Below are 144,179 nucleotides of genomic sequence, written 5' to 3' on the forward strand. Positions count from 1 at the left end.
CGAAAGAAGAATTAAGACAAAGTCTAACCATAGCATTAAACTGGTGGATCCAAATCAACCCCTTGCGAAGCAACGCATAAACTAGGGTTTAAGCTTGTGTCACTCTATTAACCCATCATCTACTTATTACTTCCCAATGCCTTCCTCTAGGCCCAAATAGTGGTGAAGTTTCATGTAGTCGAAGTTCACATAACACCACTAGAGGAAAGACAACATGCAACGCATCAAAATATCGAACGAATACCACATTCACATGACTACTTATAGCAAGACTTATCCCATGTCCTCCGGAACAAACGTAACTAGTCACAAAGCATAATTATGTTCATGATCAGAGAGGTCTTGAATAGCATTAAGGATCTGAACATATGATCTTCCATCGAGTAAACCAACTAGCATCAACTACAAGGAGTAATTAACACTACTAGCAACCTTACAAGTACCAATCAGAGTCACAAGACGGAGATTGGGTGCAAGAGATGAACTAGGGTTTGGAGATGAGATGGTGCTGATCAAGATGTTGATGGAGATGAGTCCCCTCCGATGAGAGGAGTGTTGGTGATGATGATGGCGACGATTTCCCCCTCCGGGAGGGAAGTTTCCCCGGCAGGACGGCCCTGCCGGAGCTCTAGATTGGTTTTGCTCAAGTTCCGTGTCACGCCCACGATGCGACCCTATCTTAAATTTGGCACGAGGACCTCGTCAGGGATAGAGTGCTGCCGAAATTTTCCGTGAATTCTTGCTTCCTTCTCTTATCATTCCTCATCTCTTTGCGACCTTCAAGGATCGTTGGTTTCACTCGTTTGTCAAAGAAGCGACTAAGTTTTTACCTCTTGTTCTTCTCATCCTCTCCCCCTTTCATTCTTGGATCTCGGGGCGAGATCTTCTTGTAGTGTAGGAGAGTTGTGACAGCCCGATGCCGACGCCCCGAAGATTCTCCCTTCTTTTCCGTTTCCGTCGTGTGATTAGTTTTATTTGTTGCATCGTCATTTAGTTTGAATCATCGCATCATGCATGGCATAATGTCAACTGTGATTTGTCGGTGTTGCTTGTTGCTCCGTGTTGATGCTTGTGAGTGCTTGTGAGTGTGGCGTTGTTCATTGGCGTGACGAGAGTGGGTGCAACAGAGCCGCTTCAAACCCTGTTGCACCGAGGACGTAAACCTTCTCCCCTCTCTGTCTATCTTATTTCGTTTTTGTGGGTTTTGCTAAAGATCAGTTTTAACCCCGTCAAGGGTTCGTTTTCTTCTTCTCATTAAAAAAATCATTTTATTAAATGTGGGGGCAACCCTTAGGTTTTATTTTATTTTATTTCTCCTTTTGTTTCATTTTTAAACCCTCTCATTTCCTTTTCTCTTTAAAAGGGCTTTTATTTTATTCTTTAAATACAAGAGGTTTTATTTTAATTCTCAAAAGGGTTTCATTTTTATTTGTTTAAAAATGCCCAAGCTATTTTATAGTTGGGGTATATATTTTTTCAAAAGGGAGCCAAAAGCATATTTCTATTTTGTTAAAAACCTTTTTCATTTTTTGTTGGTCTTTGCTGTTTTTAAAAGGGGAAGAAAACCCCCCCAAATATGTAGAGGGAGCTGCCAAGGCAAGGCCCAGCTGGCCAGGCCCAACAGGCTCCCCCTGCCCTAGCGCCAGGAGCCCGAGCTCCCCCCCAATCCCTCGTTCTCCTCCCCTGACCAGCGCCGTCACCCCTCGTCCTCCCGTGCTTCTCCCCATGCCCGATCCCTCTGCGTCCTTCGATCCCGCTCGCCGCCCGGTGCCCTGCAGCCGCGTGCTCCTCCCCCTGCTGTCGCCGAGCTCCCTCGCCTGCGCCTTCCCGAGCTCCGCGCGCCGCCCCCTCGGTCCGCCTGCCTGCGCGCCGCCTCGGCCGTGCCCCGTGCTGCCGTTCCCTGCGTCACCTCCCTGGACCCAGGCCGCCAACCCCGCCTCCAGGTCGCCGCCCGACAGCCGCACGCTTGGCCGCTCCATGGCCTTGCCTCGCCCCGACCTCGTCACCTCCCCGCGCCACCAGCGGCTTGACGCGCCCGCCTGCAGTACCCAGGTCGCCGTGCCCGTGCCCGAGCTGGCCTCCGGGCGCCGCGCGAGGGCCCCTAGACCTCGACCTCGTCCGGCCCTCGCCTCGAGCATGCCTCGCCCCGACCGCCTCCATCTCGCCGAGCAGCCCCGCCGCCAGCAGCTCTCCCGCCGATGTGCCGCGCCCGCCTCCCCGCGTCCCTCGTCGTGCCGCGGCCTCCCTGCTCTGTTCCGGAGGCTGGCCCGAGGACCTCCGTCGTTGCCGCCTCGTTGCTGGCATGATGTGCGCCGAGCTGCTGCTGCTCTGCTGTTGTCGAGGTTGCTGTTGCATGATGTTGCTGCCTCGCTTCGTCTTGCTGTGGCTGTGCTGTGCCGAGCCGCGCTCTTGCTTTGCTGCCTGCTGCTGCACCATGTTGTTTGCCGCTGCGATGCGTTTGCCGTCGTTGCTGCACCATGCGGCTAGGGGGGGCCCGCGCCTGGTGGGCTTGTGGGGTCACAGCTCCACTTCCTCCGTTGATTCTTGCGCCAATATTTTTTATATATTCCACAAAAATTCTCCGTAAATTTTCAGGTCATTCCAAGAACTTTTATTTCTGCGCAAAAAACAACACCATGGCAATTCTGCTGAAAACAACTTTAGTCGGGGTTAGTTCCATTCAAATCATGCAAATTAGAGTCCAAAACAAGGGCAAAAGAGTTTGGAAAAGTAGATACGATGGAGAGGTATCAACTCCCCCAAGCTTAAAACCTTGCTTGTCCTCAAGCAATTTAGTTGACAAACTGAACGAGACAAAAGAAAAACTTTTAGGAACTCTATTGATCACAATAGACAAAAGAAATACGATGCCAATATTTTTTGCAACTATATCTAACTCATAACCAGAATTTCAGCAAGATCACAAGCAAACCACAAAAGCAAATGACATCTAGGTCTCACGGTAAACTCATATCAATGGTATAATCAACTAGCGAGCAAATAATAATAAGTCTCAAACATCAACACTTCAATCAAAACAATCATGAAGCAGTACGAATAGATGGTATCTCGCTAGCTCTTTCTGAGACCGCAAAACATAAATACAGAGCACCTTCAAAGACCAAGGGCTGACTAAACATTGTAGTTCATGGCAAAGAAGATCCAGTCACAGTCATACTCATCACAGTTAAAAGAAAAGCATAAAAATGACAGAGGTGCTCTCTAATTGGTGCTTTTATAAGGAGAGGATGACTCAACAGGGACATAAATAGAAGGGCCTTCGCAGAGGGAAGCATTGATTTGCAGAGGTGCCACAGCTCAAGCTCTGAAAACAGAGATAATAATTTTGGGTGGCATGCTTTCATTGTCAACGCAATGACCAAGATATATCACCATCTTCCACGCTACACATGCTATAGGCGGTTCCCAAACAGAAAAGTAAAGTTTTGACTCCCCCACCACCGATCAATCACACTCCACGACTAGCCGAATACTCGGGTGTCGTCCATACCAACATCAATCCAGGGGGAGTTTTGTTTGCAATTATCTTATCGATTTGAGCATGGAACTGGGCATTCCAATTACCGGCCCCTTTCTCGTGAATGATAGTGAATAAACACATATCGAGGATAACACGCCTAGCATGGAAGATACTGATAGCCCCCTGTCACCACATGAGCGGTTCGGGCATGCAAAACAGATTATTTCTTAAAGGTTTAGAGGGTGGCACATGCAAATTTACATGGAACGGCAGGTAGATACCGCATATAGGTAGGTATGGTGGACTCATATGGAAGAACTTTGGGTTTATGGAAGTGGATGCACAAGCAGTATTCCCGCTTAGTACAAGTGAAGGCTCGCAAAAGACTGGGAAGCGACCAACTATAGAGCGACACCAGTCATCAAAATGCGTTGAGATTAACCAACAATGAGTGCAAGCATGAGTAGGACATAAATCACCATGAACATGAATATCATAGAGGCTATGTTGATTTTGTTTCAACTACATGCGTGAACATGTGCCAAGTCAAGCGAGTTGAATCATTCAAAGGAGGATACCATCCTACCATACTACATCATAGTCATCTCAAAATTCATGTTGGCATCCAAGACAAACCATTATAAGCTCCTAGCTAATTAAGCATGGCATCAGAAACTATGATCTCTAAGTTGTCATTGCAAACATGTTCCTCTCACAACAAAGTTGAATCAGGATCAATAAGCTAGTCATATTTACAAAAAACAAAATAGATCGAGTTCATACCAGCTTTTCCAGGCTCAGTCACTTCATCATATATCGTCATTATTGCCTTTCACTTGCACGATCGAATGATGTGAACAATAATAAGAGTGCTCATGCATTGGACTAAGCTGGAATCTGCAGGCAAACACAAAGGAGAAGACAAAGTAATATGGCTCTTTAACAGATAAACAGATATGCATGCGAGAGCCACTAAACATTTTAATCATGGTCTTCTACCTTGACCCAAAGATAAAAGAAAACTATTTACACGGGAAAGCTCCCAACAAGCAAAAGAAGAAAAGGAAAATCTTTTTGGGTTTTTCTCAAACTAGACAAACACACGAAAAGAAAACGAGAAAAAAAATAAACTAGCATGGATGATACAGTGGCAAAGTGTGAACACCGACTAACAAAGTGAAAGCGTAAGCAAGAATATAAAGTCGGTGAGAAACACGTACTCCCCCAAGCTTAGGCTTTTGGCCTAAGTTGGTTGATACGTCTCCAACGTATCTACTTTTCCAAACTCTTTTGCCCTTGTTTTGGACTATAATTTGCATGATTTGAATGGAACTAACCTGGACTGATGATGTTTTCAGCAGAATTGCCTTGGTGTTATTTTTGTGCAGAAATCAAAGTTCTCCAAACATCCTGAAAATTTACGGGGAGCGGTTTTGGAAAATATCAAAAATATCTGCGCCAAGTTCCACCTCAAGGGGTGGGCCAGTGGGCCACAAGCCCCTGCTCCGCCACCACCCCCCTGGTGGCGGTGGGCAGGCTTGTGGGGCCCACAGGCACCTGCCGCCCCCAACTCCAGCTCTCTAAGAAAAGTTTTCATCGCGTTTTCGATATGGAGGCGCCGCCACCTCCTGTTCTTCATCTGGAGGGCAGATCTGGAGTCCGTCTTGGGCTCCGGAGAGGGGAAATCGTCGCCATCGTCATCATCAACCTTCCTCCCTCTCCAATTCCATGAAGCTCTTCGTCGTTCGTGAGTAATATATTCGTAGGCTCGCTGGGCGATGATGAGTAGGATGAGATCTATCATGTAATCGAGTTAGTTTTGATGGGGATTGATCCCTAGTATCCACTATGTTCTGAGATTTGATGTTGCTACTACTTTGCCATGCTTAATGCTTGTCACTAGGGCCCAAGTGCCATGATTTCAGATCTGAAATTATTATGTTGCCACCAATATATGTGTGTTTTAGATCCGATCTTGCAAGTTGTAGTTACCTACTATGTGTTACGATCCGGCAACCCCGGAGTGACAATAACCGGAACCACTCCCGGTGATGACCATAGTTTGAGGAGTTCATGTGTTCACTAAGTGCTAATGCGTTGGTCCGGTTCATTATTAAAAGGAGAACCTTAATATCCCGTAGTTTCCTTTTGGACCCCGCTGCCATAGGAGGGATGGACAATAGATGTCATGCAAGTTGTTTTCCCTAAGCACGTATGACGACACACGGAATGCATGCCTACATCACATTGACGAACAGGAGCTAGCCATTTATCTCTCCGTGTTATAGTTGTTGCATGATTAATATCATCCAAACAAATCACCGACCCATTGCCTACGAGTTTGTCCTACTACTGTTGTTACTTGTTTTGCTCGTTACACTACCGTTACTCGTTACTTTGTTGTTACTACTGTGCTTGCAGATACTAATCTTTCAGGTGTGGTTGAATCCGACAAATTCAGCTGCTAATACTCGAGAGTATACTCTCACCTCCTGACTGGCTTACCTACAAATTTGGGTCAAATACTCTACCCTCGAAAACTGCTGCGAACCCACGCGCTGGTGGGCCATCAACAACATTCTTCTAGTCTCATTACTGGGGAGTGCTTTCAGCATTCTTCTGGTGCCATTGCAGGAGAAGGTTCGTTGTCATAAGCATTCGTCTAGCTAACACTAGAGATTGCAGGATCAACACTTCTCTGGCACCATTGCTAGGGAAGCACGGCTGACGTCATTGGTCTACTCCCAAGGAGGGAAATAACCAGCTTTGGGGTACTCCGGAGTGTACAGAGGGTGCCACTGCTGTGTGAGCTCCTCTGGCTCCCACTGATAAACTGGTGTCTGGTACTCGACTGGTGACTCGGGCAAGGGCACCTGTGGTTGGGCTATGCCCCAATATGCGTACATGTCCGAGGGCATAATAATGTACCTGCCTGCATGAATATTGAACAAAGAAGGAGTAGGCAAAGTAATAGTCTCACGAGTACCCTGACTAAATACCAGGTTATAGATCATCCTTCTATTTATATCTCTATCAAGAAAGTCATGGCGAACCATGCTATCATAGTCTAGATATCTCTCAGGAAGAAGAATCTCTTCTTCTTCGTCCAGTCTAATAGGTATCTCAAAGTGTCTGGCAAGACAGGTAGCATAGATACCTCCATAGACAACGCCTTTAGACCGGTTCGTGTTCAACCGTTGAGCTACTATAGCGCCCAAGCTATAGGTTTTATCATTATAAAGGGCTTCACGCAAGACCGCGAGATCTGGGGAGCTAAGGGACCCAGCCTTCCCACGGCCAATCAAACATTTTTCCGATGAATAATGAGAAGTACCGAAGCACAGGAAAATGTATGCTAGCAGCTCTAGCGCAAGACACTCCTCTCTCCTCTCCTACAGCAATAGTATCGATGAAAGCCTCCAAGTCCCGTGGAAGAGGTTCATGAATATCCCCAACATAAGGTAATTTGCAAACATTGCAAAAATCCTGAAGTGACATGCGCTGGGGGATATCATATAATTTGAACTCAACCATAGGAGGATTCTTCCTTGGATAGAAGTTAAAGCTTTGCACGAAAATATTAGTGAGGAGGAGGTATTGCAGACGCTTATCTTCAACGAAGGCGGTAAGGCCTGCGTTCTCCACCATGTAATAAAAGTCCTCATAAAGTCCGGTGGCGCGTAAGAACACATCGCTTGGCCACTTGCACGCTCGAACTTCTGCAACTCGAGGGACCGGATAGTTGGGTTTCTTCTCCTCATTCCCATCATCCTTGGGGTCACGGCTTGAAGAGCCTCTTAAGAACCTCCTCATCTTTTCCCATTTCTACCTCCAAAAATTTCTGAAATTTTTAGTGACTCTAAGGAAAAGTGAACAAGGCTCAACGAAACTCATAGCAACTACTCCAACATGTGCCTAGAGGCCATATTACGCATCAAAACTACTTGGGACCAGCAAAAACTAGCATGCAAAACTCAAGAACAAGGTCACCAAGGCAGCAAAAATACGCGATGTATAAGGCACTAGAGCAAAAACTAATTGGACCAATGGAGGAGTCACTTACCAAGGAGCAATTTCCCCAAAACAGCTTGGTGAATGGTGCTTTGCACAAGGAGATTGAAAATCCCAGCAAGAAGATAAGGAACACGGGTTTCAGCTGCGAAACAATTTTTTCTGGAGGTAGGAGAAGCAGATAGGAGCTAGAATGAGTGGAGGGTGTGCACGTGGGCCCCACCAGCCTGGTAGGCGCGGCCAGGGGGTGCTCGCGCCTCCAGGGCTTGTGGCCCACTGGTGCATTCCCGTGACTAGCTCTCCGTCTCAGTATTTTACAAAAATTCCAGAAAAAATCAAACTTGATTTTCAGGACGTTCGGAGAACTTTTATTTTCGGGGTATTTTTCTATGGGACGCTAAAAGCAGAAAACAGGGAAAACTAAACTAAATCTATCATTTTTCTTCTAAGCAACCAAAGGTGAGAGCTTGGAACAGAGGTTTGTGACTCCTCAATTCATCCATCTCATGGTCGTCGAAAGAAATCCGTCAATGAGGTTGATCAAGTCTCCTTGACAAACTTTTTTCAATCGCAAGAGAAGACAGAGAATTTTCGAATAGTCACTAGGTTACCTCAATGGGGATGTGAATATCCCCAACAAGCAAATCATACTTCATCTTAACAGGAGGAATAGGGCATTCAAAGCTCCCAATAAGAATCGATGAAGTTTTTTCGATAGCATTGATGCAATGTACTCGATATTGTTTCTTCGGAAAGTGCACCGTATGCTCATTACCATTGACATGGAAAGTGACATTGCCTTTGTTGCAATCTATAACAGCCCCTGCAGTGTTTAAAAAGGGTCTTCCGAGGATGACCGCCATAGCATCATCCTCGGGAATATCCAGAATAACAAAGTCTGTTAAGATAGTAACGTTAGCAACCACAACAGGCACATCCTCACAAATGCCGATAGGGAAAGCAATTGATTTGTCGGCCATTTGCAGAGAGATTTCAGTCGGTGTCAACTTATCCAGTTCAAGTCTATGATAAAGAGAGAGAGGCATGACACTAACACTGGCTCGATAGCATTGATGCAATGTACTCGATATTGTTTCTTCGGAAAGTGCACCGTATGCTCATTACCGTTGGCATGGAAAGTGACATTGCCTTTATTGCAATCTATAACAGCCCCTGCGGTGTTTAAAAAGGGTCTTCCGAGGATGACAGCCATGGCATCGTCCTCGGGAATATCCAAGATAATAAAGTCTGTTAAGATAGTGACGTTAGCAACCACAACAGGCACGTCCTCGCAAATGACGATAGGGAAAGCAGTTGATTTGTCGGCATTTGTAGAGAGATTTTAGTGGGTGTCAACTTATCCAGTTCAAGTCTACGATAAAGAGAGAGAGAGGCATAACACTAACACCGGCTCCAAGGTCGAATAACACAGTTCTAACGTAGTTGCCTTTAATGGAGCAAGGTATAGTGGGCACTCCGGGGTCACCTAGTTTCTTAGGAGTTCCACCTTTGAAGGTATAGTTAGCAAGCATGGTGGAAATCTCAACCTCAGGTATCCTCCTCTTATTAGTCACAATATCCTTCATGTACTTAGCATACGGAGACATTTTGAGCATATCTGTCAAACGCATTTGCAGAAAGACAGGTCTAACCATTTCAACTAATCGCTCAAAATCCTCATCATCTTTTTTCTTGGATGGTTTGGGAGGAAAGGGCATGGCTTTCTAAACCCATGGTTCCCTTTCTTTACCATGCTTCCTACCAGCGAAATCATTCTTATCATATCTCCTATTCTTAGGGTGTGGGTTATCAAGATCAACAGGTTCAATCTTCACATCCTTATCATTGCTAGGTTGAGCATCATCATGAACATCACTATTGATATTATAATTAGGCTCATGTTCATCACCAGATTGTGTTTCGGCGTCAGAGACAAAGACATCGTTTGGACTCTCAGGTGTAGCAGCAACAGGGTTGCTAGCGTGCAAATACCTATCATCTTTCTTCTTCTTCCTAGGATGACTAGGTGCATGAGTGCTAATTCCTTGAGAATCTTGTTCCATTCTCTTAGGATGACCCTCAGGATACAAAGGTGCCTGGGTCATTCTACCGCCTCTAGTGACGACTCTGACAGAGTTGTCATTCAACTCATTTAGCAAGTCATTATGAGCTTTAAGTACTTGTTCTACCTGAGTAGTAACCATAGAGGCATGTTTACGCAAGAGCTTAAGATCATTGACATTTATGTCCACACAAGCACTTAAATGACTAAGCATACGAGCATTCTGTTCCAATTGTCTGCTAACATAATCATTGAAACTCTGTTGTTTGGCAACAAAGTTACCAAATTTATCTAGGCATAAGCTAGCAGGTTTATCAAAAGGAATATCACTCTCATTGAATCTACCAAGAGAATTTAATTCTACTACCTGTATCGGGTTATCAAGACCATTGATCTCTTCGATAGGTGGTAGATTTTTGACATCTTCAGATTTAATGCCTTTCTCTTCCATAGATTTCTTAGCTTCTTGCATATCTTCAGGACTGAGGAATGGAATACCTCTTTTCTTCGGAGTTGGCTTAGGAGGTGGTTCGGGAATAGTCCAAGCATTCTCATTGCACAAGATGTTATTCAGTAGGATCTCAGCTTGTTCTACGGTTCGTTCCCTAAAAACACAACCATCACAACTATCTAGGTGGTCTCTAGAAACATCGATAAGTCCATTATAGAAGATATCAAGTATGTCATTCTTCTCAAGAGGGTGATCACGCAAAAGCATTCAGTAGCTGGACAAGCCTCCCCCAAGCTTGTGGGAGACTCTCTTCTTCAACTTGCACAAAGTTATATATTTCCTGCAAGGCAGCTTGCTTCTTATGGGTAGGGAAATATTTTTCAGAGAAGTAGTAGATCATATCCTGGGGGCTACGGACACAACCAGGAGCTAGAGAAGTGAACCAGGTCTTAGCATCATCCTTTAGCGAGAAAGGAAACAACTTGAGGATATAATAGTGGTGGATCTTTTCCACACTAGTGAATAGGGTGGCTATATCGTGCAGTTTGGTAAGATGGGCTACAACCATTTCAGACTCATAACCGTGAAAAGGATTAGATTCGACCAGAGTGATTAACTCAGGGTCGACGGAAAATTCATACGATGGTCATCTCCGGGAGTGGTTCCGGCTATTGTCACTCCGGGGTTGCCGGGTCATAACACATAGTAGGTGACTACAACTTGCAAGAAAGGATCTAAAACACACACATATTCGCGACAACATAATAGGTTCAGATCTGAAATCATGGCACTCGGGCCCTAGTGACAAGCATTAAGCATGGTAAAGTAGTAGCAACATCAATCTCAGAACATAGTGGATACTAGGGATCAATCCCCGTCAAAACTAACTCGATTACATGATAGATCGCATCCAACTCATCACCGCCCAGCAAGCCTACGATGAGATTACTCACGAACGATGTAGAGCATCATGGAATTGGCGATGGAGGAAGGTTGATGACGATGGCGACGATCTCCCCTCTCCGGAGCCCAAAACGGACTCCAGATCTGCCCTCCAGATGGACTTCATCTTGTCACGAGGAATAGAGCATTCAAAGCTCCCAATATGAATCGATGAATTTTTTTTGATAGCATTGATGCAATGTACTCGATATTGTTTCTTCGGAAAGTGCACCGTATGCTCATTACCGTTGGCATGGAAAGTGACATTGCCTTTATTGCAATCTATAACAGCCCCTGCGGTGTTTAAAAAGGGTCTTCCGAGGATGACAGCCATGGCATCGTCCTCGGGAATATCCAAGATAATAAAGTCTGTTAAGATAGTGACGTTAGCAACCACAACAGGCACGTCCTCGCAAATGACGATAGGGAAAGCAGTTGATTTGTCGGCATTTGTAGAGAGATTTTAGTGGGTGTCAACTTATCCAGTTCAAGTCTACGATAAAGAGAGAGAGAGGCATAACACTAACACCGGCTCCAAGGTCGAATAACACAGTTCTAACATAGTTGCCTTTAATGGAGCAAGGTATAGTGGGCACACCGGGATCGCCTAGTTTCTTAGGAGTTCCACCCTTGAAGGTATAATTGGCGAGCATGGTGGAAATCTCAACCTCAGGTATCCTCCTCTTATTAGTCACAATATCTTTCATGTACTTAGCATACAGAGATATCTTGAGCATATCTGTCAAATGCATTTGCAGAAAGACAGGTCTGATCATTTCAACGAATCGCTCAAAATCCTCATCATCCTTTTTCTTGGATGGTTTGGAAGGAAAGGGCATGGGTTCCTGAACCCATGGTTCCCTTCTTTACCGTGCTTCCTAGCAGCGAAGTCGTTCTTATCGTATCTCTTTGTCTTAGGCTGTGGGTTATCAAGGTCAACACTAGGTTCAATCTCCACATCCTTTTCATTGCTAGGTTGAGCATCAACATGAACATCACTAATGATATCATCATTAGGCTCATGTTCATCACCAGATTGTGTTTCATCATCGAAGGCGGAGACAACGTTTGGACTCTCAGGTGTAGCAGCAACAGGGTTGCTAGTGTGCAGGTTCCTATCATCTTTCTTCTTCTTTCTAGGAGATGACTAGGTGCATCAGTGCTAACTCCTTGAGAATCTTGTTCAACTCTCTTCGGATGACCCTCAGGATACAAAGGTTCCTGGGTCATTCTAGCGCCTCTAGTAACGACTCTGACAGAATTGTCATTCAACTCATTGAGCAAGTCATTTTGAGCTTTAAGTACTTGTTCTACTTGGGTAGTAACCATAGAAGCATGTTTACTCAGAAGCTTAAGATCGTTGACGTTTCTGTCCACACAAGCACTTAAATGACTAAGCATACGAGCATTCTGTTCCAATTGTCTGCTAACATAATCATTGAAACTCTGTTGTTTGGCAACAAAGTTATCAAATTCATCCATGCATAGGCTAGCAAGTTTATCAAAAGGAATATCACTCTCATCAAACCTACGTAGAGAATTTACTTGTACTACCTGTATCGGGTTATCAAGACCATGGATCTCTTCGATAGGTGGTAGATTTTTGACATCTTCAGATTTAATGCCTTTCTCTCTCATAGATTTCTTGGCTTCTTGCATATCTTCGGGACTGAGGAATAGAATACCTCTTTTCTTCGGAGTATGCTTAGGAGGTGGTTCGGGAATAGTCCAAGCATTCTCATTGCACAAGATATTATTCAATAGAATCTCAGCTTGTTCTATGGTTCGTTCCCTAAAAACACTACCGGCACAACTATCTTGGTGGTCTTTAGAAGCATCACTAAGTCCATTATAGAAGATATCAAGTATTTCATTCTTCTCAAGAGGGTGATCAGGCAAAGCATTCAGTAGCTGGATGAGCCTCCCCCAAGCTTGTGGGAGACTCTTTTCCTCAGCTTGAGCAAAGTTGTATATTTCCTGCAAGGCAACTTGCTTCTTATGGGAAGGGAAATATTTTTCAGAGAAGTAGTAGACCATTTCCTGGGGGTTACGCACACAACCAGGAGAAAGAGAAGTGAACCAGGTCTTAGCCTCATCCTTTAGCGAGAGAGGAAACAGCTTGAGGATATAGTAGTGGCGGATCTTTTCCTCACTAGTGAATAGGGTGGCTATATCGTACAGTTTGGTAAGATTGGCTACAACCGTTTTAGAGTTATAACCGTGAAAAGGATCAGATTCGACTAGAGTGATTAACTCAGGGTCGACAAAGAATTCATAATCCTTATCGGTCACAAAGATAGGCGAAGTAGCAAACTTTGGGTCGTATTTCATCCTAGCGTTCAGAGATTTTTCTTTCCACTTGAGCAGTAATTTCTCAACATCATAGCTATCCTTACACGCAAGAAAATCCTCAACTATCTCTCCCTCCATAACATAATGCTCAGGCGTATCAGGCAATTCATATCTAGGAGAGGTAGCTCTATCAGGCAAAATAGCAGGTTCTACTTCAATAGTATCAGAAGTTTCAGAAGTATCATTACATATAGCAGCAACTCTAGCAATTTGTGCATCAAGGAATGCACCAAGTGGCAAAGCAGTATCAAGCATAGCATCATCATAAGCATCATGGGCAGCAGAAGTAGCATCATCAAGCACATGCGACATATCAAGATTTCTAGCAGGAGGTGGTGTCGCAAACTTACTCATAACTGAAGGTGAATCAAGAGCAGAGCTAGATGGCAGTTCCTTACCTATCCTCATAGTTGAGGGCAAGACTTTAGTTCTTGGATCTTTCGGATTCCTCATAGTGATCGGCAGACGTAAATCCCAAGTGACTCAGAGAATATAGCTGTGCTTCCCCGGCAATGGCGCCAGAAAATAGTCTTGATAACACACAAGTATAGGGGATTGCAACCGTTTTTGAGGGTAGAGTATTCAACCCAAATTTATTGATTCGACTCAAGGGGAAGCCAAATAATATTCTCAAGTATTAGCAATTGAGTTGTCAATTCAGCCACACCTGAAAGATTTAGTATCTGCGGCAAAGTATCAGTAGCAAGGTAGTATGATAGCAGCGGTAGCAACAGTAACTAGTAGGAGCAAAGTGAGAGTAGTAGCAATAGAGTAACAACAGTAGCAATAGAGTAATAGTAGCAGCAGTGACAGCAGTAGCGGCAAAGTAACAAAGCAAGGACCAGTAATAAAAGACTTGTAGGCATTGGATCAGTGATGGATGATTATGCCGGATGCTATTCATCATGTAACAGTTATAACACGGAGATATATGTAACTAGCTCCCGTTCGTCAATGTAATGTAGGATGTATTCTGTATGTAGTCATACGTGCTTAGGGAAAAGAACTTGCATGACATCTATTGTTCATCCCTCCTGTGGCAGCGGGGTCCTAATGGAAACTACGGGATATTAAGGTTCTCCTTTTAGTAAAGAACCGGACCAACGCATTAACACTTGGTGAATACATGAACTCCTCATACTATGGTCATCTCCGGGAGTGGTTCCGGCTATTGTCACTCCGGGGTTGCCGGGTCATAACACATAGTAGGTGACTACAACTTGCAAGATAGGATCAAGAACACACATATATTGGCGACAATATAATAGTGACAAGCATTAAGCATGGCAAAGTAGTAGCAACATCAATCTCAGAACATAGTGGATACTAGGGATCAATCCCCGACAAAACTAACTCGATTACATGATAGATCAAATCCAACCCATCACCGTCCAACAAGCCTACGGTGAGATTACTCACGAACGGTGAAGAGCATCATGGAAATGGCGATGAAGGAAGGTTGATGATGACGATGGCGACGATTTCCCCTCTCCGGAGCCTAGAACGGACTCCAGGTCTGCCCTCCAAAGGAAGAATAGGAGGTAGCGGCGCCTCCGTATCGTAAAATGCGATGAACTCTTATCCTTGATTTTTTTCCGGACGAAAGAGGCTAAATAGAGCTGAGATTGGAGGCGGTGGAGCAACGTGGCCCCCACAAGCCTGCTAGGCGCGGCCAGGGGGTCCTGTGCCTGGTGGGCTTGTGGGCTCACAGCTCCACTTCCTCCGTTGATTCTTGCGCCAGTATTTTTATATATTCCACAAAAATTCTCCGTAAATTTTCAAGTCATTCCGAGAACTTTTATTTCCGTGCAAAAACAACACCATGGCAATTCTGCTGAAAACAGCGTTAGTCCGGGTTAGTTCCATTCAAATCATGCAAATTAGAGTCCAAAACAAGGGCAAAAGAGTTTGGAAAAGTAGATACGACGGAGACGTATCAGTATTCCACAAGAAAACAGAGTCCGGGAGACACACGAGGTGCTCACGAGCCCCCAGGTGCGCCCAGGGGGTGGGGCGCGCCTCGCAGGCTTGTCACCTCCTCGTGCGCTTTCCGGACTACTTTAAATTTTTCTATTTTTCTAAATATTCCAAAAAGGAGAAAAATTGCTATTGGAAAAGTTTTGGAGTCGGTTTACTTACCGTATCACATACCTCTTCGTTTTTGGAGTCTGAAACAAGCTGGTAAATATCCCTTATGTACTCCTCCAGAGTTATGGTATGAATAATATTGCTTTCAACATTTATGGGAGTACCTGAGATATAGTGCTTAATTCTTTGCCCATTTACAACTCTCGGAAAATTACCTTCCACGTTGTTGATTTTTATGGCACCGGAACGATTTACTTCCTCAACAATGTAAGTACCTTCCCATTTAGAGAGAAGTTTGCCTGCAAAAAATCTTAAACGAGAATTGTATAGCAAGACATAATCACCTACATTGAACTCACGTTTTTGTATCCTTTTGTCATGCCACCTCTTAACTTTTTCTTTAAACAACTTGGCATTTTCATATGCCTGAGTTCTCCATTCATCAAGTGAGCTAATGTCAAATAACCTCTTCTCACCAGCAAGTTTGAAATCAAAGTTGAGCTCTTTGATTGCCCAATAAGCCTTATGCTCTAGCTCAAGACGTAAATGACATGCTTTACCGTAAACCATTTTATACGGAGACATGCCCATGGGATTCTTATAAGCAGTTCTATAAGCCCACAGTGCATCATCAAGTTTCTTAGACCAATTCTTTCTAGACCTATTAACAGTCTTTTGCAAAATTAATTTAATTTGTCTATTACTTAACTCTACTTGACCACTAGACTTAGGATGATAAGGAGATGCAATTATGTGGTTGACATCATACTTAGTTATTTTACGGAAAGCACTGTGAATAAAATGTGAACCACCATCATTCGTTAAATATCTACGGACTCCAAATCTAGGAAAAATAACTTCTTTAAGCATCCTAATAGAGGTGTTATGATCAGCACTACTAGTTGGGATAGCTTCTACCCACTTAGTAACGTAATCAACAGCAACTAGAATATGAGTATACCCGTTGGACTTTGGAAAAGGTCCCATATAATCAAAACCCCAAACATCAAATGGTTCAATAACAAGTGAATAACTCATAGGCATTTCCTGACGTTTACTGATATTACCTATTCTTTGAGATTCATCACAAGACAATACAAACTTACGAGCATCCTTGAAGAGAGTAGGCCAATAAAAACCATATTGCAATACCTTGTGTGCAGTTCTAACTCCCGCATGGTGTCCTCTGTAAACCTCGGAGTGACACTTCTGTAGGATTTGTCCCTGTTCATGCTCAGGTACACAACGTCTAGTAACACAATCTACTCCTTCTTTGTAAAGATGAGGATCATCCCAAAAGTAATGTCTCAAATCATAAAAGAACTTTTTCTTTTGTTGGTATGTGAAACTAGGTGGTATATATTTAGCAACAATATAATTAGCATAATCAGCATACCATGGTGTACTACATGAAGCATTGATGACATTCTCTAACCTAGACAAGTTATCTGCTACGGGGTTCTCAGCAACCTTCCTATCAACAATATGCAAATCAAATTCTTGTAGCAAGAGAACCCATCTTATAAGTCTAGGTTTAGCATCTTTCTTTTCCATGAGATATTTAATAGCAGCATGATCAGTGTGAATAATAACTTCGGAATCAACAATATAAGATTTGAACTTATCACATGCAAACACAACTGCTAAAAATTCCTTTTCAGTAGTAGCATAGTTTCTTTGGGCACTGTCTAGAGTTTTACTAGCATAATGAATAACATTTAATTTATTATCAAATCTTTGTCCTAGAACAGCACCAACATCATAATCGCTAGCATCACACATAATTTCAAAAGGTAGGTTCCAATCAGGTGGTTGAACAACAGGTGCAGTTATCAAGGCCTTCTTAAGTATTTCAAATGCTTCTTCACAATCATCATCAAAAACAAAAGGAATATATTTTTGCAAGAGATTGGTGAGAGGCCTAGAAATCTTAGAGAAGTCTTTAATGAACCTTCTATAGAAACCAGCATGACCAAGGAAACTTCTTATACCTTTAATGTCTGTAGGGCATGGCATTTTCTTGATCGCATCAGCTTTAGCCTTATCGACTTCAATACCTCTTTCACAAATTTTATGTCCTAAGACGATGCCTTCATTAACCATAAAGTGGCACTTCTCCCAATTCAAGACAAGGTTAGTATCTTTACATCTCTGCAAAACTCGATCAAGGTTTCTCAAGCAATCATCAAAAGAAGATCCGTAAGCGGAGAAATCATCCATGAAAACCTCAACAATCTATTCACAAAAGTCAGAGAATATAGCCATCATACATCTTTGAAAGGTAGCAGGTGCATTACATAAACCAAAAGGCATACGTCTATAAGAAAAGGTACCAAAAGGGCAAGTAAAAGTGGTTTTCTCCTGATCAGATTGTGCAACAGGTATTTGGGAGAAACCAGAATAACCATCTAGAAAGCAAAAGTGTGTATGTTTAGACAATCTTTCTAGCATTTGATCAATAAAAGGTAAAGGGTAATGATATTTATTAGTAGCTTTATTTAATTTCCTAAAATCAATTACCATCCTATAGCCAGTAACAATTCTCTGTGGGATAAATTCATATTTATCATTAGGGACAATGGTAATACCTCCCTTCTTAGGGACACAATGCACCGGACTTACCCAATCACTATGAGCAACATGATAGATAATACATGCTTCCAGGAGCTTTAGTATTTCTTTTCTTACCACCTCTTTCATCTTAGGATTAAATCTTCGTTGATGATCGACAACTGGTTTGGAATCAGGATCAATTTTAATTTTATGCTGGCATAGAGTGGGACTAATGCCTTTAAGATCATCAAGAGTATATCCAATAGCAGCACGATGCTTGCTCAGGGTTTTCAATAATTTCTTTTCTTCATGCTCTGAAAGGTTAGCACTAATAATAACAGGATATATCTCTTTTTCATCAAGATAAGCATACTTAAGAGTATCAGGTAATTGTTTAAGCTCAAACACAGGATCACCCTTTGGTGGAGGTGGATCTCCAAGTAATTCAACAGGAAAATTATTCTTAAGGATAGGACGTTGTTCAAAGATAACTCTATCTATCTCATTCCTTTCATCCGTATGCATATCATTTTCATGTTCAAGCAAGTATTGCTCCAAAGGGTCAGTAGGAGGCACAGCAATAGAAGCAAGAGCAATAATTTCATCCTTACTAGACAATTCTTTTTCATGAGGTTGTCTACCAAACTTAGAAAAATTAAATTCATGTGACACACCTTCAAAGCCAACAGTAACAGTTTGTTTCTGACAATCAATATGAGCATTAACAGTATTGAGTAAAGGTCTACCAAATATGATGGGACAAAAGCTATCTTGTGTGGTAGCAAGAACGAGAAAATCAGTAGGATACTTAGTTTTACCACACAAGATTTCAACATATCTAACAATGCCCACAGGGCAGATAGTATCTCTATTAGCAAGTTTAATAGTAACATCAATAAATTCCATCTCGACAGGTGCAATCTCATCTTTAATTTCATTATATAAAGATTGAGGTATTGCACTAACACTAGCAACCATGTCACATAAACCATGATAACAATGATCTCCTATCTTAACACAAACAACATGCATGCCAACAACAGGTTTATGTTTGTCTCTAGCATGAGGTTTAGCAATTCTAGCAGCATCTTCAGAGAATTGAATAACATGCCCTTCAACATTATCGGCCAAGAGATCATTAAAAATAGCAATGCTAGGTTCAACTTTAATTTGCTCAGGGGGTGTAGGTGTTCTAATGTAGCCCTTACGTATCACAGTTGAAGCTTTAGCATGATCCTTTATTCTAACACGGAAAGGTGGTTTCTCAATGTAAGCACTAGGAACAATAGAATCATTATAAGCAATAACTTTCTCTTCAACTGGATTGGGTTTTACTACATTGACTTCTATGGGAGGATGATATTTAAACCACTTCTCCTTAGGGAGATTAATATGAGCAGCAAATGATTAACATAATGAAGCTACTATCTCATAGTCAAGTCCATGTTTAGCGCTAAAATCACGAAAAGTATTTGTTTCAGCAAAGGATTTAACGCAATCAAACTTAAGATTCATACCTGACTCCTTACCTTCATCAAACTCCCAATCTTCAGAGTTGCGTTTAATTATTTCCAATAAATCCCATTTGAAGTCAATATCTCTCTTCATAAAAGAACCGGTACAAAGAGTGTCAAGCATGGTGCGATTATCATGACAAAGCCGAGCATAGAAGTTCTGAATAATAATTTCTCTCGAGAGCTCATGGTTGGGGAATGAATATAACATTGACTTAAGCCTCCACCAAGCTTGAGCGATACATTCTCTATCACGAGGCCAAAAATTATAGATATAATTCCGATCACGATGTACCAAATGCATAGGATAAAACTTTTGATGAAATTCCAATTTAAATCGGTTGTAGTTCCATGATCCAGTATCATCACATAGCCTATACCATGTGAATGCTTTATCCCTCAAAGATAAGGGAAAGACCTTCTTCTTGACCTCATCCTCGGGCAAACCTGCAAGCTTAAATAAACCACAAACTTCATCTACATAGATTAGATGCAAGTTGGGATGTGATGTTCCATCTCCTTTAAAAGGATTAGCCAACAGTTTCTCTAGCATACCCGAAGGAATTTCATAATAAATATTTTCAGTAGGTGCAGTAGGTTGAGGAGAAACTCTTTGTGCTTCCGGTCGAGGTGAAGATACCCCGAACAAGCCCCTCAAAGGATTAGTTTCCATAGTGACAAGTGACAATAAATTTCAGCACACTATATAAATATTTCCTTACCAAATTCCACTCACCAAAGGCGCTTCACTCCCCGGCAACGGCGCCAGAAAAGAGTCTTGATGACCCACAAGTGTAGGGGATCTATCATAGTCCTTTCAATAAGTAAGAGTGTCGAACCCAACGAGGAGCAGAAGGAAATGACAAGTGGTTTTCAGCAAGGTATTCTCTGCAAGCACTGAAATTATCGGTAACAGATAGTTGTCGGATAAGATAATTCATAACGGGTAACAAGTAACAATAGTAACAAAGGTGAAGCAAAATGGCCCAATTCCTTTTGTAGCAAGGGACAATCCTGGACAAACTCTTATATAAGGTAAAGCGCTCCCGAGGACACATGGGAATTTCTGTCAAGCTAGTTTTCATCATGTTCATATGATTCGCGTTCGCTACTTTGATAGTTTGATATGTGGGTGGACCGGTGCTTGGGTGTTGTCCTTACTTGGACAAACATCCCACTTATGATTAACCCCTCTCGCAAGCATCCACAACTACGAAAGAAGAATTAAGACAAAGTCTAACCATAGCATTAAACTGGTGGATCCAAATCAGCCCCTTGCGAAGCAACGCATAAACTAGGGTTTAAGCTTCTGTCACTCTAGCAACCCATCATCTACTTATTACTTACCAATGCCTTCCTCTAGGCCCAAATAGTGGTGAAGTGTCATGTAGTCGACGTTCACATAACACAACTAGAGGAAAGACAACATACAACGCATCAAAATATGGAACGAATACCAAATTCACATGACTACTTATAACAAGACTTATCCCATGTCCTCAGGAACAAACGTAACTACTCACAAAGCATAATTATTTTCATGATCAGAGAGGTGTTGAATAGCATTAAGGATCTAAATATATGATCTTCCATCGAGTAAACCAACTAGCATCAACTACAAGGAGTAATTAACACTTCTAGCAACCTTACAAGTACCAATCGGAGTCGCAAGACGGAGATTGGGTACAAGAGATGAACTAGGGTTTGGAGATGAGATGGTGCTGATGAAGATGTTGATGCAGATGAGTCCCCTCTGATGAGAGGAATGTTGGGGATGACGATGGCGATGATTTCCCCCTCCGGGAGGGAAGTTTCCCCGACAGGACGGCCCTGCCGGAGCTCTAGATTGGTTTTGCTCAAGTTCCGCGTCGTGGCGGCGGCATTTCTTCCCGAAAGCTCTCTCTTAATTTTTTCTGGGACGAAACCCTCCATATAGCAGAAGATGGGATCCGGAGGGGTAATAGGGGGCCCACGAGCCCCCCAGACTTGCCTAGGGGGGTGGGGCGCACCTGGCAGGCTCGTGACCTCCTGGTGGCTCCCCTCCAGTATTTTTTTATATTCCAAAATAATTGCTCGCTGATTTTCACGGCTTTTGGAGTTGTGCAGAATAGGTATCTCAAACTTGCTCCTTCTTCAAGTAAACCTTATAAAATAAGAGAGAAAAGGCATAAGTATTGTACCATAATGTGTAATAACAGCCCATAATGGGATAAATATCAATATAAAAGCATGATGCAAAATGGACGTATCACCGGTGCACCCTTGAGGGCTTGGCCCTCAAGGCAAGCCTCCTCCCCCTCCCTCCTATATATAGTGGTGTTTTAGGGCTGATTTGAGACAACTTTTTCCACGTGCAACTCAACCCTAGACCACATAGTTTACCTCTAGATCGGATTTCGGCGGAGCTCGGGCGGAGCCCTGCATGAGTAGATCATCACCACCACCGGAGCGTCGTCACGCTGCCGGAGAACTCATCTACTTCTCTGTCTTGCTTGCTGGATCAAGAAGGCCGAGATCATCGTCGAGCTGTACGTGTGCTGAACGCGGAGGTGTCGTCCGTTCGGCCCTAGATCGGAACGGATTGTGGGACGGTTCGTGGGGCGAATCAAGCGACGTGAAGACGTTCCACTACATCAATCGTGTTCCTTAATGCTTCCTGCTGTGCGATCTACAAGGGTACGTAGATCCAAATCTCCTCTCATAGATGGACATCACCATGATAGGTCTTCGTGTGCGTAGGAAAATTTTTGTTTCCCATGCAACGTTCCCCAACAGTGGCATCATGAGCTAGGTTCATGCGTATATATTATCTCGAGTAGAACACAAAAGGTTTTGTGGACGGTGATGTTGGATTTTCTGCCTTCCTTAGTATTTTCTCGATTCGGCGGTATTGTTGGATCGAAGCGGCCTGGACCGACATAGCTCGTACGCTTACGAGAGACTGGTTTCATTGATTGACATGCAACCTCGTTGCTTAAAGATGACTGGCGGGTGTCGGTTGCTCCAACTTATGTTGAATTGGTTTTGACCGAGGCGGTCCATGGACAGGTTAAATAGCAATATGCACATCTCCGTTGTGGTTTTTGTGTAAGTAAGATGTGATCATACTAGATACCCATAACAGCCACGTAAAACATGCAACAACAAATTAGAGGACGTCTAACTTGTTTTTGCAGGGTATGCTTGTGATATGATATGGCCAATGACGTGATGTGATATATTGGATCTATGAGATGATCATGTTGTAATAGTTAATATCGACTTGCACGTCGATGCTACGGCAACCGATAGGAGCCATAGGGTTGTCTTTAAACTAATGTTTGTGTTTGTAGATGCGTTTACTATATTGCTAGGTCGTAGCTTTAGTAGTAATAGCATAGATAACACGACAACCTCGATGGCGACACGTTGATGGAGATCATGGTGTGGCGCCAGTAACAAGAAGATCGTGCCGGTGCTTTGGTGATGGAGATCAAGAAGCACAAGATGATGGCCATATCATGTCACTTATGAATTGCATGTGATGTTAATCCTTTTAGGCACCTTATTTTTCTTAGAACGACGGTAGCATTATAAGGAGATCTCTCACTAAAATTTCAAGACGAAATTGTGTTCTCCCTGACTGTGCACCAATCCGACAGTTCACTGTTTCGAGACACCACGTGATGATCGGGTGTGATAGACTCAACGTTCACATATAGCGGGTGCAAAACAGTTGCACACGCGGAACACTCGGGTTAAACTTGATGAGCCTAGCATGTGCAGACATGGCATCGGAACACATGAGACCGAAAGGTCGAGTATGAATCGTATAGTTGATATGATTAGCATAGGGATGCTTACCACTGAAACTATTCTCAACTCACGTGATGATCGGGCTTGAGTTAGTGAATTTGGATCATGTACCACTCAAATGACTAGAGAGATGTACTTTTTGAGTGGGAGTTCTTATGTAATATGATTAATTGAACTAATTATCATGAACATAGTCAAAAGGTCTTTGCGAATTATGATGTAGCTTGCGCTATAGCTCTACTGTTTTTATATGTTCCTAGAGAAAGTTTAGTTGAAAGATGATAGTAGCAACTTTGCGGACCGAGTCCGTAAAACTGAGGATTGTCCTCATTGCTGCGCAGAAGGCTTATGTCCTTAATGCACCACTCGGTGTGCTGCACCTCAAGCGTTGTCTGTGGATGTTGCGAACATCTGACATACACGTTTTTTATGACTACGTGATAGTTCAGTGCTTAATACTTAATGGCTTAGAAGCAAGGCACCAAAGACGTTTTGAAACGTCGCGGAACATAAGAGATGTTCTAAGAGATGAAATTTAGATTTCACGCTCATGCCCATGTTGAGAGGTATGCGACCTCTGAGAAGATTCTTTGTCTACAAAGTAAAGGAGAAAAGCTTAAATCGTTGAGCATGTTCTCAGATTGTCTGAGTACAACAATCGCTTGAAGCAAGTGGGAGTTAATCTTCCAGATGAGATAGTGATGGTACTTCAAAGTCACAGCCACTAAGCTGCTAGAACTTCATGATGAACTATAAACATATCGAGGATAGATATGATGATCCTTGAATGATTCTCAATGTTTGACACCGCGAAAGTAGAAATCAAGAAGGAGCATCAATTGTTGATGGTTAGTAAAACCACTAGTTTCTAGAAGGGCAAGGGCTAGAAGGGATACTTCATGAAACGGCAAACCAGTTGCTGCTCTAATTAAGAAACCCAAGATTGAACCCAAACCCGAGACTAAGTGCTTCTGTAATGAGGGGAACGGTCACTGAGGTGGAGCTACCCTAGATGCTTGGTAGATAAGAAGGCTGGCAGAGTCGACAGAAGTATATTTGATATACATGATATTGATGTGTACTTTAATAGTACTCCTAGTAGCACGAGGGTATTGGATACTGGTTCGGTTGGTAAGTGATTAGTAACACGAAATGAAGCTACGGAATAAACGGAGACTAGCTAAAGGCGAGGTGACGATAAGTGTTGGAAGTGTTTCCAAGGTTGATGTGATCAAACATCGCACGCTCCCTCTACCATCGGGATTGGTGTTAAACCTAAATAATTGTTATTTGGTGTTTTCGTTGAGCATGAACATGATTAGATCGTGTTTATTGCAATATGATTATTCATTTAAAGAGAATAATGGTTATTCTATTTGCTTGAATAATTACCTTCAAAGGTTTATTGAATCTCGATCGTAGTGCTACATATGTACATAATATTGGTGCCAAAAGATACAAAGTAATAATGATAGTACCACTTACTTGTGGCACTGCCACTTGAGTCATGTTGGTGTAAAATGCATGAAGAAGCTCCATGCTGATGGATCTTTGTACTCACTCATTTTTGAAATGTTTGAGACATGCAAACCATACCTGTTGTTATAAACGCATGAAGAAACTCCATGGAGATGGATCGTTTGGACTCACTTGATTTTGAATCACTTGAGACATGCAAAATCATACCACATGGAACAAGAAAGTAACTTGTTGGATACAATACATTTTTTATGTGTGCAGTCCAATGAGTGCTGATGCAAGCAGTGGATATCGTTATGTTCTTACTTCACTGACGTCTTGAGTAGATACAGGAGTATTTACTTGATGAATCACAAGTCTGAAATATTGAAAGGTTCAACGCTATTTCGGAGTGAAGATCGTCGTGACAAGAGGATAAACTGTCTATGATATGATCATAGAGATGAATATCTGAGTTGCGAGTTTTTGGTACACAGTTAAGACAATGTGGAAATTGTTTCTAGTTCATGCGACCTAGAACACCATAGTGTGATGGCATGTCCGAACGTCATAACCGCGCCCTATTTGATATGGTGCATACTATAATGTCTCTTATCGAATTACGACTATCGTTTATGGGATATGCATTAGAGAAAACCGCATTCACTTTAAATAGGGCACCGCGTATTTCCATTGAGATGACACAGTATAGATTATGGTTTGGAGAAACCTAAGTTGTCATTTCTTGAAAGTTTGGGGCTGCAACGCTTATGTGAAAAAGTTTCAGTCTGATAAGCTCGAACCCAAAGCGGATAAATGCATCTTCATAGGATATCCAAAACAGTTGGATACATCTCCTATCTCAGATCCGGAAGCAAAGTGTTTATTTCTAGAAACAGGTCCTTTCTCGAGGAAAGGTTTCGCTTGAAAGAATTGAGTGGGAGGGTGGTGGAACTTGATAAGGTTATTAAACAGTCACTTCAACCAGTGTGTAGCAAGGCGCACGAAGTTGTTCCTGTGGCGCCTACACCAATTGAAGTGGAAGCTGATGATGGTGATCATTAGAGCTTTGGATCAAGTTACTACAAACCTCGTAGGTCGACAAGGTCCCGTACTACTACAGAGTGGTACGGTAACCCTGTCTTGGAGGTCATGTTGTTGAACAACAATGAACCTACGAGCTATGGAGAAGCGATGGTGGGCCTGGATTCCGACAAATGGCTGGAGGCCATGAAATCTGAGAGAGCATCCATGTATGAAAACAAAGTGTAGAATTTGGGAGAACTACTTGATGGTCGTAGGACTATTAAGTAAAGATGGATCTTTAAAAGGAAGACAGACGATGATGGTGACTATTCACCATTAAGAAAAGCTCGGCTTGTCGCAAAGATGTTTCCGACAAGATCAAAGAGTTGACTATGATGAGACTTTCTCACTCGTAGCGATGCTAAAAGTCTGTTGGAATTATGTTAGTAGTTGCTGCATTATTTATGAAATATTGCACATAGGATGTCAAAACATTGTTTCCTCGACACATTCCTTGAGGAAAGGTTGTATGTGATACAACCAGAAGGTTTTGTCGATCCTAAGGATACTAACAAGTATGCAAGCTCCAGCGATCCTTCTACGGACTGGTGCAAGCATCTCGGAGCTGGAATATACACTTTGATAAGATGATCAAAGCTTTTGGGTTTGTACAAGGTTTATGAGAAACTTGTATTTCCAAAGAAGTGAGTGGGAGCACTATAGAATTTCTGATAAGTATATGTGGTTGACATATTGTTGATCGGAAGTAATGTAGAATTTCTGTGAAGCATAAAAGGTTGTTTGAAAGGAGATTTTCAAAGAAAGACCTCGATGGAGCTACTTGAACATTGAGCATCAAGATCTATGGAGATAGATCAAAATGCTACACACAACTTTCAAATGAAATGCATGCCTTGATAAGTTTTTGAAGGAGTTCAACATAGATCAGCAAAGAAGGAGTTCTTGGATGTGTTGTAAGGTGTGAATTTGAGGAAGACTCAAAAGCTCGACCATGACAGAAGAAAGAGAAAGGATGAAGGTCATCCTCTATGCCTTAGCCGTAGACTCTAAAGTATGCCATGTTGTGTGTCGCACCTAAAGTGTGCCTTGCCATGAGTCTGTCAAGGGGTACAAAGAGTGATCTAGGATTGAATCACTAAAACAGCGGTCAAAGTTATCCTTAGTAACTAATGGACTAAGGTATTTTTCTTGATTATGGAGGTGATTAAAGAGTTCGTCGTAAAGGGTTACGACGATGCAAGCTTTGACACTAATCCGAATAACTATGAGTAGTGAAAACGGATTCGTAGAGTAGAGTAGATATTTGGAGTGTTTCCGAATAGCACATAGTAGCAGCATCTATAAGATCACATAAAGATTTGTAAAGCACATACGGATCTGAAAGTTTCAGAACCATTGAATAAAACCTTTCTCACGAGCAAGATGTGATCAAACCCCAGAACTATATGGGTGTTGGATTCGTTAAAATCACATGGTGATGCAAACTAGATTATTGACTCTAGTGCAAGTGGGAGACTGTTGGAAATATTCCCTAGAGGCAATAATAAATCAGTTATTATTATATTTCTTTGTTCATGATAATCGTTTGTTATCCATGCTATAATTGTATTGAATTAAGACATAGATACATGTGTGGATACATAGACAAAACAATGTCCCTAGCAAGCCTCTAGTTGGCTAGTGAGTTGATCAAGGATAGTCAAGGTTTTCTGACTATGTGCAAGTGTTGTCACTTGATAACTGGATCACATCATTAGGAGAATCATGTGATGGACTAGACCCAAACTATGAACGTAGCATATTGATCGTGTAATTTTATTGCTACTATTTTCTGCGTGTCAAGTATTTATTCCTATGACCATGATATCATATAACTCACTAGCACCGGAGGAATACCTTGTGTGGATCAAACGTCACAACGTAACTGGGTGACTATAAAGGTACTCTACATATATCTCCGAAGGTTTCCGTTGAGTTAGTATGGATCAAGACTGGGATTTGTCACTCCGTGTGACGGGGAGGTATCTAGGGGCCCACTCGGTAATACAACATCACAAACAAGCCTTGCAAGCAATGTGACTAAGTGTAAGTCACGGGATCTTGTATTACAGGACGAGTAAAGAGACTTGCCGGTAACGAGATTGAAATAGGTATGCGGATACCGACGATCTAATCTCGGGCAAGTAACATACCGAAGGACAAAGGGAATGACATACGGGATTATATGAATCCTTGGCACTGAGGTTCAACCGATAAGATGTTTGGAGAATATGTAGGATCCAATATGGGCATCGAGGTCCCGCTATTGGATATTGACCGAGGAGTACCTCGGGGCATGTCTACATAGTTCTCGAACCCGAAGGGTATGCACACTTAAGGTTCGATGATGTTTTAGTATAGTTGAGTTATATGTGTGGTTATCGAATGTTGTTCGGAGTCCTAGATGAGATCACAAACGTCACGAGGGTTTCCGGAATGGTCCGGAAACGAAGATTGATATATAGGATGGTTTCATTTGGTTACTGGAAAATTTCGGGCAATTCCGGCAGTGTACCGGGAGTGATGAATGGGTTCCGGGAGTTCACCAGGAGGAGCCCACCCACCCGGGGGGAGCCCAATGGCTTTAGGGTGGCGCACCAGTCATTAGTGGGCTGGTGGGACAGCCCAAGAAGGCCTTGGCGCCAAGAAGAGAAAAAAACAAAGAGAAAAGGAAAAAATGAAAGGGGAGGTGGGAAGGAAGAGGAGGACTCCTCGTTCCCAAACCTAATTGGAGTAGGAATCCTCCTCTCCTCCTTGCTCGGCGCACCCTTGAGGGATTGGCCCTCAAGGCAAGCCTCCTCCCCCTCCCTCCTATATATAGTGGTGTTTTAGGGCTGGTTTGAGACAACTTTTGCCACGTGCAACTCAACCCTAGACCACATAGTTTTACTCTAGATCGGATTTCTGCGGAGCTCGGGCGGAGACCTGCAGGAGTAGATCATCACCACCACCGGAGCGCCATTACACTACCGGAGAACTCATCTACTTCTCCGTCTTTCTTGCTCGATCAAGAAGGCCGAGATCATCGTCGAGTTGTACGTGTGCTGAACGTGGAGGTGTCGTTCGTTCGACACTAGATCGTAGAGGATCGTGGGACGGATCGCGGTACGGTTCATGGGACGGTTCATGGGGCGGATCGAGGGACATGAAGACGTTCCACTACATCAACCACGTTTCTTAACGCTTCCTGTTGCGTGATCTACAAGGGTACGTAGATCCAAATCTCCTCTCGTACATGGACATCACCATGATAGGTCTTCGTGTGCGTAGGAAATTTGTTGATTACCATGCCACGTTCCCCAACATATACTATCGACCTATTTCACAAATAAAAGTAGATAACAACAATTTCCAACGCAAGCAATTCAAATGTTGATAGTCATACATCTATAGAGTTGGCATGGACAAATTTGTTACATTGAATTGTTGTTTATGCAGGAGATATTTTCTGCAACACTAGTATAAAGTATAATTAAGGCTCTAGCAAATTGATCTAAAGAAGAAAAAGATTGAGGAGGCATATGTTACCCATTAGCCAACTTTCTTGCACTAGCACCTTCTGAGATCCTAGTGTTTTGGCGACCATGCTAATAATAAGAAGCAAAATAACCAGGAATACTTGAAGAAGTAAGTTGAATATTAACATGGTGAATGAGAATGTACGATGTGTGTAAAGGAAACCTGTAACTATGGGTTTTGTTATGTTGATGCTCAATTTCCTGGTCTTAATGTGTAAACAACAAATCATTATAGAATTCAGAAACTTACCGATGGTGTTAGTATTGAAATGGATTCAGTGCTACCAACAGATCGTGACTCGGAATATACCAATGCACGCAAAGAAGCTACGCGTTGGATGTGAGTAACTGTAGCTACACATGGTACTCCATTACTCCATCCCAGCTGCTCATGAATGGGGCGCTAACTATCATTAGAGTTAATTTTAAGTTACATGGGAGCGAGGCAAACACAAAACACTTGAGATCCAAGAACCATTGCATTGTCCCTCTCGCCATTATTTGGAACTCAGCCATAGGGCTAAGAAGACTAGATATAGAAGAGTTAACTCACAAGAGAATGGCCCTTATATTTCATAAAATGAAGTAGGTTGCACAAAAAAAGATATTGTGAGAGTTCATTCTATTGTCGATCAACATTGAACTTCCTTTGGAAATCTTCTCATGGTCTTTGACATTGTTTCCGAGTTCCAAAAAAGTGAACGAAGTTATCTGCACTACCATTTAATTTCCTTGTTGGATAGTTTCATTGTGGAACCAAGTTTTTTTGTTGAGTGACAAAAGATAAATAGTCAGATAAGAAACAATAGTAACCAACATTAATATTTCAAAAAGTACGATCAATAACATTGGAGCTTACATTCGTTGGGTCCCTAACAGAATATAAGTGATCATACCTTATCAGTAGCAGGGCATATGCCTGATGCTCGCAACTCCTTATCATTCAAAATAATTTGCTTGCTCTGTAGTGGAAGGGAAAATGTAAGTATCTTCAATATAATACAAACCAGAATATATCCACACATGAATATATTAGTACTTTATTTTGTTGTCCAACCAAGCTCTGGACTATGATGAGCACCATATACTCTTCGTCGATCATCTTTATTAAATAGGTTTGATTTACTATTACACTTAACGATGCATACTCTTTTTTTTAGTTTTTCTTTATTATATATCCTCACTCAACGTATTCATCACTTCACTATTCAACAAGCAATTTACCTATTTCACTTATATCTACTACACGAGAAAACCAAAATAATTGAAAATCAATTAAATCAAACTAGCCTGTAGTTGCCCTAGTGTTGACTTCTATTTTTGTAAGTGAGCACACTATACGGCTAATAGTGGCTCCTCAGAAAAATTGTAGATTCAGTCAATCAGATTTTCTTTTAGACTAAAAGAGTGTTTTACGGAAACCAGACGGAAATAAGCTTGAAAGACAAGAAATAAAGTATATGGAGGAAACAAAGCACCACATGATTTTCCAATTTAATCTTAGTGCATGCACCGTGTGAATCAATATCTGCATATATCAAACGATACTAGCATCTAGTTGGGTAGTATTGATTCTATCAATGTCACTAATCACTCTACATGGCTAATAGTTACCGTGCCACTCAAAATCGCCAGATTCAGCAAACCATTTTTTTGTTTTTTGCATAACTGGGATAATGTTTTCCAAAAGCTATGGATAAGCTTGAGGCCCAAAAATGAAGTATGTAGCAAACAAAGCATCGACTCCTTTGTCCAATTTAACCTCAATGCATTCACGATGTGAATCAGTATGTGCATGTGCTCTGTCAGATCAAACCTTGTATAAGCAAAACTAAAACATAACTAGTTAAATACCCATGTGTTGCCACAGGTCAATATAGAGATGGTAGAGACATTAGTGAAATGATAATACCTTTTATAAACACAAATGTCAAGCAATACATGCATCCAGTTTACTCTTTGTCCTCACTCATGCGCACCCGGGATCTTCCCGGTCTGTCGCCCATCCTAGAACTACTCCAAGCTGAGCACGCTTAATCTGAGAGTTCTGTTCGAATTGATATGAGTAGTCTATCATCCCTAATAAGCCAGGCTATCACATACACCACCACTCAGAGGAACCGACGTCCTCGTCAGGCCATAGGAGTGTTCCCTCTTGGTACAAACGTCTGTGCATCCAGTCTAGTACATGTACCATGACGTGTTCCACGACGGGCCACAAACGTCATGAACAACATGACCGCACACCTGTCCGCAAACATCCGTGTAACCGCGAGGGTCAGCTCTGATACCAAACTTGTAACGCCCCGGACACACCCGTCGGCAGTCGTTACTCCTGGCAGGATCTAGACTGGCCCCACATATCAATACTAGTGTTTTCTGCGCACTTTGTCCTCACTCATGCGCACCCGGGATCAACTTCTCGGTCGGTCATCCATCCTAGAACTACTCCAAGCTGAGCACGCTTAACCTGAGAGTTCTGTTCGAATGGGCTCCCGGAAAAGAAGGAATTCCTTATTGATATGAGTAGTCTATCATCCCTAATAAGCCAGGCTATCACAAACATCTCCTTCACCCAATGGCGAAGCTAGGATTGGGCCAAGGCCCGAGCCCTAGGCTTGCTAGGGTGCTAAATAGTGCCCGAGATGCTACAGTCACCAAAGAATTTCTGTCTAATGCACCGGGCCCAGGCCCTCGGCATGGGTCTTGTCTCCACCGCTGCCTTCGCCCTCATGCCGTTAGAGGACAAGCTAGTGTCTTTCTACTACAATCCTTACCTAAAATGGCATTTCAAGACAAATATAATATTAGTAAAAAATAAGATTTGTACTTAATATCATTGAAAACCTACCAGCAAAACCATAAATAAGTAATGAAAAATAAGAAGAAATTAATATCCATAACTAGATCGTACAATTTACATGATAAATGAAATACATGTTATAACTAAATTATAATGTTGCTTCAATGAAAAACATGAATAATAGACCAGGGCAAGTACATCTAGCTTGTTATCATGAGTTGCCACGCTACTGACTCGTTCCTCGTCAACAATGCATGTGAGACATTTCTACTTGTCACATCAAAAGCATACCATAGTCTGAATCTATCGATGCCGACACACCAGATTTGGAACTCCGAAGTGTGTAAGATGTTTCTTTGGCTACCATTGGCACACCATTGGCTCTTTTGTCCGAGAAGTAGTGCACGACCACTAGTAGAAAAGAGGGCATTGAGCCAACCACATTGGACCCGGATTGGATATAAACCGGTTCTAAAGGGTCTAACCGCTGGGCCCCCTCCGTGCAGCAAATGGCCGCAAGGCCTTTAGAACCGGTTTGTAACACAAACCGGTCCTAAAGGTTTTTGGACCGTTTGCTGGAGGGAGGGGGGCCGAGTGGACAGACCCTTTAGAACCGGTTTGTATCACAAACCGGTGCTAAAGGTTTTCTCATTTTTGTAGCAACTGCGGGGCCCCGCTGTCAGACCCTATAGCACCGGTTTTTAACAAAAACCGGTCCTAAAGCCCTCCTCTCCTTCCTCCCCGAGCACCCCTATATTCCACCCCGAGCTCAGCTCCATTTTTTCCAGCTCGAGCTCAACTCCATTTTTGCTCTCTCCTTCCTCTTGGGAGCTCTAATCCATCCCCATTTTCCTCCACCATTTGTCAAGATTGTTGGCACCCATCGGTCCTACGGTTAGCATCAACATTCCCTCTTCCGGCATTGCAAGTTTTGCTCGTTTTCTTGCTCATTTCATTTTTGTTGTGCTAGCTAGGTGTTTGATGAAATGCCTAAGCTAGAGAGAGTTCATCATTTGTTATGTATACATATGCAATTTGAGCTCAAATTTAATTATGATTTGTGGTTTTTTTAGTGTCGCGCGCCTTGTCCCCTTCTCACCGCCGTCGATCGCCTCGTCACCGACACAACCTTGGTGAGCCTATTGTTTTTATTTACCAAAACAAATTTTGATTTGTATGATTTACATATTTACTTGTATATAATTTTCTTATTGTGTAAGATTTTTTTTATATGTATAGCGCCATGGTTTTGATATCCGTCCCCGTTGGCCCTCGTCCAGTTATGATTCGGATGTGGTATATTATCTTTTATAACTACATATTTTCATTTCCTGATTATATGACAATTAATTACGCCGACCAACTTGACATAGATATTTTTATCTAGGAGGTAGTGGAACCGGAAATGCCAATCGACCCTATTGTTGAGAAGTTACACTTAGTTGAACAAGAAAATGTTGGCCTGAAAGAAAGATTGAAAAAAACTGAAGAAAGGTTGGAAAAAACTGAAAGAGAGAAGATGACCTTGGAAAAGGTTCTTGCCGGTGTCGTCGATGGTCACAAGAGCGAGATGGACGCAATGCGCCTAAAGATTAGAAAGATTAGAAAATATGCAATTAGTAAAGAGGCTTGGTATCATTATGCCGTCGGGTCAATTGTTACCTTTGTTGCGATTTTGATCACATTTTTTGTTGTTTTTAAATGCATTAATTAGAGAGAGTTTTTATGGTTGGTTTCAGTGTGTATTTTTATGAGAACTATATATGTATGGTCACTACGCTACTTTGGTTTTAACGTGTGATGAACTTTTTGTATTAATTAATTAATTTAGTCATGATGATTTAGCATAATGGTTTTTGATAAATTTGTATAATGCAGATGAACCGGCAATGGATGTACAGTGATCGACATCGTCCCGAATTCCTTAATGGCATGCATAGTTTTCTCAATGTGGCTGAGAAAAACAGGCAGAATGGATTTATTTTTTGTCCATGTAAAAAATGCCAGAATAAGAGGAATTTCCCTAACTCAAGAACCATACACACCCACCTGTTGCAAGAAGGCTTCATGCCCAGTTATTTTTGTTGGACCAAGCACGGAGAAAGAGGGGTTGTAATGGAAGACAATGAAGAAGAAGAGGATAATGATAACTATCCTATGTTCGGTGAACATAGTGATACTGAAATGGGGGAAGACGAGCCTGAACTTGAGGACATTGTTGATGAGTCTGATGATGATCTTCGTCAGGTCATTCGTGAAGAACAGATAAACTGCGGAAGTGAAAACGAGAGGTTGAAGTTGGAGCGCATGTTAGAAGATCACAAAAAATTGTTGTACCCAAATTGCAAAGATGGCCAGAAAAAGCTGGGCACCACCCTGGAATTGCTGCAATGGAAGGCAGAGAATGGAATATCTGACAAGGGATTTGAAAAGCTGCTGAAAATAATGAAGAAGATGCTTCCAAGAGATAACGTGCTGCCCTGCAGTACGTACGAAGCAAAGAAGGTTGTCTGCCCTCTAGGATTGGAAGTGCATAAGATACATGCATGCATCAATGACTGCATCCTCTACCGCGGTCAGCACGAGAATTTAAATGCCTGCCCGGTATGCGGTGCATTTCGGTATAAGATCAGGCAAGATGACCCTGGTGATGTTGAGGGCGACGATCGCCCCAGGAAGAGGGTTCCTGCCAAGGTGATGTGGCATGCTCCTATAATACCACGGTTGAAACGTTTGTTCCGAAACAAAGAGGATGCCAAGTTGCTGCGATGGCACAAAGAAGACCGTAAGGAAGACGATATGCTGAGACAACCCGCTAATGGGTCGCAGTGGAGAAACATCGACGATAAGTACGAGGACTTTGCACGTGACCCAAGAAACTTAAGGTTTGGTCTAAGTACAGATGGCCTGAATCCGTTTGGGGAGCAGAGTAGCAGTCATAGCACCTGGCCCGTGACTCTATGTATCTATAACCTTCCTCCTTGGTTATGCATGAAGCGTAAGTTCATTATGATGCCAGTGCTTATCCCAGGCCCGTCGCAACCCGGCAACAACATTGATGTGTACCTGAGGCCACTGGTTGATGAACTTTTAGAGTTGTGGGCTGATGAAGGTGTACGTGTGTGGGACGAGTACAAACAGGAGGAATTTGACCTACGAGGGTTGTTGTTTGTAACCATCAATGATTGGCCCGCTCTTAGTAACATCTCAGGACAGTCAAACAAGGGATACAGCGCATGCACATACTGTTTAGGCGAGACTGAAAGTATACATATAGGCAAGAATGTGTACCCGGGGCATCGTCGATTTCTTCCACACAGGCATCCCGTCAGAAAGAAAGGAAAGCATTTCAAAGGCGAGGCAGATACACGGAGGAAGCCAACCCTCCCAAAAGGTACTGATATATATGACATGGTCAAAGATATAAAAGTAATCTTTGGTAAGTGTCCTGGCGCACAATCTGTTCCGAATGACGCCGACAACCACGTAGCCATGTGGAAGAAGAAATCTATATTCTGGGAACTACCCTATTGGAAATTCCTAGAGGTTCGCTCTGCGATCGACGTGATGCACGTGACGAAAAATATTTGCGTGAACCTGCTAAACTTATTGGGCGTGCATGGGAAGAAGTCGAGAGATACACCAAAAGCACGGCCGCACCACCAACGTATGCACGAACGAGACGACCTGATGAATCCAGGGAATTTCAAAGGTCCTGCCAGCTACGCTCTTACCAAGGAAGAGAAGGAGATCTTTTTCCAAGTCCTGAGCAGTATCAAGGTCCCGTCTGGCTACTCATCGAACATAAAAGGAATACTAAACCTGGAAGAGAAAAAGTTCGAAAACCTAAAGTCTCATGACTGCCACGTGATCATGACCCAGTTACTTCCGATTGCATTGAGGGGGCTTCTGCCAGAAAACGTGCGAGTACCCATTGTGAAGCTATGTGCATTCCTCAACGCAATTTCTCAGAAGGCAATCGATCCAGCAACTCTACCAAGTTTACAGAAGGACGTGGTCCAATGTCTTGTCAGCTTCGAGTTGGTGTTCCCACCAACCTTCTTCAATATTATGACGCACCTCATAGTTCACCTAGTCCAAGAGATTTCCGTTCTTGGTCCTGTATTCTTACACAATATGTTCCCCTTTGAGAGGTTCACGGGAGTCTTGAAGAATTATGTTAAAAACCGTGCTAGGCCAGAAGGAAGCATGGTCAAGGGCTATGGAACAGAGGAGGTCATTGAGTTTTGTGTTGACTTTATTCCTGACCTGAACCCGATCGGTGTTCCTCAGTCGCGCCATGAGGGGAGACTGCGTGGAAAAGGCATGCTAGGAAAGAAATCAACAACATGTATGGACGAGCAATCTTTCACTCAAGCACACTACACAGTTCTAGTTAATTCCAGCTTGGCGGCTCCATATATCCAGGAACACAAGGATATTTTACGCTCAGAATACCTGGAGCAACCTGAAGATTTCATTGCTAAAGAACACGCGAAGACTTTCGGCGGTTGGTTGCAAAGACGTCTCATTAAGGACAACATTGTTGAAGATGAGCTATACTTGTTGGCCAAGCAACCATCTTCGACTGTATTGACCTTTAAAGGGTACGAGATAAATGGTAACACATTTTACACGGCAGACCAAGATAAAAAGAGCACCAACCAAAACAGTGGCGTCCGGTTTGATGCAAAAGACGACAACGGGCAAAGGGTCACATACTATGGTTACATAGAGCATATATGGGAACTTGACTACGGACCTTCCTTTAAGGTCCCTTTGTTCTGGTGCAAATGGTTCAACCTGTCAGGCGTGAAGGTAGACCCGAAGTACGGAATGACAACAGTGGATCAGAAGAATCTTGGGTACGGCAATGATCAATTCGTCCTAGCCAATGATGTGGCTCAGGTTTTATATGTGAAGGACATGTCTAGCAGACCGAGAAAAAGAAATGATAAGGAAGCGAATACATCAGACGATGAGCCAAGGCGCCACATAGTTCTTTCAGGGAAAAGAAACATCGTGGGAGTCGAGGACAAGACAGACATGTCAGAAGATTACAATAAATTTGATGAAATTCCTCCCTTCAAAGTCAAAGATGATCCAAGCATCCCGTTAAATGATGAAGATACTCCATGGTTACGGCGCAATTAGAAGAAAGGCAAGAAGAAAAATAGATAGGGGGTGTTGTTGGTGATGTGTAGTAATGTATTAAACCTTTTATGTAATTGTGTTGACCATTTTGACAAATATCAAAAATTTGACCAGTTTCCACTAAATTTGACCATTTTGATAAATATCATTTTTATTTTTTAAGTGTTAAAATGACATTTAGACAATTTGTAAATAAATGTAAAAGAAAACAGAAAAGGGAAACAAAAAAGAAAAATAAAAGAAGAAACGGGAAAAAGAAAAAGGAAACAAAAAAATATCTATATTTTCAAATTAGTTTGATAAATATCTTATTTTTTATTTTTTTATTGTTTTAAATGACATTTAGACAATTTTTACACAAAATATCAGAAAATATAAATATGTTTTTATAAATATTTGATTTTACAAAAACTTTTTGAGTCTACTTTGATTTTATAAATAAATGTAAAAGAAAACAGAAAAGGGAAACAAAAAAGAAAAATAAAAGAAGAACTAGGAAAAAGAAAAAGGAAACAAAAAATATCTTTATATTTTCAAATTAGTTTGATAAATATCTTATTTTTTATTTTTTATTGTTTTAAATGACATTTAGACAATTTTTACACAAAATATCAGAAAATATAAATATGTATTTATAAATATTTGATTTTACAAAAGCTTTTTGAGTCTACTTTGATTTTATAAATAAATGTAAAAGAAAACAGAAAAGGGAAACAAAAAAGAAAAATAAAAGAAGAAACAGGAAAAAGAAAAAGGAAACAAAAAGAAAAAGAAAACAGGAAACAAAAAAAAGGAAAAAAGAAAAAGGAAAAAAACCTTTAGGACCGGTTTGTAACAACAACCGGTCCTAAAGGTGGGTTCGCTTCGCGCCCAATTTTTGGACCTTTAGCACCGGTTTCTATTAACAACCGGTGCTAAAGACCCTTTAGCACCGGTTGTTAACACAAACCGGTGCTAAAGGCTCTAGACCTCTCCGGTGCCATCTTCTCGCCTTCCCGCGCGTCTTCTCTCCTCGCCGCCTCTCTCCTCGCCTTCTCTCCTCGCGCGCCGACTCGACCTCCTCGCCGCCTCCTCGCCGCCCCACGCCGTCGCCTCCTCGCCACCTCCTCGCGGCCTCCTTGCGACGCCTCCTCGCCGCCTCCTCGCGCGCCGACTCCTCGCGCGCGGCCTCCTCGCGACGCCTCCTCGCCGCCTCCTCGCGACGCCTCCTCGCCGCCACCTCGCGCGCCGCCTCCTCGCGGCCTCCTCGCGATGCCTCCTCGCCGCCTCCTCGCCGCCGTCACCTCCTCGCCGCCTCCTCGCCGCCCCACGCCGCCTCCTCGCCGCCCCACTTCATCTTCTTCTCCCACGGTATATCCATATTTGTTGTAGTTCCTATTTTCGTATATCCTATTTTTGTATATCCATATTGTTGTATATCAAATTGTTGTATCATATTTTTCATATATCATATATCCATATTGTTGTATCATATATCCTATTTTCGTATATCCATATTGTTGTATATCATATATCAATATTGTTGTATATCCTATTTTAGAGCCTTATCATATTGTTGTATATCCATATTGTTGTAGTTCCTATTTTTACACTTAGACTTTATTCTTAGCGTTTTATCGATGGAGATCGCAAAGTCCTATGATTGTATAAATGAGGTGACTCCGACGATTCCGACGATTCCGTAAAACCCTAAACCGACGATACCGACGATTCCGTAAAACTTTCCGACGATTTCGATTCCATAAAACTTTCCGACGATTCCATAACTGCGGGGAAAGTTTCCGACGATTCCGTAAAACTTCCCGACGATTCCGTAAAACTTTCCGACGATTACGACTCCGACGATTCCGTAAAACTTTTCCGTAAACTTTCCGGTTCCGTAAAACTTTTCCGTAAATAATTTTGCTAAGTTAAATTCTTGTTACTAGCAGGTGTTGAGCTATGGATCCCCAAGAACCACATGATCAGCACGCCGATCAGCTCGCGGGAATGGGTGAGGCGGAGAAGGAAAGATACATGTGCCAGATGATTTTTGAAGATGCAACGGCCATATATCATGATGACGACGGTGGACATGCGTTTAGCAATCAATTTTTGAACGACTCTGGTGACGGAGCAGAGAATATAGAAGATGTAGTAGATGCAGAAGTGCCCTCCGGAACAAACTCTGCCAATGTATATCTCAAGTCACTGTTGACGCAACAATTAATTTGTATTGCACTTACTAACGAATCATTATTTTCCCGTTTAGGCGCCCTCTGGAACAGCTAGCGCAAGTACTGAGACAAAGTGGAAACGAGGCCCGGCCGCAAGGTTGAAAGATACTGCAAGGTACTCGATCGATAAAGTTGCTGCTGATGGCAAACCACTGGAACCCCCAGAAACTTATCGCAAATTTGTAAATCAGTGCGGAGTTGTTGTAAGAGACCTGGTCCCGATCAACTTAATAGAATGGAATAAGCCGAAGACCGGGGCCAACGTTGGAGCTACTTATGTCGATGACAGATTGAAAAGAGTGCTTTGCGACACGGTCTGGCTAAATTTCAGCGTAGCGGAAGATAAGAAGAAGAAAGTTGAGGAGTGGGCTTTGAAGAAGATGGCCACACAATTCCAGAGGTGGAAGAAAGACTTGTGGAAGAAATATAAGGACGAAGATCCAGTTTTCACTGGGCACCTAGTGAAGATAAGAGACGCTTGGCCTGATTTTAAGGCGTACAAGAAATCGGGTGCCTTTACATCCCGATCAGCCACAAATACGGAGAATGCGAAGAAGAAGAAATATCACCATATTTTGGGGTCAGGTGGCTACATGACTTCCCTGCCTAGGTGGCGACGCCATGAAGATGCGCTTCTGAAAAGAAATATCATTCCACAGACACATGACTGGCCCGATAGGTCCAAGTTCTGGTTGTTCGCGCATGGGGCAACGTTGGACGCTGAGACTGGGATGATTGTTGTGGAGGGACCATGGTCGGAAAAAATAACACAAGTCGTATCAGATCTAGAGAAGGCAATAGAAGCTGTTCAAAAAGGAACTTTTGTTCCCGACAGAGAGAACGACGAGTTGACGAAGGCACTCGGGAACCCCGAAAAGTGGGGACGAACACGAGGCTTTGGAGCCACTACCCCGTGGAACCAAGGGTTTCCGGCGGACCTTGGCACTTACAGAAGCCGTGGTAGAAGCAAGAGGAAGGCGCTGGAACGGATATCGACATTAGAAGAAAAGGTGGCGTTTCTCTTGAAGAAAGGGGGACACCCTGTACCTGACACTGAAGAGGAGGAAGAAGATCCTGCACCTGACGCTGATCAGCAGCAATTAGAAGACGATCCTGTAGCAGATGTCGTCCCATCTCAGCATAGAAGCAGCGTGGGTTCCATGCAGCTGCAGCTAGAAGACGGTCCTGCAGTCGAACCGTCGGCGCCTCACTACCCCGTGGATGATGTCACGGAGAAGACAAACTGTGAGATACATATGCCAATGGGGAACATATCCTTCATGGTCGCGTCAGGCTATGCTTTACCGAATCAACCTGGAGCAACCTACCATAGTGGTCAGATTCCAGCATCCCATGCTCGTGTCGGGTTGTCAACAATTACGGCGGGATGCCAGTCAATTGAGCTTGATATTCCTGGAGGTGAAGGCGAGAAGACACTGGGAGAAATGGAGCTTGGTATCATCTTGTGGAAGAAGAAACACATCGTGTTTCCTAACGCGGCGCCAAGGCCTCTGACTCCTCCAGGTACAAATGCACCACCTCCAACAATTACTGAATGTTGCACCACATGTGAGCCTATTTTTAATAGTTTTTTCACTTTCGTACAGAGAATGCACGACCTCCAAGTCCACCCCCCAACGCACCTCCAAGTCCACCCCATAACAAAGATAGGGAGCCCGAGGCCGAGAGTCCATCGCCCGTGCACTCCAGTGAGCCGACGGATGCGCCCACTACGGGTACGGCAAAGCGGAAGCTGCAGTTCAGAAGAAAAGGGACTCCTCCCAAGAAGAGAGAAAGGAAACCCAATAAAGTCAAGACTCCCCCGAAGTTACCAGGCCTGATGACTCCGGAGGAACTAGACGAGGCCGTGAAAGCCAAAAACAAAGCATGGTTCGCACGGTTTCCCCTGAAGCCCCCTCCAGACATCTGGAAGGAAACTCTGAAAAACGTACCAAAGTGGAAAATTGAGCGCACCATCGACAACTTATATTATCCTGAACCGCCGCCACCGCTGCCCCTTTCAGACTATGAACGGTTCATTGAAAAGATGCACACCGCACAGATGAAGCAGGCGGAGCAGATGAAGCAGGCGGAGCAGACGAAATACGGGAAACAAGTTCCCCAGCTCGGACAACAAGAAGCACAGTCAATTGGCCCGCTCAAGGTGTTATCTGACCAGGCTTCACTGTCCGGTCCACGCATGGGCGACGTAGGTTACGTTATTGCTGATGTGGTATGTAAATATAAGCCCGAGCACCCTCTGGTCGAAAATCCTAGTGCTCTAACAACCCAACTATGGAATTTACATGTTTGGTACTTGGAGGCCGCAAGGAAAAAGAGAGACTGTATCATGGCGGCAGTTCAGGATCAACACTACTTCGGAGAGTACGGTGTGGAGGTTGGGTTCGATGATTTTTTCCATATGTACAATCAACTTGCCCTCGACAAAGCTATCGTCAGCTGCTACTGTTTGTAAGTGATTTATTTGTGTAATTTAATTATTTAGTTAAGCTCGCGTTCATTGCCCGTATAATTATCACTCACGAGACATTCTTTTTGTACGCTACTATGCAGAATGAAGATTCGTGAATGCAGGCTGGCAGGAATCTGGGACTTTGGGTTCATTGACCCGTATTCGTTTCATCAAGAGACAATAGAAAAGTTCAACAAGGATACACCGGATGATTTGCTAAGGTTTTTGAAGCGACAAAGTACCAAAAAAGAAATACTTTGGCCCTACGGATTCAAGTGAGTGTTACTGTCTTGTACACATTCCATTTTGCTTACCTGATGTTAAGTGTAATTGATGAGTATGCATGATTGCGTGTGTACACGTGCGCAGGTCCCACTTCATATTGTTCATCATTAGAATCGATCAAGGACAAGTTGAAGTCTGGGACCCGTTAACCTGGGACGCTGACACATGGAAGAGCGTGCGTCAGATGCTTCAAAGGTATATATATATCGGCCTCTTTCGTTCATCGGCCTCCTTTTCGTTCATTTCCTGATATCAAGTAAGTAAAATTAACTCTTGTATTCATTTTTCTTTGTCGGCCAGGGTTTGGCAAATGTTCATCAAGGAAGAACCCGGTACATGGGCAGACAAGCTCCACTTTCAGATTAACAAAGTAAGTAGTACTACGTACCCTGGTTTCAATACCATTACCATTCTCTTGATTATTATTAATTTGACTGAATTATGTTCTCGTATATAGGGCGTCCCGCAACAACCACAGGGCACTGATTATTGTGGATACTACATTGCGAGTACATTCACAGGATTATCAATGAGAAATCCCGTACTTCCAGAAATCTAGAGGTACGTAACCGGATCTTCACAACTTTATTTATGTTGCCATCAATTATGTTTAGTTTCGTTCATAACTTAATTGTTTTCATCTACTTCTTTTAAAGCTGCAACGAAAGCGGGCGATGCTCAGACCAATCCAACGTTGCAAGGCAGTTGCAGAGGAATTGGCAGGCTTTCTCCTCACGCAAGTCATAGATGAAGGCGGAGAATTTTTCCATCCTATGAACCAATAGCCAGCTCCCTTCTCTATGCAAGTATACAGCTATAGGAAACGAACTTAAAATTATGTAATGATAATCGGTCCAGTACTTCGTATTACATGTATATATGTACTTTTACTTGGTGCATCAACATTTAACCGCAAACACGGAATCGGAAACACTTAACCGCAAACACGGAATCGGTGTTTCCCGATACGTGTTTCCGATTCCGTGTTCGTAAAAAACGGAACACGGACACACGGAATCGGAAACACGGAATCGGACACACGTAAACGGAAATACGGAACCGGAAACACGTAAACGAAAACCCTGAAAATACGGAACACGGAAACACCAAAATACGGAATCGGAAACCCTGAAAAGAAAAGGAAAAAAAGAAAAAAAAGCATTAGGACCGGTTGGTGTTACCAACCGGTTCTAAAGGTCCTCCGCCTGCGCGCACTCTTCGGCGCCCACGTGGAGGCCTTTAGAACCGGTTTGTAAGAGACCGGTGCTAAAGGGGGGGCCTTTAGTCCCAGATACGTAGCACCGGATGTGTATCCGGGTCCAAAGGCCCTTACCAACCGGTTCTAATACCCCTTTCTCCATTAGTGGACATAGAGAATAGAAGTTCACAAGAGGGCCATATACTTGTACGTTGCCTAATATCAAATTCAGAACTGAATCATATTTTCATTCCACTGATTACGTAGAGAGGCAAAACAAGATATGAGTATCACTTGCGAATACATCTAGAAATAAAGCATCAACCTATATAATAGATAACTTTTAAAAAGCTCAACTTTCACACACAAGAAAACACTTAATGTAGAAATGACGGAAAAATAATCAAAGAAGAATCCTAAAATGAGTATAAGTTTTTTCAATAAATAAGGACCTTTTACTTTCTCTAAATAAAGGTAATGTTTATTAGGTTGCATGAACCTCAAAAGCTAGACCATAGTTAAGATTTTTAGATAGGCAGCTGCATAATCTAAAGATCAAATGATTTCCTTGAAGGGAAGGGGGAGGGGGTCACTAATTTAGACGTCAAGGAGTGAGCAATGAGAAATGTACCAAGAAACATACTATTCAGCCGACTCCAAGAATAAGAAGAGATGAAGCTTTATTGGAAAACCCGTACTACTACTCTAAATTGTCACCAAATTTCAGCATTTTGTTTGTCTTCACTTCTAAAATTTCTTCTCTGCCCCTTGGATATGTCATTCATGAACAATAAAAAGTAAGAACACATAAATAGCTCTGAACACAGTAGAAGCCAATCTTCGATTTTAGAAATTAAAACAGGAAATAATTGGTATAAGAGTTTATCTTCTTAATTCAGTGACGAAAGGAGAAAACTTGCATGAGAGCAGTGTTTGTTTAGTAGTCAGAATAAGTAAAGAAATGCAATTTCTTAGTATTGAAATAGACCACTATCATAAAAACATGTAATGTGTCAACAACTAGTTGTGTTTTTATATGTCCGTCATCAACTCACCATTACAAGATGATGGTGGACAACAAACAAAACTTAGGCACAACCATACATCATTCATCCATCAGGATATGTAAGTAAGCAAGAAACAAATGTTGCATATATTTTTCATTCAAGACTTCTGCTTAAATGCTATAGATATATAAACAAATTATTTGTTAACATGAATAGAAAAAATCCACAACCAAGTCATAGTATCTCATTATCATCCATAATGATAATGATAGCAAGAGTAGAATAGACATAGGTAAGCAAATAAAAAGACGGGGATTTTTTCTTGCCAGCTAGCCCTCTTGTTCAAATGGGTCGCTTGATAGATGTGTCATCGATGATGCTTCAAACAAAAAAAAGTTGACCTAGATAAATTAGATCACCTGAAGAAAAGGTTGTGATTATAAGAGGATCAGCTCGTAGACGAAGAAGTCATACAGTCCAAAACAACACTCTTCGCCGCTGGAGTGCGAATAGGCGTGCTATCGGAAACCAGCTAGGAAGGTCCTTGCCTCCTGCCATGTGGCGAGGTCATGGAGACGAGCCTGCAGCTACATCTTTATGTACACACGAGCGTGGCCGTGTAGAAACTTATAATATGGCATATTTAGCATCGATTGCCATCTATTACCTACAACGTAAAACACTGTTCAGAATATTAGTAAATAAAACTTTCTAGTTGTGTATGTCAAACAACCTGCAGCATAAAACACCATTAAAATATTAGTAAGTAATCAGTGATGCGCTCCAGTCAGAGTAGAGAGAATATATTTAAGGGAGGAACTTACTCTTGGAAATATGCCCTAGAGGTAATGATAAAATAGTTATGATTATATTTCCTGTTTCAAGATAATCGTTTATTATCCATGCTATAATTGTATTGAATGAAAGCATAAATACATGTGTGGATATATAGACAAAACAATGTCCCTAGTAAGCCTCTTGTTGACTAGCCAGTTGATCAAGGATGGTTAAGGTTTTCTGACCATATGCAAGTGTTGTCACTTGATGACTGGATCAGATCATTTGGAGAATGATGTGATCGACAAGACCCAAGTTATAAATGTAGCATGTGATCGTGTCATTTTGTTGCTATTGTTTTCTGCATGTCAAGTATTCATTCCTATGACCATGAGATCATGTAACTCACTGACACCGGAAGAATACCTTGTGTGTATCAAACGTCACAATGTTATTGGGTGACTATAAAGGTGCTCTACGGGTACCTCCGAAGGTGTCCGTTCAGTTAGCATGGATCAAGACTGGGAATTTGTCACTCCGTGTGACGAAGAGGTATCTCGGGGCCCACTCGGTAATACAACATCACATCTAAGGCTTGCAAGCAATGTGACTAAAGTGTTAGTCAGGGGCTCTTGTATTACGGAACGAGTAAACAGACTTGCCGGTAACGAGATTGAAATAGGTATAGGGATACCAACAATCAAATCTCGGGCAAGTAACATACCGAAGGACAGGGAATGTTATACAGGATTATATGAATCCTTGGCACAGAGGTTCAACCGATAAGATCTTTGTAGAATATGTAGGATCCAATATGGACATTCAGATCCCGCTATTGGATATTGGTCGGGGAGTGTCTTAGGTCATGTCTACATAGTTCTTCAATCCGCAGGGTCTGCACACTTAAGGTTCGGTGACGTTTCGGTATCGTTGAGTTATAGGTGTTGGTGACCGAAGGTTGTTCGGAGTCCCGGATGAGATCACGGACGTCACGAGGGTTTCCAGAATGGTCTGAAAATGAAGATTGATATATAGGATGGTTTGATTCAGTCACCGGAAAGATTTCGGGCATTATCGGCAGTGTACCGGGAGTGACGAATGGGTTCCGGGTTTTCACCGGGAGGGGCCCACCCACCCGGGAGTGATGCCAATAGTCATAGGGTGGATCACCGGCCCTTACTGGGATGGTGAGGCCAGCCCAAGTGGGCTATGGCGCTAGAAGAGAAAACCAAAAAAAAGAGGGAGGTGGGAAGGGAGAGGAGGACTCCTCCTTACCCAAACCGAATTGGAGTTGGAGTCCTCCTCTCCACTTCGGCCGGCGCCCTAGGGGCTCCCTTTAGCCCCAAGGCTAGCCCATCCCCTCCTCCTATATATACTAGAGGTTTTAGGGGTTTTGAGACACAACCTTGCCACGTGCAACTCAAACCTATAGCTCGTAGTTCTACCTCTAGATCGGATTTCTGCGGAGCTCGGGGCGAAGCCCTGTGATACGTCTCCAACGTATCTATAATTTTTGATCGTTCCATGCTATTATATTATCAACTTTGGATGTTTTGTATGCATGAATATGCTATTTTATATTATTTTTGGGACTAACCAATTGACCTAGAGCCTAGTGCCAGTTTATGTTTTTTCCTTGTTTTTGACCTTTTGCACATAGGAATATCAAACGGAGTCCAAACGGAATAAAACTTTCACCGTGATTTTTTATGGAAAATATCAAAAATACTAGAAGAAAAAGATACCATAGAGGAGTCCCTAGGAAGCCATGAGCCAGGGAGGCGCACCCACCCCCCTGGGCGCGCCTGGGGGACTCGTGACTCCCTCGTGGGTCCCTTGACGTGTTCTCGATGCCATCTGCTCTTATAAATATAGAAACCTCTAGAAATAAACCTAGATCAGGAGTTCCGCCGCCGCAAGCCTCTGTAGCCTCCAAAAACCAATTGGGAGCCCGTTCTAGCACCCTGCCGAAGGGGGAATCTATCTCTGGTGGCCATCTTCATCATCCCGGCGATCTCCATGACGAGGAGGGAGTAGTTCTCCCTCGGTGCTGAGGGTATGTACCAGTAGCTATGTGTTTGATCTCTCTCTCTCGTGTTCTTGAGATGTCTTGATCTCGATGTACCGCGGGCTTTGCTACTATAGTTGGATCTTATGATGTTCTTCCCCCTCTCCCTTCTTGTAATGAATTGAGTTTTTCCTTTGAGTTATCTTATCGGATTGAGTGTTTAAGAACACTTGATGTATGTCTTGCACGTGTCTATTTGTGGTGACAATGGGATATTCATGTGAGTACTTGATGTATCTTTTGGTGATCAACTTGCGGGTTTCGTAACATTGGGAACCTATGCATATGGGTTGGCACACGTTTTGACTCTCCGGTGGAAACTTCGGGGCACTCTTTGAAGTTCTATGTGTTGGTTGAATAGATGATTCTGAGATTGTGTGATGTATATCGTATAATCATGCCCACGGATACTTGAGGTGACAATGGAGTATCTAGGTGACATTAGGGTCTTGGTTGATGTGTGTCTTAAGGTGTTATTCTAGTACGAACTCTATGATGGATCGAACGGAAAGAATAGCTTTGTGTTATTTTACTACGGACTCTTGAATAGATTGTTCAGAAAGAATAACTTTGTGGTGGTTTCGTACTCGATAATAATCTCTTCGTTTGTTCTCCGCTATTAGTGACTTTGGAGTGACTCTTTGTTGCATGTTGAGGGCTAGTTATATGATCCAATTATGTTATCATTGTTGAGAGAACTTCCACTAGTGAAAGTATGAACCCTAGGCCTTGTTTCCATGAATTGCAATACCGTTCGTGCTCACTTTTACTATTAATTACCTTGCTGTTTTTGTAATTTCAGATTACAAAAACCTATATCTACTATCCATATTGCACATGTATCACCATCTCTTCGCTGAACTAGTGCACCTATACAACTTACCATTGTATTGGGTGTGTTGGGGACACAAGAGACTCTTTGTTATTTGGTCGCAGGGTTGCTTGAGAGAGACCATCTTCATCCTACGCCTCCTGCGGATTGATAAACCTTAGGTCACCAACTTGAGGGAAAATTGCTACTGTCCTACAAACCTCTGCACTTGGAGGCCCAACAACGTCTACAAGGAGAAGGTTGCGTAGTAGACATCGCCCTACAGGAATAGATCATCACCATCACCGGCGCGCCATCACGCTACCGGAGAACTCATCTACTTCCCCGTCTCTCTTGCTGGATCAAGAAGGCGGAGATCGTCATCGAGCTGTACGTGTGCTGAACGCGGAGGTGTCGTTGACTCCGTAACAGAAGACCTTCCCTTGCAACGGCACCAGAAGAATGCTGCTAGCACTCTCCGGCAATCGAAACTAGAAGAATGTTGTTGACGGCCCACCAACGCGTGGGATCGTAGCAGTTTTCGAGGGTAGAGTATTCGACCCAAATTTGTTGGTACGCCTATAGGAGGTTAGAGGATACTCTCAAGTATTAGCAGCTGAATATGTCAGATTCAACCACACCTGAAAGATTAGTATCTGCAAGCAAAGTATCAGTAGCAAAGTAGTATGATAACAACGGTGTGAGGAACGATCTGTTGACACAGCAGACTATTCCTAACGATTGTATCAATCGCGCCAAGTTGCCGCGTTGACGGAAATTGTCAGTTCCCGTCAACGTCCAGCGAACCAAAATTGTAGCAGGTAGCAGCAGTGTAACGAGCAATAGCAGCGGCAAGGAACAGCAGCAGTGACAGCAGTAGCAAGTAGCAACAGTAGCAAGCGACGGTAGTAGCAATAGTAGCAGCAGAGCAAGACAAGTAGCATCAGCAGACCAAGACAAGTAACAGCAGTAGTAGGACGAACTCGTAGGCAATGGGTCGGTGATTTGTTTGGATGATATTCATCATGCAACAGTTATAACACGGAGAGATATGTGGCTAGCTCCCATTCGTCAATGTGATGTAGGCATGCATTCCGTGTGTCGTCATACGTGCTTAGGGAAAAGAACTTGCATGACATCTATTGTCCATCCCTCCCGTGGCAGCGGGGTTCAAAAGGAAACTACGGGATATTAAGGTTCTCCTTTTACTAAAGAACCGGACAAACACGTTAGCACTTGATGAACACATGAACTCCTCAAACTATGGTCATCACCGGGAGTGCTTCCGGTTATTGTCACTTCGGGGTTGCCGGATCATAACACATAATAGGTAACTACAACTTGCAAGATCGGATCTAAAACACACATATATTGGTGACAACATAATAATTTCAGATCTGAAATCATGGCACTCGGGCCCTAGTGACAAGCATTAAGCATGGCAAAGTAGTAGCAACATCAATCTCAGAACATAGTGGATACTAGGGATCAATCCCCATCAAAACTAACTCGATTACATGATAGATCTCATCCTACTTATCACCACCCAGCGATCCTATGAATAGATTACTCACGAACGACGAAGAGCTTCATGGAATTGGAGAGGGAAGAAGGTTCATGATGACGATGGCGACGATTTCCCCTCTCCGGAGCCCAAAACGGACTCCAGATCTGCCCTCCAGATGAAGAACAGGTTGTGGCGGTGCCTCCGTATCGCAAACGCGACGCAATCTTCTCTTTTTATTTTTTCTGGGACGAAAGTGAACTTATAGAGCTGAGATTGGGGGCGGCAGAGCCACGTGGGCCCCACAAGCTTGCCCACCGCCACCAGAGGTGGGGTGGCGGTGGCAGGGCTTGTGGCCCACTAGCCCACCCCCTCAGGTGGATCTTTGCGCAGGTATTTTTCATATTTTCCAAAAATGTTCCCCATAAATTTTCAGGACGTTCTGAGAACTTTGATTTCTGCACAAAAATAACACCAATGCAATTCTGCTGAAAACAGCGTCAGTCCAGGTTAGTTCCATTCAAATCATGCAAATTAGAGTCCAAAACAAGGGCAAAATAGTTTGGAAAAGTAGATACGATGGAGACGTATCAGTCGTCCGTTCGGTGCTAGATCGGGACGGGTCGTGGGACGACGGTGATTTGAATCACGAAGCTGTACCACTACATCAAACGCGTTTCTTAACGCTTCCCGTTGAGCGATCTACAAGGGTATGTAGATCCGATCTCCCTCTCGTAGATGAACATCACCATGATTGGTCTTCGTGTGCGTAGGAAAAAAATTGTTTCCCATGCAACATTCCCCAAGTGTGGCATCATGAGCTAGGTTCATGTGTAGATGTAATCTCGAGTAGAACACAAAAGTTTTTGTGGGCGTTGATGTTCGATTTCCTGCCCTCCTTAGTATTTTCGTGATTCGGCGGTATTGTTGGATTGAAGCGGCCCGGACTAACATTACTCGTACGTTTACGAGAGACCGGTTTCATCGACTAACATGCAACGTGTTTCATAAAAATGACTGGCGGGTGCCTGTTTCTTCAACTTTAGTTGAAATGGATTTGACCGAGGCGATCCTTGGAGAGAGGTTAAATAGCAATTTGCACATCTCCGTTGTGGTTTTTGCGTAAGTAAGATGCGATCATACTAGATACCCATAGCAGCCACGTAAAACATGCAACAACAAATTACAGGACGTCTAACTTGTTTTTGCAGGGTATGCTTGTGATGTGATATGTCGAAAGACATGATGTGATATATTGGATGTATGAGATGATCATGTTGAAATAGTTACTATCGACTTGCACGTCGATGCTACGGCAACCGGCAGGAGCCATAGGGTTGTCTTTAAACTAAAGTTTGTGTTTGCAGATGCGTTTACTATATTGCTAGGTTGTAGATTTAGTAGTAATAGCATAGATAGCATGACAACCTCGACGGCGGCATGATGATGGAGATCATGATGCTGGAGATCATGGTGTGGCGCCGGTGACAATGAAGATCATGCCGGTGCTTGGGTCATGGAGATCAAGAAGCACAAGATCATGGCCTTATCATGTCACTTATGAATTGAATGTGATGTTAATCCTTTTCTGCACCTTATCTTGCTTAGAATGACGGTAGCATTATAAGGTGATCCCTCACTAAAATTTCAAGATAAAATTGTGTTCTCCCCGACTGTGCACCATTGCGACAGTTCGTCGTTTCGAGACACCACGTGATGATCGGGTGTGATATACTCAACGTTCACATACAATGGGTGCAAAATAGTTGCACACGCGGAACACTCGGGTTAAACTTGACGAGCCTAGCATGTGCAGACATGGCCTCGGAACACGAGAGACCGAAAGGTCGAGCATGAATCGTATAGTTGATATGATTAGCATAGAGATGTTTACCACTGAAACTACGCTCAACTCACGTGATGATCGGATTTGAGTTAGTGAATTTGGATCATGCCACACTCAAGTAACTAGAGTGATGTCTATTTGAGTGGGAGTTTATTAGTAATTTTATTAGTTAAACTCTAATTATCTTGAACATAGTCTAAGTCCACTTTGCAATATTTTATGTTGTAGATCAATGGCTCACGCAGTAGCAACCCTGAATTTCAATACGTTCCTAGAGAAAGCTAAGCTGAAAGATGATGGTAGCAACTCTGTAGACTGGGCTCATAATCTTAGGCTCATCCTACAAGCTGGGAAAAATAATTATGTCCTTGATGCTGCGCTAGCAGTCTTGTATGGCTTGGAACCATGACCTCAACGACGCTTTGAACGTCATGGAGCAAATTAGATGTTCCAGGAGTTGAAGTTTATCTTTCAGAAGAACGCCCGGATCGAGAGGTATGAGACCTCCGATAAATTCTATGCTTGCAAGATGGAGGAGAATTCGTCTGTCAGTGAACATGTGCTCAAAATGTCTGGGTACTTAAACCGTCTAGCTGAGCTGGGGATTGAACTCCTGCAAGAGGCTATCACTGACAGAATTCTTCAATCACTGCCACCTAGCTACAAGAGCTTTGTGTTGAACTATAACATGCAAGGGATGAACAAGTCACCCGGTGAGTTATTCGCAATGCTGAAAGTCGAAGAGTCAGAACTCCAGAAAGAGCATCAAGTGTTGATGGTCAATAAGACCACTGGTTTCAAGAAAAACGGCAAAGGCAAGAAGGGTTAATCCAAGAAGAGCGGCGAGACTATTGCCAATCCGACGAAGAAACCCAAGGTTGGACCTAAGCCGGAAATAGAGTGCTATTATTGCAAGGGGATGGGTCACTGGAAGCGCAACTGCCCCAAGTATTTGGCTCATAAGAAGGCGGCCAACGCCGAACCAGGTATATGTGATATACATGTTATTGATGTGTACTTAACCAGCTCTCGTAGTAGTGTGTGGGTATTTGATACCGGTTCTATTTCTCATATGTGCAACTCGAAGCACGGACTGCAGAATAAACGAAGGCTGGCGAAGGATGAAGTGACGATGCGCGTGGGAAATGGTTCCAAGGTTGATGCAATCGCCGTCGGCACAGTGTCACTTCCGTTACCATCAAGATTAGTTATGAACTTAAATAATTTATATTTAGTGCCTGCGTTAAGCATGAACATTATATCTGGATCTTGTTTATTGCGAGACGGTTACTCATTTAAGTCAAAGAATAATGGTTGTTCTATTTTTATGAGTAATATCTTTTATGGTCATGCACCCAATGTGAGGGGTTTGTTTATATTGAATCTTGATTGTGATGACACACATATACATAACATTGAGACCAAAAGATGTAGAGTTAACAATGATAGCGCCACGTTTTTGTGGCACTGCCACTTAGGTCATATTGGTGTAAAGCGCATGAAGAAACTCCATGCTGATGGGCTTTTGGAGTCACTTGATTTTGAATCACTTGACACGTGCGAACCATGTCTCATGGGCAAGATGACTAAGACTCCGTTCTCCGGAACAATGGAGCGTGCAAGTGACTTGTTGGACATCATACATACTGATGTGTGTGGTCCGATGAGTGTGGAGGCGCGCGGCGGATATCGTTATTTTCTCACCTTCACTAAAGATTTGATTAGGTATGGATATATCTACCTGATGAAGCACAAGTCTGAAACGTTTGAAAAGTTCAAGCAATTTCAGAGTGAAGTTGAAAATCATCGTAACAAGAAGATCAAGTTCCTACGATCTGATCGAGGGGGTGAATATCTGAGTGTCGAGTTTCGTGCTCACTTAAGACAATGTGGAATCGTTTCACAGTTGACACCGCCTGGAACAGCACAGCATAATGGTGTGTCCGAACGACGTAATCGTACTTTGTTAGATATGGTGCGATCTATGATGTCTCTTACCGATTTGCCGTTATCGTTTTGGAGTTATACATTAGAGACAGCTGCATTCACTTTAAATAGGGCACCATCAAAATCCGTTGAGACGACACCATATGAGCTATGGCATTGCAAGAGGCCAAAGTTGTCGTTTCTTAAAGTTTGGGGATGTGATAGCTTATATCAAAAAAGCTACAGCCTGAAAAGTTGTAACCAAAAGCGCAAAAGTGTGTCTTCATAGGTTACCCAAAAGAGACAGTTGGGTACACCTTCTATCTCAGATCCGAGGGCAAAGTGTTTGTTGCTAAGAGCAGAGCTTTTCTTGAGAAGGAGTTTCTCTCCAAAGAATTGAGTGGGGGAAGATAGAACTTGATGAGGTTGTAGAACCTCTACTCCCTCTAGATGGTGGCGCAGGGCAAGGGGAAACCCCTGTCGAGGCAACAACGGTTGAGGAGGAAGCTAATGATGATGATCACGAAGCTTAGGATCAAGTTACTATCGGACCTCACAGGTCGACAAGATCACGTACTGCTCGTGAGTGGTATGGTAATCTTGTCTTATCTATCATGTTGTTAGACAACAATGAGCCTGCGAATTAAGAAGAAGCAATGGTGGGCTCGGATTCCAACAAATGGCTGGAGGCCATGAAGTCCGAGATAGGATCTATGTATGAAAACAAAGTGTGGATTTTGGAAGTATTACCTGAAGGTCGTAAGGCTATTCAGAACAAATGAATCTTTAAGAAGAATACGGACGAGGACGGTAATGTGACCGTTTATAAAGCTCGACTTGTGGTGAAGGGGTTTTTCACAAGTTCAAGGAGTTGACTACGATGAGACATTCTCACCGGTAGCGATGCTTATGTCCATCTGAATCATGTTAGCAATAGCTGCACTTTTCGATTATGAAATCTGGAGATGGATGTCAAAACGGCGTTCCTTAATGGTTTTCTTAAGGAAGAGTTGTATATGATGCAACCCGAAGGTTTTGTCAATCCAAAGAATGCTAACAAAGTATGCAAGCTCTAGCGATCCATTTATGGACTAGTGCAAGCATCTCAGAGTTGGAATAAGTGCCTTGATGAGGTGATCAAAGCATTTGGGTTTATACAGGTTGTTGGAGAATCTTGTATTTACAAGAAAGTGAGTGGGAGCTCTCTAGAGTTTCTAATATTATATGTGGATGACATATTGCTGATTCGAAACAATGTGGAGTTTTCAGAGAGCGTAAAGGATTACTTGAACAAATATTTTTCAATGAAAGACCTAGGAGAAGTTGCTTACATATTAGGCATTAACATCTATAGGGATAGATCGAGGCGCCTAATAGGACTTTCACAAAGCACATACCTTGATAAAGTTTTGAAGAAGTTCAAAATGGAGCAGTCCAAGAAGGGTTTCTTGCCAGTGTTACCAGGTATATATTTGAGTAAGACTCAGTGTCCAGTAACTGCGGAAGATATAGAAAAGATGAGTACCATCCTCTATTCTTCAGCCATAGGGTCTATCATGTATGCAATGTTGTGCACAAGACCAGACGTGAGCCTGGCCATAAGTATGGCAGGCAGGTTTCAAAGTAATCCAGGAGTGGATCACTGGACGGCGGTCAAGAATATTTTGAAGTACCTGAAAAGGACTAAGGAAATGTTTCTTGTTTATGGAGGTGACGAAGAGCTCGTCGTAAAGGGTTACGTCAATGAAAGCTTTGACACTGATCCGGATGACTTTAAATCTCAAACCGGATACATATTTATTCTTAATGGGGGTGCGGTAAGCTGGTGTAGTTCCAAGCAAAGCATCGTAGCACATTCTACATGTGAAGCGGAGTACATGGCTGCCTGAGAGGTAGCTAACGAGGGTGTTTGGATGAAGCAGTTCATGACAGATCTTGGAGTTGTGTCGAGCGCACTAAATCCAATAACTTTGTTCTGTGACAACACTGACGCCATTTCTCTAGCAAAGGAACCAAGGTTTTACAAGAAGACCAGACACGTCAAACGACGCTTCAACCTCATCCGCGACTATGTCGAAGGAGAGGACGTTAATATTTGCAAAGTGCACAAGGATCTGAATGTTGCAGATACGCTGACTAAACCTCTTCCAAAGACGAAGCATGATCAACACCAGAAATGTATGGGTGTTAGATTCATTCCAATGTAAATCACATAGCGATGTGAGACTAGATTATTGACTCTAGTGCAAGTGGGAGACTGTTGGAAATATGCCCTAGAGGCAAAGATAAAATAGTTATTACTATATTTCCTGTTTCAAGATAATCGTTTATTATCCAAGCTATAATTGTATTGAACGAAAGCATAGATACATGTGTGGTTATATAGACAAAACAATGTCCCTAGTAAGCCTCTAGTTGACTAGCCAGTTGATCAAGGATGGTTAAGGTTTTCTGGCCATATGCAAGTGTTGTCACTTGATGACTGGATCACATCATTAGGAGAATGATGTGATGGACAAGACCCAAATTATAAACGTAGCATGTGATCGTGTCATTTTGTTGCTATTGTTTTCTGCTTGTCAAGTATTCATTCCTATGACCATGAGATCATGTAAATCACTGACACCGGACGAATATCTTGGGTGTATAAAACGTCGCAACATTACTGGGTGACTATAAAGGTGCTCTACAGGTATCTCCGAAGGTGTCCGTTGAGTTGGCATGGATCAAGACTAGGATTTGTCACTCTGTGTGACGGAGAGGTATCTAGGTGCCCACTCGATAATACAGCATCACATATAAGCCTTGCAAGCAATGTGACTAAAGTGTTAGTCACGGGATCTTGTATTATGGAACGAGTAAAGAGACTTGCCGGTAACGAGATTGAAATAGGTATAGGGATACCGACGATCAAATCTCGGGCAAGTAACATACCGAAGGACAAAGGGAATGTTGTACAGGATTATATGAGTCCTTGGCACAGAGGTTCAACCGATAAGATCTTTGTAGAATATGTAGGATCCAATATGGACATCCAGGTCCCACTATTGGATATTGGCGGGGGAGTGTCTCAGGTCATGTCTACATAGTTCTCGAACCTGCATGGTCTGCACACTTAAGGTTCAGTGACGTTTCGGTATAGTTGAGTTATAGGTGTTGGTGACCGAAGGTTGTTCAGAGTCCTAGATGAAATCACGGACATCATGAGGGTTTCCGGAATGGTCTGAATACGAAGATTGATATATAGGATGGTTTCATTTGGTCACCGGAAAGATTTCGGGCATTACCGACAGTGTACCGGGAGTGGCGAATGGGTTCCGCGTTTTCACTGGGAGGGGCCCACCCACCCCGGAGTGAGCCCAGTAGTCCTAGGGTGGCGCACCAGCCCTTAGTGGGCTGGTGCGGCCAGCCCAAGTGGGCTATGGAGCTAGAAGAGAAAAAAAGAAAAAAAAAGAGGGAGGTGGGAAGGGAGAGGAGGACTCCTCCTTCCCCAAACCGAATTGGAGTTGGAGTCCTCCTCTCCACTTCGGTCGGCGCCCTAGAGGCTCCCTTGAGCCCCAAGGCCAGCCCCTCCCCTCCTCCTATATATATCAGAAGTTTTAGGGGTTTTGAGACACAACCTTGCCACGTGCAACTCAAACCTATACCTTGTAGTTCTACCTCTAGATCGGATTTCTGCGGAGCTCGGGCGGAGCCTTGAAGGAATAGATCATCACCATCACCGACGCGTCGTCACGCTACCAGAGAACTCATCTACTTCCCCGTCTCTCTTGCTAGATCAAGAAGGCGGAGATCGTCATCGAGCTGTACGCGTGCTAAACGCGGAGGTGTTGTCCGTTCGATGCTAGATCGGGACGGATCATGGGACAGATCATGGGACGATGGTGATTTGATTCACGAAGATGTATGATACGTCTCCGTCGTATCTACTTTTCTGAACTCTTTTGCCCTTGTTTTAGACTCTAATTATGATTTGAATGGAACTAACCCGGACTGACGCTGTTTTCAGCAGAATTGCCATGGTGTTGTTTTTGTGCAGAAATAAAAGTTCTCGGAATGTCCTGAAAATTTACGGAGATTTTTTCTGGAATAAAAGAAAAATACCTGCGCAAAGATCCACCGGAGGAGGTGGACCAGTGTCGGTGAATACTCACAACATATGCCATACGTAGGCTAAAGTCGGTGAGAACCGAAGGGACAAAGGTGGGCGCTGGGAACGAGGTTGGTACACGCATGGGACGCACGATGTACCCAGGTTCAGGGCTCTCTGTAGAGATAATACCCCTAATCCTGCCGAAGTGTTTGATGTATAGGAACAGAGTACGATGTCGCTCCTGGAGCTGTGTTGGGAAGAGGAAGAGGGGAGCAGCCGGCTCGTCTCTACCTCTCTCTCTCTGTGGTTGGTGAATGTGTTGCGTTGAATGACTTATGAAAGATCGGCCCCTTACAGGGAGGGCGAACGGGGGGTTTTGTAGATGAACCCGCCGGCCTACAATATGGATAAAGGGTAGAAGTGTGGGACCCGGTTGGCAGCTTCGTCGGCTGGCCAGGGGCCCACAAAGATCTTGTCTTGTCGATGGGGGCCCGTCGGCTGCATGGTCTCGATTGCCTGTGGGACCCGCCGGCTGGCCAATGAGGCTCTCGCGTAAGGTTGACACTAAGCACACGAGCGTCGCCCCGCGAGATTCTTCTTGGGAAGGTAGTACGACCGCCTCCACTGTTCTGCATGCCGAGTGTGGTAATGGAGTGGGAGTGTGACGGTCCGACACTATGCTAGGTGATGGATCAGAGCCGGGGTAGGTCAGCGGCGTGGCCGCCGACGCTCGTACCTGCCGGGCGCCCTGATCCAGTACCTTTGCTGACGCGTAGCTACCTTTAATCGTGAGGTCTCTTCCTGACCTACGCCCTGATGTGACTTGTGATCCTCGGCCGGCTAGCCTGCTTGGCCAGCTGGCTTAAGTGTGGCCGCCTCCTCCCAGTCCGGCTGGCGGGATCAGGCCATCTTTGAAGAGGAGGCCGCCTGAATTCTAGCCGGCAGGGGTTGCCTGGCCGGCCAGAAAGGTGGCCGCCTCGTCCTCTAGCCGGCAGGTGATGCCTAGCCGGCCAGAAGACTTGGGCCTTGGGAATCTTCATACGTCCATGTCCATTGGGCTGAAAATGAAGGAATAGGCTTGATGAGCCTACCCCGGGGTTATCCCCCCGACAGTAGTCAACGAAGTTGGCGAGGTCTGCCGCCTGCGGGCGGGCGGCCTCACCGGCTTGTTGATTTGTCTTGATATTTTGATCGCTATTCGCGGCGAAGGACGCCGGCTTTGAAGTGACGCCTCGGTCTAGTCGTAACTTGTTCAGAGAATGCCACGTGCCAGGCCCCGCCTGGCGTAATGATGGCGATTACTGCTGACGGGACCGGGCCAGGGCCGTGGGTCCCGCCACGACAACCACTCGGCCTCCGCGCGGGAGATCCTGTGCGGATTTACTCCGCTGCGGTTGGGCTTAGGGAAGCGTTACCGCCCGTAATACACGGGATTAATGGGGCCCGATGCGCACCGGATCCCATCCCCACGATGATTCGTGGGGGTTTAAATGGGACGCGAGGGTTCCGAGAAAGCCATTCGCCCCCTCTTCTCGCCCTGCATCCGCGCTCTCTTCCTCCCTGCCTCCTGAGAAGAAGAGCTCGCGCCCTTCGTTTTCTTTATCTTCGCCGTCGCGACATCGCCGACTACTTCGAGCTCTCGCCACCCGCAGCCAAGGCCGGTGGTTTTTCCTCGAAGAAGTCGTCGGCGCAGAAGGCGTCCTCGCAGGGAGCCTGGTTGGGCAGCGACGTCGACGAGGGGCACATCGAGGTGCTTCGTCACCATCGACTGCTGCCCCTGGCCTCCCAAGTGTTGGGCAGCGCCTCCCCAGCTCCGAGACCGCTCCCGCACCCGCTGCGGGAGAGGTCGTGGTCTTCGTCGAGCACTTCTACCGGGGCTTCGGGCTCCCGGCTAGCTCCTTCTTCGCTGAATGGCTTCATTTCTTCGGCCTGCAGCTGCATCATCTGGCGCCGAACGCCATACTGCAGTTGGCCGCCTTCGTGGTCCTGTGCGAGGGCTTCGTGGGGATCGAGCCTCGCGTCGATCTGTGGTGCAGCCTATTCTTCTTCAAGCAGCAATCCATCGCCATGGAGAAATCTGTGGTGGAGAAGCTCAAGGGGGTGCGCCCCATGATGTCATGCGGGGCCGCGTTGGTGCATCATCGCCTGAAGTCTGGCTTCCCCCAGATGCCTCTGCAAGAATTCATCAAGCATTGGCAGAAGGGTTTCTTCTACGTGAAGAGTGTCGACCCGGCCCAGGACGCCCTGAACATGCCCCCGTTCGCCATCGCTCCCCCGACGCGACGAAACTGGGATGCGAAGACTCCCAGGCTGCATCCTGAGGTGGCGCTTATCTGTGCGCACCTCGACATCTTGGAGAAGAGCGGCCTCCTCGGCCGCGACCTTCTAGCCACCATGGTGGTCCACCGGATTCTGCCTCTGCAGAGGCGGCCGCATCTGGTCTGCCAGATGAGCGGACGGCTTCATCCAGGCTGGCTATCCACCAAGAGGTTTACCCTGGGCGCCGTAGCGCGAAGGGTGAACCTGATCTCCACCGCCCGCATGGATGAGGGCGGGGAATGGACGTGGGGGATGTCCCCGTTCAACAGGGCTCACCTGCCTCTGATGGTACCTTTACTCCATTTTTCTCTGTTGTTTTGTCTCGAAGCCGGTGGCGTTGCTGAGCCTTTGGTTGAAATCTTTTTCGTAGCTGTTCGAGACCCTGCAGGGGTCCCTCCATTAGCCCGCTCCCGATGTGGAGGTGTCCGATGCCTTCGAGATTGAGGACGAGGGCGTGATGGAACCCCGCTCAGACTCCTCCGCCGGCTCGGAGGATCCCCTGGAGTCGGAAGGGACCGAGCCGTCTGGTGAGTATACGCGGCCCGCCATAGCAGACTGGACGGACGACAACGAGGTAGCCTCATTCTGTTTTGGTGCAGCCTTCGAGGAAGACTCTGATGAGGTGGAGGAGGTCACCAGCCCATTACTGACACGTGGCCGGCGTCAAGGTGGCAGAGCGACCGCTGCTGACGAGGCAACCGGGAAGAAGGGCAAGGGTGCCACAGCTTCCCGGCCGGCCTCTGAGCGGGCAGCGCCGGGTACTCCAGCCGGGCAGCGAGTAGGTGGCGCCAAGAGGCACCGTGGTGGTGGCCGGAGGCAGGTCCCTATAGTAGCGGGGTACGGTTTCCTCCTCGTTTCCTTTGTCCATCTTGGGATGAGCTTTGTTCCTTAGGAGCTTTGCTTGACAGGGAGGCGGAGGATGTGGATGAAGACACCGCCTCCACAGTCGAGCGGGCTGGGTGGGCAGCAGCTCATGCTGCCCAGAGGGAGCTTGAGATAGAGTCCAAGCGCTGGTGGGACACAGCTGCGGGGAAGGCCGCCGTGGGTCAGCCTCGCCCCAGCCGGGTCGAGAGGCCGGTGGAGAAGCGTGCGAAGGCTAGACATGACCCCTCCGCATATGCCCGTGCGGAGGAGCCAGCTAGCGAGGCCGCCTCCAGGCCGACCCCAAGAACCGAGGGGGCCCAGCCATCCGAACCGGCAGACTCGGCGCAGGTGGACCTGGAGACGATCCCTGACTCTCCCAAGGCCGAGGCGGCCCCCGACGCGCCGGAGCTGGACTTGGCAGCATCGGACACGGCCCCTGACGCCCCAGGGGCGACCATGGATGCGCCGGACGCGGCCCAACCGCCTCCTGCGGAGGAGGTAGCACCGGCCGGGACGGCGCCCGAGCCAGCTGTCGAGCCGGCACCAGGAGCCTGCGCCATTGTCATTCCTCAGCACGGCCCTGTTGCACTAGGAGCCAAGGGTCGGGCTGGGAACCGGCCTATGAGGACATGGCGGGCGGCGAACATGGCCCGCGTGCGACTGCCCGCTAGCACCGTTCTTTCCGGCGTACCGGAGCTCGTGACGATGTTTTCCAGCAACCGGTCGAAGTTGGAGCAGTCGGGCCGCGTGGTATGCAGCGACATGGAGCGCCTGGAAGCCCGCACCAAGGTAGGCATTGCCTTCTTTGGTTTTTTGAACTTCTTTATCTTCTCTTGGCGTTAGTGGGGGTGCGACAGCGCACCCACTGGGTGTAGCCCCCGAGAATCGGGCGGGTTGATTGCCGACCGGTCCGAATCTCTTGGAGGCCTTTTTCCCTGCATAGTTTTCTTCAGCGGGGGCGCGCTAGCGCACCCACTGGGTGTAGCCCCCGAGAATCGGGCTGGTTAGGTTTTTAACCAGGTCGAATCTTAATCATGTTCCCTTTTTCTCTCTTTTGTCATGCGCTTTATGATCCTCAGGTACAGGCATACAACGAGCTATGGACCTAGCACCTGGGGGCCGATAGCCGGATTGCCGAGCTTGAAGCCTGGCTGGGCGAGGTCGCCGCGGAGCATGACGCCCTGTGCAACACCGGCTGCCGGCTCCAAGAGCAGCTGGACCTTCTTCAGGCGGAGAAGAAGGAGCTCGAGGCGGCCGGCCGAGTCGAGTTGGAGCGGCTGCGGGCCACGCTGCAGGAGAAGGAGGCCTCCTACTCTACCGACGTGGACCACCTCGCGTTGCTTCACCTCAAGGAGGTGGACCTCAAGGACGCCGCCTTGAAGGAGAAGGATGAGGCCCTTGTCCGGAAGCAGACGCAGCTGGCCAAGGCTCATCCTCCAGGAGGAAGTTGCCGGCCTTACTCATGCGAGTAAGGTGCGGGAGCGCGAGGTCCTCGAGGTCTCTCATGAGACCGACGGCGCCTTCCATCGTGGGTCTCTCTTCCTTGTCTTATGTTTGGTCTTTTTGCCGTCTCCTCCTTTTGCTGTGCTCTTACGTCCTGGTTGCCGTCACTCCAGGTCTCTTCCCCGAGACCCAGATCGCGGCCGAGACCGCCGTCGAGGTGTGACGCGAGGAGCGCCATGCGGCCGGGCAGGAGGTAGATACTACCTCCAGCTGGAGCATGGAGGAGATCGGGGTGGGCCTTCGGGCCCGCCTGTGCGCCCTGGGCGAGTCTGTGGCTCAACTTCAGGTCGCAGGCTCATCGATGGTGGCGGCCTTGTGGCCGGAAGGCGTGGAGCCGGCTTCCATGAGTCGGCTCGCCCGCTGGCTTGCATTGGGTGGAGAGCGCCTGGATAACTGGCATGCCTCTGTCGCGCGGTCTGGGGCTTATATGGCCCTACGCTTGGCCAAGTCATGGTATCGGAACCTGAACTTGGGCAAGTTGGCTGCCCAGCGCGACGGCTCAGAGGCGGAGCTGCAAGGCATGGAGGAGGAGCTCCATGTGAGAGCCAGCGTCGTCGCCGAGTACGCAGCCTGGGACGACTTTGTTTTGGAGCGGGGTGAAGATGGCAGTGTGATTGTTGAAGATCTGCACGGCCTTTAGCCCTATGACGCCGACGGCACCTCCGACGAAGCGGTCCAGGCTGCGGAATCTGTTGCCGCCTCCAGCGGTGCGGCGTACGCCGACTCCGGTGTTGACGGAGCTGACGGCCTCAGTGAGGGAGACGGCGCAACCACCTCGGGAGCAGCCGGAGGCGGTGATGCTTGCACATCAGGAGCAGCGGCCGAGACGACCAATGAGGCCGCAGTCCCGTAACCGGTGTCCTTTTGTGTTTTGTTCTACCCCCGAATGGATGTAATGAACGTGGGTCGTGGGCCAATGCTTTTGTGAATGTATATATTCAGCATTATATTCGTATGGCAAGCGTGTTGTCTTTTGATTCCTGGTTGACTTCTCTTATCTGAAGCCATCAAGACATAAAGAACAAGACATAAGCCAATCAAAGGCCGACTTGAATGAGATCGTATATATGATCGAGCCAGCCCGAGCCGGCGACCCAAGTGTAGTCGAACTTTGCATGTATCCGACCTGACCTGGTGTCACCTCGCAAACCAAGCGGCCGGAGCCAGCCCGGGGGTTCGTACGAGGTGACCAGGGATCAGCCGGTACACTATGTGTTCATTTACAAGGGAGGGCGTCCGGGCGGCTAGCGAGCCCCGAGCTTGTAAAAGCCAGCAAGGGGCGTGCGCTGCGTAGCCTCCGAGCTTGATTAAGCCAGCAAGAGGTTGTACGCGGTGTAGCCCCCGAGCTTAATGAAGCGTGTCAGAGGGCGTACACTGAGTAAAAACTCTCAATAAAAAGAAACATGAAGCATGCTCTTTTTATTGCATTGGTTGTTCCCTGAAGAGGGAGAAAGATACATGTGCATGCTCTTTCCTTTGCTTGACTTTTGCCTTTTAGCAATAGAATGGGCGCAGCAACACCGCGTTCCATGGACGTTCCGTTTCTTGGCCGGAGTCGTCCCTCTTGGGCTTCCTTGGCTTTTGGGCGTCAATCAGGTAGTAAGCCTTGTTGTGCAGCGCCCTACTGATGATGAAGGGTCCCTCCCAAGGGGATGAGAGCTTGTGCTGGCCGGCAGTGCGCTGGATTCTTCTGAGGACCAAGTCTCCCTCCCTGAAAGAGAGAGGCCTGATATTTTTGCTATGGTAGTGTCTCAGCTTTTGTTGGTAGATGGCCGTCCCGCTCAAAGCCAAGTCCCTTGCTTCTTCGAGGAGATCCACACCGTCTTCTCTGGCCTCCTTCGCCTCCGTTTCTGTGTATAGGGTGACCCAAGGCGAGTCGAACTCGACATCGTGGGAATAATAGCCTCAGACCCATATACCAGAAAGAATGGAGTGAAGCCAGTCGACCGGTTGGGCGTGGTGCGGAGGCTCCATAGCATAGCCGGTAGTTCTTCAATCCAGCAGCCGGCTGACCTGGCCAGTGGTGCCACCAGCCTTGGCTTGATGCCGGCTAGGATCAGGCCGTTGGCCCTCTCTTCTTGGCCGTTCGACTCAGGGTGTGCCACTGAAGCCAAGTCGAGCCGGATGCCTACCTTGGAACAGTAGAGCGCCAGGGCGCCCTTGGCGAAGTTGGTGCCATTGTCGGTGATGATGCTGTGGGAACGCCATATCGGACAGAGATGTGTGTGATGAACCTGACAGCAGTGGGGCCGTTAAGCTTTTTAATAGGTCTGGCTTCGATCCACTTGGTGAACTTGTCGACGGCTACCAAAAGATGTGTCATCCCTCCGCGAGCCGTCTTGAAGGGCCCAACCATGTCCAGTCCCCAGACGGCGAATGGCCATGATAAGGGAATGGTTTTGAGTGCCGAAGGCGACATGTGGCTCTGTGCACTGAAGCGTTGGCAGCCTTTGCATTTGTCCACCAGATCCACGGCCTCCTCGAGGGTTGTGGGCCAGTAGAATCCATGGAGAAATGCTTTGGCCACCAGGGTTCTGGAGGCGGCATGATGCCCACACTCCCCCTGTGGATGTCTCTGAGGATCTCCTGCCCTTTTTCTGATTCGACCAGCGTTGGAACACGCCGGTCGCGCTGCGTCGCACTAGTTCACGATTGATGACCGCGTAGGCGGCGGACCTGCGCTGGATCTATCTCGCCTCCGCCTCATTCTGAGGAAGTTCGCCGCGAACAAGGAAGGCCAGAATGGCTTGAGCCCATGATGGAGCCGACACAAGGGTCACCTCTGCTTCGTCTTGACTGTTGGAGGCTTCTGCAGCCCCCGAACTTGATGGTCTCTCTGGTGCTATTACTGCAGCCAGCTCACCGTCTACCTCCATGACGTCCACCCACTGGGAGGATTCGAGCCCGGATAGAGCCGGGGTTGTTATTGTAGCTGGTGTCGCCATTGGAGTCGGTTGGACCAATGGAGCCGGTATAGGATCCGCAGCCGGCGTAGTTGGTGGAGACGACGGTGCTTTCACCGTGGATTCAATCGGTGCCGCATTTGGAGCCGGTGCCGCCAGCGCAACTAGCGGAGCCGACGGCGCTTGTATCTTAGAGTCGACCGGTACAAAGATTGATGCCGACTCGGGAGATGGCTTGATAGACGGCTTATGGAGTTGCTCGAGGGAGACGCCGGCTGGAATGGCCTGTCTCGTGGAGCCGATCTTCGCCAGTGTATCGGCCGCCTCATTTTCCGCCCTTGGAACGTGGTGGAACTCACAACCCTCGAAAGGGCCGCTGAGCTGCTGGATGAGGAAGCGGTAGCTCGCCATGTTGGCGTCCCTGGCATCCCATTCGCCAGAGACCTGCTGCACCACCAAGTCTGAATCGCCGAAGCATATGAGCCGTCGGATGCCGATCTCCTTGGCAAGCCGGAGGCCATGAGCCAGTGCTTCGTACTCGGCGACGTTGTTGGAGGCGGCGAAATGGATCTGGAGAGCGTACTTGAGCCGGTCCCCTTTTGGAGACGTCAAGATGATGCCGGCTCCCAGCCCTGTCCGCATCTTCGAGTCGTCGAAGTGCATACGCCAATGCGTGGAGTCTGGAGGCGGTGGCTCGAACTGGGTCTCGGCCCAGTCGACTAAGAAGTCGGCCACCACCTATGATTTGATGGCGGTGCGAGGCTCGTACCGAATATCACGGTCCGTCATGGCGATGGACCATTTTGCAATTCAGCCCGTGGCATCACGGTTACCCATGATCTCTGAAAGTGGAGCAGTGCTCACCACAGTGATGGCATACTCTTGGAAGTATTGCTTCAATTTCTTTGCAACAAGGTAAACACCATAACACATTTTCTGATAATGAGGGTAGTTCTGCTTAGAGGCGGACAAGACCTCGCTAAGGTAGTAGACAGGGCGCTGCACTGGCAGGGCCTTGCCTTCCTCTTTACGCTGAACTACCAACACTACGCTGACCACGCGAGTGGTCGCCGCGATGTATATGAGTATGGGTTCCCTTTTAGATGGGTCTCCCAAGATTGGCAGGCTCGAGATTACCCGCTTGAGGTCGCGGAAGGCTTCGTCCGCCTGGTCGTTCCACTCGAACTTTGTCGTCTTCTTCATGAGCTGGTAGAGTGGAAGGGCCTTCTCGCCAAACCGGCTGACGAACCGGCTGAGGGATGCCAAGCAGCCGGCGAACTTTTGGACGTCGAGGATCCGAGCCGGCCGCACCATCCGCTCGATGGTGTTGATCTTCTCAGGGTTCGCTTCGATGCCGCGGGCGGATACGAAGAACCCCAAGAGTTTGCCGCCTAGGACCCTGAAGGCGCACTTCTCAGGGTTGAGCCGGATCTTGTATTCGCGCAGATTAGCGAACGTCTCACGTAGGTCGTCGAGGAGGCTGAAGTGCTGCTTCGTCTTGACGACAATGTCATCCACATAGACGTGGATGTTTCTGCCAATCTGTGGCAGTACGCACTGCTGCATGCAGCGTTAGAATGTCGCACATGCATTCTTCAAACCGAACGTCATGGTGTTGTAGCAGTAGGCCCCAAAGGGCGTGATGAAGGAGGTCTTTAGGTGATCAGCTGGATCCAGCTTGATTTGATGGTAGCCTGAATAAGCATCCAGAAACGACAGCAGTTCGCAGCCTGCAGTGGAGTCGATCACTTGATCTATCCTAGGCAACGCGAAAGGGTCTTTCGGACAGGCCTTATTCAGGCTAGTGTAGTCGATACACATTCGCCATGTGTTGTTCTTCTTCAGCACCAGGACTGGGTTAGCCAGCCAGTCTGGGTGGAAAACCTCCATGATGAAGCTGGCTGCGAGGACCCGGGTGATTTCTTCTCCGATCGTGCGCCACTTCCCCTCGGCGAAGCGGCGCAGGGGTTGTTTTACCGGCTTCGCATATGGTCGTACGTGAAGTTTGTGCTCGGCGTACTTCCTCGGAACACCCGACATGTCCTTGGGGGACCATGCAAAGATGTCTCGATTCTCATGGAGGAAGTCGACGAGCTCGCCTTCCTATTTGGGGCTGAGGCAAGCCCCGATGGTGACGCACTGCTTCGGGTTGGCAGGGTCGAGTGGGACCTGCTTGGTCTCTTTGGCCGGCTTGAAAGAGCCCTCGCCGGCCGATTGGAACGGAGGAGAAGGAATCGCCGGTTTCTCGGTAGCCTGGGCCACGAGCCGGTCGATCTGCCGCTTCTCCTCAGCAATCACCAAGGCGTCAGGGAGCCGGCTGCTATCTTGGGCACACTCGAGAAACTTCTTGTAGTCGCCAACAACAGTGATGATGCCCTTGGGACCCGGCATCTTCATCTTTAGGTAGGCGTAATGAGGAATAGCCATGAACTTGGCCAGAGTCGGTCTTCCCAGCAGCGCGTGATACGGGCTACTGACGTCTACTAACTCGAACCATATGGACTCACGGCGGAAGTGGGCCTTGTCGATGAAGAGGACGTCCAGCTGGATCTTGCCGATGGGCGAGCAGGACTGCCCAGGCACGATGCCATGGAAGACAGTGTTGGTTGGCAGGACGTCCGTCTCCTTGAGCCCGAGATTGAGGAGAGTGTCGAGGTAGAGGATGTTGATGCTGCTGCCGCCATCGACCAGCACCCGGGAGAATCAGCAGGTGAGCCTTTTGGAAGCAAAGGTGGGGTCGAGGACGAGTGTGTATGATCCCGGGTTGGGCATCACCGCGGGGTGGTCCACCCGGCTCCATGTGATTGGTTTGTCACACCAATGCATGTACTGGGGAACCGGGGGGACAGCGGCGTTTACCTCGCGCTGCCTCTGGCGCAGGTTGTGCTTGTCGTCGCCTTCGTTGGTGAAGACGATGAACGCTCTGTATTGATGAGGATAGTCGTCTGGGTGATGACCGTCATCGCGAGGCGGCGGTGGCGGAGGCGGAGCGTGGTTGGGAGCCAGTGCACGAGGCGCCGCCTGTGCACCCGGAAGAGCCGGCGGGCCATCCCCTTGCGACAGCCGGCGCGCAAAGCTGCACTGTCGAAAGGTATGGGAAGACGGCTGCGCCCTAGAATGTATCTTGCAGGGGGCGTCGAGCAGCTGCTGGAAGGAATGATTGGGCAGCCAGTTGGGGTTGCTCCAGTTGGGACGCTTTCGTGGAGGGCCGACTTGAGGAGCCAACGCCTCACCCTCCACATTGGCCACCAACTTGATGTTGGAGCGGGGATCCATCTGATCCGCCTTGCTCTTGTAGTTGTTCTGGCCGCCTCGGTTGTCCCCAGCCGGCTTGGGAGTAGCCGACGTAGGCACAACCTTGTCCGAGGCGGTCACCTTGATGCACATTGCGGAGTCGGCTGTGGCGTACTTGTCCGCCTTGGCCATGAGCACCGCCAAAGAGGTGGGCTCGGTGCACATGAGCTTGTGCTTGAGGAGGGTGCCATCTCAGCAACCGTCAATGAAGTACTGGATGGCTTGTACCTCATGCACCCCCTCGCAGGAGTTGCGGAGCTTAGTCCATCGGGTGACGTAGTCGCGAAGGGGTTCGTCGGCCTTCTGGACGCACATAGCCAGCTCGCGGGGCCGGCGAGGGCGCTTGTAGGTGTCGGTGAAGTTGCGGACGAACGCCTCCTCGAAGTCCACCCAGGAGTTGACACTACCGGCCGGGAGGCTGTTAAGCCAAGTTCAGGCCGAGCCAGCCAACATGAGTGGCACGTAGCGAACTGCTACGCGCTTGTTGCCCCTGGCGATGCCTACGGCCGTGGTGTAATCAATCAGCCAGTCTTTTGGCTTGGCCGTGCCGTTGTATTTCGGCGTATCCCGAGGTAGGGTGAAAGCTCGGGGGAACGGCTCCCCTCGGATCCGGGGGCCGAAGCATGCCGGACCGACGGGTCCATCTTCCTCTAGGAGGGCTGACTGGGCCAGGACGATGAGACACCGACGGACGTCCCGCTCATCCTAGGTGGCGTGGGCGCCAGCCCCGGTGGCGAGAGGGGAGGCACCTCGTGAGCCAGAGATGTGAGTTCTTTGCGAGGGAAGAACCTCACACTCTGAATCGCCCTCGTCGCCTCCGCGACGCAAGCCCGAAGTGTGCTTGCTCTGGCGCTGAGAGCGCCGGTCTTGGCTTCCCTCGCCCCTCCGGCCGGAAGGGCGATGCGAGGAAGATCCTTTTGCATGGTGCTAGCCGCTAGGGTTGCGGCGTGCCCCCGAGTTCGGTCCCGGGGACTCCGATTGAACCTGACCGGGGTCAAGCCGAGCGTGTTGCTGGTTGGCGGCGTCAAGGAGATCCTTGACACGCTTCTCCTGGAAGGCGCGCTCCTCGCCTTCCAGGCTTGCCATCTCCTCCATGGCTGCCTGCACCGCTCGCATGTTGGCCGCAGGAGTCTCGTCGGTGGGCAGATCACCGCCTAGAACCTCGGCGATGAACCGGTCAAGGCTGCGGACCGATCCAAGCCGGCTAGGGGCCTCGGAAATCGGAGTGAGACCGTATGCGGAGTGATACTCGCGCTGCGTAGCCTCCAACCGACGTTTCGCCGAATCTACGGCGATGCCCTCCTCCAAGATACGCTTGCGAGCCTCCTCCAGTGAGGCCCGAGCGTCAGCAGGGTCGGCGAAAGTGGTGACATGTGTCTTCAGGCCAGCGATGGCGTCCCGAAGAGTATCAGCGGTGGCCGCAGCGGGCTCGCCAGCGCCTATGGAGGCCTTGCCGGGAGCCGTGCTGGTGCCAGCGCCGATAACCATCACCTCCACGGTGTTGGAGACGGCAGCAACGTGGTATGGGGTGAAGAACCCCACTGACGGCGGAGGGCCGTCGAAGATGAGGACGTTACTGGGATAAATGTCGTGGGCAGGCATCTCAGCGATAGAGAGCCTGTTGAAGCTGGCGCAGAGCACCTCAACGTCGAAGTCCTCGCTGAAGTAGCACGGGCCGTTGTTGAGACGAAGGTCGCTGAAGAGAACACTGAGGTTCTCCATAGCAGCGACGACGATGCTAGGGAGCGCCTCGTCATCAGAATCTTTGTCCGAATCCGCATGGCGGACGGGGACGTCAATCATCATGGGTGTCGCCTTGTCAAAAGCGGGCTCCACGGGCATGCAAACTGATCCGGACGCGATGCATCCGGTGCTGTAGGTGCGGGGCCCCGCCCAGCGCGTTAAGTCAGCCGATGCCGCGATCGGCCCCACGGTGGGCGCCAAATGTCGGTGAATACTCACAACAGATGCCATAGGTAGGCTAAAGTCGGTGAGAACCGAAGGGACAAAGGTGGGCGCTGGGAACGAGGTTGGTACATGCATGGGACGCACGATGTACCCAGGTTCAGGGCTCTCTGTACAGATAATACCCCTAATCCTGCCGGAGTGTTTGATGTATAGGAACAGAGTACAATGTCGCTCCTGGAGCTGTATTGGGAGGAGGAAGAGGGGAGCAGCCGGCTCGTCTCTACCTCTCTCTCTGTGGTCTGTGAATGTGTTGCGTTGAATGACTGGTGAAAGATCGTCCCCTTACAGGGAGGGTGACCGGGGGGTTTTATAGACGAACCCGCCGGCTTAAAATATGGATAAAGGGTACAAGTGTGGGACCCGGCTGGCAACTTTGCCGGCTGGCCAGGGGCCCACAAAGGTCTTGTCTTGTCGATGGGGGGCCCGCCGGCTGCATGGTCTCAATTGCGTGTGGGACCCGCCGGCTGACCAATGAGGCTCTCGCGTAAGGTTGACGCTGAGCACGTGAGCGTCGCCCCGCGAGATTCTTCATGGGCAGGTAGTACGACCGCCTCCACTGTTCCCCACGCCCAGTGCAGTAATGGAGTGGGAGTGTGACGGTCTGACACTATGCTAGGTGATGATTCAGAGCCGGGGTAGGTCAGCGGCGTGGCCGCCGACGCTCGTCCCTGCCGGGCGCCCTGATCCAGTACCTTTGCTGACGCGTAGCTACCTTTAATCGTGAGGTCTCTTCCTGACCTACGATCTGATGTGACTTGTGATCCTCGGTCGGCTAGCCTGCTTGGCCAGCCGGCTTAAGTGTGGCCGCCTCCTCCCCAGTCCGACTGGCGGGACCAGGCCGGCTCCGAAGAGGAGGCCGCCTAATTCTAGCCGGCAGGGGTTGCCTGGCCGGCCAGAAAGGTGGCCGCCTCATCCTCTAGCCGGCAGGTGATGCCTAGCCGGCCAGAAGACTTGGGCCTTGGGAATCTTCATACGTCCATGTCCATTGGGACGGAAATGAAGGAATAGGGTTGATGAGTCTACCCCGGGGTTATCCCCCCGACAACTAGTGGGCCACAAGCCCACAGGCCGAGGCCACCCCCTGGCCGCGCCGTGAGGGCTTGTGGGGCCCACGTGGCTCCACCGCACCCAAACTCAGCTCTATATCTTCCGTCTCGCCCGGAAAAATCAGAGAGAAGGTTTCATTGCATTTTGCGATACGGAGACGCCGCCACATCCTGTTCTTCATCCGGAGGGCAGATCTGGAGTCCGTTTCGGGCTCCGGAGAGGGGAAATCGTCGCCATCGTCATCATCAACCTTTCTCCATCGACAATTCCATGATGCTCTTCATCGTTCGTGAGTAATCTCATCGTAGGCTTGCTGGACAGTGATGAGTTGGATGAGATCTATCATGTAATCGAGTTAGTTCTTGACGGGGATTGGTCCCTAGTATCCACTATGTTCTAGATTGATGTTGCTACTACTTGGCTATGCTTAATGCTTGTCACTAGAGCCCGAGTGCCATGATTTCAGATCCGAACCTATTATGTTGTCGCCAATATATGTGTGTTTTAGATCCTATCTTGCAAGTTGTAGTCACCTACTATGTGTTATGACCCGGCAACCCCGGAGTGACAATAGCCGGAACCACTCCTCGAGATGACCATAATATGAGGAGTTCATGTATTCACCGCGTGTTAATGCGTTCGTTCGGTTCTTTATTAAAAGGAGAACCTTAATATCCCGTAGTTTCCATTAGGACCCCGCTGCCACGGGTGGGATGGACAATAGATGTCATGCAAGTTCTTTTCCCTAAGCACGTATGACTACATACGGAATACATGCCTACATTAGATTGATGAACGGGAGCTAGTTACATATCTCTCCGTGTTATAGCTGTTACATGATGAATCACATCCGTCACACTCATCCATCACCGATCCACTTCCTACGAGTCTTTTAGTACTAGTCCTCACTACGTTACTTTGTCTAGGCTTGTCCCTTGCTACAAGAGGGATTGGGCCACTCTGTTGCTGCTGTTGTCACTTTGCTACTACTGTTGCTACTGTTGTTACTCTACTGCTGCTACTGTTGTTCCTTGCTACTTCGTTGTTACTTGGTGCAAGACCTTTTCCGACACCGTTGCCGGGGAAGAATATTTCCCGTCCACGGGCAACTTACTGGCGCCATTGATATAACAGTTAGGAATAGTCTGCCGTCAACAGATCGTTTCTGGCACCGTTGCTATCATACCACTTTTCTACTAATACTTTGCTTGCTGACACTAATCTTTCAGGTGTAGTTGAATCTGATAAACTTAGCTGCTAATACTTGAGAATATTCTTTCGCTTCCCTTTGGCGAACCAACAAATTTGGGTTGAATACTCTACCCTCGAAAACTGTTGCGATTGTTGGGGAACGTCGCAAGGGAAACAAAAAATTTCCTACGCGCACAAAGACCTATCATGGTGATGTCCATCTATGAGAGGGGATGTGTGATCTACGTACCCTTGTAGACCGTACAGCAGAAGCGTTAGTGAACGCGGTTGATGTAGTTGAACGTCCTCACGTCCCTCGATCCGCCCCGCGAACCGTCCCGCGATCAGTCCCACGCTCTAGTGCCGAACGGACGGCACCTCCGCGTTCAGCACACGTACAACTCGACGATGATCTCGGCCTTCTTGATCCAGCAAGAGAGACGGAGAGGTAGAAGATTTCTCCGGCAGCGTGACGGCGCTCCGGAGGTTGGTGATGATCTTGTCTCAGCAGGGCTCCGCCCGAGCTCCGCAGAAACGCGATCTAGAGGAAAAACCGTGTAGGTATGTGGTCGGGCTGCCGTGAAAAAGTCGTCTCAAATCAGCCCTAAAACCTCCGTATATATAGGTGGGAGAGGGGGAGCCTTGCCTTGGGGATCAAGGAGCCCCAAGGGGGTCGGCCGAGCCAAGGGGGGAAGGTCTCCCCCCCCCCCCAAAACCGAGTCCTACTTGGTTTGGTGGGAGGAGTCCTTCTTTCCTTTCCCACCTCCTCCTTTTTTTTCTCTTTTCTCTTTGATTTTCTTCCTGTGGCGCATAGGGCCTTCTTGGGCTGTCCCACAAGCCCACCAAGGGCTGGTGCGCCACCCCCAAGGTCTATGGGCTTCCCCGGGGTGGGCTGCCCCCCCTGGTGAACACCCTGAACACATTCGTCATTCCCGGTAACTCCGAAAACCTTCCGGTAATCAAATGAGGTCATCCTATATATCAATCTTCATTTCCGGACCATTCCGGAAACCCTCGTGACATCCGTGATCTCATCCGGGACTCCGAACAACGTTCTGTAACCAACCATATAACTCAAATACGCATAAAACAACATCGAACCTTAAGTGTGCAGACCCTATGGGTTCGAGAACTATGTAGACATGACCCGAGAGACTCCTCGGTCAATATCCAATAGCGGGACCTAGATGCCCATATTGGATCCTACATATTCTACGAAGATCTTATCGTTTGAACCTCAGTGCCAAGGATTCATATAATCCCGTATGTCATTCCCTTTGTCCTTCAGTATGTTACTTGCCCGAGATTCGATCGTCAGTATCCGCATACCTATTTCAATCTCGTTTACCGGCAAGTCTCTTTACTCGTTCCGTAATACAAGATCCCGCAACTTACACTAAGTCACATTGCTTGCAAGGCTTGTGTGTGATGTTGTATTACCGAGTGGGCCCCGAGATACCTCTCCGTCACACGGAGTGACAAATCCCAGTCTTGATCCATACTAACTCAACGAACACCTTCGGAGATACCTGTAGAGCATCTTTGTAGTCACCTAGTTACGTTGCGACGTTTGATACACACAAAGTATTCCTCCGGAGTTAGTGAGTTATATGATCTCATGGTCATAGGAACAAATACTTGACACGCAGAAAACAGTAGCAACAAAATGACACGATCAACATGCTACGTCTATTAGTTTGGGTCTAGTCCATCACGTGATTCTCCTAATGACGTGATCCAGTTATCTAGCAACAACACCTTGTTCATAATCAGAAGACACTAACTATCTTTGATCAACTGGCTAGCCAACTAGAGGCTTGCTAGGGACAGTGTTTTGTCTATGTATCGACACATGTAAATGAGTCTTCATTCAATACAATTATAGCATGGATAATAAACAATTATCTTGATACAGGAATTATAATAATAACTATATTTATTATTGCCTCTAGGGCATAATTCCAACAGTCTCCCACTTGCACTAGAGTCAATAATCTAGCCCTCACATCATCATGCGAATTACATTGTAATAAATCTAACACCCATACAGTTCTGGTGTTGATCATGCTTTGGTCGTGGAAGAGGTTTAGTCAGCGGGTCTGCTACACTCAGATTCGTGTGCACTTTGCATATATTTACGTCCTCCCCTTCGACGTAGTCGCGGATGAGGTTGAAGCATCGTTTGATGTGTCTGGACTTCTTGTGAAACCGTGGTTCCTTTGCTAAGGCAATGGCACCCGTGTTGTCACCGAACAAGGTTATTGGATTCAGTGCGCTTGGCACCACTCCAAGATCCGTCATGAACTGCTTCATCCAGACACCCTCCTTAGCCGCCTCTGAGGCAGCCATGTACTCCGCTTCACATGTAGAATCTGCTACGACGCTTTGCTTGGAACTGCACTAGCTTACCGCACCCCCATTAAGAATAAATTTGTATCCGGTTTGCGACTTAGAGTCGTCCGGATCTGTATCAAAGCTTGCATCGACGTAACCTTTTACGGCGAGCTCTTCGTCACCTCCATACACGAGAAACATCTCCTTAGTCCTTTTCAGGTACTTCAGGATATTCTTGACCGTTGTCCAGTGATCCACTCCTGGATTACTCTGGAACCTACCTGCCATACTTATGGCCAGGCTAACGTTCGGTCTAGTGCACATCATTGCATACATGATAGAACCTATGGCTGAAGCATAGGGGACGGAGCGCATATGCTCTCTATCCTCATCAGTTGCTGGGCACTGAGTCTTACTCAATCTCGTACCTTGTAAAACTGGCAAGAACCCCTTCTTGGACTGTTCCATTTTGAACCTCTTCAAAACTTTATCAAGGTATGTGCTTTGTGAAAGTCCTATCAGGCGTTTTGATCTATCCCTATAGATCTTAATGCCTAGAATGTAAGCAGCTTCTCCTAGGTCCTTCATAGAGAAACTTTTATTCAAGTAATCCTTTATGCTCTCCAAAAACTCTACGTTGTTTCCAATCAACAATATGTCATCCACATATAATAATAGAAATGCCACAGAGCTCCCACTCACTTTCTTGTAAATACAAGATTCTCCAACCACTTGTATAAACCCAAATGCTTTGATCACCTCATCAAAGCGTTTGTTCCAACTCCGAGATGCTTGCACAAGTCCATAAATGGATCGCTGGAGCTTGCACACCTTATTAGCATTCTTAGGATCGACAAAACCTTCGGGTTGCATCATATACAATTCTTCCTTAAGGAAACCGTTAAGGAACGCCGTTTTGACATCCATCTGCCAGATTTCATAATCGAAAAATGCAGCTATTGCTAACATGATTCTGACGGACTTAAGCATCGCCACGGGTAAGAATGTCTCATCGTAGTCAACTCCTTGAACTTGTGAAAAACCCTTTGCCACAAGTCGAGCTTTATAAACGGTCACATTGCCGTCAGCGTCCGTCTTCCTCTTAAAGATCCATTTGTTCTGAATAGCGTTGCGGCCCTCAGGTAGTACCTCCAAAGTCCACACTTTGTTCTCATACATGGATCCTATCTCGGACTTCATGGCTTCTAGCCATTTGTTGGAATCTGGGCCCACCATTGCTTCTTCATAATTTGCAGGTTCATTGTTGTCCAACAACATGATTGATAAGACGGGATTACCGTACCACTCTGGAGCAGCACGTGGTCTCGTCGACCTGCGTGGTTCGACAGAAATTTGAACCGGAGTTTCATGATCATTATCATTAACTTCCTCCTCAACCGGCGTCGCAACGACAGAGGTTTCCCCTTGCCCTGTGCCACCATCCAGAGGGATGAGAGGTTCGACAACCTCATCAAGTTCTATCTTCCTCCCACTCAATTCTCTCGAGAGAAACTCCTTCTCGAGAAAAGCTCCGTTTTTAGCAACAAACACTTTGCCCTCGGATTTGAGATAGAAGGTGTACCCAACTGTCTCTTTTGGGTAACCTATGAAGACGCACTTTTCCGCTTTGGGTTCCAGCTTCTCAGGCTGAAGCTTTTTGACATAAGCATCACATCCCCAAACTTTAAGAAGCGACAACTTTGGCCATTTTCCATACCACAGTTCGTATGGTGTCGTCTCAACGGATTTTGATGGTGCCCTATTTAAAGTGAATGCCGCTGTTTCTAATGCATAACCCCAAAACGATAACGGCAAATCAGTAAGAGACATCATACATCGCACCATCTCTAATAAAGTACGATTACGACGTTCGGACACACCATTACGCTGTGGTGTTCCAGGCGGTGTCAACTGTGAAACAATTCCACATTGTCTTAAGTGAGCACCAAACTCGAAACTCAGATATTCACCCCCACGATGAGACCGTAGGAACTTGATCTTCTTGTTACGATGATTTTCAACTTCACTCTGAAATTCCTTGAACTTTTCAAATGTTTCAGACTTGTGCTTCATTAAGTAGACATAACCATATCTACTCAAATCGTCAGTGAAGGTGACAAAATAATGATATCCGCCGCGTGCCTCTACGCTCATCGGACCACACACATCGGTATGTATGATTTCCAACAAGTCACTTGCACGCTCCATTGTTCCGAAGAACGGAGTTTTAGTCATCTTCCCCATGAGGCATGGTTCGCACGTGTCAAGTGAATCAAAGTCAAGTGACTCCAAAAGTCCATCGGCATGGAGTTTCTTCATGCGCTTTACACCAATATAACCTAAGCGGCAGTGCCACAAAAATATGGCGCTATCATTGTTAACTCTAACCCTTTTGGTCTCAATGTTATGTATGTGTATATCGCTATCAAGATTCAATATGAACAATCCTCTCACATTGGGTGCATGACCATAAAAGATGTTACTCATAGAAATAGAACAACCATTATTCTCTGACTTAAAAGAGTAACCGTCTCGCAATAAACAAGATCCAGATATAATGTTCATGCTCAACGCAGGCACTAAATAACAATGATTCAAGTTCATAACTAATCCTGATGGTAACTGAAGTGAAACTATGCCGACAGCGATTGCATCAACCTTGGAACCATTTCCTACGCGCATCGTCACTTCATCTTTCGCCAGCCTTCATCTATTCCGCAGTTCCTGTTTCGAGTTGCAAATATGAGCAACAGAACCGGTATCGAATACCCACGCACTACTACGAGAGCCGGTTAAGTACACATCAATAACATGTATATCAAATATACCTGATTTTCCTTTGGCTGCCTTCTTACCTGCCAAATACTTGGGGCAATTGCCCTTCCAGTGACACATACCCTTGCAATAGTAACACTCTGTTTCAGGCTTAGGTCCAGCTTTGGGTTTCTTCGTCGGATTGGCAACAGGCTTGCCGCTCTTCTTTGAATTACCCTTCTTGCCTTTGCCGTTTCTCTTGAAACTAGTGGTCTTATTCTGTTGGGGAACGTCGCATGGGAAACAAAAATTTTCCTACGCGCACGAAGACCTATCATGGTGATGTCCATCTACGAGAGGGGATGAGTGATCTACGTACCCTTGTAGATCGTACAGCAGAAGCGTTAGTGAACGCGGTTGATGTAGTGGAACGTCCTCACGTCCCTCGATCCGCCCCGCGAACAATCCCGCGATCAGTCCCACGATCTAGTACCGAACGGACGGCACCTCCGCATTCAGCACACGTACAGCTCGACGATGATCTCGGCCTTCTTGATCCAGCAAGAGAGACGGAGAGGTAGAAGAGTTCTCCGGCAGCGTGACGGCGCTCCGGAGGTTGGTGATGACCTTGTCTCAGCAGGGCTCCGCCCGAGCTCCGCAGAAACGCGGTCTAGAGGAAAAACCGTGGAGGTATGTGGTCGGGCTGCCGTGGAAAACTCGTCTCAAATCAGCCCCAATACCTCCGTATATATAGGTGGGAGGGAGGGGACCTTGCCTTGGGGCTCAAGGATCCCCAAGGGGGTCGGCCGAGTCCAAGGGGGGAAGGCTCCCCCCCCAAACCGAGTTGGACTTGGTTTGGTGGGTGGGAGTCCTTCCCTTCCTTCCCACCTCCCTTTTTTTTCCTTTCTCTTTGATTTTTATCTCTATGGTGCATAGGGCCCTTTTGGGCTGTCCCACCAGCCCACTAAGGGCTGGTGCGCCACCCTTATGGCCTATGGGCTTCCCCGGGGTGGGTTGCCCCCCCCCGGTGAACTTCCGGAACCCATTCGTCATTCCCGGTACATTCCCGGTAACTCCGAAAACCTTCCGGTAATCAAATGAGGTCATCCTATATATCAATCTTCGTTTCCGGACTATTTCGGAAACCCTCATGACGTCCGTTATCTCATCCGGGACTCCGAACAACATTCGGTAACCAACCATATAACTCAAATACGCATAAAACAACGTCGAACCTTAAGTGTGCAGACCCTGCGGGTTCGAGAACTATGTAGACATGACCTGAGAGACTCCTCGGTCAATATCCAATAGCGGGACCTGGATGCCCATATTGGATCCTACATATTCTACGAAGATCTTATCGTTTGAACCTCAGTGCCAAGGATTCATATAATCCCGTATGTCATTCCCTTTGTCCTTCGGTATGTTACTTGCTCGAGATTCGATCGTCAGTATCCGTATACCTATTTCAATCTCGTTTACCGGCAAGTCTCTTTACTCATTCCGTAATACAAGATCCCGCAACTTACACTAAGTTGCATTGCTTGCAAGGCTTGTGTGTGATGTTGTATTACCGAGTGGGCCCCGAGATACCTCTCCGTCACACGGAGTGACAAATCCCAGTCTTGATCCATACTAACTCAACTAACACCTTCGGAGATACCTGTAGAGCATCTTTATAGTCACCCAGTTACGTTGCGACGTTTGATACACACAAAGCATTCCTCCGGTGTCAGTGAGTTATATGATCTCATGGTCATAGGAATAAATACTTGACACGCAGAAAACAGTAGCAACAAAATGACACGATCAACATGCTACCTCTATTATTTTGGGTCTAGTCCATCACGTGATTCTCCTAATGACGTGATCCATTTATCAAGCAACAACACTTTGTTCATAATTAGAAGACACTGACTATCTTTGATCAACTGGCTAGCCAACTAGAGGCTTGCTAGGGACGGTGTTTTGTCTATGTATCCACACATGTAAATGAGTCTTCATTCAATACAATTATAGCATTGATAATAAACGATTATCTTGATACAGGAATTATAATAATAACTATATTTATTATTGCCTCTAGGGCATAATTCCAACATATTCACCATCAACACTTGATGCTCTTTACGGAGTTTAGACTCTGCGACTTTCAGCATCGCAAACAACTCGCCGGGTGACTTGTTCATCCCTTGCATGTTGTAGTTCAACACAAAGCCTTTATAGCTTGGCGGCAGTGATTGAAGGATTCTGTCAGTGATAGCCTCTTGTGGGAGTTCAATCCCTAGCTCAGCTAGACGGTTTGAGTACCCAGACATTTTGAGCACATGTTCACTGACAGACGAGTTCTCCTCCATCTTGCAAGCATAGAATTTATCGGAGGTCTCATACCTCTCGATCCGGGCGTTCTTATGAAAGATAAACTTCAACTCCTGGAACATCTCAAATGCTCCATGACGCTCAAAGCAACGTTGAAGTCCCGGTTCTAAGCTATACAAGACTGCACATTGAACTACTGGTAGTCCTCCTTACGTGCTAACCAAGCGTTCTTAACATCCTGATCAGCCGTAGCGGGTGGTTCATCTCCTAGCGCAGCATTAAGGACATAATCCTTCTTCCCAGCTTGTAAGATTAGCTTAAGATTATGAGCCCAGTCTACAAAGTTGCTTCCATCATCTTTCAACTTAGCTTTCTCTAGGAACGCATTAAAATTCAGGGTGACTGTCGCGTGAGCCATGATCTACAACACAAATATATTCAAAGTGGACTTAGACTATGTTCAAGATAATTAGAGTTTAACTGAATCAAATTATTCGCTAAACTCCCACTCAAAAAGTACATCTCTCTAGTCTTTTGAGTGGTTCAAGATCCACCTACACTAGCTCAAGTCCGATCATCACGTGAGTTGAGCATAGTTTCAGTGGTAAGCATCCCTATGCTAATCATATCATCTATATGATTCATGATCGACCTTTCGGTCTCATGTGTTCCGAGGCCATGTCTGCACATGCTAGGCTCATCAAGCTTAACCCGAGTGTTTCGCGTGCGCAACTGTTTTGCACCCGTTGTATGTGAACGTTGAGTCTATCACACCCGATCATCACGTGGTGTCTCGAAACGACGAACTGTAGCAACGGTGCACAGTCGGGGAGAACACAATTTCGTCTTGAAATTTTAGTGAGAGATCACCTCATAATGCTACCGTCGTTCTAAGCAAAATAAGGTGCATAAAAGGATTAACATCACATGCAATTCATAAGTGACATGATATGTCCATCATCACGTGCTCCTTGATCTCCATCACCAAAGCACCGGCACGATCTTCTTGTCACCGGCGCCACACCATGATCTCCATCAACGTGTCACCATCGGGGTTGTCGTGCTACTCATGCTATTACTACTAAAGCTACATCCTAGCAAAATAGTAAACGCATCTGCAAGCACAAACGTTAGTATAAAGACAACCATATGGCTCCTGTCGGTTGCCGTACCATCGACGTGCAAGTCGATATTATCTATTACAACATGATCATCTCATACATCCAATATATCACATCACATCGTTGGCCATATCACATCACAAGCATACCCTGTAAAAACAAGTTAGACGTCCTCTAATCTTGTTGTTGCATGTTTTACGTGGTGACCATGGGTATCTAGTAGGATCGTGTCTTACTTACGCAAACACCACAACGGAGATATATGAGTTGCTATTTAACCTCATCCAAGGACCTCCTCGGTCAAATCCGATTCAACTAAAGTTGGAGAAACTGACACTTGCCAGTCATCTTTGAGCAACGGGGTTACTCGTAGCGATGAAACCAGTCTCTCGTAAGCGTACGAGTAATGTCGGTCCAAGCCGCTTCAATCCAACAATACCGCGGAATCAAGAAAAGACTAAGGAGGGCAGCAAAACGCACATCACCGCCCACAAAAACTTTTGTGTTCTACTCGAGAAGACATCTACGCATGAACCTAGCTCATGATGCCACTGTTGGGGAACGTCGCAAGGGAAACAAAAAATTTCCTACGCGCACGAAGACCTATCATGGTGATGTCCATCTACAAGAGGGGATGTGTGATCTACGTACCCTTGTAGACCGTACAGCAGAAGCGTTAGTGTACGCGGTTGATGTAGTGGAACGTCCTCACGTCCCTCGATCCGCCCCGCGAACCATCCCGCGATCAGTCCCACGATATAGTGCTAAACGGACGACACCTCCGCGTTCAGCACACGTACAGCTCGACGATGATCTCGGCCTTCTTGATCCAGCAAGAGAGACGGAGAGGTAGAAGAGTTCTCCGGCAGCGTGATGGCGCTCCGTAGGTTGGTGATGATCTTGTCTCAGCAAGGCTCCGCCCGAGCTCCGCAGAAACGCGATCTAGAGGAAAAACCGTGGAGGTATGTGGTCGGGCTGCCGTGAAAAAGTCGTCTCAAATCAGCCCTAAAACCTCTGTATTTATAGGTGGGAGAGGGGGAGACTTGCCTTGGGGCTCAAGGAGCCCCAAGGGGGTCGGCCGAGCCAAGGGGGGAAAGTCTCCCCCCCCCCAAACCAAGTCCTACTTGGTTTGGTGGGAGGAGTCCTTCTTTCCTTTCCCACCTCCTCCTTTTTTTTCTCTTTTCTCTTTGATTTTCTTCCCATGGCAGATAGGGCCTTCTTGGGCTGTCCCACCAGCCCACGAAGGGCTGGTGTGCCACCCCAAAGGCCTATGGGCTTCCCCGGGGTGGGTTCCCCCCCCGGTGAACTCCCGGAAACCATTCGTCATTCCCGGTACATTCCCGGTAACTCCGAAAACCTTCCGGTAATCAAATGCGGTCATCCTATATATCAATTTTTGTTTACGGACCATTCCGGAAACCCTCGTGACGTCCGTGATCTCATCCGGGACTCCGAACAACATTCGGTAACCTACCATATAACTCAAATACGCATAAAACAACGTCGAACCTTAAGTGTGCAGACCCTGCGGGTTCGAGAACTATGTAGACATGACCCAAGAGACTCCTCGGTCAATATCCAATAGCGGAACCTGGATGCCCATATTGGATCCTACATATTCTACGAAGATCTTTCTTTTGAACCTCAGTGCCAAGGATTCATATAATCTCGTATGTCATTCCCTTTGTCCTTCGGTATGTTACTTGCCCGAGATTCGATCATCAGTATCCGCATACCTATTTCAATCTCGTTTACCGGCAAGTCTCTTTACTCGTTCCGTAATACAAGATCCCGCAACTTACACTAAGTCACATTGCTTGCAAGGCTTGTGTGTGATGTTGTATTACCGAGTGGGCCTCGAGATACCTCTCCGTCACACGGAGTGACAAATCCCAGTCTTGATCCATACTAACTCAACGAACACCTTCGGAGATACCTGTAGAGCATCTTTATAGTCACCCAGTTACGTTGCGACGTTTGATACACACAAAGTATTCCTTCGGTGTTAGTGAGTTATATGATCTCATGGTCATAGGAACAAATACTTGACACGCAGAAAACTATAGCAACAAAATGACACGATCAACATGCTACGTCTATTTGTTTGGGTCTAGTCCATCACGTGATTCTCGTAATGACGTGGTCCAGTTATCCAGCAACAACACCTTGTTCATAATCAGAAGACACTGACTATCTTTGATCAACTGGCTAGCCAACTAGAGGCTTGCTAGGGACAGTGTTTTGTCTATGTATCCACACATGTAAATGAGTCTTCATTCAATACAATTATAGCATGGATAATAAACGATTATCTTGATACAGGAATTATAATAATAACTATATTTATTATTGCCTCTAGGGCATAATTCCAACAGCGATCCCCTACACCTGTGGGTTATCAAGGATTTTTCTGGCACCGTTGCCGGGGAAGCACAACTATATTCTCTGAGTCACTTGGGATTGACGTGTGTTGTTCACTATGAGGAATCCAAAAGATCCAAGAACTAAAATCCTACCTTCCACTACAAGGAGACGTAAGGAACTGCCATCTAGCTCTGCACTTGATTCACCTTCAGTTTGGAGTAAGTTTGCGACATCACCTCCTGCTAGAAATCTTGATATGTCGCCTGTGCTTGATGATGCTACTTCTGCTGTCCAAGATGCTTACGATGATGCTATGATTTATACTATGCCTGATGATGCCATGCTTGATACTATGTCTGATGATGCTATGCTTGATACAATGCCTGTTATGCCTGATACTGCTTTGCCACTAGGTGCCCTTGATGCACATATTGCTAGAGTTGCTGCTAGATGTGATGATACTTCTGAAACTGCTGATACTATTGAAGTAGAACCTGCTACTATGCCTGAATTGCCTGTTATGCCTGATACGCGCTATGTTATGGAGGGAGAGATAGCTGAGGACTTTCTTGCGTGTAAGGATAGCTACGATGTTGAGAAATTACTGCGCAAGTGGAAAGAAAAATCTCTGAACGCTAGGATGAAATATGACCCGAAGTTTGCCACTTCGCCTATCTTTGTGACCGATAAGGATTATGAATTCTCTCTCAACCCTGAGTTAATCACTCTAGTCAAATCTGATCCTTTTCATAGTTATGAGTCTGAAACGGTTGTAGCCCATCTTACCAAACTGCACGATATAGCCACCCTATTCACTAGTGAGGAAAAGATCTGCCACTACTACATGCTCAAGCTGTTTCCTTTCTCGCTAAAGGATGATGCTAAGACCTGGTTCACTTCTCTTGCTCCTGGTTGTGTGCGTAGCCCCCGGGATATGGTCTACTACTTCTCTGAAAAATATTTTCCTGCCCATAAGAAGCAAGCGGCCTTGCAGGAAATATACAACTTTGCTCAAGCTGAAGAAATACTTGAATGCTTTGCCTGGTCCAGCTACTAAATGGTTTGCCTGATTACCCTCTTGAGAAGAATGAAATACTTGATATTTTCTGTAATGGACTTATAGATGCTTCCAAAGACCACTTAGATAGTTGTGCCGGTAGTGTTTTTAGGGAACGAACTGTAGAACAAGCTGAGATTATGTTGAACAACATCTTGTGCAATGAGAATGCTTGGACTATTCCCGAACCACCTCCTAAGCCAACTCCGAAGAAATGAGGTATTCTATTCCTCAGTCCTGAAGATATGCAAGAAGCCAAGAAATCTATGCGAGATAAAGACATTAAATCTGAAGATGTCAAAAATCTACCACCTATCGAAGAGATCCATGCTCTCAATAACCCGATACAGGTAGTAGAAGTAAATTCGCTGCATAGGTTTGATGAGAGTGATATTCCTTTTGATAAACCTGCTAGCTTATGCATGGATGAATTTGATAACTTCGTTGCCAAACAACAAAGTTTCAATGATTATGTTAGCAGACAATTGGAACAAAATGCTCGTATGCTTAGTCATTTAAGTGCTTGTGTGGACAGAAATGTCAATGATGTTAAGCTTCTGAGTAAACATGCCTCTATGGTTACTACTCAGGTAGAACAAGGACTTAAAGCTCAAAATGACTTGCTCAATGAGTTGAATGACAATTCCGTCAGAGTTGTCACTAAAGGTGGTAGAATGACCCAGGAACCTCTATATCCTGAGGGTCATCCGAAGAGAATTGAACAAGATTCTCAAGGAGTTAGCACTGATGCACCTAGTCGTCCTAGAAAGAAGAAGAAAGATGATAGGAACCTACATGCTAGCAACCCTGTTGCTGCTACACCTGAGAGTCCAAACGATGTCTCTGTCTCTGATGCTGAAACACAATCTGGTGATGAACATGAGCTTAATGATAATATCAATAGTGATGTTCATGAAGATGCTCAACCTAGCAATGATAAGGATGTGGAGATTGAACCTCGTGTTGATCTTGATAACCCACAGCCTAAGAATAGAAGATAAGATAAGAATGACTTTGCTACTAGGAAGCATGGTAAAGAAAGGGAACCATGGGTTCAGAAACCTATGCCCTTTCCTCCCAAACCATCCAAAAAAAAGGATGATGAGGATTTTGAGCGCTTTGTTGAAATGATCAGACCCGTCTTTCTGCAAATGCGTTTGATGGATATGCTCAAGATGTCTCCGTATGCTAAGTACATGAAAGATATTGTGACTAATAAAAGGAGGATACATGAGGTTGAGATTTCCACCATTCTCGCTAATTATACCTTCAAGGGTGGAACTCCCAAGAAACAAGGTGATCCCGGTGTGCCCACTATACATTGCTCCATTAAAGGCAACTACGTTAGAACTGCGTTATGTGACCTTGGAGCCGGTGTTAGTGTTATGCCTCTCTCTCTCTTTATCGTAGGCTTGAACTGGATAATTTGACAGCCACTGAAATCTCTCTGCAAATGGCCGACAAATCAACTGCTTTTCCTATCGGCATTTGCGAGGATGTGCCTGTTGTGGTTGCTAATGTCAATATCTTAACAGACTTTGTTATCTTGGATATTCCAGAGGACGATGCCATGGTTGTCATCCTCGGAAGACCCTTTTTAAACACTGCACGGGCTGTTATAGATTGCAACAAAGGCAGTGTCACTTTCCATATCAACGGTAATGAGCATACGGTGCACTTTCCAAAGAAACAATATCGAGTACATTGCATCAATGCTATCGAAAAAACTTCATCGATTCTTATTGGGAGCTTTGAATGCCCTATTCCTCGTGTCAAGATGAAGTATGATTTACTTGTTGGGGAGATACACATCCCCATTGAGGTGACCTAGTGACTATTCGAAAATTCTCCGTCTTCTTTTTCGATTCGAGAAAGTTTTGTCGAGGGGACTTGATCAACCCCATTGACGGATTTCTTTCGATGACCATGAGATGGATGAATCAAGGATTCACAAACCTCTGTTCCAAGCTTTCACTTTAGATTGCTTAGAAGAAAAATGATAGATTTAGTTTAGTTTTCCCAGTTTTCTGTTTTAGCGTCCGGTAGAAAAGTACCCCGAAAATAAAAGTTCTCCGAACGTCCTGAAAATCAAGTATGATTTTTTCTGGATTTTTTGAAAAATACTGGGACAAAGAGTCTGTCTGGGAGCCACACCAGTGGGCCACAAGCCCTAGGGGCGCGGGCACCCCCCTGGCCGCGCCACCCACGCTTGTGGGGCCCACAGGCACCCCCTTCACTCATTCTTGCTCTCATCCGCTTCTCCTACCTCCAGAAAAAAATCGTTTCGCAGCTCAAAGCCGTGTTCTTGCTCCTCTTGCTGGGATTTTCGATTTCTTTGCTCAAATCACCATTCTCCAAACTGTTCAACCTAGGGACGCGCAGGTACAACCATGTGAATGGCCTTCTGATGAATTTATGATTGAGGCAGGTTTCAAAGATGAGTTTGATGCACTTGTTCACAACATCGGACTCAAAGAATTCATCTCCGATAAATGTGAACAGTATGTTGCTCTCACTGCCTCTTTTGTTTGTAGATTCAAATTTTCAGCTGGCCGTGAGCCATCGATACTGTTTGATCTCTATGATAAATCTTATACCATGTATTTAGAGGATTTCAATCAAATTTGCAAAATACCTATTTGGGGTAGCCTCAATGGTCCTCCTAAATCTTCAGTTAGAGATTTTTGCTTTGGTATTACAGCTGGGGAAACTAGACACATTACGCAAGCTACCATGGGGAGTATTCATTTTCCTGCCTTGCATTACTTTGCCCTCTTCATAGGCAGATGCATTAATGGCAAGATTGAGCATTGTCACCTCTGCGCACCCGACCTTAGTATCCTTAAGAGCGCAGTGACGGGTGACAAAAGCTTCAACATGGGAGCTATTATAGCAAGGAAGCTGAATAAGAATGCAATTGAAGGGGATTTCTTTGGTGGGATCTATGCCACTCGCATAGCAAATTTTCTTGGAGTACCCATCCGCGAAGGAGATCCCCCGCTGCATACAGCTTTCCTTGATCGCGTCGCTTTGACACGCTACCAGTTCCTTGAGAGGGATGACGAATCCCTCCTATACCGATTGATATTTAACCGGAGCGTGTTTTCCATATCACCCTTCCTGCTCCTGCCTTCTTTGACTTTCAGGTAAAACAGAGATATTACATAACCAGAGGAGAGGCAGAGGAGTATGAGAGGGAGGCAAAGGTTGCTCGTCTCCGTGAGGCAGCTATTCAGGCAGTGGCTGCAGCGCTCCCGTATAACCCCCATTATGATTTTGGGTTTTGCCAGGACCATCCATGGGAGTGAGAAGAAGCCCAAGTATCTGGTCCCTCGAGACGCAGAAGTTCGAGCGTGCGAATGGCCAAGCGACGTGTTCTTACGTGCCGCTGGAATTTATGAGGACTTCTTTCACTTAGTGGAGAACGCAGGCCTTACCGCTTTCGTTGAAGATAAGTGTCCGCAATTCCTCCTCCTCACTAATATCTTCGTACAAAGCTTTAACTTCTATCCGAGGAAGAATCCTCCTATGGTTGAGTTTAAACTTTATGATATCCCCGAGCGCATGTCACTCTAGGATTTTTGCAATGTTTGCAAATTGCCTTACGTTGGGGATATTCATGAACCTCGTCCATAGGACTTGGAAGCTTTCATCGGTACAATTGTTGTAGGAGAGGAGAGAGGAGTGTCTTGCGCTAGAGCTGCTAGCATACATTTTCCCGTGCTTCGGTACTTCTCACTATTTGTGGGAAAATGTTTGATTGGCCGTGGGAAAGCTGGGTCACTTAGTTCCCCAGATCTTGCGGTCTTGCGCGAAGCCCTTTATAACGATAAAACTTATAGCTTGGGCGCTATAGTAGCTCAACGGTTGAACCTGAACAGTTCTAAGGGTGTTATCTATGGAGGTATCTATGCTACTCGTCTTGCTAGACACTTTGAGATACCTATTAGACTGGAGGAGGAAGAAGAGATTCTTCTTCCCGAGAGATATCTAGATTACGATAGCATGGTTCGCCATGACTTTCTTGATAGAGATATAAATAGAAGGATGATTTATAACCTGGTATTTAGTCAGGGTACTCGTGAGACTATTACTTTGCCTTCTCCTTCTTTGTTCAATCTTCATGCAGGCAGGTACACTATTATGCCCTCGGACATCTACGCATATTGGGGCTTAGCCCAACTACACGTGCCCATGCCCGAGCCGCCAGTCGAGTACCAGACTTCAGTTTATCAGTGGGAGCCAGAGGAGCTCACACAGCAGTGGCATCCTCAGTCCACTCCGGAGTACCCCGGAGCTGGTTATTTCCCTCCTTGGGAGTAGACCAACTTAGGCCAAAAGCCTAAGCTTGGGGGAGTACGTGTTCTCACCGACCTTACATTCTTGCTTATGCTTTCACTTTGTTCATCTGTGTTCACACTTTGCCACTGTATCATCCATGCTAGTTTATTTTCTTTTTCTCGTTTTCTTTTTGTGTGTCTGTCTAGTTTGAGAAAAAACAAAAAGATTTTCTTTTCTTATTTTGCTTGTTGGGAGCTTTCCCGTGTAGATAGTTTTTTTTTCTTTGGGTCAAGGTAAAAGATATTGGTTACAACGTTTAGTGGGTCTTGCATGCATACCTGTTTGGCTTTCAAAGAGCCATATTACTTTGTCTTATCCGTTGTGTTTGCCTGCAGATTCCAGCGTATTCCAATGCACGAGCACTCTTATTATTGTTCACATTGTTCGGTCGTGCAAGTGAAAGGCAATAATGACGATATATGATGAAGTGACTGAGCCTGGAAAAGCTTGTATGAACTCGATCTATTTTGTTTTTGTAAATATGACTAGCTGATCATGCCTGATTCAGCTTTGTTGTGAGACAAACATGTTTGCAATGACAACTTAGATATCATAATTGCTTATGCCATGCTTATTTAACTAGGAGCTTATAATGGTTTGTCTTGGTTTCCAACATGAATGTTGAGATGACTATGATGTAGTATGATAGGATGGTATCCTCCTTTGAATGTTTCAAGTGGCTTGACTTGGCGCATGTTCACACATGTAGTTGAAACAGAATCAACATAGCCTCTATGATGTTCTTGTTCATGGTGATTTATGTCCTACTCATGCTTGCACTCAATGTTAGTTTATCTCAATGCATTTTGATGACTGTTGTCGCTCTCTAGTTGGTCGCTTCCCAGTCTTTTGCTAGCCTTCACTTGTACTAAGCGGGAATACTGCTTGTGCATCCACTTCCATAAACCCAAAGTTGTGCCATATGAGTCCACCATACCTACCTATGTGCGGTATCTACCTGTCGTTCCAAGTAAATTTGCATGTGCCACTCTCTAAACCTTCAAGAAATAATCTGTTTTGCATGCCCGAACCGCTCATGTCGTCACAGGCGGCTATTGGTATCTTCCATGCTAGGCGTGTTATCCTCGATATGTGTTTATTCACTATCATTCACGAGAAAGGGGCCGGTAATTGGAATTCCCAGTTCTATGCTCAAATCAAAAAGATAATTGCAAACAAAACTGCCCGAGGATTGATGTTGGTATGGACGGTACCCAAGGATTCGGCTAGCCGTGGAGTGTGATTGATTGGTGGTGGGGGAGTCAAAACTTTACTTTTCTGTTTGGGAACCACCTATAGCATGTGTAGCGTGGAAGATGTTGAGAACTCTTAGTCATTGCGTTGACAATGAAAGCATGCCACCCAAAATTATTATCTCTGTTTTCAAAGCTTGAGCTCTGGCACCTCTGCAAATCAATGCTTCCCTCTGCGAAGGGCCTGTCTATTTATGTTCCTATTGAGTCATCCTCCTCTTACAAAAGCACCAATTAGAGAGCACCTCTATCATTTTTATGCTTTGCTTTTAAATGTGTTGAGTATGACTATGACTGGATCTTCATTGCCATGAATTACAATGTTTAGTCAGCCCTTGGTCTTTGAAGGTGCTCTGCATTTATGTTTTGTGGTCTCAGAAAGAGCTAGCGAGATACCATCTATTCGTACTGCTTCATGTTGTTTTGATTGAGGTGTTGACATTTGAGACTTATTATTATTTGCTCGCTAGTTGATTATGCCATTGATATGAGTAACCGTGAGACCTAGATGTCATTGGCTTATGTGGTTTGCTTGTGATCTTGCTGAAATTCTGGTTATGAGTTAGACATAGTTGCAACAACAAGATCAAATAGAGTTCGTCAAAGTTTTTCTTTTGTCTCTTTCAGTTTGTCAACTGAATTGCTTGAGGACAAGCAAGGCTTTAAGCTTGGGGGAGTTGATACGTCTCCGTCGTATCTACTTTTCCGAACTCTTTTGCCCTTGTTTTGGACTCTAATTTGCATGATTTGAATGGAACTAACCCGGACTGACGTTGTTTCCAGCAGAATTGCCATGGTGTTGTTATTGTGCAGAAATAAAAGTTCTCGTAATGGCCTGAAAACTTACGGTGATATTTCTGGAATAAAAGAAAAATACATGCGCAAAGATCCACCGGAGGAGGTGGACCAGTGGGCCACAAGCCCACAGGCCGCAGCCACCCCCCTCGCCGCGCCGTGAGGTTTTGTGGGGCCCACATGGCTCCACCGCCCCCAAACTCAGCTCTATATCTTGTGTCTCGCACGGAAAAAATCAGAGAGAAGGTTTCATCGTGTTTTGCGATATGGAGGCGCCGCCACATCCTGTTCTTCATCTGGAGGGTAGATCTCGAGTCTGTTTCGGGCTCCGGAGAGGGGAAATCGTCGCCATCGTCATCATCAACCTTTCTCCATCGACAATTCCATGATGCCCTTCATCGTTCGTGAGTAATCTCATCATAGGCTTGCTGGACAGTGATGAGTTGGATGAGATCTATCATGTAATCGAGTTAGTTCTTGACGGGGATTGATCCCTAGTATCCACTATGTTCTAGATTGATGTTGCTACTACTTGGCTATGCTTAATGCTTGTCACTAGGCCCCGAGTGCCATGATTTCAGATCTGAACCTATTGTGTTGTCGCCAATATATGTGTGTTTTAGATCCTATCTTGCAAGTTGTAGTCACCTACTATGTGTTATGACCCGGCAACCCCGGAGTGACAATAGCCGGAACCACTCCCGGAGATGACCATAGTACGAGGAGTTCATGTATTCACCTTGTGTAAATGTGTTGGTCCGGTTCTTTATTTAAAGGAGAACCTTAATATCCCGTAGTTTCCATTAGGACCCCGCTTCCACGGGAGGGATGGACAATAGATGTCATGCAAGTTCTTTTCCCTAAGCACGTATGACTACATACGGAATACATGCCTACATTAGATTGATGAACGGGAGCTAGTTACATATCTCTCCGTGTTATAGCTATTACATGATGAATCACATCCGTCACACTCATCCATCACCGATCCACTGCCTACGAGTCTTTTACTACTGGTCCTCGCTATGTTACTTTGTCTAGGCTTGTCCCTTGCTACAAGAGGGATTGGGCCACTCTTTTGCTGCTGCTGTCACTTTGCTACTACTGTTGCTACTGCTGTTACTCTGCTGCTGCTACTGTTGTTCCTTGCTACTTCGTTGTTACTTGTTGCAAGACCTTTTCTGACACCGTTGCCGGGGAAGAATATTTCCCGTCCACGGGCAACTTACTAGCGCCATTGATACAACAGTTAGGAATAGTTTATCGTCAACAGATCATTTCTGGCACCGTTGCTATCATACCACTTTGCTACTGATACTTTGCTTGCAGACACTAATCTTTGAGGTGTAGTTGAATCTGATAAACTCAGCTGCTAATACTTGAGAATATTCTTTCGCTTCCCTTTGGCGAACCAACAAATTTGGGTTGAATACTCTACCCTCGAAAACTGTTGTGATCCCCTAGACCTGTGGGTTATCAATGTACCACTACATCAACCGCTTTTCTTAACGCTTCTCGCTGAGCGATCTACAAGGGTATGTGGATCCTATCTCCCTCTCGTAGATGAACATCACCATGATAGGTCTTCGTGTGCGTAGGAATTTTTTTTTGTTTCCCATGCAACGTTCCCAACACTTACTACTCTACAAGAAGAAAAAACAAAAGCTAATCATGAAGAACTTCTAATAGAAAAGATGAAAATTCACGAATTGTAAGTTTGTTACAAACAAATTCCACCCACTTATTTTGGACCAATGGTATATTATGTGTCCTTGCTATGAAGGTGTGTAAGAAGGATTTCTGCAAAAGCTATGTTCTCCATATAAATATAAAAATGCATGCACAAGTGAGTAATAAAAACTTTTGAAAATAAACGATTGGGGTTCATTTAATGAAACAAATCCACTGAATTGCCCCGATGTCGGACACGATTGAAAAAACATGCATGCATCCAAGTATTTTCTTTTTCAATGGTTCACTTGCACTTGGGACAAGGTTTTGAATTGGCTAGTGTCCTAGAAAACAGAACCAATAGGTGGTGAAGAAATAAAATGATGAAAACAACTAAGCATAAATACATAATATAACTACAAAGATGCATCATTATTTCAATTTTTCATAAAAGGAGTTTGAAGGATAGGCCAATAGCACCCAAAAGAGTACTTAAGAATCTATGTTTGAGTTTCGAACCTATTTTCTACAAGGTCTTTCATCTTCTCCACCAAATCACGGTGTGCCTTCTAATTAAACCTTTTTCTTTTCCTTCATGATATTTCGTGCACTATCAGAGAACATTATTTGTAGCTCAATCACTCACAAAACGTGTACCTTGATCACATAGCATCATCGAATGGGATTGGCAGCTAACAGAAATTGAGAGAATCCCTACAATTGAAGAAGCGCTTACAATCATGATATCTCTAGCACACCTGAAGCAACCAAACACACTAAACAATTCAGAACAGACCGCATTACACTCTGCTTCATACTCCACTGTGCGTGTTCATTTTTTATCATGTTTTTACACACTAAGAATAAATAAATATATATGGAGCAGGACACATTTTCTAATTGAATTTCAATAATACAAATGGATTCTTTCTCAGACTCGTATTCAAAGGATGAAAAAAGGCACATATATATAGCTCGGAAATAATGTGTGAATGAGCGAAAACCAGCACTTCAGTTATACATTCAAGTGAGCAGCGGCCTTGTCCTTGTCAGTGAAGACACCGGTGGACTCCACAACATAATCAGCACCAGCCTTACCCCACGGGATCTCCTCAGGGTTCCTGTTAAGAGAACATCAAACATTAGCTTCAGAACTTAACAAACACAAACCTTTTGAAAAGGCTATAATATCAATACTACCTGACGCCAAAGACAGTAACTGGCTTCTCGCCGAAGAGCAGCGTCTTGTCGTCCTTGAGCTTGATGTCACTGTGCTTCCAATGGCCGTGAACTGTGTCGTACTTGAACATGTACGTCTGCACATCATGCGAACAGCAGAATTCAACTTAATTAAACAAACCAACCGACTGAAAAAATCAATGGCCCTTTTCTTTCCATATCAAAGGAAGACACTACCATATGACACGGGATTTGTACCGGTAATTAGCCAGTTGACGCCGTCTTGCTGGTGCAACGCGTGCTCTTGGGAGTCATTGGTGCATGTCCTAGTCGCCGAGGAGCGATGATGGATAGACGTTGTTTGTTAGGTCGAACGTGGACCATGCCGCTGGCCCCGGACACCGCTCTTGCATGCCATATGCTTCGACAAACACTATTGTCGGACATCACCCCGCCATCGTACCGCAAGACCTGCCACACACCGCGAATCCAACTGCAAGACGTCACCGCTGCCATCATCACATGCCCTTGCAGCAGGGCTCCAACAATCGTGTCTTGCACCGCAGATCTGTATGCCGCCTCCGCCGCCGCCGCTACTCATGTCCCTTAGGTGACATGGCGACGAGGTTTGGAGTGGAGAATTTCTTGATGGGACTGGATCAGAGAAGGGGAGAGCCGAACGAGGAGGGGATAGAGGAGAAACACGGGATTGGGAGCGACGGGTGCGGGAGATAACGATGCATCGTGCACTGGGACGTGTGTTCATGGGTCTATTATCCTTTTCCTTTTTTCAGACGGGGATGCAAAAAGGTGGGGGAGGAGAAACCGTACGTGGGATAGGTAGCGGGGCTTTTTATTGAACCGGTTGATTTCTTTACTTAATCGCCTGGTTTATGGAGGGTTGGAAAAAATCGGTGGAAAGGCTAGCGGTAGGAGGGGTCGCACGAGGTCGAACCATCACGATGACGGCAGATCCCCCTTTAATAGTAGAGATAATGAGATGTGATCATCCTCACAAATATATTGATCAATGGACCTTACTATGTAGCGGCGCCTCATCCATGCGCTCCGGTGCGGCGGCTGCTACTAACCCGTTACACGCGTTTATTAATTGAAAAATGACCCGCTAAATACTCTAGCGCCAGCATAAAAGTAGTACTCGTGAGTGCTATGTGTGACTTTTCGTTGTAAATTATGATGGCAGGAAGTAGTACTCGTGCATGCATGTAGAAGAGAAAAACTGTAAAGTGCATGCATACCAGTGATGGCAGACTCGCAGTAGAGCGCATGCATTCAAGGCACGGCAAAAAGCAAAATAGAAATAACACTATTCGTCTTATGGACCAGCTCTAGTTGACATATTCGTCATGCGGGTTGAAAAAATGATTTATCTCATAGATTAATACTTTGATTGGAGATTCGTCTTCACTGTTAGGTTCGTCTCGAGGAGACTTTCAAAATAAGATCCCATGTTGACATGTTTCATTGAATTTTTTTTCGTCGTTCCTAGTTTCCACATTTATGTGATCATAGTTGTCATCTTACGGGTGTACAGTTGTCACAAAAATTATACATAGTTACCAGACAATAATTTTATACTTTTTAAGTATTGCAGTGTTACGTGAAGCTAAAAAAATGGTTATTAAAGCACTAATAATAAGCAAGTAAATGCATGAAGCAGGACAAGCACAATGAATCACGTTTTTTAATGGGGTATATCGACATTCATAAATCTGATAACCAAGTTAATTTAATGTGAGAACTATGTGACAAATAATGTGACAAGTAAGTGATTATAATCTCGCAAATACCGATGAAAACAAAAGTTATCGAAACATGTCGACATGGGATGTAGTTTTGTAGATCTTGTCGTGATAAAGTTAGTGGTGAAAATGGATCATTAATTGAGATAACGGTTTGAGAGATAAATCTTTTTTAAAATCTTTCTTGGAGATAAATCTTTTGGACAATCAAAAGTGCATGCATACCATCACGTACATAGTGTAGCATCTGTGTCATCAATGCAGTATGGTAGGCGTGTTGAAAAAAAATCAATATAGACGGTTGTGCATGCAGGTCTGACAAGGAAAATATCTTTTCTATCGATTTCGTACCATGTGAAGTGCATGCGTGCGTCTCAACCGTGGGATCGGGTCGCGCGAATCCTAGCGCCCCGCTGCACGGGAAGGATAAGTTGCGCACACTTTAACTTAGATTTTCCCTTGATTAATTATCCACGTACATAGTAGCAAGAAATTTAAAACCAAATGTATCACAAGAAATCATTATTAAGTAAAAGAGGGGGAAACATTATTCTGAATTAACACGTACAGACAAGTGGTGAATCACCCAATCACACCTCCAAATAAATCAAGGTCGCATAGATTGTCGCCCTGATGGCCCGCAAATATTCTGCCATGGCACGATGTCCTACCACACATAGAACTAGACAGGTTAAGAGAAGAGACGACGAGTGCCTTACTAAACCATCAACTCTGGAGTCGAGGTAGACAAGACGATGAAGCACGGTTGGTCCAGCGACGGCAGCCTCGCGTCCGAAGCCACGCAGGCAACCCGTGGCGACGTTGCCGAGGCGCAGGATCCACGGTGAACAGTGATGGGAGCCGGGCCGGTGAGCTGGGGCGCGAAGGGTGTCGACGTGGTAGAGAATCGTAGAAGAGCAAGGGGCAGGGGTGGGTGAGCAGAGGACATCACCGCGGCGGGGGATCACTGATCCGGAGCCTGATCAGTAAGCAGCCGCGCGAAAGAACACCAGAGCTATCTGAGATAGGAGATGGCGGCGGGTGCGTTGTTGTTGCATAGTTCGTGTGAGAGAGGAATTGCGGGGGTGATTTTTTTTGAGAAATAGTTGCGAGGGGTGATTGGACGAGAGATATTTGTACAGGGAAGTACAGAACTACAGATAACGTGGAGATACATATGGGGAGGTTAGCTATTCGTGGGAGGTGGGTGGTTGACCTAAACAACACATATTATAAAATCGTTGGTATGGATGCGTTGGTGTATGGGTTTCTTGTCGTAGTGCAGTGTTGGGGATCGTAGTAATTTCAAAAAAAATCCTACGTCATACAAGAAACTATATATGGAGAAACCAGCAACGAGAGAGGTTATAGAGCATCTTCATACCTTTGAAGATTGCTAAGCGGAAGCGTTACAATGAACGCGGTTGATGGAGTCGTACTCGCAGCGACTCAGATCGCGGTGGATTCCGATCTATGTGTCGAATCACGGTACCTCCGCGTTCAACACACGTACAGCCCGGTGACGTCTCCTTCTTCTTGATACAGAAAGGAGAGAGGAGAAGTTGAGGGAGAGCTCCGGCAGCACGACGGCGTGGTGGCGGTGGAGCTATGTGGTTCTCCGACACGCCTTCGCCAAGCGCTACGGAGGATAGGACGAGGAGGAGTAGGGTTGCACCGTGGGAGATGAATTGTGTGTCCCCAAAAGGCCAAAACCCTCCACTATATATAGGAGGAGGGAGAGGGAGGCTGCCTTGGCCCCTCCTCCAAGGAGGAGGAGCTTCGGCCGAGGGAGGTGGACTACCTGGGTAGGACTCTTCCTCCTTTTCCTTTTAAGCCTTTTGCCTTATCTTCTCTATCCCTATGCGCATAGGCCTTTAGGGAAGGCCTTGGCCAGCCCAATAAGGGCTGGTCCACCTCCTCTAACAGGCCATGCACCTCTTTGGTGGTCAGACCCCTCCCGACGGTCCTCCGACACTCCCAGTACACTACCGATGAGTTCGAAACTTTTCCAGCGACCAAAACAGGACTTCCTATATATCAATCTTTACCTTCGGACCATTCCGGAGCTCCTCGTGACGTACAGGATCTCATCCTGGACTCCGAACAACCTTCGGTAACCACATATCATTCTCTTTACAACTCTAGTGTCATCGAACCTTAAGTGTGTAGACCCTATGGGTTCGGGAGACATGCAGACATGACCGAGACATCTCTCCTGCCAATAACCAACAGCGTGGTCTGGATATGTATGTTGGTTCCCACATGTTCCACGATGATCTCATCGGATGAACCACGATGTCAAGGATTCAATCAATCCCATATGCAATTCCCTTTGTCTATCGGTATGATACTTGCCCGGGATTCGATCGTCGGTATTCCGATACCTTGTTTAATCTCGTTATCGGCAAGTCTCTTTACTCGTTCCGTAACACATCATCCCGTGACTAACTCCTTAGTCACTCTGAGCTTAGTATGATGATATATTACCGAGTGGGCCCAGAGATACCTCTCCGTCACACGGAGTGACAAATCCCGGTCTCGATTCGTACAACCCAACAGACACTTTTGGAGATACCTGTAGTGCACCTTTATAATCTCCCTGTTACGTTGTGACGTTTGATACACCCAAAGCACTCCTACGGTATCCGGAAGTTACACAATCTCACGATCTAAGGAAATGATACTTGACATTAGAAAAGCTTTAGCAGACGAACAACACGATCTACTGCTACGCTTAGGATTGGGTCTTGTCCATCACATCATTCCCCAATGATGTGATCCCGTTATCAATGGCATCCAATGCCCATGATCAAGAAACCATGATCATCTATTGATCAACGAGCTAGCCAACTAGAGGCCCACTAGGGAATCATTGTGATCTATATATTCACACATGTATTACGGTTTCCGGTTAATGCAATTATAGCATGAACAATAGACAATTATCATGAACTCGAAAATATAATAATAACCACTTTATTATTTCCTCTAGGGCATATTTCCAACAGAAGGTTCACTGTTGTCCAACAACATGATTTCCATGATAGGGTTGTCGTACCACTCTGGTGTGGAACGTGTCCTTGTGGACCTTCGAGGTTCAAAAGCAACTTGATCTGAAGTTTCATGATCGTCATCATTAACTTCTTCTCGAGCCGGTGTAGGCACCTCAGAAACATTTTCTTGTGTTGCGCTCCTCTCCGGTTCGAGAGGAGGTACATTACCTCATCAAGTTCTATTTTTCTCCCACTTACTTCTTTTGATAGAAAATCTTTCTCTAGAAAGGATTTGTTCTTGGCAACAAAGATTTTGCCTTCGGATCTAAGATAGAAGGTGTACCTAATAGTTTTCTTAGGGTATCCTATGAAGATGCATTTTTTCGCTTTGGGTTCGAGCTTCTCTGGTTCAAGTTTCTTCACATAAACATCGCAGCCCCAAATTTTCAGAAACGACAGCTTAGGTTTCTTGCCAAACCATAATTCGTACGGTGTCATCTCAACGGATTTAGAGATGCCCTATTTAAAGTGAATGTGGAAGTTTCCAATGCATATCCCCAAAATGATAGCGGTAAATCAGTTAGAGACATCATAGGTTGCACCATATCAAATAGAGTGCGATTACGATGTTCACACACACCATTACGCTGCGGTGTGCCACACGGCGTTAGTTGTGAAACAATTCCATGTTTCCTTAGGTGCGTGCCAAACTCGTGACTCAAATATTCTCCTCCACGATCGTATCGTAGAAACTTTATTTTCTTGTCACGTTGATTCTCCACCTCACTCTGAAATTCCTTCAACATTTCAAAGGTTTCAAACTTGTGCTTCATTAAGTAGACATAGCCATATCTGCTTAAATCATCAGTGAGGGTGAGAACATAACGATAACCACCACGAGCCTCTACGCTCATTGGACCGCATACATCAGTATGTATTTTCTCAAATAAGTTGGTTGCTCGCTCCATTGTTCCAAAGAACGGAGTCTTGGTCATTTTTCCCATGACGCACGGTTCACATGTGTCAAATGATTAAAAATCAAGAGACTCCAAAAGTCCATCTGTATGGAGTTTCTTCATGCGCTTGACATCGATATGACCAAGGCGACAGTACCACAAGTATGTGGGACTATCATTCTCAACCTTACATCTTTTGGTACTCACACTACGAATATGTGTAACATCAGTTCGAGATTCATTAAGAATAAACCATTGACCAGCGGGGCATGACCATAAAACATATCACTCATATTAATTGAACAACCATTGTTATCAGATTTAAATGAGTAGCTGATGACCCACAAGTGTAGGGCATCGCAACAGTGTTCATGGGTAAGATAACCCAATTTATTGATTTGACACAAGGGTAGCCAAAGAATATTTATAAGCTTTAACAGTTTAGTTGTCAATTCAACCGCACCTGAAAGAGACTTGCTTGGCAACGAAGTATTAGTAGCAACGGTGATATGGAAGTGATGGTGGCAACCGAAATAATAGTGGCAAAGCAACGAAAGTAAAACAGCGAAAGTAAAGAAACTCGTAACTAGAAGTATTAGAACACTGTAGGCTACGGAGATGGATGGTTGGTCAATGGATGAGAGATATCATGTATTTAACTTGGGGCAAGGCACAAAGAAAAGTAATGATCATCTAGGCATATATCAAGCATTAGGCATGTATCCCAGGGTAGTCGTGCGTGCTTGCAATAAGAACTTGCACAACATCTTTTGTCCTACCATCCCGCTATCAACGGGGCCAAAAGGAACTTATGGATATTAAGGTGCTCCTATCAAAGAGCACCGGAACAAAGCATTAACAATCAATGGATACATGGAATCCTCAAACTATAGTCTATCCACTTTGGTGTCCCAAGCTGTCACCATTGGGATCGCCGGTTCCGGACTATAATAGGTGCATACTACTCATAGATAGGATCTAGAACACAAATACATTCATGAAAACATAAGGTATTCAGATCTAAAATCATGGCACTCGGGCCTAAAGTGACAAGCATTAAGAGTAACAAGTAGTAGCAAAGATGATAAACACCATAGTAGATGATAGGCAACATGCCCCCAACAATCCGACGAACTATTACATGATCTAACTCATCCAATCTCTCCCATCCCCTTCACCTACAGCATGGAATTACTCACACATGATGGGGTAAGCCATGGGAGGATGATGGAGTGGTGATGGTGATGACGATGGCGACGATTTCCCCTCTTCGGAGGCCAAAGCAGCCTCCAGATTAGCTCTCCCGAAGTAGAACCAAGGGTGGCGACGGCTCCGCATCGAGAACTTGCAAAACGACTTCTGTTCTGGGATTTCTGCGTCACGGGGAAAATAGGAGCCAAAGTAGGGCACCAGAGGGGGTGGACCCCACCCAGGCAGCCTCCCGGCGTGGCTAGGGGAAAGACCGCGCCCACAGGTCGCCTGGAGGCCTTATGTCTCCCCTCTCGTCCATCTTCTGGCCCAAGGTTCCTCCCAGTGCGTGGATTTTCTCTATTTTTTATGGGAATTTTCTCGGACGTCTAAATATCCATTTTCCTGCGCACAAGAAAACCATACAGACACCTCTGCTGAAAACAGCATCAGTCCGGGTTAGTTTCATTCAAATCATGCAAGATGAGGCCAAAACAATAGCAAAAGTGTTTGGAAAAGTCGATATGTTTGAGACGTATCAGTAGCCATCTCGCATCAAGCAAGATACCGATACAATGTTCATGCTCAAAGCTGGTACTGAATAACAATTATTAAGGTTTAAAACTAATCCGGAAGGTAGATGTAGAGGTAGTGTGCCGACGGCGATCACATCGACCTTGGAACCATTCCCGACGCGCATCGTCACCTCGTCCTTTGTCAGCCTACGCTTGTTCCGTAGTTCCTGCTTTGAGTTGCAAATGTGAGCAACATCACCGATATCAAATACCCAGGAGCTACTACGAGCGCTGGTAAGGTACACATCAATAACATGTATATCATATATACCTTTTACGTTGTCGGCCTTCTTATCCGCTATGTACTTGGGGCAGTTCCGCTTCCAATGACCAAATCCCTTGCAATAATAGCACTCAGTCTCAGGCTTGAGTCCATTCTTTTTCTTCTTCCCGGCAACTGATTTACCGGGCGTGGCAACTGCTTTGCCGTCCTTCTTGAAGTTCTTTTTTCCCTTGCCTTTCTTGAAACTAGTGTCTTATTCACAATCAACATTTGATGTTCTTTCTGGATTTCTACCTCCGCTGATTTCAGCATCGAGTACAACTCGGGAAAGGTCTTCTCCATCCCTTGCATGTTGTAGTTCATCACAAAGCTCTTATAGCTAGGTGGAACTGACTGGAGGATTCTTTCAATGACCGCATCATCCGGAAGTTCAACTCCCAGCTGAGTTAGACGGTCGTGCAACCCAGACATTCTGAGTATGTGCTCACTGACAAAACTATTCTCCTCCATCTTGCAGCTAAAGAACTTGTCGGAGACTTCATATCTCTCGACCCGGGCATGAGCTTGAAAAACTAGTTTCAGCTCCTAGAACATCTCATATGCTCCGTGTAGCTCAAAGCACCTTTGGAGCCCCGGTTCCAAACTGTAAAGCATGCCACACTGAACCAGGGAGTAATCGTCACTGCGCGACTGCCAGGCGTTCAAAACGTCCTGGGCTGCGGCGGGAACGGGAGGGTCACCTAGCGTCGCATCAAGGACATATGCCTTCTTGGACGCAATGAGGATGAGTTTTAAGTTACGGACCCAGTCTGCATAGTTGCTTCCATCATCTTTCAGCTTGGTTTTCTCTAGGAACGCGTTGAAATTGAGGCTGACATTTGCGTTGGCCATTGGATCTACACTATTTGTAAAGACAATTTTAGACTAAGTTCATGATAATTAAGTTCATCTAATGAAATTATATAATGAGCTCCCACTCAGATCGACGTCCCTCTAGTCATCCAAGTGAAACATGATCCACGTCGACTAGCCCGTGTCCGATCATCACGTGAGACGGACTAGTCATCGATGGTGAGCATCTCCATGCTGATCATATCACCCATACGACTCATGTTCGACCTTTCGGTCTCCCGTATTCCGAGGCCATGTTTGTAAATGTTGGGCTCGTCGAGTCAACCTAAGTGTTTTGCGTGTGTAAATCTGGCTTACACCCGTTGTATGGGAATGTTGGAACCTATCACACCCGATCATCACGTGGTGCTTCGAGACAACGATCCTTTGCAACGGTGCACACTTAGGGGAATACTTATCCCGAAATTTTATGAGGGATCGTATTATCTTTGCTACCGTCGTTCTAAGCAATAAGATGAAAAACATGATAAACATCACATGCAATCATATAGTGACATGATATGGCCATTATCATCTTGCTCCTTTGATCTCCATCTTCGGGGCATGATCATCATTCTCACCGGAATGCCACCATGATCTCCATCATCATGATCTCCATCATAAGTGTACGTGTAATGTCGGTCCGGGCCGCTTCATCCCATAATACCACCGAAAAAAAGATAAGACTAGAAATGGCAAGAAATTGACAAAATCATCGCCCACAACGTCTGTGTTCAACTTGTGCATCAAATCTACGCATAGAACCTGGCTCGGATGCCACTTTTGGGGAACATAGTAATTTCAAAAAAATTCCTACGCCATGCAAGGATCTATCTAGTAGAAGCCAGCAACGAGCAAAGTGGTAGATCGCTAAGCGGAAGCATTGCTACAACGCGGTTGATGGAATTGTACTCGCAGCAAATCATATCGCGGTGGATTCTGATCTAAGCACCGAACACCGGTGCCTCCGCATTCAACACACGTGCAGCCTGGTGACGTCTCCTACGCCTTGATCCAACAAGGAGGGAGGAGAGGTTGAGGGAGAGCTCCGGCAGCACGACGGCGTGGTGACGGTGGAGCTGCGTGGTATTCTGACATGGCTTCGCCAAGCTCTACGGAGGACGAGGAGGACGAGGAGTAGGGCTGCGTCGTGGAGAGAGGAAATTGTTATTTTTAGCAGCCCCAAAAACCTCTCTATATATAGGAGGGAGGGAGGAGGGTGCGCCACCCCTAGGGTTTCCACCCTAGGTGGGGCGGCAACCCTAGATGGGGAGAGGGGTGGCGCCCTAGGGTGGGCTTGGAGCCCAAGGCTGCCCCTCCACACCTAGGTTTGGCCCCTTGTGCGCCTTGGGACTTAGGTGGGAGGCGCACCAGCCCACCCAGGGGCTAGTTCCCATCCACCTTTCCCCCATGTAGCACTTTGGGGCTGGTGGCCCTTCCCGATGGACCCCCGAAACCCTTCCGGTGGTCCCAGTACATTACGGGTGATGCCTGAAACACTTCTGGCGATCGAATCCTCACTTTCTATATATGAATCTTTACCTCCGGACCATTCCGGAGCTCCTCGTGACGTCTGGGATCTCATCCGGGACTCCGAACAACCTTCGGTAACCACGTATACTATTCCCATAATAACCCTAGCGTCATCAAACCTTAAGTGTGTAGACCCTACGGGTTCGGGAACCATGCACACATGACCGAGACACCTCTCCGGTCAATAACCAACAACAGGATCTGGATACCTGATACATCTCTGTCGTATCTACTTTTCCGAACTCTTTTTCCCTTGTTTTGGACTCTAATTTGCATGATTTGAATGGAACTAACCCGGACTGACGCTGTTTTCAGCAGAATTGACGTGGTGTTGTTTTTGTGCAGAAATAAAAGTTCTCGGAATGTCCTCAAAATTTACGGAGAATTTTTCTGGAATAAAAGAAAAATACCTGCGCAAAGATCCACCGGAGGGGGCGTGCGAGTGGGCCACAAGCCCCTGGGCCGCGGCCACCCACCTAGGTCGCCTCGTGAGGGCTTGTGGGGCCCACGTGGCACCACCGCCCCCAAACTCAGCTCTATATCTTCCGTCTCGCCAGAAAAAATCAAAGAGAAGGTTTCATCGCGATTTACGATACGGTGGCGCCGCCACCTCCTGTTCTTCATCTGGAGGGCAGATCTGGAGTCTATTTCGGGCTCCGGAGAGGGGAGATCATCGCCATCGTCATCATCAACCTTCCTCCATTGACAATTCCATGATGCTCTTTATCGTTCGTGAGTAATCTCATCGTAGGCTTGCTGGACTGTGATGAGTTGGATGAGATCTATCATGTACTCGAGTTAGTTTTGACGGGGATTGATCCCTAGTATCCACTATGTTCTAGATTGATGTTGCTACTACTTGTTTATGCTTAATGCTTGTCACTAGGGCCCGAGTGCCATGATTTCAGATGTGAACCTATTATGTTGTCGCCAATATATGTGTGTTTTAGATCCTATCTTGCAAGTTGTAGTGACCTACTATGTGTTATGACCCGGCAACCCCGGAGTGACAATAGTCGGAACCACTCCCGGAGATGACCATAGTATGAGGAGTTCATGTATTCACCGCGTGTTAATGCGTTGGTCCGGTTCTTTATTAAAAGGAGAACCTTAATATACCATAGTTTCCATTAGGACCACGCTGCCACGGGAGGGATGAACAATAGATGTCATGCAAGTTCTTTTCCCTAAGCACATATGACTACATACGGAATACATGCCTACATTAGATTGACGAACGGGAGCTAGTTACTTATCTCTCCGTGTTATAGCTGTCACATGATGAATCACATCCGTCATACTCATCCATCACCGATCCACTGCCTACGAGTCTTTTACTACTGGTCCTTGCTACGTTACTTTGTCCAGGCTTGTCCCTTGCTACAAAAGGGATTGGGCCACTTTGCTACTACTGTTACTACTGTTGTTACTCTGCTGCTACTGTTGTTCCTTGCTACTTCGCTGTTACTTGTTGCAAGATCCTTTTCCGACACCATTTTCGGGGAAGAATAGTTCTCCGCCCACGTGCAACTTACTGGCGCCATTGATACAACAGTTAGGAATAGTCTGCCGTCAACAGATCGTTTCTGACACCGTTGCTATCATACTACTTTGCTACTGATACTTTGCTTGCAGACACTAATCTTTCAGGTGTGGTTGAATCTGATAAACTCAGTTGCTAATACTTGAGAATATTCTTTAGCTTCCCCTTGTGAGGAAATCAATAAATTTGGGTCGAATACTCTACCCTCAAAAACTGTTGCGATCCCCTACACTTGTGGGTTATCAAGACCTTTTGTGGCGCCGTTGCCGGGGAAGCACAGCTATATTCTCTGAGTCACTTGGGATTTACGTCTGCTGATCACTATGAGGAATCTGAAAGATCCAAGAACTAAAATCTTGCCTTCCACTACAAGGAGAGGTAAGGAACTGCCATCTAGCTCTGCACTTGATTCACCTTCAGTTATGAGTAAGTTTGCGACATCACCTCCTGCTAGAAATCTTGATATGTCGCATGTGCTTGATGATGCTACTTCTGCTGCCCATGATGCTTATGATGATGCTATGCTTGATACTATGCCTGATGATGCCATGCTTGATACTGCTTTGCCACTAGGTGCCCTTGATGCACAAATTGCTAGAGCTGCTGCTAGATGTGATGATACTTCTGAAACTGATGATACTATTGAAGTAGAACCTGCTATTTTTCCTGCTAGAACTAGCTCTCTGATACGTCCCATCGTATCTACTTTTCCAACCTCTTTTGCCCTTGCTTTGGACTCTAATTTGCATGATTTGAATCGAACTAACCCGGACTGATGCTGTTTTCAGTAGAATTGCCATGGTGTTGTTTTTGTGCAGAAATGAAAGTTCTCGGAACGTCCTGAAAATTTACGGAGAATATTTCTGGAAAATATGAAAAATACCTGCGCAAAGATCCACCGGAGGGGACGGTCCAGTGGGCCACAAGCCATGTAGCCGCCGCCCCCCTGGTGGCGGCTACCAAGCTTGTGGGGCCCACGTGGCTCTGCTGCCCCCCAATTCCAGCGCTATTTATTCCCTTTAGTCCCAGAAAAAATCAAGAAAGAAGATTTCATCGCGTTTGCGATACGGAGGCGCCGCCACGTCCTGTTCTTCATTTGGAGGGCAGATCTGGAGTCCGTTCTGGGCTCCGGAGAGGGGAAATCGTCGCCATCGTCATCATCAACCTTCTTCCCTCTCCAATTCCATGAAGCTCCTCATCGTTCGTGAGTAATCTATTCGTAGGCTCGCTGGGCGGTGATGAGTAGGATGAGATCTATCATGTAATCGAGTTAGTTTTGACGGGGATTGATCCCTAGTATCCACTATGTTCTGAGATTGATGTTGCTACTACTTTGCCATGCTTAATGCTTGTCACTAGGGCCCGAGTGCCATGATTTCAGATCTGAAATTATTATGTTGTCACCAATATATGTGCGTTTTAGATCCGATCTTGCAAGTTGTAGTTACCTACTATGTGTTATGATCCGGCAACCCCGGAGTGACAATAACCGGAACCACTACCGGTGATGACCATAGTTTGAGGAGTTCATGTGTTCACCAAGTGCTAATGCGTTGTTCCGGTTCTTTATTAAAAGGAGAACCTTAATATCCCGTAGTATCCTTTTGGACCCCGCTGCCACGGGAGGGATGGACAATAGATGTCATGCAAGTTCTTTTCCCTAAGCACGTATGATGACACATGGAATGCATGCCTACATCACATTGACGAACGGGAGCTAGCCATATATCTCTCCGTGTTATAACTGTTGCATGATGAATATCATCCAACAAATCACCGACCCATTGCCTATGACTTTGTCCCACTGCTGCTGTTACTTCTTTTGCTCTGCTGTTGTTACTACTATTACTTGCTACTGTTGTTACTCGCTATTGTTGCTACTTGCTACTGCTGTCACTACTGTTGTTCCTTGCCACTGTTGTTACTCGTTACACTGTGGCTACCTGCTACAATACTTTTCTGGCGCCATTGATACGACAGTTAGGAATAGTCTGCCTTGTCACCAGATCATTTCTGGCACCGTTGCTATCATACTAGTTTGCTGTTGATACTTTGCTTGCAGACACTAATCTTTCAGGTGTGGTTGAATCTGACACATTCAGCTGCTAATACTTGAGAATATTCTTTCACTTCCCGTCGCGCGAACCAACAAATTTGGGTTGAATACTCTACCCTCGAAAACTGCCGCGATCCCACGCACTGGTGGGCCATTGCAAGACAATTGCTAATTGTTGAGCAACTAGGACGAGCTCTTTTTTGGCTCCGTTGCTGTGGAGGCATCAAGTCAGGAATAGTTGCACGTCAGCAGCATTTTTCTGGCGACGTTGTCGGGGAAGGTATTGCTATATTCTCTGAGTCACTTGGGATTTATATCTGCTGATCACTATGAAGAATCTGAAAGATCCAAAAACCAAAGTTTTGCCCTCAACTACGAGGGGAGGTAAGGAACTACCATCTAGCTCTGCACTTTATTCACCTTCAGTTATGAGTAAGTTTGCGACACCACCTCCTGCTAGAAATCTTGATATGTCGCATGTGCTTGATGATGCTTATGATGCTACTATGCCTGATACTGCTAGAGATGCTATGCGTGATACTGCTAGAGATGCTATGCCTGATACTGCTAGAGATGATATGCCTGATACTGCTATGCCTGATACTGCCTTGCCTGATGATGATATGCTTGATACTGCTAGAGATACTACTTTGCTTGATATGCCACTTGGGTTATTCCTTGATGCTCATATTGCTAGAGTTACTGCCAATGCTCGTGATGCTTCTGAAACTGTCGATACTATTGGGATAGAACCTGCTTTTGCTCCTGCTAGATCTAGCTCTCCTAGATATGAATTGCCTGATATACCTGAGGGTTACATTATGGAGGGAGAGATAGCTGAGGATTTTCTTGCATGTGAGGGTGCCTATGACGCTGAGAAATTACTTCTCAAGTGGAAGGAAAAATCTCTGAAAGCTAGGATGAAATACGACCCGAAGTTTGCCACTTCACCTATCTTTATCACCGATAAGGATTATGAATTCTCTGTCGACCCTGAGATAATCTCTCTAGTCAAATCTAATCATTTCCATGGTTATGAGTCTGAGACGGTCGTAGCCCATCTTACCAAACTACACGATATAGCCACCCTTTTCACTAGTGAGGAGAAGATCCACTACTACTATACCCTTAAGCTGTTTCCTTTCTCTCTAAAGGATGACGCTAAAGCCTGGTTCACTTTTCTTGCTCCTGAATGTGTGAGTAGTCCCCAGGATATGGTCTATTACTTCTATGAGAAATATTTCCCTGCCCATAAGAAGCAAGCTGCCTTGCAGGAAATATACAACTTTGCTCAACTCAAAGAAGAGAGTCTCCCACAAGCTTGGGGGAGGCTCATCCAGCTACAGAATGCTTTGCCTGATCACCCTCTTAAGAACAACGGGATACTTGATATCTTCTATAGCGGACTTACCTATGCTTCTAGAGACCACCTAGATAGTTGTGTCGGTTGTGTTTTTAGGGAACAAACTATAGAACAAGCTGAGATTCTACTGAATAACATCTTGATCAACGACAATGCTTGGACTATTACCGAACCACCTCCTAAGCCAACTCCTAAGAAAAGAGGCATTCGATTCCTCAGTCCCGAAGATATGCAAGAAGCCAAGAAATCTATGCAAGAGAACGGCATTAGATCTGAAGATGTCAAAAATCTACCACCTATCGAAGAGATCCATGGTCTCGATAACCCGATACAAGTAGTAGAAGTGAATTATGTGCATAGGTTTGATGAGAGTGATATTCCTTTTGACAAACCTGCTAGCCTATGCTTTGATGAATTTGACAACTTTGTTGCCAAACAACAGAGTTTCAATGATTATGTTAGCAGACATTTGGAACAAAGTACTCGTATGCTTAGTCATTTAAGTGCTTGTGTAGACAGAAATGCCAATGATCTGAAGCTTCTGAGTAAGCCTCTATGATTACTACTCGGGTAGAACAAGTACTTAAAGCTCAGAATGACTTGCTCAATGAATTAAATGACAACTCTGTCAGAGTCATTACTAGAGGAGGCAAAATGACTCAGGAACCTTTGTATCCTAAAGGCCATCCTAAGAGAATTGATCAAGATTCTCAAGGAATTAATGCTGATACACCCAGTCATCCTAAGAAGAAGGATGATAGAAACCTACATGTCAGTTCACCAAATACTGTCACACCTGAAGAACCAAATGATATTTCTGTGTCTGATGCAGAAACACAATCTGCTACGGTTAATCCTGATAACCCACAACCTAAGAGATACGATAAGAATGACTTCGCTGCTAGGAAGCATGGTAAAGAAAGGGAGCCATGGGTTCAGAGACCCATGCCCTTTCCTCCTAAGCCATCCAAGAAAAAGGATGGAGGATTTTGAGCGCTTCGTTGAGATGATAAGACCCGTCTTTCTGCAGATGCGGTTAATTGATATGCTCAAAATGTCTCCATATGCCAAGTACATGAAAGATATCGTGACTAATAAACGGAAGATACCAGATCTTGAGATCCCCACCATGCTTGCCAATTACACTTTCAAAGGTGGAACTCCTAAAAAACTTGGTGATCCCGGAGTGCCCACTATACCTTGCTCCATTAAAGGAAACTACGTAAGAACTGCCTTATGTGACCTTGGAGCCGGTGTTAGTGTTATGCCGCTCTCTCTTTATCGTAGACTTGAACTGGATAAGTTGACACCCACTGAAATTTCTCTACAAATGGCCGACAAATCAACTGCTTTCCCTATCGGCATTTGTGAGGATGTGCCTGTTGTGGTTGCTAACACCACCATCTTAACAGACTTTGTTATCTTGGATATTCCCGAGGACGATGCCATGGTAGTCATCCTCGGAAGACCCTTTTTAAACACTGCAGGGGCTGTTATAGATTGCAACAAAGGCAATGTCACTTTCCATGTCAACGGTAATGAGCATACAGTGCACTTTCCGAAGAAACGATATCAAGTACATTGCATCAATGCTATCGAAAAAACTTCATCGATTCTTATTGGGAGCTTTGAATTCCCTATTCCTCGTGTCAGGATGAAGTATGATTTGCTTGTGGGAGATACATATCCCCATTGAGGTGACTTAGTGGCTATTCGACAATTCTCTGTTTCCTCTTGTGATTCGAAAAGGTTTTGTCATGAGGATTTGATCAACCCCATTGACGGATTTCTTTCGATGACCATGAAATGGATGAATCAAAGAGTCACATACCTCTGTTTTAAGCTTTCACTTTCTGTTGCTTAGAAGAAAAATGATAGATTTAGTTTAGTTTTTCCTGCTTTCTGTTTTATCGTCCTAGAGAAAAATACCCCAAAAATAAAAGTTCTCTGATGGTCCTGAAAATCTAGTATGATTTTTTTCTGGATTTTTTGAAAAATACTAGGACTGAGAGCTGGCCTGGGGGCCACACCAGTGGGCCACAAGCCCTGTAGCCGCGGCCTCCCCCCTGGCGGCGGCAAGCAAGCTTGTGGGGCCCACAGGGACCCCCTCCACTCATTCCAGCTCCCATCCTCTTCTTCTACCTCCAGAAAAAATCGTTTCGCAGCTCAAACCCGTGTCCTTGCTCAAAGCACCATTCTCCAAACCGTTTTGGGGAAATTACTCCTTGGTAAGTGACTCCTCCATTGGTCCAATTAGTTTTTGCTCTAGTGCTTTGTCTTTCGCGTATTCTTGCTACCTTGGTAACCCTGTTCTTGAGCTTGAAATGTTGATTTTAGCTGGTCCCAAGTAGTTTTAGCGCGTGATACGGTCTCTAGGCACTAGTAGGAGTAGTTGCTACGAGTTGGGTTAATCCTTACTCACTTTTCTTTCAAAGTCTCTACAAATTTCAGAATGTTTCAGAGCTAGAAAAAGGAAAATATGAGGAGGTTCTTGAGAGGCTCTTCAAGCCGTAACCCCAAGGAGGATGAGAAGAACCATCCTAAGTGCGTGGTTCCTCGAGTCACAGAAGTTCGAGCATGCGGGTGGCCAAGTGATGCATTTTTGCGCGCCACTGGGCTTTATGAAGACTTTTATTACTTAGTGGAGAACGCAGGTCTTACCGCATTCGTTGAAGATAAGTGCTCACAATACCTCCTCCTCACCAATATTTTCGTTCAAAGCTTCAAGTTTTATCCGAGGAAGAATCCTCCCATGGTTGAGTTCATGTTATACGACATCCCCCAGTGCATGACACTACAGGATTTTTTCAATGTATGCAAATTACCTTATGTTGGGGATATTCATGACCCTTGTCCACGGGACTTGGAGGATTTCATAGGTACTATTGCTATTGGAGAGGAGAGAGGAGTGTCTTGCGCCAGAATTGCTAGCATACATTTTCCTGTGCTTCGGTACTTCTCATTATTTGTGGGAAAATGTTTGATTGGCCGTGGGGAGGCTGGATCACTTAGTTCTCCAGACCTTGCGGTTTTGCGCGAAGGCCTTTATAATGATAAGACTTATAGCCTAGGTGCTATAGTAGCTCAACGGTTGAACAAAAACCGTTCCAAGGGTGTCGTCTATGGAGGTATCTACGCTACCCGTCTTGCCAGACACTTTCAGATACCTGTAAGACTGGGGGAGGAAGGAGAGATGCTTCTTCCTGAGAAATATCTGGATTATGACAGCATGGTTCGCCATGATTTTCTGGATAGAGATGCTAGTAGACGGATGATTTATAACCTGGTATTTAGTCAGGGTACTCGAGAGACTATTACTTTGCCTGCTCCTTCTTTGTTCGATCTTCATGCAGGCAGGTACACTATTATGCCCTCGGACATCTACGCATATTGGGGATTGGCCCAACCACAGGTGCCCATGCCCAAGCCGCCAGTCGAGTACCAGACGCCAATCTATCAGTGGGAGCCAGAGGAGCTCACACAGCAGTGGCATCCACAGTCCGCTCCGGAGTATCCCGGAGTTGGTTATTTCCCGCCTTGGGAGTAGACCAAGCTAGGCCAAAAGCCTAAGCGTGGGGGAGTACGTGTTTGCACCAACTTTACATTCATGCTTATGCTTTCACTTTGTTAGTCGGTGTTTACACTTTGCCACTGTATTATCCATGCTAGTTTATTTTCGTTTTCTTGTTTTGTGTCCTTTTGAGAAAACCCAAAAAGATTTTCCTCTCTTCTTTTGCTTGTTGAGAGTTTTCCCATGTAAATAGTTTTCTTTTTCTTTGGGTCAAGGTAGAAGATATTGGTTACAATGTTTAGTGGCTCTTGCATGCATACCTGTTTAGCTTTCAAAGAGCCATATTACTTTGTCTTCTCCTTTGTGTTTGCCTGCAGATTCAGCTTAGTCCAATGCACGAGCACTCATATTATTGTTGACATCGTTCGATCGTGCAAGTGAAAGGCAATAATGATGATATATGATGAAGTGACTAAGACTGGAAAAGCTGGTATGAACTCTATCTATTTTGTTTTTGTAAATATGACTAGATTGTCGTCCCAGATTCAGCTTTGTTGTGAGAGAACCATGTTTGCAATGACAACTTAGAGATCATAGTTTCTGATGCCATGTTTAATTAGCTGAGAGCTTATAATGGTTTGTCTTGAATGCCAACATAGATTTTGAGATGACTATGATGTAGTATGATAGGATGGTATTCTCCTTTGAATGATTCATGTGGCTTGACTTGGCGCATGTTCATGCATGTAGTTGAAACAAAATCAACATAGCCTCTATGATGTTCGTATTCGTGGTGATTTATATCCTGCTCATGCTTGCACTCAATGTTAGTCAAACTCATTGCATCTTGATGACTGTTGTCGCTCTCTAGTTGGTCGCTTCCAAGTCTTTTGCTAGCCTTCACTTGTACTAAGAGGAATACTACTTGTGCATCCACTTCCATACACCCAAAAGTTTTTCCATGAGAGTCCACCATACCTACCTATTTGAGGTATCTACCTGCCGTTCCAAGTAAATTTGTATGTGCCATTCTCTAAACCTTCAAGAAATGATCTGTTTTGCATGCCCGAACTGCTCATGTGGTGACAGGGGGCTATTGATATCTTCCATGTTAGGCGTGTTATCCTCGACATGTGTTTATTCGCTGTCATTCACGAGAAAGGGGCCGGTAATTGGAATGCACACTTCCACGCTTAAATCGAAAACATAACTGTAAAAAAAGACTCCGCCCGGATTGATGTTAGTATGGACGGTACCCGAGGATTCGGCTCGCCGTGGAGTGTGATTGATTGGTGGTGGGGGAGTTAAAACTTTACTTTTCTGTTTGGGAACCGCCCTATAGCATGAGTGGCATGGAATATATTGAGAACTCTTGGTCATTGCGTTGACAATGAAAGCATGCCACCCAAAATTATTATCTCTGTTTTCAAAGCTGGAGCTCTGGCACCTCTGCAAATCAATGCTTCCCTCTGCGAAGGGCCTGTCTATTTATTTTCCTGTTGACTCATCCTCTTCTTGTAAAAGCACCAATTGGAGAGCACCTCTGTCATTTTTATGCTTTACTTTTGATTGATATTGAGTATGACTATGACTGGATCTTTGTTGCTATGAATTACAATGTTTAGTGAGCCCTTGATCTTTGAAACTGCTCTGCATTTATGTTTTGCGGTCTCAGAAAGAGCTAGCGAGATACCACTTATTCATATTGCTTCATGCTTGTTTTGATTGAATTGTTGGTATCTGAAAGTCATTATTATTTGCTCGCTGGCTGATTATGCCATTGATATTAATTTACCGTGAGACCTTTGTGTCACTTGCTTATGTGGTTAACTTGTGATCTTGCTGAAATCCTGGTTATGAGTTAGACATAGTTGCAACAACAAGATCAAACAGAGTTTGTCAAAGTTTTTATTTCTATTTCAGTTTGTCAACTGAGTTACTTGAGGACAAGCAAGGTTTTAAGCTTGGGGGAGTTGATACGTCTCCATCGTATCTACTTTTCCAAACTCTTTTGCCCTTGATTGGACTCTAATTTGCATGATTTGAATGGAACTAACCTGGACTGACGCTATTTTCAGCAGAATTGCCATGGTGTTGTTTTTGTGCAGAAATGAAAGTTTTCGGAATGTCCTGAAAATTTACGGAGAATATTTCTGGAAAATATGAAAAATAACTGCGCAAAGATCCACCGGAGGGGACGGGCCAGTGGGCCACAAGCCGTGTAGCCGCCGCCCCCCTGGTGGCGGCTACAAGCTTGTGGGGCCCACATGGCGCTGTCGCCCCCAATTCCTGTTGGAAATATGCCCTAGAGGCAATAATAAATTAGTTATTATTATATTTCTTAGTTCATGATAATCATTTATTATCCATGCTATAATTCTATTGATTGGAAACACAATACTTGTGTGGATACATAGACAAAACACTGTCCCTAGTGACCCCCTAGTTGACTAGCTCGTGGATCAAAGATGGTCAAGGTTTCCTGGCCATAGGCAAGTGTTGTTAATTGATAACGGGATCACATCATGAGGAGAATCTTGTGATGGACTAGACCCAAAACTAATAGACATTGTTCATCGTGTCATTTTGTTGCTACTGTTTTCTGCGTGTCAAGTATTTGTTCCTATGACCATGAGATCATATAACTCACTGACACCGCAGGAACGCTTTCTGTGTATCAAACGTCGCAAAGTAAATGGGTGACTATAAAGATGATCTACAGGTATCTCCGAAGGTGTTCGTTGAGTTAGTATGGATCAAGACTGGGATTTGTCACTCCGCATGACGGAGAGGTATCTCGGGGCCCACTCGGTAATACAACATCACACACAAGCCTTGCAAGCAATGTGACTTAGTGTAAGTTGCGGGATCTTGTATTACGGAACGAGTAAAGAGACTTGCCGGTAAACGAGATTGAAATAGGTATGCGGATACTGACGATCGAATCTTAGGCAAGTAACATACCGAAGGACAAAGGGAATGACATACGGGATTATATGAATCCTTGGCACTGAGGTTCAAACGATAAGATCTTCGTAGAATATGTAGGATCCAATATGGGCATCCAGGTCCCGCTATTGGATATTGACTGAGGAGTCTCTCGGGTCATGTCTACATAGTTCTCGAACCCGCAGGGTCTGCACACTTAAGGTTCGACGTTGTTTTATGCGTATTTGAGTTACATGGTTGGTTACCGAATGTTGTTCGGAGTCCCGGATGAGATCACGGACGTCACGAGGGTTTCCGGAATGGTCCGGAAACGAAGATTGATATATAGGATGACCTCATTTGGTTACCGGAAGGTTTTCGTGCATTACCGGAAAAGTTTCAGGCTCATCGGTAGTGTACTGGGAGTGCCGGGAGGGGTGCCGGGGACCATCAGGAGGGGTGTCACGCCACAAGGGGTCTCATGGGCTATGGGAAGAGATAAACCAGCCCCTAGTGGGCTGGAATAAGTTCCCACTAAGGCCCATACGGTTTGAGAAGGAAAAAACACAAGGTGGAAAGAGTTTCCAAGTGGGAAGGTGGAATCCTACTCCAAGTAGGATTGGAGTAGGACTCCTCCACCTCCAATTTCGGCCAAACCTTTAGGTTTTGAGGCTGCCTCCTCCCCTCCCTCCCTCCTATATATAGTGGGGTTTTAGGGCTGATTTGAGACAACTTTTGCCACGGCAGCCCGACCACATACCTCCACGGTTTTACCTCTAGATCGCGTTTCTGCGGAGCTCGGGCGGAGCCCTGCTGAGATTAGATCACCACCAACCTCCGGAGCGCCGTCACGCTGCCGGAGAACTTATCTACCTCTCCGTCTCTCTTGCTGGATCAAGAAGGCCGAGATCATCGTCGAGTTGTACGTGTGCTGAACGCGGAGGTGCCGTCCGTTCGGCACTAGATTGGAGCGGATCGTGGGACGGATCGCGGGACGGTTCGTGGGACGGTTCGCGGGGCGGATCGAGGGACGTGAGGATGTTCCACTACATCAACCGCGTTTCTTAACGCTTCTGCTGTGCGATCTACAAGGGTACGTAGATCGGAAATCCCCTCTCGTAGATGGACATCACCATGATAGGTCTTCGTGCGCGTAGGAAAAATTTTGTTTCCCATGCGACGTTCCCTAACAGTGGCATCATGAGCTAGGTTCATGCGTAGATGTAATCCCGAGTAGAACACAAAAGTTTTTGTGGGCGGTGATGTGCGTTTTGCTGCCCTCCTTGATTCCGCGGTATTTTTGGATCGAAGCGGCTCGGACCGACATTACTCGTACGCTTACGAGAGACTGGTTTCATCGCTACAAGTAACTCCGTTGCTCAAAGATGACCGGCGAGTGTCGGTTTCTCCAACTTTAGTTGAATCGGAATTGACCGAGGAGGTCCTTGGATGAGGTTAAATAGCAATTCATATATCTCCGTTCTGGTGTTTGCGTAAGTAAGATGCGATCCTAGTAGATACCCATGGTCACCACGTAAAACATGCAACAACAATTAGAGGACGCTTAACTTGTTTTTGCAGGGTATGCTTGTGATGTGATATGGCCAATGATGTGATGTGATATATTGGATGTATGAGATGATCATGTTGTAATAGTTAATATCGACTTGCACGTCGATGGTACGGCAACCGGCAGGAGCCATAGGGTTGTCTTTAAACTAATGTTTGTGCTTGCAGATGCGTTTACTATATTGCTAGGACGTAGCTTTAGTAGTAATAGCATGAGTAGCACGACAACCCCGATGGCGACACGTTGATGGAGATCATGATGATGGAGATCATGGTGTGACGCTGGTGACAAGAAGATCGTGCCGGTGCTTTGGTGATGGAGATCAAGAAGCACATGATGATGGCCATATCATGTCACTTATGAATTGCATGTGATGTTAATCCTTTATGCACCTTATCTTGCTTAGAACGACGGTAGCATTATGAGGTGATCTCTCACTAAAATTTCAAGACGAAATTGTGTTCTCCCCGACTGTGCACCGTTGCGACAGTTCTTCGTTTCGAGACACCACGTGATGATCGGGTGTGATAGACTCAACGTTCACATACAACGGGTGCAAAACAGTTGCACACGCGGAACACTCGGGTTAAGCTTGACGAGCCTAGCATGTGCATACATGGCCTCGGAACACATGAGACCGAAAGGTCGAGCATGAATCGTATAGTTGATATGATTAGCATAGAGATGCTTACCACTAAAACTATTCTCGACTCACGTGATGATCGGACTTGAGATAGTGGATTTGGATCATGTACCACTCAAATGACTAGAGAGATGTACTTTTTGAGCGGGAGTTCTTAAGTAATATGATTAATTGAACTAATTGTCATGAACATAGTCTAATGGTCTTTGCGAATTACGATGTAGCTTGCGCTATAGCTCTACTGTTTTATATGTTCCTAGAGAAAATTTAGTTGAAAGTTGATAGTAGCAAACTTTGCAGACTGAGTGTGTAAAACCGAGGATTGTCCTCGTTGCTGCACAAAAGGCTTATGTCCTTAATGCACCACTCGGTGTGCTGCACCTCGAGCGTCGTCTGTGGATGCTGTGAACATCCGACATACACGTTTCTGATGACTACACGATAGTTCAGTACAAAAATACTTAATGGCTTAGAAGCAAGGCGCCAAAAACGTTGTAAAACGTCACGGAACATAAGTGATGTTCTAAAGAGATGAAATTGTGATTTCATGCTTGTGCCCTTGTTAAGAGGTACGAGACCTCCGACAAGATTCTTTGTCCACAAAGCACAGGAGAAAAGGCTCAATCGTTGAGCATGTGCTCAGATTTTCTGAGTACGACAATCGCTTGAATCAAGTGGGAGTTAATCTTCCACATGAGATAGTGATAGTTCTCCAAAGTCACTGCCACCAAGCTGTGAGAGCTTCGTGATGAACTATAACATATCAAGGATACATACAATGATCCTTGAGCGATTCACGATGTTTGACACTGCGAAAGTAGAAATCAAGAAGGAGCATCAATAGTTGATGGTTTGTAAAACCACTAAGTTTCAAGAAAGGCAAGGGCTAGAAGGGATACTTCGTGAAACGGCAAAACAGTTGCTGCACTAATGAAGAGACCCAAGATTAAACCCAAACCCGAGACTAAGTGCTTCTGTAATGAGGGGAACAATCACTGAGGCGGAGCAACTCAAGATACTTGGTAGATAAGAAGGCTGGCAAAAGTCGAAAGAAGTGTATTTGATATACATGATGTTGATGTGTACTTTACTAGTACTCCTAGTAGCACGAGGGTATTGGATACCGGTTCGGTTGCTAAGTGATTAGTGAAGCGAAATGAAAGCTACGACATAAACGGAGACTAGCTAAAGGCGAGGTGACGATACGTGTTGGAAGTGTTTCCAAGATTGATATGATCAAACGCCGCACGCTCCCTCTACCATCGGGATTGGTGTTAAACCTAAATAATTGTTATTTGGTGCTTGCGTTAAGCATGAACATGATTGGATCGTGTTTATTGCAATACGATTATTCATTTAAAGAGAATAATGATTACTCTATTTTCTTGAATAATCACCTTCAATGGTTTATTGAATCTCGATCGTAGTGTTACACATGTTCATGATATTGGTGCCAAAAGATACGAGTTGATGATGATAGTACCACTTACTTGTGGCACTGCCGCTTGAGTCATGTTAGTATAAATTGCATGAAGAGGCTCCATGCTGATGGATCTTTGTACTCACCTGATTTCGAATCACTAGTGACATGCGAATAATACCACATGAGCAAGGCCTTGTTTTCATTGAGATGAAATAAGATAGTAACTTGTTGGAAGTGATACATTTTGATGTATGCAGTCCAATGGGTGCCGAGGCACGCAGTGGGTATCATTATGTTCTTACTTCACTGACGATTTGAGTAGATACAGGAGTATTTACTTAATGAATCACAAGTCTAAAATGTTGAAAAGTTCAATTCCGTTTCAGAGTGAAGTTCGTCGTAACAAGAGGATAAACTGTCTACGATATGATCATGGAAATGAATATCTGAGTTACGAGTTTTGGTACGCAGTTAAGACAATGTGGAAATTGTTTCGCAGTTCATGCCACCTGGAACATCATAGTGTGATGATGTGTGTGAACGTCATAGCCACGCACTATTTGGTATGGTGCATGCTATGATGTCTCTTATCAAATTACCACTATCGTTTATGGGTTATGCATTAGAGACAACCGCATTCACTTTAAATAGGGCACCGCGTATTTCCCTTGAGATGACACAATATAGACTAAGGTTTAGAGAAATCTAAACTGTCGTTTCTTGAAAGTTTGGGGCTTCGACACTTATGTGAAAAAGTTTTAGTCTGATAAGCTCGAACCCAAAGCGGATAAATGCATCTTCATAGGATATCCAAAACAGTTGGGTACATCTCCTATCTCAGATCCGAAAGCAAAGTGTTTGTTTCTAGAAACGGATCCTTTCTCGAGGAAAGGTTTCTCTCGAAAGAATTGAGTGGGAGGGTGGTAGAACTCGATAAGGTTATTGAACCATCACTTCAACCAGTGTGTAGCAGGGCGCAGGAAGTTGTTCCTCTGGTGCCTACACCAATTGAAGTGAAAGTTGATGATGGTGATCATCGAGCATCGTATCAAGTTACTACAAATCTCGTAGGTTGACAAGGTCTCGTACTACTGCAGAGTGGTACGGTAACCCTGTCTTGGAGGTCATTTTGTTGAGCAACAATGAACCTACGAGTTATGGAGAAAGCAATGGTGGGCCCGGATTCTGACAAATGGCTGGAGGCCATGAAATCCGAGAGAGGATCCATGTATGAAAACAAAGTGTAGACTTTGGAAGAACTACTTGATGGTCATAGGACTATTGAGTAAAGATGGATCTTTAAAAGGAAGACAGACGATGATGGTGATAAGTCACTATTAAGAAAAGCTCGACTTGTCGCAAAGATGTTTCCGACAAGATCAAACAGTTGACTATGATGAGACTTTCTTACTCGTAGCGATGCTAAAAGTCTGTTAGAATTATGTTAGTAGTTGCTGCATTATTTATGAAATATTTCACATACGATGTCAGAACATTGTTTCCTCGACGGTTTCCTTGAGAAAACATTGTATGTGATACAACCAGGAGGTTTTGTCGATCCTAAAGATACTAGCATGTATGCAAGCTCCAGCGATCCTTCAATGGACTGATACAAGCATCTCGGAGTTGGAATATACACTTTGATGAGATGATCAAAGATTTTGGGTTTGTACAAGGTATATGAGAAACTTGTATTTCCAAAGAAGTGAGTGGGAGCACTATAGAATTTCTGATAAGTATATGTGGTTGACATATTGTGGATCAGAAGTAATGTAGAATTTCTGTAAAGCATACAAGGTTGTTTGAAAGGAGTTTTCAAAGGAATACCTGGATTGCGCTCCTTGAACGTTGAGCATCAAAGATCTATGAAGATAGATCGAAAGCGCTTAATAGAAGTTTCAACAAGATGCATGCCTTGACAAGTTTTTGAAGGAGTTCAAAATAGATCAGCAAAGAAGGAGTTCTTGGTTGCGTTGTGAGGTGTGAATTTGAGTAATACTCAAAACCCGACCCCGGCAGAATAAAGAGATTAGACGAAGGTCGTCTTCTATGCCTTGGTCGTAGAATCTGAAGTATGCCATGCTGGGTACCGCACCTGATGAGTGCCTTGACTCAAAGTCTGTTGAGAGGTACAGAGAGTGATCCATGATTGAATCACTAGCAGCGGTCAAAATTTATCCTTAGTAACTGATGGACTAAGGAATTTTTCTCGATTATGGAGGTGGTTAAAGAGTTCGTCGTAAAGGGTTACGTCGATGCAAGCTTTGACACTAATCCGAATAACTATGAGTAGTGAAACGGATTCGTATAGTAGAGTAGATATTTGGAGTATTTCCGAATAGCACATAGTAGCAGCATCTATAAGATGACATAAAGATTTGTAAAGAACACACGGATCTGAAAGTTTCAGAACTGTTGACTAAAACCTCTCTCACGAGCAAAACGTGATCAGACCCCATAACTATATGGGTGTTGGATTCGTTGGAATCACATGGTGATGTGAACTAGATTATTGACTCTAGTGCAAGTGGGAGACTGTTGGAAATATGCCCTAGAGGCAATAATAAATTAGTTATTATTATATTTCTTAGTTCATGATAATCGTTTATTATCCATGCTATAATTGTATTGATTGGAAACACAATACTTGTGTGGATACATAGACAAAACACTGTCCCTAGTGAGCCTCTAGTTGACTAGCTCGTTGATCAAAGATGGTCAAGGTTTCCTGGCCATAGGCAAGTGTTGTTACTTGATAACGGGATCACATCATTAGGAGAATCATGTGATGGACTAGACCCAAAACTAATAGACGTAGCATGTTGATCGTGTCATTTTGTTGCTACTGTTTTCTGCGTGTCAAGTACTTGTTCCTATGACCATGAGATCATATAACTCACTGACACCGCAGGAATGCTTTGTGTGTATCAAACGTCGCAACGTAACTGGGTGACTATAAAGATGCTCTACAGGTATCTCCGAAGGTGTTCGTTGAGTTAGTATGGATCAAGACTGGGATTTGTCACTCCGTATGACGGAGAGGTATCTCGGGGCCCACTCGGTAATACAACATCACACACAAGCCTTGCAAGCAATGTGACTTAGTGTAAGTTGCGGGATCTTGTATTACGGAACGAGTAAAGAGACTTGCCGATAAACGAGATTGAAATAGGTATGCGGATACTGACGATCGAATCTCAGGCAAGTAACATACCGAACGACAAAGGGAATGACATACGGGATTATATGAATCCTTGGCACTGAGGTTCAAACGATAAGATCTTCGTAGAATATGTAGGATCCAATATGGGCATCCAGGTCCCGCTATTGGATATTGACCGAGGAGTCTCTCGGGTCATGTCTACATAGTTCTCGAACCCGCAGGGTCTGCACACTTAAGGTTCGACGTTGTTTTATGCGTATTTGAGTTACATGGTTGGTTACCGAATGTTGTTCGGAGTCTTGGATGAGATCACGGACGTCACGAGGGTTTCCGGAATGGTCCGGAAACGAAGATTGATATATAGGATGACCTCATTTGGTTACTGGAAGGTTTTCGTGCATTACCGGAAAAGTTTTGGGCTCATCGGTAGTGTACTGGGAGTGCCAGGAGGGGTGCCGGGGACCATCAGGAGGGGTGTCACACCCCAAGGGGTCTCATGGGCTATGGGAAGAGATAAACCAGCCCCTAGTGGGCTGGAATAAGTTCCCACTAAGGCCCATAAGGTTTGAGAAGGAAAAAACACAAGGTGGAAAGAGTTTCCAAGTGGGAAGGTGGAATCCTACTCCAAGTAGGATTGGAGTAGGACTCCTCCACCTCCAATTTCGGCCAAACCTTTAGGTTTTGAGGCTGCCTCCTCCCCTCCCTCCCTCCTATATATAGTGGGGTTTTAGGGCTGATTTGAGACAACTTTTGCCACGGCAGCCCGACCACATACCTCCACAGTTTTACCTCTAGATCGCGTTTCTGCGGAGCTCGGGCGGAGCCGTGCTGAGATTAGATCACCACCAACCTCCGGAGCGCCATCACGCTGCCACAGAACTCATCTACCTCTCCCTCTCTCTTTCTGGATCAAGAAGGCCGAGATCATCGTCGAGCTGTACGTGTGGTGAACGCGGAGGTGCCGTCCTTTCGGCACTAGATCGGAGCGGATCGTGGGACGGATCGCGGGACAGTTCGTGGGACAGTTCTCGGGGCGGATCGAGGGACGTGAGGACGTTCCAGTACATCAACCGCGTTTCTTAACGCTTCTGCTGTGCGATCTACAAGGGTACGTAGATCGGAAATCCCCTCTCGTAGATGGACATCACCATGATAGGTCTTCGTGCGCGTAGGAAAATTTTTGTTTCCCATGCGACGTTCCCCAATAATTCCAGCGCTATTTATTCCCTTTCATCCTAGAAAAAATCAAGAAAGAAGATTTCATCGCGTTTGCGATACGGAGGCGCCGCCACATCCTGTTCTTCATCTCGAGGGCAGATCTGGAGTCCGTTTTGGGCTCCGGAGAGGGGAAATCGTCGCCATCATCATCATCAACCTTCTTCCCTCTCCAATTCCATGAAGCTCTTCATCGTTCGTGAGTAATCTATTCGTAGGCTCGCTGGGCGGTGATGAGTAGGATGAGATCTATCATGTAATCGAGTTAGTTTTGATGGGGATTGATCCCTAGTATCCACTATGTTCTGAGATTGATGTTGCTACTACTTTGCCATGCTTAATGCTTGTCACTAGGGCCCGAGTGCCATGATTTCAGATCTGAAATTATTATGTTGTCACCAATATATGTGCATTTTAGATCCGATCTTGCAAGTTGTAGTTACCTACTATGTGTTATGATCCGGCAACCCCGGAGTGACAATAACCGGAACCACTCCCGGTGATGACCATAGTTTGAGGAGTTCATGTGTTCACCAAGTGCTAATGCGTTGTTCTAGTTCTTTATTAAAAGGAGAACCTTAATATCCCGTAGTATCCTTTTGGACCCCGCTGCCATGGGAGGGATGGACAATAGATGTCATGCAAGTTCTTTTCCCTAAGCACGTATGACGACACATGGAATGCATGCCTACATCACATTGACGAACGGGAGCTAGCCACATATTTCTCCGTGTTATAACTGTTGCGTGATGAATATCATCCTACAAATCACCGACCCATTGCCTGCGACTTTATCCCACTGCTGTTGTTACTTGTTTTGCTCTGCTGCTGTTACTACTGTTGCTGCTACTGTTACTTGCTACTGCTGTTACTCGCTACTGTTGCTACTTGCTACTGCTGTCACTACTGTTGTTCCTTGCCACTGCTGTTACTCGTTACACTGCTGCTACCTGCTACAATACTTTTCTGGTGCCATTGATATGACAGTTAGGAATAGTCTGCCTTGTCACCAGATCGTTTCTGGCACCGTTGCTATCATACTACTTTGCTGCTGATACTTTGCTTGCAGACACTAATCTTTCAGGTGTGGTTGAATCTGACACATTCAACTGCTAATACTTGAGAATATTCTTTCACTTCCCGTCACGCGAACCAACAAATTTGGGTTGAATACTCTACCCTCGAAAACTGCCGCGATCCCACGCACTGGAGGGCCATTGCAAGACAATTGCTAATTGTTGAGCAACTAGGACGAGCTCTTTTCTGGCTCGTTGCCGTGGAGGCATCAAGTCAGGAATAGTTGCACGTCAGCACTCTCCTATGCTTGAATTGCGTATTACGCGCTATGTTATGGAGGGAGAGATAGCTAAGGATTTTCTTGCGTGTAAGGATAGCTATGATGTTGAGAATTTACTGCGCAAGTGGAAAGAAAAATCTCTGAATGCTAGGATGAAATACGACCCCAAGTTTCCTACTTCGCCTATCTTTGTGACCGATAAGGATTATGAATTCTCTGTCGACCCTGAGTTAATCACTCTGGTCTAATCTGATCCTTCTCACGGTTATGAGTCTGAAACGGTTGTAGCCCATCTTACCAAACTGCACGATATATCCACCCTATTCACTAGTGAGGAAAAGATCCGCCACTACTATATCCTCAAGCTGTTTCCTTTCTCGCTAAAGGATGATGCTAAGACCTGGTTCACTTCTCTTGCCCCTGGATGTGTGTGTAGTCCCCAGGATATGGTCTACTACTTCTCTGAAAAATATTTCCCTGCCCATAAGAAGCAAGTTGCCTTGCAGGAAATATACAACTTTGCTCAAGCTGAAGAAGATAGTCTCCCACAAGCTTGGGGGAGGCTTATCCAGCTACTGAATGCTTTGCCTGATCACCCTCTTGAGAAGAACGAAATACTTGATATCTTCTATAATGGACTTACCGATGCTTCCAAAGACCACCTAGATAGTTGTGCCGGTTGTGTTTTAGGGAACGAACCGTAGAACAAGCTGAGATTTTGTTGAATAACATCTTGTGCAATGAGAATGCTTGGACTATTCCCGAACCACCTCCTAAGCCAACTCCTAAGAAAAGAGGTATTCTATTCCTCAGTCCTGAAGATATGCAAGAAGCTAAGATATCTATGCGAGAGAAAGGCATTAAGTCTGAAGATGTCAAAAATCTACCACCTGTCGAAGAGATCCATGGTCTCGATAACCCGATACAGGTAGTAGAAGTAAATTCTCTGCGTAGGTTTGATGAGAGTGATATTCCTTTTGATAAACCTGCTAGCTTATGCTTGGATGAATTTTATAACTTCGTTGCCAAACAACAAAGTTTCAATGATAATGTTAGCAGACAATTGGAACAGAATGCTCGTATGCTTAGTCATTTAAGTGCTTGTGTGGACAGAAACGTTAATGATCTTAAGCTTCTGAGTAAACATGCCTCTATGGTTACTACTCAGGTAGAACAAGTACTTAAAGCTCAGAATGACTTGCTCAATGAGTTCAATGACAATTCCGTCAGAGTCGTCACTAGAGGCGGTAGAATGACTCAGGGTCATCCGAAGAGAACTGAACAAGATTCTCAAGGAGTTAGCACTGATGCACCTAGTCATCCTAGAAAGAAGAAGAAAGATGATAGGAACCTGCACGCTAGCAACCCTGTTGCTGCTACACCTGAGAGTCCAAATGATGCCTCTGTCTCTGATGCTGAAACACAATCTGGTGATGAAGATGAGCCTAATGATAATATCAATAGTGATGTTCATGATGATGCTCAAACTAGCATTGATAAGGATGTGGAGGGTGAACCTGTTGATCTTGATAACCCACAACCCAAGACTAAGAGATACGATAAGAATGACTTCGCTGCTAGGAAGCATGGTAAAGAAAGGGAACCATGGGTTCAGAAACCTATGCCCTTTCCTCCCAAACCATCCAAGAAAAAGGATGATGAGGATTTTGAGCGATTCGTTGAGATGATGAGACTTCTCTTTCTGCAAATGCGTTTGATGGATATGCTCAAGATGTGTTTGTATGCTAAGTACATGAAAGATATTGTGACTAATAAGAGGAGGATACCTGAGGTTGAGATTTTCACCATGCTTGCTGATTATTCCTTCAAGGGTGGAACTCCTAAGAAAGTAGGTGATCCCGGTGTGCCCACTATACCTTGCTCCATTAAAGACAACTACGTTAAAACTGCGTTATGCGACCTTGGAGCCGGTGTTAGTGTTATGCCTCTCTCTCTCTTTATCGTAGGCTTGAATCGGATAAGTTGACACCCACTGAAATCTCTCTGCAAATGGCCGACAAATCAACTGCTTTCCCTATCGGCATTTGCGAGGATGTGCCTATTGTGGTTTCTAACACCACTATCTTAACAGACTTTGTTATCTTGGATATTCCCGAGGACGATGCCATGGTTGTCATCCTCAGAAGACCCTTTTTAAACACTGCAGGGGCTGTTATAGATTGCAACAAAGGCAATGCTACTTTCCATGTCAACGGTAATGAGCATACGGTGCACTTTCCGAAGAAACAATATCGAGTACATTGCATCAATGTTATCGAAAAGACTTCATCAATTCTTATTGGGAGCTTTGAATGCCCTATTCCTCATGTCAAGATGAGTTATGATTTGCTTGTTGGGGAGATTCACATCCCCATTGAGGTGACCATTTCGAAAATTCTCCGTTTGCTTTTGCGATTCGAAAAGTTTTGTCGAGGGGATTTGATCAACCCCATTGACGGACTTCTTTCGATGACCATGAGATCGATGAATTGAGCAGTCACAAACCTCTGTTTAAGCTTTCACTTTAGGTTGCTTAGAAGAAAAATGATAGATTTAGTTTAGTTTTCCCTGTTTTCTGTTTTAGCGTCCGGTAGAAAAGTACCCCGAATATAAAAGTTCTCCGAATGTCCTGAAAATCAAGTATGATTTTTTCTGGAATTTTTGAAAAATTCTAAGACAAAGAGCTTGTCTGGGGGCTGCACCAGTGGGCCACAAGCCCTTGGGGCGCGGGCACCCCCCTGGCCGTGCCACACAGGCTTGTGGGGCCCACAAGCACCCCCTCCACTCATTCTTGCTCTCATCTGGTTCTCCTACCTCCAGAAAAACCGTTTCGCAGCTCAAACCCGTGTTCTTGCTCCTCTTGCTCGGATTTTCGATCTCTTTGCTCAAATCACCGTTCTCCGAACTGTTTTGGGGAAATTACTCTTTGGTAAGTGACTCCTCCATTGTTCCAATTAGTTTTTGCTCTAGTGCCTTATACTTCGCGTATTTTTGCTGCCTTGGTGACCATGTTCTTGAGCTTTGCATGCTAATTTTAGCTGGTCCCAAGTAGTTTTGATGCGTAATATGGCCTCTTGGCACTTGTTGGAGTAGTTGCTGCGAGTTTAGTTGAGCCTTGTTCACTTTTCCTTTGGGTCACTGAAAATTTCATAAAAGGAAGATGTTCAGGAGAAACTTTCATGGTGGTTCCTCAAGCAAGAGAGGTCCCCGTCTTGCGATTCGGGAGCCTGATCCTTACCAACCTAGGGACGCGCAGGTACAACCATGTGAATGGCCTTCTGATGAATTTATGATTGAGGGAGGTTTCAAGGATGAGTTTGATGCACTTGTTCACAACGTCGGACTCGAAGAATTCATCTCCGATAAATGTGAACAGTATGTTGCTCTCACTGCCTCTTTTGTTCGTAGATTCAAATTTTCAACTGGCCATGAGCCATCGGTACTATTTGATCTCTAGGATAAATCTTATACCATGGATTTAGAGGATTTCAATAGAATTTGCAAGATACCTATTTGGGGTAGCCTCAATGATCCTCCTAAATCTTCGGTTAGAGATTTTTGCTCTGGTATTACAGTTGGAGAAACTAGAGACATTACGCAAGCTACCATGGGGAGTATTCATTTTCCTGCCTTGCATTACTTTGCCCTCTTCATAGGCAGATGCATTAATGGCAAGATTGAGCATTGTCACCTCTACGCACCCGACCTTAGCATCCTTAAGAGCACAGTGACAGGTGACAAAAGCTTCAACATGGGAGCTATTATAGCAAGGAGGCTGAATAAGATTGCTATTGAAGGGGATTTCTTGGTGGGATCTATGCCACTCGCATAGCAAATTTTCTTGGAGTACCCATCCGCGAAGGAGATCCCCCGCTCCATACAGCTTTCCTTGACCGCATCGCTTTTACACGCTACCAGTTCCTTGAGAGGGATGATGAATCCCTCCTATACCGTTTGATATTTAACCAGCAGCGTGTTTTCCATATTACCCTTCCTGCTCCTGCCTTCTTTGACTTCCAGGTAAAATGGAGATATTACATAACAAGAGAAGAGGCAGAGGAGTATGAGAGGGAGTCAAAGCGTGCTCGTCTCCGTGAGGCAGCTATTCAGGCAGTGGATGCAGCGCTCCCGTATAACCCCCATTATGATTTTGGGTTTCGCCAGGACCATCCTTGGGAGTAGACCAACTTAGGCCAAAAGCCTAAGCTTGGGGGAGTATGTGTTCTCACCGACTTTACATTCTTGCTTATGCTTTCACTTTGTTAGCCGGTTTCACACTTTGCCACTGTATCATCCATGCTAGTTTATTTTATTTTTCTCGTTTTCTTTTCGTGTGTCTGTCTAGTTTGAGAAAAAACAAAAAGATTTTCTTTTTCTTCTTTTGCTTGTTGGGAGCTTTCCCGTGTAAATAGTTTTGTTTTTCTTTGGGTCAAGGTAGAAGATATTGGTTACAATGTTTAGTGGCTCTTGCATGCATACTTGTTTAGCTTTCAAAGAGCCATATTACTTTGTCTTCTCCTTTGTGTTTGCCTGCAGATTCCAGCGTAGTCCAATGCACGAGCACGCATATTATTGTTCACATAATTCGGTCGTGCAAGTGAAAGGCAATAATGACGATATATGATGAAGTGACTGAGCCTGGAAAAGCTGGTATGAACTCGATCTATTTTGTTTTTGTAAATATGACTAGCTCATCATGCCTGATTCAGCTATGTTGTGAGAGAAACATGTTTGCAATGACAACTTAGAGATCATAGTTGCTTATGCCATGCTTACTTAGCTAGGAGCTTATAATGGTTTGTCTTGGTTGCCCACATGAATGTTGAGATGACTATGATGTAGTATGATAGGATGGTATCCTCCTTTGAATGTTTCAAGTGGCTTGACTTGGCGCATGTTCACGCATGTAGTTGAAACAAAATCAACATAGCCTCTATGATATGCATGTTCATGGTGATTTATGTCCTACTCATGCTTGCACTCAATGTTAGTTAATCTCAATGCATTTTGATGATTGTTGTCGCTCTCTAGTTGGTCGCTTCCCAGTCTTTTGCTAGCCTTCACTTGTACTAAGCGGGAATGCTGCTTGTGCACCCACCTCCATAAACCCAAAGTTGTGCCTTATGAGTCCACCATACCTACCTATGTGCGGTATCTACCTGCCGTTCCAAGTAAATTTGCATGTGCCACTCTCTAAACCTTCAAGAAATAATCTGTTTTGCATGCCCGAATCGCTCATGTGGTGACAGGGGGCTATTAGTATCTTCCATACTAGGCGTGTTATCCTCGATATGTGTTTATTCACTATCATTCACGAGAAAGGGGCCGGTAATTGGAATTCCCAGTTCCATGCTCAAATCGAAAAGATAATTGCAAACAAAACTCCCCCAGGATTGATGTTGGTATGGACAGTACCCGAGGATTCGGCTAGCCGTGGAGTGTGATTGATTGGTGGTGGGGGAGTCAAAACTTTACTTTTCTGTTTGGGAACCGCCTATAGCATGTGTAGCATGGAAGATGTTGAGAACTCTTAGTCATTGCGTTGACAATGAAAGCATGCCACCCAAAATTATTATCTCTGTTTTAAAAGCTAGAGCTATGGCACCTCTGCAAATCAATGCTTCCCTCTGCGAAGGGTCTGTCTCATTATGTTCCTGTTGAGTCATCCTCCTCTTACAAAAGCACCAATTAGAGAGCACCTCTATCATTTTTGTGCTTTGCTTTTAACTGTGTTGAGTATGACTGTGACTGGATCTTCATTGCCATGAATTACAATGTTTAGTCAGCCCTTGGTCTTTGAAGGTGCTCTGCATTTATGTTTTGCGGTCTCATAAAGAGCTAGCGAGATACCATCTATTCGTACTGCTTCATGTTGTTTTGATTGAAGTGTTGACATTTGAGGCTTATTATTATTTGCTCGCTAGTTGATTGATACGTCCATTTTGCATCATGCTTTCATGTTGATATTTATCGCTTTATGGACTGTTATTATACTTTGTGGAACCTTACTTATGCATTTTCTCTCTTATTTTGCAAGGTTTATTTGAAGAGGGAGAATATCGGCTGCTGGTATTCTGGACTGGAAAAGGAGCAAGTCTGAGTGCTCTATTTTGCGCAACTCCAAATGTCCTAAAAATCAACGTGGATTTTTTTGGATTTTATAAAAAATACTGTGCGAAAGAAGTGTCAGAGGGGAGAAACCAGGGGCCAACAAGCCTGGTTGCCGCGGCCTACCCCCCTAGCCGCGACAACAGGGCTTGTGGGCACCCTGGCGGCCCACTGGCCCCCCTCTTTTGCTATATGAAGGGTTTCGTTTCAGAAAAAATCATTCGGGAGCTTTTTCGTGGTTTCGCCGCCGCCACGAGGTGGAACTTGAGCAGATCCAATCTAGAGCTCCGGCAGGACGATCCTGCCGGGGAAACTTCCCTCCCAGAGGGGGAAATCGTCGCCATCGTCATCACCAACACTCCTCTCATTGGAGGGGAGGCATCTCCACCAACATCTTCATCAGCACCATCTCCTCTCCAATCCCTAGTTTATCTCTTGTAACCAATCTCCATCTCGCGACTCCGATTGGTACTTGTAAGGTTGCTAGTAGTGTTGATTACTCTTTGTAGTTGATGCTAGTTGGATTACTTGATGGAAGAGTTTATGTTCAGATCCTTGATGCTATTCATTACACCTCTGATCATGATTATGATTATGCTTTGTGAGTAGTCACTTTTGTTCCTGAGGCCTTGGGATAAGTCATGCTAATAATAGTCATGTGAGTTTGGTATTCGTTCGGTATTTTGATATGTTGTATGTTGTTTTTCCTCTAGTGGTGTTATGTGAACGTCGACTACATAACACTTCACCATATTTGGGCCTAGAGGAAGGCATTGGGGAGTAGTAAGTAGATGATGGGTTGCTGGAGTGACAGAAGCTTAAACCCCAGTCTATGCGTTGCTTCGTAAGGGGCTGATTTGGATCCACTAGTTTAATGCTATGGTTAGACATTGTCTTAATTCTTCTTTCGTAGTTGCGGATGCTTGCGAGAGGGGTTAATCATAAGTGGGATGCTTGTCAAAGTAAGGGCAGTACCCAAGCGCCGGTCCACCCACATATGAAACTATCAAAGTAGCGAACGCGAATCATATGAACATGATGAAACTAGCATGACAGAAATTCCCGTGTGTCCTCGGGAGCGTTTTCCTTCCTATAAGACTTTGTTCAGGCTTGTCCCTTGCTACAAAAGGGATTGGGCCACTTGCTGCACCGTTTCTACTACTTGTTACTTGTTACTTTTCGCTTGCTACGTTTCACCTCACTACACCATCACTTGTTACCCCTACTTTCAGTGCTTGCAGTTATTACCTTGCTGAAAACCGATTATCAGAGCCTTCTCCTCCTTGTTGGGTTCGACACTCTTACTTATCGAAAGGACTACGATTGATCCCCTATACTTGTGGGTCATCAAGACTCTTTCCTGGCGTGTTGCCGGGGAGGAAAGCGCCTTTGGTAAGTGGAATTTGCTAAGGAAACATTTATATACTATGCTGAAATTTATTGTCACTTCTCACTATGGAAACTATTCCTTTGAGGAGTTTTTTTTGGGGTATATTCACCACAAACGGAAGCACGAGGAGTTTCTCCTCAACCTGAGGTACCTACTGAAAATATCTTTTATGAAATTCCTTCGGTTATGCTTGAAAAACTGCTGGCTAATCCTTTTAGAGGAGATGGATCATCACATCGAGACTTGCATCTGATCTATGTAGATGAAGTTTGTGGTTTATTTAAGCTTGCAGGTTTGCCCGAGGATGAGGTAAAGAATAAAGTATTTCCTTTATCTTTGAAGGATAAGGCGCTGACATGGTATAGGCTATGTGATGATACTGGATCATGGGACTACAATCGGTTGAAATTGGAATTTCATCAAAAGTTTTATCCTATGCATTTAGTACATTGTGATCGGAAGTATATATATAACTTTTGGCCTCGTGACAGGGAAAGCATAGCTCAAGCTTGGGGGAGGCTTAAATCAATGCTATATTCCTGCCCCAATCATGATCTCTCGAGATAAATTATCACTCAAAACTTTTATGCTCGGCTTTCTCATGAAGATCGTACCATGCTTGACACTTCTTGTACCGGTTCTTTTATGAAGAAGGATATTGATCACAAGTGGAATCTATTGGAAAGAATCAAACGTAACTCTGAAGATTGGGAGCTGTAAGAAGGTAAGGAGTCAGGTATGAATTTCCAGTTTGATTGCGTTAAATCTTTTGTTGAGACAAACACTTCTAGAGATTTTAGCGCTAAGTATGGACTTGACTCTGAGAAAGTAGCTTCTCTATGTGAATATTTTGTTGATCATGTTAATCTTCCCAAAGAGAAGTGGTTTAAATATCATCCTCCTGTAGAAAGCAACATAGTCAAAACCAATCTAGTTGAGGAGAAAGTCATTGCTTTTAGTGATCCTGTTGTTCCTTGTGCCTACGTTGAGAAACCACCTTACCCTGCTAGGATAAAGGATTATTCTAAAGCTCCAACTATGATACGTAGGGGTTACATTAGACCACTTGCACCCCTTGAGGAAATTAGAGTTGAACCTAGTGTTGCTATTATCAAAGATCTCTTAGCCGAAGACATAGACGGGCATGTTATCAAATTCTGTGAGGACTCCGCTAGAATTGCTAAACCTCACGTGAAAGACAAATACAGACCTGTAGTTGGCCTGCCCGTTGTTTCTGTCAAGATAGGAGAACACTGTTACCATGGTTTATGTGATATGGGAGCTAGTGTTAGTGCAATACCCCGTTCCCTATATGATGAAATCAAAGATGAGATTGCACCTGCTGAGTTAGAACCCATTGATGTCACTATTACACTAGCTAATAGAGACACTATCTGCCCTCTGGGAATTGTGAGAGACGTAGAAGTCCTGTGTGGTAAGACGAAGTATCCTACTGATTTCCTCGTCCTTGGTACTGCACAAGATAGCTTTTGTCCCATCATATTTGGTAGACCCTTTCTCAACACTATCAATGCTCACATTGATTGCATTAAGCATACTGTCACGGTTAGTTTCGAGGGTGTGTCTTATGAATTTAACTTCTCCAAGTTTGGAAGACAACCCCATGAAAAAGAGTATTCTGGTAGGGATGAAATCATTGCTCTTGCCTCTATTGTCGTACCTCCTACGGATCCTTTAGAGAAATATCTGCTTGAGCATGAAAATGATATGCATATGGAGGAAAGAGATGAGATAGATAAAATTGTCTTAGAACAATATCATATTCTCAAGAATAATTTGCCTGTTGAACTGCTTGGGGATCCTCCCCCGCCAAAGGGAGATCCTGTGTTCGAGCTAAAACCGTTACCAGATACTCTTAAGTATGCCTATCTTGATGAGAAGGAGATATATCCTGTTATTATTAGTGCTCGCCTCTCGGATCACGAAGAGAAGAAGTTATTAAAAACCTTGAGGAAGCATCGTGCTGCTATTGGATATACTCTTGATGATCTTAAGGGTATTAGTCCCACTCTATGTCAGCACAAGATTAAAATTGATCCTGATTCCAAGCCAGTTGCTGATCATCAAGGGAGATTAAATCCGAGGATGAAAGAGGTTGTGAGAAAAGAAATATTAAAGCTTCTGGAAGCAAGAACCATCTATCCTATTGCTCATAGTGATTGGGTAAGTCCAGTACATTGCGTACCTAAGAAGGGAGGTATCACTATCGTTCCTAATGATAAGGATGAACAAATCCCGCAGAGGAATATTACTGGCTATAGGATGGTGATAGACTTCCGGAAACTAAACAAGGCAACTAGGAAGGACCATTATCCTTTACTCTTCATCGACCAGATGCTAGAAAGGCTATCTAAACACACGCACTTCTGCTTTCTAGATGGTTATTCAGGTTTCTCGCAAATACCTGTTGCACAATATGACCAAGAGAAAACCACCTTCACATGCCCCTTCGGTACCTTTTCTTATAGATGTATGGCTTTTGGCTTGTGCAATGCACCTGCCACCTTACAAAGATGTATGATGGGTATATTCTCTAACTTTTGTCAAAAGATTGTAGAGGTTTTCATGGATGATTTCTCCGTCTACGGTTCTTCCTTTGACGATTGCCTCAGCAACCTTGATCGAGTCTTACAGAGATGCAAAGATACCAACCTTGTCTTGAACTGAGAGAAGTGCCACTTCATGGTTAATGAAGGCATCGTCTTATGACACAAAATCTCAGAGAGAGGCATTGAAGTTGATAAGGCTAAGGTTGATGCAATTGAGAAAATGCCTTGCCCCACAGATATCAGAGGTATACGAAGTTTCCTAGGCCATGCTGGTTTCTATAGAAGGTTCATTAAAGACTTCTCTAAGATTTCTAGGCCTCTTACCAACCTCTTGCAGAAGGATGTTCCTTTTGTTTTTAATGAGGATTGTGAGGAAGCTTTCAAAATACTTAAGAAGGCTTTGATAACCGCACCTATTGTTCAACCACTTGATTGGAACTTGCCCTTTGAAATCATGTGCGATGCTAGTGATTATGCTGTTGGTGCTGTTCTAGGACAAAGAGTTGACAAGAAGTTGAATGTCATTCCCTACGCTGGTAAAACTCTAGACAGTGCCCAAAGAAACTATGCCACCACGGAGAAGCAGTTTTTAGCAGTCGTGTTTGCATGTGAAAAGTTCACATCTTATATAGTTGACTCCAAAGTCACTATTCACTCTGATCATGCTGCTATTAAGTACCTCATGGAGAAGAAGGACGCTAAGCCTAGGCTAATCAGATGGGTTCTTCTGCTACAGGAATTCGATTTGCATGTTGTTGACCGAAAGGGTGCTGATAACCCTGTAGCATATAACTTGTCTAGGATAGAGAATGTCCTTGATGACCCATGACCTATTGATGATAGTTTTCCTGATGAGCAATTGAATGTCATCCGCACTTCACATAGTGCACCATGGTATGCTGATTACGCAAACTATATCGTAGCCAAATACATACCACCCAGTTTCACCTACCAGCAAAAGAAGAAATTCTTCTTTGATTTGAGACACTACTTTTGGGATGATCCTCACCTCTATAAGGAAGGAGTAGATGGTGTTATTAGACGTTGTGTGCCTGAACATGAACAGGGACAGATCCTGCAGAAGTGTCATTCCGAGGCTTACGGAGGACACCATGCTGGAGAAAGAACTGCTCATAAGGTATTGCAATCAGGTTTCTATTGGCCCACGCTCTTCAAGGATGCCCGCAAGTTTGTCCTGTCTTGTGACGAATGCCAAAGAATAGGGAACATCAGTAAGCGTCAGGAAATGCCTATGAACTATTCACTGGTCATTAAACCATTTGATGTCTGGGGCTTTGATTATATGGGACCTTTCCCGAATTCCAATAGGTACACTCACATCTTAGTTGTTGTGGATTATGTCACTAAGTGGGTAGAGGCTATCCCCACTAAGAATGTTGATCACCACACCTCTATTAAGATGCTTAAAGAAGTCATTTTCCCAAGATTTGGAGTCCCTAGATATCTGATGACTGATGGCGGTTCACACTTCATTCATGGTGTTTTCCGCAAGATGCTCGCTAAGTATGATGTCAACCATAGAGTTGCATATCCTTATCATCCTCAGTCTAGTGGTCAAGTCGAGTTGAGTAATAGGGAGATCAAATTGATCTTACAAAAGACCGTCAATAGATCTCGAAAGAATTGGTCTAGCAAACTTGACGATGCACTATGGGCTTATAGGACTGCTTATAAGAATCCCATGGGCATGTCGCCGTATAAAATGGTTTACGGTAAGGCCTGGCATTTACCTCTTGAGATTGAACACAAAGCTTATTGGGCAATCAAAGAGCTCAACTTCGATTTCAAACTTGCCGGTGAGAAGCGGTTGTTTGATATCAGCTCATTATATGAATGGAGGGCCCAGGCATATGAGAATGCCAAGTTGTTCAAGGAAAAGGTTAAGAGATGGCACGATAAAAGAATACAAAAACGAGAGTTCAATGTAGGTGATTATGTCCCGCTATACAATTCTCGTTTAAGATTCTTCGCAGGCAAGCTTCTCTCTAAATGGGAAGGTCCCTACGTTGTCGAGGAAGTATATCGTTCCGGTGCCATCAAAATCAATAACACGGAAGGCAATTTTCCTAGAGTGGTAAACGGGCAAAGAATCAAGCATTATATCTCTGGTACTCCCATAAATGTTGAGACCAATATCATCAATATCATAACTCCAGAGGAGTACATAAGGGATGTTTATCAGCCTGTTTCAGACCCTGAAAACCAAGAGGTATCTGTTTCGGTAAGTAATTGGACTCCGAAACTTTTCCAATAGGAAATTTTCTCCATTTTGGAATTTTTGGAAAATTAGAAAAATAAAAAGCAGTCCGGAGAGCGCACGAGGCAACCACAAGCTTGGTTGCCGCGGCCACCCCCTGGCCGCGGCAACAGGGCTTGTGGGCATCTCGTGTGCCTCCCGAACTCCATTTTCTTGTGGAGCACTCCTCCTGGTCGAGAAAAAATCACTATATATACGCCCGAGGGTTTTGATCTCCGTATCGCGCAGTTTTCCTCTGTTTTCGTTTCGAGCCTGTTGTCTGCAGCAGATTCAGAGGAAAGATGTCTCAGGAATCTGTTGGGGAGAATAATCTCCCTCAAGTTCATGAAGAAGAAGATGATGATCTGAAAAGAGTAGAAGTCACGAACGCCAGGGACAAAACTAAGGAGAAAACCCAAGCTAGGGAGGAAGCTCAACCTAGGTTCAACATTGAAGACGTTGAAGGAGTAGACTTTCTCCAACCCTTCCTCCACGTGTTGTCTCCTTCCTTCATTGAACTCTTGAGGTTTTGTGAAACAACTCGTGCTTGCAATATTTCCCTTTCTCGTGAAGTTGTTTTGCTGGAAAACCATGTCGCAGATCTCAAAGGTATAAATCAAAGATTGATAGCTCTCTTAGAATCAAAGGCGAAGACTACTTCAACAACACCACCACCATCACCACCAAAGGAAGACAACTAAGCATTGGTATGGGCAATCCCCTTGGATTTTGCCAAGCTTGGGGGAGTTGCCTTGGTATCTTATCACCTTTATATCTTTTGCTTTTACCTTTGTTTTAGTTCTTTCCTTTTCAGTTTTTATTTCTTCTCTCAGTGGAATAAGTCCTTAGCGTTTAGTTTGAGTCTTTTGCCTTGTGTCTCCCCCGATGTATTCAAGCTTGCGAGCTATATAATAAAGAGTATCTTAGTCAAGGGCTTTGTTTTGTGCCATGATAAAAGTATGAAAAGAACGATAGCATGAAAGATCATGAGATGATCTTATGGAAAGTGATAGCTTCACATATAACAAGTATGATGATTGAAACTTGTTGAGAGTAGACCAACATAGACCTCAGTCATTGTTGCAATTAATAAGAATTAATAAGGAAAGACAGGTTCACATATAAATATATCATCTTAGACACTTTCTATAATTGTGAGCACTCACCAAACTATTGCATGCCTAGAAGTAGATGTTGGACAAGGAAGACAACATAATGAATTGTGTTTGCTTAGTTCCAAACAATGTTATATGATTAGAGATCCCTTAGCATGTGACGATTGCTTCCACCTCATATTAGCCAAAACTCATGCACCAAGTAGAGATACTACTTGTGCATCCATAAACCTTCAACCCAGTTTTGTCATGAGTGTCCACCATACCTACCTATGGATTGAATAAGATCCCTCAAGTAAGTTGTCATCGGTGCAAGCAATAAAAATTGCTCACTAATATGTATGGTCTATTAGTGTGTGGAAAATAAGCTTTGTACGAACCTGTGATGAGGAAGACATAAAAGCGACAGACTGCATAATAAAGTTCTTTATCACAGGAGGCAATATAAAGTGACGTTCCTCCGCACTAAGAGGACACGCATCCAAACCTCAAAAGCGAATGACAACCTCTGCTTCCCTCTGCGAAGGGCCTATCTTATACCTTTACTTTTCGCCCTTGTAAGACTCATGGTGATCTTCACCAATTCCTTGTTTAGCCCTTTTTCTTGGTGAACGTCATATGCTTGGGAAAGATCTATATTCATATATCAACTTGGAGCTGAGTACTTATGCTTTATTATTGTTGACTTTACCCTTGAGGTAAATGGTTGGGAGGCAAAATTATAAGCCCCTATCTTTCTCTGTGTCCAACTAAAACTTTGATATCATGAGTACCACGTGAGTTGTAACAATTGTGCAAAACAAAAGAGATGATTGAGTATGTGGATTTTCCTTACAAGCTCTCATTTGACTCTTTCTGATAATATGATAAATTGCAATTGCTTCAATGACTATGGACTGTTGTTGGCTACTTCTCGGTAAGGTTTTTGTTTCATACTTTGCTTTGTGAAGGAATTGTTACTTTCCCATAAGAATATCTATGATGTATTGCTGCTCTATGTGTGATCATGATGCCCTCATGTCCGTATTTTGTTTTATCGACACCTTCATCCCTAAACATGTGGACATGTTTTGGGTCTTGGTTTTCGCTTGAGGACAAGCGAGGTCTAAGCTTGGGGGAGTTGATACGTCCATTTTGCATCATGCTTTCATGTTGATATTTATCGCTTTATGGACTGTTATTATACTTTGTGGAACCTTACTTATGCCTTTTCTCTCTTATTTTGCAAGGTTTATTTGAAGAGGGAGAATACCGGCAGCTGGAATTCTGGACTGGAAAAGGAGCAAGTCTGAGTGCTCTATTCTGCGCAACTCCAAATGTCCTGAAAATCAACGTGGATTTTTTTTGGATTTTATAAAAATACTGGGCGGAAGAAGTGTCAGAGGGGAGCAACCATACTACAACAAATATGCTCATACATGACGTTTTTTAAGATGTCGTTGATGAATTCGTCATAAATCTATGACGATTTCATCCGAGATCGTCGCAAACCGTTTGAGTGGATCAAATCTACATATAAATTATGATGATGTGAGTCAAAAACATCGTAACCGCATAATATGAGATCGTCATAACTTTTACGACGATTGTAAAAATGTCATAACATGTTCTAACTATGTTGACGTGTCACTCGTGGGTCCATTCTATCCGATCTTATCCTAGTTTGTGAAGCAACCTACTATTCTGTCATTCCAAAAATTCTCGAATTTTTTTCATAAATACTTTGGATCATAAATATGGACTAGTATTTTAGAAAATTGATGGAGTCCAATTTTGCAACAAATATTTGGTAGGTTCTTCACAAAAAAATCATTTTGCCACTCGGAAAATGATTAAAAAAACCTAGAAAGATCGAAAATGCATACAAATTGGTCCTCATCCATAAAATGTGGTCTAACTCTAGTAAAAATTTGTGTGGTGCCCTTTTGCAAAATATTTTTGATAGATGTTTCAGAAACTATTTTAAATCATTGATTTTCCAAACCAATAAAAAATCTTGCCATAGATCGATGACATGGCGTCTATCCATCCATCCATCCATATCTCCAACCCACATCCATCCATCCATCTATCCAGAAAAAAAAGATACCCCACCCGCAGCAAACCCTAGCTCACACCACCACCCCCATCGCACCCTTCCTCCCGATCTAGTCTCTCCCTTCCTCCAGAGCCATCGGCTCCCCCCACCTCTGATCCGGAGCTGCCGCAAGGAGTCCGCCCCGGAGGAGCCCCCCGCGCTCCCCCGCCAACCCCTGCATCCGCCGTCCCAACGCAGGCGCGCAAGCCCTCGAAGCGGCCCGAGGCTGAGGCGGAGGCCGCGGAGCCGTCTCGGATGAACCGGGCGAGGGGGAGGGGGAGGGGCCGCCAGCGCGGCGCAAGAGGAAGCGGGACGAGGTGGAGTCCGGGTACGAGCGGTGGACGCTGGTGGCGGCGCCCGCGGAGGAGGAGGTACGGCCGCAGCTTGTGGTTGGGGACAAGAGGAAGGCGCCCCACGACGTCGAGGCGGTGGACTCCAGGGGCGATGACGACGAGGTGTTCGACGACGAGGGCAAGCTGCTCAGGACCGTCTTCATCGAGAACCTGCCCCTGCGGACTAAGAAGAAGGCGCTCACCAAGGAGTTCACCACCTTCGGCGTGGTCGACTCCGTCAGGATCCGCTCAGTGCCCCTCGGCGATGTCAGTGTCGTTCATTGGGTCCCTTCTTGTGCGATTGGGGATGGTCCATGGAAAAGCTAAGCTGTTGTTCGTGTGCATGACGAAGAAGCTTCTGTTCGGGTTCGGTTCAGCCCACTTTTCTTCTCCCCTATTTAAACATTTTCTCCTCTGCTAGCTTGTTTGCTGCTGCAATGCCTGATGATGAGAGCTCAAAGTACCTAACGCATATTGCTAGTAGCTATTTTCCGTTTGATTGCATTCAGAAATTAGATTGATTTCTTCTACTGTGTTGTGATGTACTGTACTTGGACTAGTCTTGTGATGTAGTGTACCATGGAGGCACTACAGGGCGCGACCATGGAGGGCTTCTTCAACCTCATCTCCTACTTCCAAACGCAATCGGAGCCGGCCTTCTGCAGCCTCGCCTCCCTCTCCGTCGTGCTCAACGTGCTCGCCATCGACCCCGGGCGGCTGTGGAAGGGGCCCTGGCGGTGGTTCATCACATGCATTATGTTTGGCCGTGGAAGGAGCGCTCTAGCTGATTGAGGACTAGGTGCAGTTGCTCAAACATTTCATGTATTTCCACGTGTAAAATATTTTGTTTGCTTTGAATTTAGTAAGTATGACAACATTATCTAGTAAGTATGATAACTGAGACCAAAACAGAAGACCTTGGTTGGTCAACCAAAATTTAGATGATAGACCAATAGCAGTAAGATTTTGTTTCACAAAGTGGAATTTTTCCATAGTGCCATTGGAAAACATTAGAGACACTACTTGTTGAGAGTTACTACAGCCAAATACATTCTATTGTCAACCATTTCCCTGAAATACACTACTGGTTGAAATACACTACTGGTTGAGAATTTTTCCATAGTGCCATTGGTAAACATTAGAGACACTACTGGTTAAGAGTTACTACAGCCAAATACATTCTATTGTCAAACATTCCACTGATTTTATTTTCTACATTTTCTGTTATCAATCCAGACAAGGGATAACTGACTGAGTTGGACCGTCGTGGAAGGGGTTGTTGGCCTATGGGGCCTAAGAGACCTGGAGGCCCTGGTGGCAGTGATACGGATCTTGGAGTTAAATCAGGTTGGTCTGAGATAGTGCTTGCACAGCTACTTTGGGGTGACTCTACTTTTGTACAAAGCTGAGTGGCCTCCCTGAAAAATGATAAGAAAAATGACACCGTTTTACTTGCCAGGCTAGATATAATTTTGAGTAGTTGCTTGAGCCGAAATTTGCAAAGTTTACGTAGTATTTGCTTTATGCTGAGTTAGGGATGCATGACACTCATACCTAGAGCAACCAAGAGTCTCTTTACAAATAAAGAAGATCTGGCGATATGGTTTGGCCTGTAGATGCACACCGGCAGCAACTTTTGATTTTGGTACTTTCCTCTTCCTGTTCATGCAAGATTCATAATCAACATAAACAACTTGGGTTATTTCTACTTTAGACTTCTGACAGAGGGAGAGATGATAATTAGTTAAACTGTAGTTATTTGTTATTGGGAGTTTTAAGTGAAGTATTGACTAAATGGTTCTGCCGCCTTCCTTACCGCCACTTGTTAGAACAACGGACCAATAAAAAGAAATATGAAATTTACATATACAGGAGTCGAGCATCTAATTACAAAACTCATGGTGCTTTGCTCTATGGAAACAATGCAGTTGGAAATAATTGCGGTGTATTTTTTGGACCTCACCTGGTACTTCAGAAACTGCAGGAGATTTAGGAGTCGATGAGTAATCTTGTTAACTGTGTTGCAGGCTGTGTGAACTGTATAAAATCCTTCAAAAATGTACTAGGTGATTTTAGTTGAAACAAAATTCAGTGTGTGCTAACTGTACCTCTGTGAGGACTGGATCCATGTGCTCTTCGGTGGGATTAAGTGTCAGAGATTAATGCAGCTATCTTTTCCATCGTGTATGGCTATGGGCCTATGAGCGTGTCGGTTATACTGGATATTAGCACTGCTATGGACAGGAGAATGACTTTGTGCTGTAACCGGCATCATTGTTTCAGTTCCTGTGTGAACCAATCACTGTGTATTTGTCTTCCAAAGATATGCAGATCATGTAGTGCCACCTTTAAATTTTTTTAACCTGACCATCTGCAGTTGATTCACGTTATTTCGGTATTCAGGTGGAGGTGCACAATGCACCACCTCTCCGCCGCCCTCAGGGCCGCTGCCGCCGCCCCAAGCCCTCGCTGGTCAGATCGCTCGCCCTCCCCCTCTGGCCTCCTCCACACTCGATTCGTCTCTAGGTTGTGCCTTCCTTCATTTTTTTGTTTGAATCTCCGGGCTTTTTCCAGTCCGTGTCGCAGGTCAAATCTGCGAAGCGGATGCCTCGAGGGCCGCCGCCGGTAGACGCCCCGACCCGGCGCTCCGGCCGCGTCGCCAGCCTCCCCGAGCAGCCCAAACACCAGTTCGAGGTAGCAACTCTGTTTCTTGGTTGACAGGTGAGAAACGACAAGGACAAGTACAAGCAGCAGCAGCAAGGTTCGCCTCCCCCTCTCTCGATTTCATCTCGTGGCCTCCATCCATGGATGGGTCATAGGGCTGATCTGATCTGATGGAGTTTGGTACAAAGCTCAGCCCGTGGCATGGTCTACACCTGCCTCTCTTTTCCTCCTCCACCTACCGACCAGTGCCACCATGGCGTCGCCGCCGACCGCCGCCGCGCTCCGTCACCCGGGCATCCACGTAGGTCGCGTCCCACTGCCGCGCCATGCCGGCGTCCCCTACCCTTCCTCCGCCGTCAAGTTCACGTAATACCACGGCTTGGATGGTTGTATCTTTCCCCTTCCTCTTCCATGTTCTGCCTTTTCTTCAATTGAGTTGGGTTTTTTTAGAATGAAATGAGCCATGGTAGTAATATCTTGCACATGTTCTTGCTTAGGCAGGTTAGGCATGCTGCCGTCGAGGAAGTCCCGTGCGACCGCGTCAACCACTAGGAGCCCCGGTTTGGGCAATGCAGGGAACCTGCGCGAGGTACGGTCTTGCAAGGACGCTGGGATACTGGTGTAGCTTAGTTGGATTGTTGCAATGCCACGGAGTTTGCACTGATTAAATTAGTAAATTGAAGAGAACACAACTTAACCTGTTGGTAAAATCAGTAAATAGATCAAGTATTCTTCTTTATAAGTCTGTTTGCAATGGATGTAGATAACTGTCATTTTTACCTCCTGCATATTTAACATACATTGAAGAGAACACAACTTAACGATGACTGCTGGGGATTTTACCATTCATTCACATCATCGTATGGGAAGTACTGTTTGGAAATGTAATATATTATGCATACTTGTCATTGCACTGAGTGACATAGATTTGACTAACATACTGAAGTCAGCTTTCATCATTACACTTCTGCCATGGAACTCGCGCTTTTTTGTACTGATTTAATTCGATACATTCGATACATGGGAAATAATGATATTATAAATAGAACTGCACATGACCACATCCGTTAAAATGACCTCGAG

This window comes from Hordeum vulgare, chromosome 4H (assembly GCF_904849725.1).
Source record: "Hordeum vulgare subsp. vulgare chromosome 4H, MorexV3_pseudomolecules_assembly, whole genome shotgun sequence".
NCBI lineage: Eukaryota > Viridiplantae > Streptophyta > Magnoliopsida > Poales > Poaceae > Hordeum > Hordeum vulgare.